This window comes from Rutidosis leptorrhynchoides, chromosome 1 (assembly GCF_046630445.1).
Source record: "Rutidosis leptorrhynchoides isolate AG116_Rl617_1_P2 chromosome 1, CSIRO_AGI_Rlap_v1, whole genome shotgun sequence".
Classification (NCBI taxonomy): Eukaryota; Viridiplantae; Streptophyta; class Magnoliopsida; order Asterales; family Asteraceae; genus Rutidosis; species Rutidosis leptorrhynchoides.
Window position 1 is genome coordinate 512,495,251 of NC_092333.1, and position 129,483 is coordinate 512,624,733.

The 129,483-nt window shown below is 33.2% G+C and overlaps 6 protein-coding genes across 6 annotated transcripts; 1 reads left to right on the forward strand and 5 right to left on the reverse strand.

The window, feature by feature from the left end:
• Positions 1 to 23,391: 23,391 nt before the first annotated feature.
• Positions 23,392 to 26,386, reverse strand: LOC139876384 (protein ALP1-like). The gene is made up of 3 exons (XM_071863698.1): positions 26,180 to 26,386; positions 24,859 to 25,340; positions 23,392 to 24,086 (listed from the first exon to the last, which is right to left on the reverse strand). The coding sequence occupies exons 1-3, from the start codon at positions 26,304 to 26,306 to the stop codon at positions 23,511 to 23,513; spliced, it is 1,185 nt and encodes a 394-aa protein (XP_071719799.1). The 5' UTR covers positions 26,307 to 26,386; the 3' UTR covers positions 23,392 to 23,510.
• A 516-nt stretch (positions 26,387 to 26,902) lies between these two features.
• On the reverse strand, positions 26,903 to 32,606 carry LOC139886639 (ABC transporter B family member 20-like). Its single transcript, XM_071870572.1, has 10 exons — positions 32,459 to 32,606; positions 32,182 to 32,382; positions 31,688 to 31,947; positions 31,291 to 31,604; positions 30,765 to 30,988; positions 30,328 to 30,668; positions 29,844 to 30,244; positions 29,417 to 29,658; positions 27,672 to 28,909; positions 26,903 to 27,423 (listed from the first exon to the last, which is right to left on the reverse strand). The coding sequence occupies exons 1-10, from the start codon at positions 32,549 to 32,551 to the stop codon at positions 27,390 to 27,392; spliced, it is 3,348 nt and encodes a 1,115-aa protein (XP_071726673.1). The 5' UTR covers positions 32,552 to 32,606; the 3' UTR covers positions 26,903 to 27,389.
• Positions 32,586 to 33,675, reverse strand: LOC139841563 (ABC transporter B family member 6-like). The gene is made up of 3 exons (XM_071831780.1): positions 33,186 to 33,675; positions 32,789 to 32,843; positions 32,586 to 32,632 (listed from the first exon to the last, which is right to left on the reverse strand). Exons 1-3 carry the CDS (start codon positions 33,543 to 33,545, stop codon positions 32,586 to 32,588), a joined length of 462 nt encoding a protein of 153 aa, XP_071687881.1. The 5' UTR covers positions 33,546 to 33,675.
• A 7,203-nt stretch (positions 33,676 to 40,878) lies between these two features.
• LOC139841571 (putative respiratory burst oxidase homolog protein H) lies at positions 40,879 to 45,097 on the reverse strand. Its single transcript, XM_071831788.1, is given in 13 exon segments — positions 40,879 to 40,988; positions 41,066 to 41,144; positions 41,252 to 41,380; positions 41,470 to 41,803; positions 42,064 to 42,188; positions 42,285 to 42,387; positions 42,483 to 42,598; positions 42,675 to 42,767; positions 42,937 to 43,767; positions 44,017 to 44,130; positions 44,215 to 44,263; positions 44,369 to 44,531; positions 44,650 to 45,097. Coding segments are annotated over 13 exon segments (2,694 nt in total).
• A 20,693-nt stretch (positions 45,098 to 65,790) lies between these two features.
• LOC139841576 (putative respiratory burst oxidase homolog protein H) lies at positions 65,791 to 70,220 on the forward strand. Its single transcript, XM_071831792.1, has 13 exons — positions 65,791 to 66,100; positions 66,187 to 66,346; positions 66,699 to 66,747; positions 66,838 to 66,951; positions 67,053 to 67,853; positions 67,944 to 68,033; positions 68,481 to 68,596; positions 68,997 to 69,099; positions 69,205 to 69,275; positions 69,368 to 69,623; positions 69,732 to 69,860; positions 69,941 to 70,019; positions 70,111 to 70,220. Exons 1-13 carry the CDS (start codon positions 65,791 to 65,793, stop codon positions 70,218 to 70,220), a joined length of 2,388 nt encoding a protein of 795 aa, XP_071687893.1.
• Positions 70,221 to 72,044: 1,824 nt separating this feature from the next.
• LOC139876394 (uncharacterized) lies at positions 72,045 to 73,405 on the reverse strand. Its single transcript, XM_071863707.1, has 2 exons — positions 73,206 to 73,405; positions 72,045 to 72,775 (listed from the first exon to the last, which is right to left on the reverse strand). Exons 1-2 carry the CDS (start codon positions 73,378 to 73,380, stop codon positions 72,237 to 72,239), a joined length of 714 nt encoding a protein of 237 aa, XP_071719808.1. The 5' UTR covers positions 73,381 to 73,405; the 3' UTR covers positions 72,045 to 72,236.
• Between the last annotated feature and the right edge of the window lie 56,078 nt (positions 73,406 to 129,483).

Here is a 129,483-nt window from a genome sequence, read left to right on the forward strand (position 1 = left end):
AGATTTGATTCTCCGGTATTTACGAAATTTTGAGATTTGTTTGATTAAATGCGGTGATTTGCCTCGATTGATGTGTTTGGAATTTTGCTATAAATTAGCTTCTTTCGTTTCATTATCTTCACCACTTCTATACTTTCTTTCTCAATTCAAACTTTCAAAAGATTAAGAAAATGCTTAATCCAGTTCTGATCCTGGTTATTATATTGACCATCTATGCAGTCATTCTTCTTTTTCTTTTACCGCCAGAGGAATCTGTTTACTTCTACTATGCTCTTGGGGTTATAGTGTTTTTAATTATCCCGTGTCTTTATATTGCTATACGCATTGATATACACGGTTTGTAATTTCGGAGTCGTTATCGGGCTTTATATTTTCCCTTATATGTCGGAGCTTTATGCTTTTGTTTCTTCTTCCCGACTTCAAGTCAAGCGAGTAATGGTCCAGAATTCATAGGTATGAAGTTTCGAATGATCATAATATATAAAGTAGAAAGGAAATGTAATAGCACGATTTGATTTGTCATATTACCAGAATATCCGGAAAAGACCGAATCATCAAGAAAAATATGTTCTTGATATATTTAGAGGTTAAATAGAATGTAAGAGTCGTGTAACATGGAAAATGATGATTATAAAATCTATGAATCATCATCTTCCATTAAAAACTTAGCATAACTTACTGTAATATAATCACGTTGGCCTGACGTCATTATATTATACTAACTCATGCTTCAATTCCCAACACTTCTTCAAAGCATTTATAATTTAAACTCGAATTTTACAGAATATAGAAACTAAAACAGTTTCCTTTATAAAGATATCGCAAAGAGATACTTAATTGCGGACATGAATCGTTATGAAGATATCTTTCGAAATATAGAGGATATTTATGATGATATTTTGGAATTTCTAAGTTCGAAAGTTGATGAAGAAAAATTTTCCGCAAGCTTTTAACATGACTTCGGAGCAAGATATTCTCTAAAGATTTCACCGGATCCAAAATTACCTGGATTCTTTGAATATAGGGTTTGACCCTTGTGTTTGTCCTTGGTCTCCTCCATGGTTAGCTCAATCCGTTTTTCAGTTCCAAATTTTCTTTTGAGCTTTTCCAACGTACCATTCTTTATTATCAAACTGTTGGCCCTTAAGACCATCTACAATTTTTCTGTTTCCTCTGCATTTAATGCAGCCATATTTGAATCATCGGTTATCAATCCGAAATGGTTTCAAGAAATTTCATTTTTAGATGATTAAACGCTGATTGCGATCGTCAAGATTCAAAGGATGTTTTCAAGAATTTTAAATTTGAAGTGTTTAAGCGTAAGATGCATCCATCAATGGATCTAACGGTTGACGAAGAAATGTTGTGATTTTCAAAAGTAAGGAATGGTAAGTTCGGTGGTTTGATTTGATAATTCATCATAGAATACGAATGAATATAATTCATGAATGTAGTGATCTTTAGGAAGATAACACTTGCTAAAACTTTACTTAAGTTTCGATATGTCAAAATCAGAGTATGTAACTGAATTTGTATGAAAATGGTTTTTCTTTGGTGAACATATACATATATCATGTGAATGTAAGTAGTATAGTTAACAACTGCTGAATCAGAATGGAAGAATGTACAATGTAACATATTTATATGAGATATGAATATCTCTCGGGTTTTACCTACCCGTTAAAATATTTTTTACAATTAACAGTTTGTACAAAAGAGAAGATATACGTTCATATATGTATTCTTCAGATGTAATCATGGTTTTAATGAGCTAATATAATATTAAACTCATTTGATTTGCTGTTGAAACGAGAATAAATAATCTCCAAAACCTTAGAGATTTCATAATTGTCGTGAAATATTTCGCTAATGAAGTTATGAATTAATACTTCATCGTTCATTGTTATTGATATACTTCGGTATATGATGTTGGTGCTCTTGGAATTCTTGTGAAATTCATAAGGCACTAATGATATTTTCTAGAAAGTTTCGAGTACATCGAAAATTAAAGTATACAATCAATCATATATTTGAGTAATACACTTGGTTTATTACGAAATGGAGTTTATTGTATTGAAGCAATGATTAACGATTGTTAAGTTATTAACAAAAGATGTACATCATAGCATATTGTGATATGAATTAACCATGTAGTACATACTAGTTAAGATTCACACGTAATAGCTTAGTACGAAAAGATTTATTATTGTTCCAATCCATATATATAAAGTATACATATGTAATTCTTCAGGAAGAATGAGTCAATACATCTTAACTCATTATTAATAATATTCCTTGGTATCTATGGGGCGTATGATGTTGATGTTTGAGGTACTGAGTGCGATGTTGAGGCGTGGAATGCGGATGTTGTCGTTGGTGAAGCTGGTGATGTTGGTGGTGATGTTGGTGGTGATGCTGATGGTACTGGTGGTACTGGTTATGCTGCTGGTGCTGCTGCTGGTGTTCGTAGGTTTCGCACCATATTCTCCAGAGCCACTACTCGAGCGCGAAGCTCGTTGACTTCTTCTATTATTCCGGGATGATTGGCGGTTCGGACAAGTGGATGAATAAGATCTAAAATTTTAGATATTATATATTCGTGACTGGATATCCTGGAAATGAGGGTGAAAATAGTGTTCCGAACGGGTTCGCCAGTAAGTGCTTCAGGTTCTTCACCAAGAGGTGAATTCGGTTGGTGGAAGGGATCACCTTCTTCTTGTCTCCATTGATTAAGTTTACTACGAACCCATCCCCAATTCATCCAAAATAGATGATGGCTGATTGGTTGGTTCATTCCGGTTACGCTGCCATTGGAGCTCGAAGAGTTCGAGGAATCCATATTATGTGTTTGGAATTAGGGTTTTTGATATGAGATTAGTGTTGAATACTGGATGATATATTCGTCTCCTCGAATACGTGTATATAGCAAAAAGATTTCCGTAATTTACGGAGGGAATTTAGGAGAAGTGTTAGACAAAATCTATTGGGATAGATACGATAAGATATAATAAGATATGATGTGTCTATACTTTAATAATGGCAGTATGACGTGTCGAGATCATAAAGTGATAAGTATGTAATCTAATAATCTTTTGATTAAAGACTTTCAATTCGTATACTGTGATAACCCAATGACATTTTTCGATTCATAAACCGATGCATAAAGGCATAAGGCATATAGGTACGTGATATAACAGGGAGTTATATACGTTTGTGTGTGAGTAGTAACAATTATAAGAGTTTCAAAATCATGGATAATATTTCATGTAATACATATGTAATACACATAACCATGATAGATGACTTATGAATGTCAAGAATTTCTGAAATCATTGTGTCGCATTTAGATGCGGTGGTGTAATTGGATAGTACTCAGGAAAGTGAGCAGAGTTCTTAGATTAGCTCGTCATTCTAAGATAAGTAAAGTTTATAAAGTATAGTGTAGCATTTAACAGTTAAAGGCAACAATTAAAGGCACTATGGTCAAGAAAAGTTGTAGTCCTACATTAGGAAAGAGACTTTGATTAGAATCTTTAAGTCAAGTTTGGTAAAGCATGATTGTTAAGATTATAAGACAATCCTAAGTGCTTTAAGTGTAAGGCAGGAAAGGTTATAGTTTCCTAGATTGCTAAGGCACCCTAGCTAGCAAGTAAGGCACACATAAAATTGTAATCCTGGTTCTCTATAACAGCCTGGTTATGCTCTGATACCAATCTGTAACGTCCTCCCAATAGGGTCTGGAAGAAACGTTACTAATATCAAATAAACCAACATATTATAATACGAGAACAATACTAAATGAGAAAATTTAACTTTATTGAGTACGCAGCGGAAAATGAAATGTCGTTACAATAATGGAAATAACGATAAAGTAATTGTTCATATGCAGAAGTAATAAATGCGATATCTCTTGATCCTAAGTCCAAGTAGCATCACATAAGTAGTAGATAAGAAAGCTTGAATCAAACAGCACCTAAGACAAAACATGCTAAAGTGTCAACCAAAAAGGTTGAGTGAAGTTCATAGGTTTAACAAAAGTAGTTATCGTTGTTTTTAGACCACAAGATTTAGTTGTAAAGTTGATCTCCCGCAGGATCAAAAAGTAGATCTCGCAGATCCAAAAGTTATGCCAGTGCGTGATATTTAGACTAAACGTTCAAGTTTGCCCCATGACAAGTTGTGTCTGTCCTTGTCGGTTTAAATTTCATTATCAAGTAATACAAAGACTGAGTCAAATGTATCGGGGATGTTACTCCCGATAGGCCTATCCCCCATAATAAAGAATGCCGCAGCAATTAAAAATATCACTGTAGGGACTTAGTCAGACATAGCCGGGTATAGCATAGTTTTAACAGTTGGTACTGATATTTAGACTAGACTTTCAAGTTTACCCCGTGTCAAGTTAAAGTTTATACTTGTCGGTTGGGGGCTTGCTGGTCATAGCCCAACATATCACAGTTTAATAGTTGATACGTGTAAGTACTGATATTTAGACTAGACTTTCAAGTTTACCCCGTAACAAGTTATCGCTTATACTTATCGGTTAGGGGCTTGCTGGTCGTAGCCCAACATATCACAGTTTAATAGTTAATACGTGTAAAACAGTTATAAAAGTTGTGCATGTATTCTCACCCCAAAAGTTATAAAACAGTTATGAAACAGTAAAAAGTGGGGCTATGAATTCACGTATATAAATATTGTAAAACAGTTATTAAAATATTGCATGTTAAAAATTTAAAAAGCAAGCATGTGTCTCACCCCATAGTTTCAAAACAGTAATGAAATAGTAAAAAGTGGGGCTATGAAATTTACCTTAGTAAGTAGAGAGAGTTATTCCTCGGAATAGAGAGTTGAACGAGTGAGCAGGAAAGTCAACCTATTGACATTTAAGAGTAGTTAAGTGTTTTGCCCATGTTTAAGTTTAAGTATGTGTTTAAGTATAGTTTGTTTTACTAAGTTTCTATTCCTAGTAAGTTACTATTTTTATAAAGTTTCTATTTTTAGAAAGTTTCTTATTTTACTAAGTTTCTATGACTAGAGAGTTTCTACTTTTATGAGTGTTTCCATTTTAGGATACTTGTCGTATTAGATAAGCTTCCAATCACCCCTTTCCCTTCGAATGGCTAATTTAGATCTAGGGGCTTGAGCCATAGGACCCTTTAAATCGGAAATCCAAACCCTCTGCCTAGAATCTCGTAGAAACCATTCGTCAAGAAAGTTCGAAGATCTATACATCTCTAATACATATCCCAAAATGTTTTTGTGCTACAATATAATTAGTAGGTTATAGGTGCTAGTAATAGTAATAGTGTATACATGTTAAGTACTAGTATAAGTAGTATTAGGGTTTCATTAATTAGGGTTAGTTAATTAAAGTAGTAATTAATAACTAGGGTTTAGTAATTAATGTCCTAGAGTTTCATAAATGTTTAGAGTTTAATTAATTAGGGTTTAAGAATTATAGTTTAGGTGTAATTAGGGTTTAAGGTTTTAATATGTATATGTATATATAATTCGTATATATATGTATATATATATATATAAATATTTTTTTTTACATGTATATATGTATATATAAATCTAGGTGTGTTTATGTATATACTTATGAATAACAAGTTTATAATATGAATATGAATTATCAAAGATCAAAGTTTATGTAAATAGTTTAGGGTTTATGTTATACCTTTGAAGATTCAAGATAATTAACAAAGAAAAGATGAACACGATGAAGATGGAAGATCAAAGCCTTGAAAATCTTGAAGAACTCCTTGAAGATTCTTGAAGAACACGAAGAACAAGCTTGAAGATCCGAATACCACAAGAGAGGGAGAGGGAGAGATTGTTTTTGAGAGAGGATTTTGGTGTGATTTGTGAATGAGAAACTAGGTGTTTATATAGTGCAAGTATTAGAGTGTTAGTCAACATAAGGATGTTCTAATTAATGATTTTATTTTGTTTTATAATTTTTAGTCAACAATAGGTGGTACTAGTTTATAATTAGTCAACATAAGGATGTACTAGTTTACACTTTATTTTTTAGTCAACATAAGGATGTAAGATTTTTTTAGTCTCATTATTATTACTATTATTATTATTATTATTTTTACATTTACTACATGATAAGTATTATTTTCTTTTTACTAATTCATGACTTGTATATATTTAGTTCCCAATTGTTTTATTATTTATATAAATGTCACTTTTTATTTATTACTTATAGGTTATTAGTTATAATATTACATAAATGCATAAATTTTAATTAGCAGTGAGTGTCGACTAACAGTTTATTATTTTCATCTTTTATTAACTTGTCAATTTTTGTACAAAGTTAATTAATATGTTTTCTAACTCTTAACACTTAACAATTGTTGATTAAAGTTTAATCATTAAGTTTTAATTATATTGTTTGGGCTTTTAATATTGGAAAAATATAGAATGGAAAAAATGAGGGTCGTTATAACCGTGTTTACTTGAAAAATGATTGCTTAACAAATTTTGTTGGAAACTATATATTTTTAACATGTGAATATTATGTGATATATTAATCTCTTAACGCGTTTGATATTATGTGATAGATGTCTACCTCTAGAACAAGTCCCATTGACTCACCTAATAATAATGAAGAGTCAAATGTAAATTGAAATGATTCGTGGACTGATTCACAAGTTCCCGAAGAGGAACCGGAAGAAGAGTCGGAACCGGAAGAAGAATCGGAACCGGAAGAAGAATCGGAACCAGATGAAGAAATAGAACCGGTGGGGGAAATAATAAAACGGTTAAGTAAAAGAAAATCCTCAACCAACCGACCAAGGTTAATTATGGTCAATGGTGTTTCCGCCAAGGAAGCAAAATATTGGGAGGATTACCAATTCTCCGATGAATCGGATTCCGACGAGAATTCTGATGATGTTATAGAAATTACCCCAACTGAATTTAAAAAGGCAAAAGAAAATAATAAGGGAAAGGGCATAAAAATAGAGAAATCTAATTCCAACCCCGATGAACTTTATATGTATCGTCAACCCCCGAAGTCCTTAAGTTGTAACAATGACCCGGGAACCTCTAAACCACCAGGTTTTTCTAAACCAATGTGGAAAATTACGGCTCGTATTAGGGGAATATCATATATCCCTAGAAACTTGGCAAAACGAACCAAAACCGAAGAAGAAGAAACAAGCGAGTCGGAATAAGATAGTTGTATTCGTGTGGTGTAATATATGTAATATAGTGTGCTTATGCTTTATGATATATGTAAAAATTGCTTGTATTAATAAGTATTTTTTTTTTATGAATCTAACTCTTGTCTATTTTACAGTATAAAAACACAAAATGGATAGACAACCCAATATTTTAAGAGACCTACCCGGAGACATGATTGATGAAATCTTGTCTAGAGTCGGTCAGAATTCTTCGGCACAACTATTTAAGGCGAGATCAGTTTGTAAGACATTCGAAGAACGTTCCAAGAATGCCTTGGTTTATAAAAGGCTTTCGTTCGAAAGATGGGGGATATCACATTGGGAAATCCATAAGTTACGATGTGTTTACTTTGATGCATATATTGCGGGGAACCCAAATGCTATTTTACGCAATGGGTTAAGAAATTATTTTGACTCAATATATCTGAATATTGGACTTCGTGATTTAGAAAAAGCGGCTAACATGCAACATAAAGAAGCATGTTATGCTTACGGATTAGTAATGTTCGCTTCTCACCAAAGTGAGAACAAGAACATCGGGCTACAACTATTAAACAAAACGTTCCCACAAGTGACGGAGTCGGTAATTGGGGTAAGAAATGAGGTTTTTAGATTGTTACGGGATTGTTGGACATTACGTAACCCTCGTCCCTTTTGACGACGTTACAACACGCTGTCTTATCAACAGCCATAACGGTTATGTTCCACAAGACCAAGGATGGGAAGTAATCCTAGTAAAACCAGAATGCATGACTTGTTTCTGGACGTATGAATTACGTGTCTTTATTGCCTTTGCTAAACGACTTGTGTACTAGCTAGAATTATCTTCACAACCATCTTGTATCAGATTTATTGTGTGCTATATTTCATGCTATATGTAAAATAAGCGGTATTGTAAGTTTGTAAAATATTGTGTAAAAGTTTGAACGCGAAATATTATTATAATCAGTTTTTCATATAGAATTGTAGTAGTTGAATTGTATATTAGCTACTAAGTATGAACTTAACGGGTAGGTACTACCCGAATTTAAACTTATAAAACGCTAATATGAAGAAAAAGCTTAGCGTTTTATAAATGAGTTCATATTATGCTACGAAATACTATTAACTACTCTTAATATTCTGTATGATTAACTTGTTCCATTTGACGATTTTGAAGGAAATGGCACCGACTACTCGACACACCGTGAATATGAATGAAGAGGAATTCCGTACTTTTCTAGCTTCAAACATAGCCGCAGTACAGGCTGCGCTACATACCAACAATAACCTTGGATCTAGCAGTACAGGAAATCGTGTAGGATGCACCTACAAAGAATTCACTGCCTGCAAACCTTTGGAATTTGATGGAACCGAAGGACCGATCAGATTGAAATGGTGGACCGAGAAGGTCGAATCGGTGTTTGCCATAAGTAAGTGTACTGAAGAGGACAAAGTGAAGTACGCTACGCATACCTTCACAGGTTCTGCGTTAACATGGTGGAATACCTATCTAGAGCAAGTGGGACAAGACGATGGATACGCACTACCGTGGTCAGCATTCAATCACTTGATGAACGAGAAGTACCGTCCCAGAACCGAGGTCAATAAGCTCAAGACAGAACTTAGAGGGTTACGAACCCAAGGATTTGATATTACCACGTACGAAAGACGATTCACAGAATTGTGTCTATTGTGTCCAGGAGCGTTCGAAGATGAGGAAGAGAAGATCGACGCGTTTGTGAAAGGATTACCGGAAAGAATCCAAGAAGATATAAGTTCACACGAGCCCGCCTCCATACAACAGGCATGTAGAATGGCTCACAAACTAGTGAACCAGATTGAAGAAAGAATTAAAGAACAGACTGCTGAAGAGGCCAATGTGAAGCAAGTCAAAAGAAAGTGGGAGGAAAACGGTGATAAGAATCACCAATACAACAACAACAGCAATTACAACAATAATCGCAACAATTATCCCAACAATCGCAACATCAATCGCAACTATAACAAACGGCCCAACAACAACAACAACAACAACAACAGCAACTACAACAATCATCCCAACAACAATAATAACCGCAACAACAACAACAATCAGAAGCAGCTATGCCAAAGGTGTGAAAAGTATCACTCGGGGTTCTGCACCAAATTTTGCAACAAGTGTAAAAGAAATGGTCATAGCGCGGCGAAGTGTGAGGTTTACGGACCAGGGGTTAACAGAATGAAAGGAACAAATGGTGTCGAAACGAGTAATGGCGGAGCAAGTAGTGTCGGAGCAAGTTATGCCAATGTAGTTTGTTATAAATGTGGAAAACCGGGCCACATTATTAGAAATTGCCCGAACCAGGAGAACACGAATGGACAAGGCCGCGGAAGAGTTTTCAATATTAATGCGGCAGAGGTACAGGAAGACCCGGAGCTTGTTACGGGTACGTTTCTTATTGACAATAAATAAATCTGCTTACGTTTTATTTGATTCGGGTGCGGATAGAAGCTATATGAGTAGAGATTTTTGTGCTAAATTAAGTTGTCCATTGACGCCTTTGGATAGTAAATTTTTACTCGAATTAGCAAATGGTAAATTAATTTCAGCAGATAATATATGTCGGAATCGAGAAATTAAACTGGTTAGCGAAACATTTAAGATTGATTTGATACCAGTAGAGTTAGGGAGTTTTGATGTGATAATCGGTATGGACTGGTTGAAAGAAGTGAAAGCAGAGATCGTTTGTTACAAAAATGCAATTCGCATTATACGAGAAAAAGGAAAACCCTTAATGGTGTACGGAGAAAAGGGCAACACGAAGCTACATCTTATTAGTAATTTGAAGGCACAAAAACTAATAAGAAAAGGTTGCTATGCCGTTCTAGCACACGTCGAGAAAGTACAAACTGAAGAAAAGAGCATAAATGATGTTCCCATTGCAAAAGAATTTCCCGATGTATTTCCGAAAGAATTACCGGGATTACCCCCACATCGATCCGTTGAATTTCAAATAGATCTTGTACCAGGAGCTGCACCAATAGCTCGTGCTCCTTACAGACTCGCACCCAGCGAGATGAAAGAACTGCAAAGCCAATTACAAGAACTTTTAGAGCGTGGTTTCATTCGACCAAGCACATCACCGTGGGGAGCTCCTGTTTTGTTTGTCAAGAAGAAAGATGGTACATTCAGGTTGTGTATCGACTACCGAGAGTTGAACAAACTTACCATCAAGAACCGCTACCCACTACCGAGAATCGACGACTTATTTGATCAACTACAAGGCTCGTCTGTTTATTCAAAGATTGACTTACGTTCCGGGTATCATCAAATGCGGGTGAAAGAAGATGATATTCCAAAGACTGCTTTCAGAACACGTTACGGTCATTACGAGTTTATGGTCATGCCGTTTGGTTTAACTAATGCACCAGCTGTGTTCATGGACCTTATGAACCGAGTGTGTGGACCATACCTTGACAAGTTTGTCATTGTTTTCATTGATGACATACTTATTTACTCAAAGAATGACCAAGAACATGGTGAACATTTGAGAAAGGTGTTAGAAGTATTGAGGAAGGAAGAATTGTACGCTAAGTTTTCAAAGTGTGCATTTTGGTTGGAAGAAGTTCAATTCCTCGGTCACATAGTGAACAAAGAAGGTATTAAGGTGGATCCAGCAAAGATAGAAACTGTTGAAAAGTGGGAAACCCCGAAAACTCCGAAACACATACGCCAGTTTTTGGGACTAGCTGGTTACTACAGAAGGTTCATCCAAGACTTTTCCAGAATAGCAAAACCCTTGACTGTATTAACGCATAAAGGGAAGAAATTTGAATGGAATGATGAACAAGAGAAAGCGTTTCAGTTATTGAAGAAAAAGCTAACTACGGCACCTATATTGTCATTGCCTGAAGGGAATGATGATTTTGTGATTTATTGTGACGCATCAAAGCAAGGTCTCGGTTGTGTATTAATGCAACGAACGAAGGTGATTGCTTATGCGTCTAGACAATTGAAGATTCACGAACAAAATTATACGACGCATGATTTGGAATTAGGCGCGGTTGTTTTTGCATTAAAGACTTGGAGGCACTACTTATATGGGGTCAAAAGTATTATATATACCGACCACAAAAGTCTTCAACACATATTTAATCAGAAACAACTGAATATGAGGCAGCGTAGGTGGATTGAATTATTGAATGATTACGACTTTGAGATTCGTTACCACCCGGGGAAGGCAAATGTGGTAGCCGATGCCTTGAGCAGGAAGGACAGAGAACCCATTCGAGTAAAATCTATGAATATAATGATTCATAATAACCTTACTACTCAAATAAAGGAGGCGCAACAAGGAGTTTTAAAAGAGGGAAATTTAAAGGATGAAATACCCAAAGGATCGGAGAAGCATCTTAATATTCAGGAAGACGGAACCCGGTATAGGGCTGAAAGGATTTGGGTACCAAAATTTGGAGATATGAGAAAAATGGTACTTAGAGAAGCTCATAAAACCAGATACTCAATACATCCTGGAACGGGGAAGATGTACAAGGATCTCAAGAAACATTTTTGGTGGCCGGGTATGAAAGCCGATGTTGCTAAATACGTAGGAGAATATTTGACGTGTTCTAAGGTCAAAGTTGAGCATCAGAAACCATCAGGTCTACTTCAACAACCCGAAATCCCAGAATGGAAATGGGAAAACATTACCATGGATTTCATCACTAAATTGCCAAGGACTGCAAGTGGTTTTGATACTATTTGGGTAATAGTTGATCGTCTCACCAAATCAGCACACTTCCTGCCAATAAGAGAAGATGACAAGATGGAGAAGTTAGCACGACTGTATTTGAAGGAAGTCGTCTCCATACATGGAATACCAATCTCTATTATCTCTGATAGGGATGGCAGATTTATTTCAAGATTCTGGCAGACATTACAGCAAGCATTAGGAACTCGTCTAGACATGAGTACTGCCTATCATCCACAAACTGATGGGCAGAGCGAAAGGACGATACAAACGCTTGAAGACATGCTACGAGCATGTGTTATTGATTTCGGAAACAGTTGGGATCGACATCTACCGTTAGCAGAATTTTCCTACAACAACAGCTACCATTCAAGCATTGAGATGGCGCCATTTGAAGCACTTTATGGTAGAAAGTGCAGGTCTCCGATTTGTTGGAGTGAAGTGGGGGATAGACAGATTACGGGTCCGGAGATTATACAAGAAACTACCGAGAAGATCATCCAAATTCAACAACGGTTGAAAACCGCCCAAAGTCGACAAAAGAGCTACGCTGACATTAAAAGAAAAGATATAGAATTTGAAATTGGAGAGATGGTCATGCTTAAAGTTGCACCTTGGAAAGGCGTTGTTCGATTTGGTAAACGAGGGAAATTAAATCCAAGGTATATTGGACCATTCAAGATTATTGATCGTGTCGGACCAGTAGCTTACCGACTTGAGTTACCTCAACAACTCGCGGCTGTACATAACACTTTCCACGTCTCGAATTTGAAGAAATGTTTTGCTAAAGAAGATCTCACTATTCCGTTAGATGAAATTCAAATCAACGAAAAACTCCAATTCATCGAAGAACCCGTCGAAATAATGGATCGTGAGGTTAAAAGACTTAAGCAAAACAAGATACCAATTGTTAAGGTTCGATGGAATGCTCGTAGAGGACCCGAGTTCACCTGGGAGCGTGAAGATCAGATGAAGAAGAAATACCCGCATCTATTTTCAGAAGATTCGTCAACACCTTCAACAGCTTAAAATTTCGGGACGAAATTTATTTAACGGGTAGGTACTGTAGTGACCCGAACTTTTCCATGTTTATATATATTAATTGAGATTGATATTTACATGATTAAGTGTTTCCAACATGTTAAGCAATCAAACTTGTTAAGACTTGATTAATTGAAATATGTTTCATATAGACAATTGACCACCCAAGTTGACCGGTGATTCACGAACGTTAAAACTTGTAAAAACTATACGATGACATATATATGGTTATATATATAGTTAACATGTTTTTATTATAAGTATGTATCTCATTAGGTATTTTAACAATGAGTTATATACATAAAAATGAGACTATTAATTTAAGAAACTCGAAAACGATATATATATAACGATTATCGTTATAACAACGTCTTACTAGGTACATATGAATCATATTAAGATATTGATACACTTGGTTAATTATGTTAAATGATAAGTAAATATATTATTAAGTGTATTAACAATGAAATACATATGTAAAAATAAGACTACTAACTTAATGATTTCGAAACGAGACATATATGTAACGATTATCGTTGTAACGACATTTTACTGTATATACATCATACTAAGATATATTATATATCATAATACCATGATAATATAATAATTTAACATCTCATTTGTTATAATAAACAATGGTTTAACAACATTCAACAAGATCGTTAACCTAAAGGTTTCAAAACAACATTTACATGTAACGACTAACGATGACTTAACGACTCAGTTAAAATGTATATACATGTAGTGTTTTAATATGTATTCATACACTTTTGAAAGACTTCAAGACACTTATCAAAATACTTCTACTTAACAAAAATTCTTACAATTACATCCTCGTTCAGTTTCATCAACAATTCTACTCGTATGCACCCGTATTCGTACTCGTACAATACACAGCTTTTAGATGTATGTACTATTGGTATATACACTCCAATGATCAGCTCTTAGCAGCCCATGTGAGTCACCTAACACATGTGGGAACCATCATTTGGCAACTAGCATGAAATATCTCATAAAATTACAAAAATATGAGTAATCATTCATGACTTATTTATATGAAAACAAAATTACATATCCTTTATATCTAATCCATACACCAACGACCAAAAACACCTACAAACACTTTCATTCTTCAATTTTCTTCATCTAATTGATCTCTCTCAAGTTCTATCTTCAAGTTCTAAGTGTTCTTCATATTTTTTACAAGTTCTAGTTACATAAAATCAAGAATACTTTCAAGTTTGCTAGCTCACTTCCAATCTTGTAAGGTGATCATCCAACCTCAAGAAATCTTTGTTTCTTACAGTAGGTTATCATTCTAATACAAGGTAATAATCATATTCAAACTTTGGTTCAATTTCTATAACTATAACAATCTTATTTCAAGTGATGATCTTACTTGAACTTGTTTTCGTGTCATGATTCTGCTTCAAGAACTTCGAGCCATCCAAGGATCCATTGAAGCTAGATCCATTTTTCTCTTTTCCAGTAGGTTTATCCAAGGAACTTAAGGTAGTAATGATGTTCATAATATCATTCGATTCATACATATAAAGCTATCTTATTCGAAGGTTTAAACTTGTAATCACTAGAACATAGTTTAGTTAATTCTAAACTTGTTCGCAAACAAAAATTAATCCTTCTAACTTGACTTTTAAAATCAACTAAACACATGTTCTATATCTATATGATATGCTAACTTAATGATTTAAAACCTGGAAACACGAAAAACACCGTAAAACCGGATTTACGCCGTCGTAGTAACACCGCGGGCTGTTTTGGGTTAGTTAATTAAAAACTATGATAAACTTTGATTTAAAAGTTGTTATTCTGAGAAAATGATTTTTATTATGAACATGAAACTATATCCAAAAATTATGGTTAAACTCAAAGTGGAAGTATGTTTTCTAAAATGGTCATCTAGACGTCGTTCTTTCGACTGAAATGACCACCTTTACAAAAACGACTTGTAACTTATTTTTCCGACTATAAACCTATACTTTTCTGTTTAGATTCATAAAATAGAGTTCAATATGAAACCATAGCAATTTGATTCACTCAAAACGGATTTAAAATGAAGAAGTTATGGGTAAAACAAGATTGGATAATTTTTCTCATTTTAGCTACGTGAAAATTGGTAACAAATCTATTCCAACCATAACTTAATCAACTTGTATTGTATATTATGTAATCTTGAGATACCATAGACACGTATACAATGTTTCGACCTATCATGTCGACACATCTATATATATTTCGGAACAACCATAGACACTCTATATGTGAATGTTGGAGTTAGCTATACAGGGTTGAGGTTGATTCCAAAATATATATAGTTTGAGTTGTGATCAATACTGAGATACGTATACACTGGGTCGTGGATTGATTTAAGATAATATTTATCGATTTATTTCTGTACATCTAACTGTGGACAACTAGTTGTAGGTTACTAACGAGGACAGCTGACTTAATAAACTTAAAACATCAAAATATATTAAAAGTGTTGTAAATATATTTTGAACATACTTTGATATATATGTATATATTTTTATAGGTTCGTGAATCAACCAGTGGCCAAGTCTTACTTCCCGACGAAGTAAAAATCTGTGAAAGTGAGTTATAGTCCCACTTTTAAAATCTAATATTTTTGGGATGAGAATACATGCAGGTTTTATAAATGATTTACAAAATAGACACAAGTACGTGAAACTACATTCTATGGTTGAATTATCGAAATCGAATATGCCCTTTTTTATTAAGTCTGGTAATCTAAGAATTAGAGAACAGACACCCTAATTGACGCGAATCCTAAAGATAGATCTATTGGGCCTAACAAACCCCATCCAAAGTACCGGATGCTTTAGTACTTCGAAATTTATATCATATCCGAAGGGTGTCCCGGAATGATGGGGATATTCTTATATATGCATCTTGTCAATGTCGGTTACCAGGTGTTCACCATATGAATGATTTTTATCTCTATGTATGGGATGTGTATTGAAATATGAAATCTTGTGGTCTATTATTATGATTTGATATATATAGGTTAAACCTATAACTCACCAACATTTTTGTTGACGTTTTAAGCATGTTTATTCTCAGGTGATTATTAAGAGCTTCCGCTGTCTCATACTTAAATAAGGACGAGATTTGGAGTCCATGCTTTATGATATTGTGTAAAAACTGCATTCAAGAAACTTATTTTGTTGTAACATATTTGTATTGTAAACCATTATGAAATGGTCGTGTGTAAACAGGATATTTTAGATTATCATTATTTGATAATCTACGTAAAGCTTTTTAAACCTTTATTGATGAAATAAAGGTTATGGTTTGTTTTAAAATGAATGCAGTCTTTGAAAAACGTCTCATATAGAGGTCAAAACCTCGCAACGAAATCAATTAATATGGAACGTTTTTAATCAATAAGAACGGGACATTTCAAAATGGGCGTCTATTCTCGCTCCTCATGATCTTGGCGGGCTTAATGTCGGAAGTCTTAATGCTTTTAATTTGGCTCTTATTCTTAAATGGCGATGGCGGTACTTAAACAACAATGAAGACGTGGGTGAAAGTCATTAAATCTTTACATGGTGACAGTTTTGAAAAGACTTTCGGGGGTATCAGCACTTGGTGTAATATTGTTGGTACGTGTTCTAAAATTTTTTCAGATAACTTACTACCTGCAAACTCTTTTTTCATGGAGGTTCGCAATGGTAATAAGGTTCGATTTTGGCATGATGTTTGGCTTGGTAATTCGAGCTTGGCTTCTAGGTATAATCGTCTCTTTCATCTAGACCTTAACAAAACGGATGTGGTTGCTAGCAAATTTATTGATGGGGATTGGTTGTGGACGTGGAACCGTGAGCGGATTGGTACTAGAAACGAGGAAGCTTTAACCTCTCTTTGCAACGAACTGCAACAAGTTTCTCTTCGGGACCAAGATGATCGATGGGCTTTTTCTTTGAACTCGGATCTTATGTACTCGGTTAAAACAACACGCGATCACATGACCGAGCATCCCTTCCATCGTTAAATGTTAGTACCAAATGGTTTAAGTTTCTTCCGAGGAAAGTAAATATTTTTTGGTGGCGTTTAAAGTTAGATGCTCTTCCTCTTCATTGGAACCTTTCTGCTAGAGGCTTAGAGATTAACTCTATTAATTGCCCAATTTGTATCAACAGTGTTGAATGGCGCACACATTTATTTTTTGAATGTTCAGTGGCTAGACAAATTTGGAGAAAGATTCATTTATGGTCAGATTGTAGTATGCCCGTTTTGACATCGTGGGAAGAATTTGATAGTTGGATCGGGAACGCGACTCTATCTGCGTCTTCTATGATTCGATTGACTGCTGTTGTGGTGACTCTCTTTTGGGTTATTTGGCATCTTCGGAATGGAATCGTATTTAACGAACCTTTTTGTAGTAGATTTAATTTATTTGATGTAATTAGATCATATTCGTTTAGATGGCTTAAACATAGGGGCCATGTAGTTTCCAATTGGAACTCATGACTCCTTTCTCCGCTGTAATTTCTCTTTTAGCGACTTGCTAGAAAGCGTTTTTTATTTATATTTGATTTGTGGCTGTTAAAAAAAAAAAAAAAAAACAGTATGGGCGGGGATTAGACAAAGGCCATGTTTTTCTACAGAATCACAAAGGCTGTATCCAAAGTTAAGTTAGTTGGTAGTACCATTACCATATCATATATGATGATATATGTTTCTAGATGGACTTCATGTCACGCCATTTAAAGTTCTAGACGTGATACAAGTCATGCAATTAATCTAAACCCCACAAACACAATAATACACAAACACAATAATATATATATATATATATATATATATATATATATATATATATATATATATATATATATATATATATATATTATTGTGTTTGTATATATATATATATATACACTAGATTTTTGAGCCCGTACGTTGCACGGGTGTGTAAAAAACAAGTGCAAAAAAATGTAAATTGCAGTTCATATTGGTATGTAAATATCAATACTTAAAAAATATGAAAAGTATAAGAATTATTTAAGAGCCTGTGGTGTTGACAAAATTTAAAATTCGTTTGAGTTTAAGAGCCCGTGGTATAGAAAAATTTTAAAAACTTCTTTTGAGTTTAAGAGCCCGTAGTGTTGACGAAATTTTAAAAGTTCTTTTGAGTTTAAGAGCCTGTGGTGTTGACAAACTTTAAATGTGGTTTTGGGTGGTATTAGTAACTTAATGTATACAATTTTTTCTCACCATTAATATCTTTTTAATATATAAATTATATACTACGTAATATTTAGAGTACATTGAAAATTTATCATGAAACGTAACATTAGTAAAGTATAAGTTATATTATTTTAGAATTATTATATACAGTTATTTTTTGAATAAAAGTTTAACCCGCGAATTTAATTTTAGAAAAGTTGTTACTCATTTCAGCAAAATAATGGTACTCGGAGAGTCGTCATGTATAATTAATATTATAATAGTTATATTTGCGTGTTCATAAATATTTGAAGGACTTAAACTGTAAGTTCAAATCACTTCCATATTTATTGCTATAAAGAAATGCTCTGTTGGTAGTGCATCGAAGCTCCGTTTCGAGTACAATTAATTGCGTTTTGTTCATAAAATTATTTCGAGTTGAACGGTGATGGCGGTGGAGCCCAACTCGTGACTAACAGAAAGATAAATCCGTTAAAAAAATTTGGTGGGTTTAACTTTTATATTTAACTTTCCAAAAGGTTTGTTACGCATAAAAATGTATGTATAATGTATATACGGAGTAATATGTTTGGAAATTACTTGTATGCTATAATTAATAATAAACCAACGCTTACGTAGATTTATGGATTATAAATTATATATATTTACGGATTATAAATTAATAATTATATATATATATATATATATATATATATATATATATATATATATATACAAATATCCTAAAATAACTTTTAACCACAATTCACAAAAAAACTTTTGATTTATATATATATATATATATATATATATATATATATATATATATATATATATATATATATATATATTGGTACATATATATTGGTATGATCAAGGGAAGTAACCAATCAGGGAGAAGCGGGGGGAAGCAAATTTTTATTTTTTCATTTTTTGAAAAAAACTTTGTTCACGAACATTATAGATTAGGTGAAAATATGAATATTTAATAAAGACACTTTGTGATAAATTTTTTTATTTTGACGAGAAAACGCTCGAAGAAATTAATATATAACAATTATCGTGTTATTCGAGCGTATGTTGAAGTTTTAGATATTAGGGTTTAGATATTTGGGTTTAGATATTAGGGTTTATAGGGTTTAGATACTAGAGTTTAGAAATTTAGGGTTCAGGGTTTAGATTTAGGGTTTAAATTTAGAATTTAGATTGAGTTTTTAACACGAACGATTTAGAGTTTAGGGTTTAGGGTTTAGGGACTAAACCCTAAACCCTAAACTATAAATCGGGCTAAATTTTATTTCACAAAACATGAAGGGAAAAAAAAAAAAACGTTAACATTCTTCACGAACAATATTATCTTGAATGTTATTTTTGTCGATCGTTTTCCCGCCTAAATAATACTACCTCCGTCTCATTCCAATAGGGCAGTATTCCATTTTGGGCTGTCTCATTCTGATAGTCCACCTCCATAAATAGAAAGGAAAGAAGATATTTCATTGGTGGATATGGAGAGAGAAGATATTTCATTGGTGGAGAAATGAAGTTAGTGGGATTTCCTAAAACTGCGTATTTTTTGTCTGTGGACTATTGGAATGAGACGGAGGGAGTAACATTCATCACGAAGTGTCTTTTCTAAATGTTCATATTTTCGTGTGATCTTGATATCTGAAAAAAATCCAAAAAAGCGAAAAAAAAAATGTTACTTCTCCCGATTGGTTATTTTCCCATTGATCATGCCCCTATATATATATATATATATATATATATATATATATATATATATATATATATATATATATATATATATATATATATATATATATATATATATATATAATATGGTTAGTTATATATTACTCCGTAATATGTATTAAGCTCAAAAGAATGAATGGGGGCAATGACAGGAGATTTGACAAAAAAAAAAAAAAAAAAAAAAAAAAAAAAGATTGTTCTTGAAGTATAGAATAAAAATGGTAGTTGTAATTTAGATTAAATTTCTTGTGAAAAAAAGTATATATATGAACATTTGAACAGTGGCGAAGTTAGGATTTTTCGTCACTGGTGTCACTAAATTGCAGGCATACGATACCGTATCTAAAACTTGAACTTGCCATAGGAAAAACCTTTGAATTATGAAACAAGTCTACGGTAGATTGTATAATGATATGAAACCGATAGTTTTTTGTTTTTACGCTTTAACTTCTAAAATGGATTGTTTGTAATGTTTTTCACAAAGGTAATAGACTACGATGATACTTGTTTTACAATTTTTTTTTAGTATGCCTTGAGCCGCTATATATCAATAGCATAACAATTAAGTATATTTACTCAAACTCATACTCAAAGTATAATTTACAAGTAAAAAACACATTATAAAGTGTAAAATATTGAATTAATTTAAGCATAAAATTTAAAGAATTAATAAACCATACGTATTAATATACTAGATACTAGGTAGCTCAAAATAATAGAGTAACTAAGAAATTTAAACATTACTACCTTGACGACTTGAATGATTGAAACTAATAAGCACGAGATTTAAAAGGTTGATCGAAATTAATAAGATATTTAAGATTGTTGGTTTGTGGATAACATAATAAAAGATACCTAAAAGTCAAGAGAAAAATGGAAGATCGTTTTGTTACATATTTTCTAGTCAATTGTTGGGCTTCAAGATATATATTCCAATTGGATTTAGTAGATTAGGTTGGGCTTCCGAGTAATAAAAACATATGAGTATTAAAGTGAACTGGGCTTATGGGTAATCAAGTGGAGTTTGACTGGTGTCACCGTAAATATGAATGGTGTCACCTAACTAAAATATGCAATATTTACATGGTTGTTGAGTCAATTTTCTTATAATAATGTTGGGTTGAGTGGGTGCACTTGCCACCACAAGCCAACAAGTGGCTTCGCCTCTGCATTTGAACATGAAGCTTTGAATCTAAATATATGTTTTGACAATTGAATAATGTTCATTGGTATGAGCCTGACTCGGTGACTCGCTTTCGATCCAAGAAACAAAAATTTAAACCAAGACCAATCACCATTTCCATAGTAGGAGCTAGTGATGACAACGGATGTCCGATCTATAGGATATTCATCAAGTCCGGTTCATTTGAATTAATATGGATGATTTAAATAGATGATAAATGAATACAAATATGGATATGGATGATGCGAAAATTTAGTGGATCGAATATGGATGACAATTTAACATTTATGGATATATTCATTTACCACCGGAAGTACATGTATATACATATAAATATATATATAAATATTTACTTACATATATGAAAGAGCTTAGATGGTTTGGGCATGTTAGGAGGCGCCCACTTTTAGCCCCAGTTAGGAGAGTCGAGACCCTCGCCGTTGGCGGCGTAAGGAGAAGGGGTAGACCTAGACGTAGGATGGAGGATAGATTGAAGCTTGACATGAAAGAGCTCCTACTGACGGAGGACATGACTTCTGATAGGAGCCTGTGGAGGAGTAGAATTAGAATTATTGAGTAGGTTTTTTTTTTTTTGTGTTAGTTACTTTTATTATACAACTACATATATAACTATAACCAGATATTCAATAACCACACTATTTATACCCCTCTACATGGTTTATATGCCTTTGTATCTATGTATATGTTTTTAGGCTATATATATGTACCGATGTATATGTTTGTATCTCTATATATATGTATCTATGTATCTAAGTGCATGTATTGGTGTATGTAGGTTTGTCTGTCTTGTATCTGTACCTAGGTATATATATCTACGAATGTATCAATATGTATTTATGTTTAAGCATGAGTTTTTTTTTTTTTTTTTTTTTTTTTTTTTTTTTCATGCTTTCGTGTGGTATATATACATCGATGTGTGTGTCTGTGTGGGTGCGTATATGTATATGTATATGTATATGTATATATCTTGTTTGTCTGTATGTCTACCTGAAATTAAATGGTTATGTGCACTATTTTATTCATGCTCTTTGCCCTACTGTTGTGCATTACTGCTATATGTGTCCCCTTTATGGTTACTGTGTATGGTTGCTTCTTGCTAGGCGCTCATTACTCGTACAGGTACGTATCATTTGCCCTGTCTATTTCGTTCTTATGAGCTCTTCGGGCCGGAGGTCCTTTAGGAAGCAATCTCTTTTGCGCTAGAGTAAAGGGAGGGACGACCTTATCTAGGCGCGGGTTCTATACCCGCGGGTGGAGTAGTGACTTCCTTCTAATCTAGGGTACGAGGAATGATTGTCTACACTCACCTCCCCCATACCCCACTTTCGTTGGATTGGGTAATGTTGTTGTTGTTGTTGTTGTTACTTACATATATGAATATACATTTACATATCCTTATACATGCATACTATAAACTATTAAAATATTACTCCGTATTAAAAATATAGATTGTGAAGAAATATTAAATTCATATATCTTATATATATTATTAAAAATATTTTGATGATTTCATTTCATAATAGGAATATCTTTAGAAAAAACTTAATTCCAATGGATATCCGTTGACCCGTTTAATCCAACGGATATTATTATGAATGGATAATTAAATGGATATGGATTTTAAAAATGAAATGGATTTGATATAGGATCATCCGATCTATACTAGTAGGTAACAATGCAATGCTTGGAACTTGCGGGCATAGCTCAACGGTTCACCCCTGTACTTTGTGTCATGGAATAGGGAGAGATTATGGGTTCGATCCTTAGAGATGACATAATTTTCTTTAAAACAATTGAACATCAATAATTGTGGTATATATTGACTCTACCCAGGAATACTGCCCGGATGGATGTATTCTCGGGTACCATCGATCGGGTTCGAATTTCCGCTCAAAGTTGTGTGATACGTGCAAATAATGAGGGTCATTGAAATAAATGATAAAAAAAAAAAAAAGTGGAATGCTTGTCCATCTCGAGAGCAAACAGATGAGGGAAACTATCCTTCAATCTGATACCGTTGATCCAGTAATCGAACCAGAAGCTTATATAATGATCGTACGATTAATTGAAGGCCAAACCCCTCCTTTGTTACGGGTTATAATAAGATCTAAACCATCAGTTTGGTTTCAATCAACGAGTCGTAAATTTGTTACCCATTAAGGCTCAACACAATGCACGTACCTCGACCCCCATTTGTAGAAAAGTAGTAGATAATAATTCTACTAATTTATATATATTAATTTTAATTATATCTTACAATCTAGTCTTGAACCTGATAGGCTGATAGCATGAAATTTCTACATCAAAGACCCTTAATAGACAACAACATCCGTTTCATGAAATAAAACAAAAACCTAATCTTTGAAGCTTGAAGAAAGCAATGAATCAAGAAAGCAATCTTCCGGACAAGTAAAGAGCCAACTTATCTCTAGCGATGGACGCATTTTTATCCGCCACGTCACAAACTTCATGATGATAACCCAAGTCATGTTGACGACTAGTCAAAGGCAAGTCATCATCAAACACGTCGTCTTCCATGTCAATCACAATATTATGAAGGATACAACACGCGAGAATAACTCTCGGTAACCTATTCTTGTCGGGTCGCCACATCACTCCTTGAATCACCCTCCATACATCTTTCAAGCGGGCCAACGCCATTTGTGCAACTAACCGTGTTGCAAAATGGCGTTTGTTGAATTCGGATTTTGTTTCGGGCAGGTCACGAGTTTGACCTTGGTATGGAGTTATGAGCCATGGTAGAAGAGGAAAACCCGAGTCTCCAACGATGTATTCTTGAACATTGGTTCCTTCTGAAAGCTTCAGTTTTTTCCCGTTTAGTCTCTCGCCTTTTTCTGATAGATGGTAAAAATTCGATTTTTGAAGCACCGATGCATCGTCCATTTTCCCCGGCCATCCTGTTACTACGTCACGGAATCTCATGTCGGGATCCACGATCACCTGCAACCACAATTAACATTGTTAGACTAAATTAACCAAAGTATATATATATATATATATATATATATATATATATATATATATATATATATATATATATATATATATATATATATATATATATATAAGTTAGACTAAATTAACCAAAGTACCTTGTTATTATGTTTATTAAACACTTTGATTTTCCATCAAAGTTATAAAGTTGTTTCGCAAACTTCAGAAGTAAATTTACTTATTTACCCATTCTCAACAATTGGTGTTACTGATTTGGGTCAGCATTACCCATTTTAAGACAGATGATGGTTACTTTGTGACGAAGAGCCAATTACTACATTTTAATGGTCAGAACTCATGTATAGAACAGTTAGCCATAACACACAGAGATGACAAATTGGTGGGTGGGTTGAACTGGATAACGGGTCGATGGGTTTGGGTCAAGCTGGATAATAATTGGCATAAATGGGTTTATCCTGAGATATTTTTTATTCCATTTTAAAAAATTTCATCATTCATGTATTTTAGCATCTTAAATACCATAATAACTGATATTATATTAATTCAATACTAATACTAATATAAGTTTTAGAATTGAATTATATGCTTTCAAAACAAGCTTTTGACCCAATTAGATTGCTTCTTTTTAGGTTATTTTTTTATTTATTTACTCTTTTGGCCTTTTATATACTCCAACCATTAACCATACCCAAATCTGCCCGATTATTGGTAAATGGGTAAAAAATGCCACCTTTACCAAAACATCAATTCTACTTACCTGCAACATCATACTGTGATTGTCCTTACGATCAAGCCAAACATCGCTTGTCCTGTCAGTCGCTGACAACAACATCATAATGTGTGTGGTATCAATTGCGCCACAACAATTTGGAAGGCCTCTGACATTTTCAAATTTGGATTTTATCTGTGAAATCTCGTGTTCTGTTGACGGCCATTGAAGATGGTGGAGCCCACGTTCTTCTATCGCCTCAACAAACCGCCAGGTCACCTGAGAGACAGTTGAGTGGTTTGTACCAAAAAAGTTGGCTACACCATGCAATGAGTCACCAGAGCTCAACCTTCTTAAAGCTAAAGCTACTTGATCATTTAAAGACAAGAATTGACCGTTCAAGAACGAAAAGTTGGTTGCTTTGGTCATCATTGGCTCGTTTACGAGTGAGCATATGTAGTTGAATGTTTTTCTTGAAACCTTAAAAAATGTCTCAAATTGGTCTACACCTTTTGATGGTGATACCAAACCTGCAGAGAGATGCACACAATCCTTTAACAAACTGTATTTATTACAATAAGACGTTATATATACCAAGACGGGTTGATATGAAGTATAATTACTAAAACAGAAGAAAGACGAATATTAAGGTTAGATTAGACATTTTAAACGTTTATACAAAATTTAAAGTATGTATGACTAAAGGAGTACCACCGAAACCATTGTTCTAAGCGCTCAGACCAAATATACAAAGAAATTTACATTATGATATCTCAGCAGTGGTACCTAAATTACCTGTTTCTACTTATAAGATGCTAAGATCAATGATCAATGACTAAATGCTACTCCATTATGAAGAAAGATGCATCGATATAACTAGAGAAGTCGAACAGACTATCAATCAACTTCAATTATAAACTAATTTTGTTCGATGCTGAAGGCAAAACAAATTAGGTGTTGAAAACGTGGAGTATTTCTTTGACTTTCACAAGTCAAATTTCTACCTCTTAACAAACAACTAAGAAGTGTATTTGCAGTTCAGGACCTGCACTTTTACAATCGTCCGGATATATATAGTTATATGCCGGTATCGATAAATTTCTAGTTGATTCCCTCAAATGTTACCACTCAACATAATCAAAAAATTTACAGCACCATCTTTTTAGGTCAAACACAACAAAGGTGAAACACAACTTCAGCTATCAAACATCTATTTAGGTCAGGAATCAAGAACACATAAAATAATAAATAAATAAATAAATATAAACAGAATATAACAAAACCCACATACCAAATGCACCTAAAGAAGAGTTGTAGTACACCAAAAAAATTGAATATTTTTTTTTAAGGTTTGAAGAACATTAATTACCAGAAATCTTCCTTGAAAATTCATGCCACCAATCAATAGAAGGCTCTTCAGAAGACTCAGAAGCCAACCCATTTTCAATCTCTAGTTTTATTTTCCTTTTGTTTCCCCTTATAGGACCCATTTGCATCAAGCAGATGACCAAATTGGAGATGTTAAACCCTTGAAACAACAAATAATAAGTTAAAATAAAATTAGTGAGAAAAGAAAACACACATGGAAACACTTAAAAAGATTGTACATAAGTAATGGCAACAAAAAAGTTAAAGAAGAAATTAAAAATCGTGTGTGTTTAGTGTGGGTTTATATTGGGGGTGATCGTAGCATGCAAAAAAAGGGTTTCTAGTAGAGATATATTACATGGGCAGATGGATTGAAATAAAGACTATTGTTAGAAAAACTTATAAAAAGCAATAAAATACAAAATATATACAATCATATACAGCGCACGAGCGCACGAGGAGAACGAGTGGGTTAGTGTCTAATTCAATGTCTAATGTCTAATATTTATATTTATTTATTATATAATTTATTTTCAATTATTTTAAAAACTAAATATTACTATTTTTGTCATATTTTTTTTTTAGTGTCTTAAATTTATTGTCCACATTCATAAATAGTAAAATTATTTACTCTTATTTTATGCATCCAAAATAAAAATTGTAAGTAAAATCATTTCAATAGAAATAACAACAACAACAATAATAACAAAAAGTTATCGTCCCGATTTTACTATATAATTTCCTATCACAAAACAATATTGCATTTTAACATTTCAAAGGTCATTCTGTCCATTCAACCATTGCAAGTTGTTCATGATTTATCCAATTATAATTCCATAACCTGATCTATTCATATCAGTGTTACTTGGCCTTTCCAGTAATATTTCCATTATTTTCTTACCCTGCAATACTGCAATATATCCTCCATGAACTGCCAAAGTTGACTTTAAAAAGTCAAACTGCATAAATTAGCCATGGCATAATAAGCTCTTTGTGCTATCATTTTTTAAAACCCAATTGCCTTCACCATGAGTTCATTTATCAGTCTTTAAACCAGATTCTTGACCCAACAAAACACCACTAATTCTACTTTGACAGTTTGATATATAAGCGAGTCAAACGGAACCCGCTTTGCAGAATCCAAACTCCACATACAACCCAATTTACCATTCCAAAATCTCGAACAAGCCACTCATACGTTACTAGTTGTTTTAGATGTCAAATGTATTGCTAACATCAAACCATCTTCATTAAGTTATAATAAAGACCCTAAACAAAATGTTAGGCCTTCGTATCAAATTAAATACAGCTTTCAATCAGGATCCAAATGTTGTATTTAGTATACATTATCATCACATGTTAATAACTTTTTTTTTGAGCCTTTGTAAACAAACATTTTTTTGTGCAATTATATATGTGCAGCAAGAATTACTTACAAAATGTACAACCAAATCAATTAATCGATTAACCAAACTTATTTGACATGTAATTACCGTGTAGAACGAAGGAAATGAGGCTTCAGTCCTTTTACAAAATGAGGTTGTGTCAATTTCGCATAAACACCATCTTCCATTGCTACAAGAGAATCATGAGTCCCTTGTTCCACAATTTGACCTCCATTGACTACCAAAATTTTATCAACTCTTCTCATCATCGATGCTTTTCGTGCAACTAAAATCGTTGTTTTACTTCCAATTAAAAGTGTATCAAGAGCTTCTTGTACAACACGTCTGGACTCTGGTTCAATGCTACTCTCTGCTTCATCAAGCAACAAAATTGGCGCGTTTTTAAGCACCACACGAGCAATCGCTATCCTAAGTTTCTGTCCAGGTGTTAGTTCCAATCCACCGGGTCCCACTTGCGTCTCATACCCTTTAGGCAAACTACTAATAAATTGGTGGGCGTTTGCGATTCGTGCTGCTTCTTTAATCTCCGTTTCACTTGCATTATGTCGTGCGTAAACGATGTTTTCTCTAATCGTGGTTGAGAATAGTACAGGTTCTTGTTGGACAAAACCGAGCTGACTTCTTAACCATCTTAGATTAAAATGTTTCAGATCTTTTCCATCTAAAAGTATCTGCCCAGAAACCGGATCATAGAATCGTAATATTAAAGAAAGTATCGTGCTTTTTCCCGATCCCGAAACGCCCACCACCCCAACTGTGTGTCCACCGTCGATTTTAACGCTAAAATCTCGCAACACCATGATTTCTAGATTTCTTTGGTAACAAAAGTTTACATTTTTAAACTCGATAGTTCCATATGCACTAACGGGTTCAAGTGCAGTAGGATCATTAACGTCAATTTCGGGAACATGATCGATAATATTGAAAACCCTCTCGAGGTTTTTCCATCTTTTGTGTATTGCAGGCGTGATCCCAAACGGTTCCACCAGCGCAAAAGTTGCAAAAGTGAAGACAATGTATTCTCTAAGGGCTGTTGGTAGGTTAATATAACCGTTTCTGACTGAAACTGCAGTATACCAAAGTAGAACAGCGTTACACGCAAAAAGGAGAAATCTTGAAAAGCCGAAGACGAATCCAACTGATATCCCATGAAGGAACGTTCGTTTGTAGACTTGTTTTAGGTATAAAGTATAGAGTCTTGAAGCCTCGTTGGCAGCAGAATATGCGATGACTGTAGATATGTTTCGTTCCGCATCTTCCAAAACCATTGACGCTTTCTTATGAAGCTCCTCAATGGACTTTGAGAAACCAGATAGCCAAGTTCTCTTAAAGTTAACATTAGATTTATCAGTCTTCAAACATTATTATTGTGATTGTAATTAACATATGTCATGTTTTAAACGTATATGATTAAGATTCTTTTTTGCGCCGTTGGTCCCTCGTTTATACATCAATTTCCATGCCGCGTCCCTGTCATTTTCTTTTAGCTCTGGTGATCCCTTGATTTTACAAATGTTGCATTGGTGGTCCCTCCATCTATTTTTCGTTAAAAAAAAGTCCGTTAAGTGCCATCACGTGATGTCGTTTAAGATGAATTAAACGTTATTAAACGACATTACGTGTTAATCACGTGATAACACTTGACGGAAATTTTTAACTAAAAAGAGACGGAGGGACCACCAAGGCAACATTTGTAAAATCAAGGGGTCACCGGAGCTAAAAAATGACAGGGATTCAGCATGCAGTTTGATGTATGAACGAGGGACCACCAGCGCATAAATTCCCAGATTAAATTGTCAGAAAGGCTAAATAATTTGTTGATAGCTGATAACCTGTGCAAGTGCAGAGACTGTCAGAAATGGTATGGTAACCAACGCCACCAATGCCAACCTCCATTCAAGAGAGAACCCAATAACTACTGCAACAAAAACAGCACAAAAGTCCTGGACAAGAGTACAGAGAAGGTTGCTGAAAACAGCACGCGCATATGTTGCATCAGTTGCCAAATGCATCAGCAAGTTGTCACTACTATTTTCATCTTTATCAAACCATCCTACTTCACTCTGCACCATGGCTGAAGATATACAATAAGCAAAGGTCAAAAATTACGGTTTGGGATATCTGACTTGTTGCTAAACTTTGGCTATGTTAGTATCTATCTTTTCGTAAATACAGTTCCAAGAAACCAGTTACCTTAGATAATCACCTAGACTTAAGAGCTAATGAAACTAAAAAGTCCCTTAAAAAAAAATATGTTACCTGAAAACATCATTCTTCTGATTCTCTCTGTCATTTTTTCTCCCATGATTCCAAAGTAGAAGTACTGCAACACGGTGGCGACTAAAACAACAATAGCCATACACGCAATTATCAAACACCATTTGTCAACATCAAAATGACTTTCATCAGTTCTATAGTATGCGGTCAGTATCAGCCCAACAACATACGCAAGGATTGGTCTAAATGATCCAAATATTGAGGCCCCGATACTTCCTAAAATAGCATACAACCAATCTGGTAAACTTAGCTTCACTAGTCTCCTTAAAGATATTGACTTCTGATATTTAATGTTGTTTTCCTCTTTTAACTGAGTCACATCACTATTGATTCTTTCCCCTATCGACGAATTATCACCCGATGTTTCATTCCTACTTGGTTGCCTGAAAAAAACTGTAACTTATTTAACCATCACAAACACATTACAACTGGTAAAAGCATATGTAAAATTGCATATTTAACGTACCTTTCGGGAAGTTTCACAACTTCTTCACATCTAAAAAGCTCCGAATAAAGACCACAGGTCTCAATCAGTTCATCATGTGTACCCATTTCGACACATTGACCACCCTCCATCACAGCAATGACATCAGCATCTTTCACAAGGCTTAATTTCCGAGCAATCATTATAGTAGATCTCCCAAGCGTAATCATACGCAGGGTCCCTAAAACAGCAGTTTCTGCTTCTAAATCAAGCCTGTTTGTAACTTCATCAAGCAACAGAATCTTAGGATCCGAAAGAACGGCTCTAGCAATAGAAATTCTTATCTTCTGTTCATCTGTCAATGCAAAACCTCTTCTGCCAACCTGGTACGCAACAAATTCAAATAGTTTTGAATTTGCTAGAATTAAAGGTTTAATTAAAAGGTGGTTTCATGAGAAATCGATATCGGATATGCATACCTGAGTCTGGTATCCCTTTTCAAGGGAGCTTATAAATGAATGTACATGCGCCTTTTTAGCAGCCTCCTCGATCTGATCTAAAGTGATGCCCGAGCGTCCATAAGAAATGTTGTCTGCTATACTTAAACATGCTAGAGCTGGATCCTGTGTTACAAGGCCTATTTGGTGTCTGACCCATTCTAACTTCAGGGTTTTAATGTTCACTCCATCTAAAAGAATTTCTCCTGCTCTCCATTACAAAAAGGTAATAATTACTTAAAAAGACGGCAACATAGTTGATAGCAACTTTGACCACATAACAAAGAATGGTTCAATTTTGGTTATTCATGCTCTCGAAAGGGTTATAAAACTTTAAATATAAAGGAAATGCGCCAAATGTTCCGACCGGTTAAAGTTACCTAAAGTGTATATTTTTATGCATAACCTTATAACTTGATGATATGATAAATTAATTAAAAAAAAAACATCCTTACTAATTAGAGTAACAATTGAATGTAAGATGATAAATGTGAATGATCGATTTTACCCATGTTAGGATCATAATGGCGTTCCATAAGGGGAATTAAGCTACTTTTTCCCGATCCACTTCTTCCCACAAGTGCCACAGTTGTTTTTGCAGGGACAGTAAGGTAAAATCCACTTAAAATAGGAACCACAGGACACGAGGGATAACTAAAATAAACACTGCGAAACTCAATCGTTCCTTTGACAGATAATAAAGTACTCCCATCTGATTTATCATCGGCGGGACCCGTTCGTCTTATAACCCCATAGAGCCTGTACGCAGCTATACGACCTTGTTCAAATGAATTCAGGTTTGTTGACACCTGACTCGACCCACTACAAGATAATAACAATACATCAATAAGTGACAATAACTAGAACCCTTTTTTGTATACAAGTAAACAAGAAAAGATGCTTACACGCCACTTAATACTACAGCGAAAATAGCAGTGATGATGTCAGCACCAGTTGCTTTTCCACTTGTAACTAATAATCTTCCGACCCAAAGTTGCAAAGCACAAGAACACATCCCGAGTCCATACGTGGATCCAACTCCAAGTCCTTGAACAAGACTTACTGTGATACCATATTTTAGTGTATCGTGAAGAGACGATGCGTAACAATGCTTGGCCCATGCTTCGTTTGTAAATGCATATAGGGTCCTAATGTTTGACAGCGCCTGCAACAATTTTGGATATGTATTATCACTAACCAATAATATAAAATGAGAAAAATAACTGACTCGCCACATTCTACCCGCACCAAGTAATCACCCATTTTGACCCATTACCCAACACGTCCCACCTGCCCAATTTCCACCTCTACATTACCCCATATAAAGTCTGCAAAGAATCGCAATTAACTTATAACACCGTTAACTTATAGAGTAGAATTATGAATTATGAGCACACACCTCTTCAGCTATGCTGGCAGTATGAACATAAGCATCTTGAAGGCTAAGTTCAAAGTTATGGAGATATAAATTTGAAACACCACCTGCAGCAACAATTAATGGACCTGTTGCCAATGCTACAAATGCAATCTGCCAGCAACTAAAAAATGCAATAACAAGCCCTCCTAAACATATAGCAATGTTGCGCACACAATATCCAACCTGAAAATTTAAAGTCTCCTGAATAAATAAATTGGGCAACAAGTAGATGAAACATAAACAACAATATAACAAATACCTTTTCGCCAAGGGCACATTGAATAACCTGAACATCGGTCAAGACTTGGTTTACAATACCACCATTGTTTCTATAGGTATCAAAAAAGCTCATATTTTGGCCTAATATTACTTGTACATACTTTCTCCTAATTAAAGCCGTTTGTCTTTCTGCGGCAAGACTCCAACACCAAACCTCTGTATTTATTAAAAAAAAAAAAAAGAAATCATATTCACTAAGAGAAGTTAATGCATATAGCTTCATTTTTGTAGAAGTTTCATCTAGATTTAATACAGAATCAAATTTATAGTTTATGGTAGCTTATTAAATAATATAAAGTTGTTATCTTACCAATCCACCCAGAAGCAAAAACTGCTAAACCTACAATAATAATATACACAGCATACTGCACATATCAAGAACAACAAAATACTGTGTGAGAAATTCAGAAATAAATCAACAAATCCGTCAAAAATGATTCACTAATGATCTCACAAATATTAGAAGACATTAAATCAATATCATCAAATTTTTAGTTCATCACTTTACATTGTGAATGGATTCGAACTCAAATATTTGAGAAAGACAGCCAATTTCTGATTTTAATGCAAAAATTTTATTTAATAAGGTGTATATGAATATGAAAGTATACTGACTAATATAAATATATATTTATAGATTATATATAAATATTCATTTTGAAATTTGAATTTCAAAATTTGGTAAGATAGGGTTCATTGTTACGTACCTGAGAAAAATGATCAAACAGTTGATCTGCATTACTACGGAAATTCAACAAGTGAATAATCTTTCCAAATAAATGTATATATACTGCAACAGAACCACCATGAACAACACCACTCAATGATCCAACCGCCATAAGTATCCAATCAAACACGTCAGCATATTTAAACAACTCCGTAATCGGAACAGCAGATGACGTAATCACTCCCTCCTCATCTTCAATTGATTCATATTCCTCTCTAAAAGTTCGGCGACTGGTGGTTGAGTTAAAGTACGATATCGGCGTCTCCGGAACATCGGAATTCTCGGACACCGGCGTCAGTGGGCCCGCAACTTGCTGCGGTGTCAAACCAAATTCAAACATTGTTCAGATTTGATTAGTTGAAGCTTGATAAGCGTAAACTTGATCAATTTAAGTAAGTGAAAGTGTGAGATTGTTAGTAATACTAGTATTTATAAAAGGCGAACTGAGAATCAAAGAATGTTAGGGGTGTTAATTGATTCCGTTTATTAGTGTGTATATATGTTGTACTGTATATATTATGTCTCTAGGTTCCCGCTACTTTGTTTTGGCGGTTTTGGAGGTCACTTTCCATAAGCGTTAAACTAGAGGATATGAATATTTAGATATTTGTATTAATTTTTTAGAATCAATAATCCTATCCTATCTTATCATATCATATCATATCATATCCTATCCTACTATACATTAAAAGAAGATTTTTATTAGATAATAATTTTTTCCAAAACCCCGTTTAAAACCCTTAGATTAAAAAATGACTTCACCTTACCCCTTAATCTAATGGTCAAAATTGTTCATCTACATCTATTAGCTAATAAATCAAATTAGTTTCACAATTGTCCCTAAATTACCCTTGGAGTAAAATTGCATACACAATGATTATCTGCCGTTAATACCCTTCTAATTAAAATAAACACGGAGCTTCTCGCTACAATACTGAGATCATCTTACTCGATTAAAACCTTCGCTAGATGAAGATTCAGTGCTCCCAGTTTCATCATCATCATCTACAACGAATCGTCTTAAACATTTGATTTTAATCTTTTAAATCGTATTCATCAGTAAATAAGTATGTGGAAATCACGATTAAACCCTTAACGAAATCTAATATTCTTGCTTTTCTAAATCTTCTGATTTCAATGGGAAAATCAAATACCCTAATTTGATTTCTTGCCGTTATTCGGTTAGTCAAATCTTCGATGTATATTACGTTTTCAGAGTTAAGAGCATATGGATGGCGTATTCATAGCTTTTAATTCAAGAAATCAAAGTAAGTATTTAACTGAATTAGGGTTTGTATTGGGTTAATGAAATTGAAATTTCAGTACTTGTATTTTCTTTTACCATGGCATTTCATATGATATAGTAATGTATAATTAAATCGTTGTAGCAAAAAAAAAACGATCCTTAATCAACATCTTCACATAAACCTCCAACAACATATGTGAATATTAATATTATAGTTTCGTTTGATGACTGAAATATTTATTAAGATGTATATCTCATTAATATAGTTTATGCAAACAATTATTGTGTACTTTTCTATGCAGCACGAAGTGAGGTGTATGCTGCTCCATCGAACTACAAATCTCAATTCTTGGCGAGAAAAATCTCGATACGAAAAGGTTGAAAAATGAGGTAATATTATGATTAATTAATGCTTCTTTACATTACGAAGTTGACATGACATTTGTTAAATTAAAAAGGCTATATTTTTTTTTGTATGTTCTGTAGGTGAAACGCTTGGAAACGCAACGAAAAAATTGTTCATTAAAGGTAGAAAAGTTGATGGAAAAACATGGTTGGATTACTTTTGAAAAACAGTTTTTTGGGAGAAGTGGGAGTGATTACGATTTCACATACCGCGACCCACGTAAGGCAAGGGAACAATTTGAAAAGCAAGGCAGAACAAGCAGGGGGTAACGTTCTGCAACATTTTAATAATAGTAATAATGCTTTTTAGACAAATTTCTTTGTTGCAGAAAATAAAAACTGGTTTTATTTATTTGGTTGTTTTTTTTACTTGAGGACTTGAGATAAGGGTGAACAAGGAAGTTATGGCCATGTTTGAGAAAGCAGAAGAGTACAATGATTTGATATCGAAGAAGAACATTATTGAGGTTACTGAACATAGATTATCATTTAAAATTCAACTATGATTGTTTGTCACTCACTGATGATTTTGTATAGAATGATAAGTCGAAGATTGAGTTGGTGATTGAAGAGCTTGACGAGAAGAAAAAGGTGATGCTAAAAGTAACCTGGGTTAAGGTGAATAGGCAAGTTTCTTACCATGTTTTTCTTTGTGTGTGATTTGGTTTATTGATCAAACTATAGAATTCGGCTTGACTTTTTTATTTCCAGTGATTTTGGATCTATATTTTCTACTTTATTACCGGGCACAATGGCAAAGCTAGATCTACCGGAGGGAGGTGTCTTTTTGGACGGGTTAGAAGTCCGTGTGGCATTTGGGGGTGTTTGTGTAACACCCCAGCTTAACATGACCACAATATTGTCCGCTTTGCCCGCAGGCGCACGGCTTTTTCTTGGCGACCACACACGATAAGCACTTTCCCAGGAGGTCACCCATCCTGGTAGTGCTCTCGCCCGAGCACGCTTAACCATAACGTACTCGCACTTTTACTTAGCCCGTGATCCCAAAACGCGTTGAGTCATTTAAGCGTGGGTATTACCTTATAATCCCATGATCACTCATGTATGTGGGCGATGTGGGATTTGCCTAGGGTGTTACATTCACCCCCCTCAGGGACTCATCGTCCTCGATGAGGTTTGCCCCACCACCCCCAACATCACATGAGTGGCTCTGAATATTGTCCGCTTTGCCCGCAGGCGCACGGCTTTTTCTTGGCGACCACACACGAGAAGCACTTTCCCAGGAGGTCACCCATCCTGGTAGTGCTCTCGCCCGAGCACGCTTAACCATAACGTACTCGCACTTTTACTCAGCCTGTGATCCCAAAACGCGTTGTGTCATTTAAGCGTGTGTATTACCTTATAATCCCATGATCACTCATGTATGTGGGCGATGTGGGATTTGCCTAGGGTGTTACATTCACCCCCCATCAGGGACTCATCGTCCTCGATGAGGTTTGCCCCTTCTGTAACACCCCAGCTTAACATGACCACAATATTGTCCGCTTTGCCCGCAGGCGCACGGCTTTTTCTTGGCGACCACACACGATAAGCACTTTCCCAGGAGGTCACCCATCCTGGTAGTGCTCTCGCCCGAGCACGCTTAACCATAACGTACTCGCACTTTTACTCAGCCTGTGATCCCAAAACGCGTTGTGTCATTTAAGCGTGGGTATTACCTTATAATCCCATGATCACTCATGTATGTGGGCGATGTGGGATTTGCCTAGGGTGTTACATTCACCCCCCTCAGGGACTCATCGTCCTCGATGAGGTTTGCCCCACCACCCCCCAACGGCACATGAGTGGCTCTGATACCATTCTGTAACACCCCAGCTTAACATGACCACAATATTGTCCGCTTTGCCCGCAGGCGCACGGCTTTTTCTTGGCGACCACAAACGATAAGCACTTTCCCAGGAGGTCACCCATCCTGGTAGTGCTCTCGCCCGAGCACGCTTAACCATAACGTACTCGCACTTTTACTCAGCCCGTGATCCCAAAACGCGTTGTGTCATTTAAGCGTGGGTATTACCTTATAATCCCATGATCACTCATGTATGTGGACGATGTGGGATTTGCCTAGGGTGTTACAGTTTGCAAACAGTCGTTGTCAGAACTTAGCGGAGGGCAAAGATCATTACTTGCACTGTCATTAATTTTGGCATTGCTCCTCTTCAAACCACCTCCAAGTTATATTCTGGATGAGGTATTTGAAAATTTTGTATATTTATATTTCTTCAGTTTCAACGTACTTGCAAGTAACATTATGCCATTAATGTTTTTTCTTGATAAAATGTCTTTCAACTGTCTTGAGCAGGTTTATGCAGCACTTGATTCAAGTCACAAAGATAATATTGGGAGGATGATCAAAGCTCATTTTACACATTCACGGGTTTATGTGTTGAATTTTTAATTACATGCCCCACTTTTATTTTGCAAGATGGTTAATTCTAAAACCCCTTAAATTTTCTTCTTTAGGACACTACGTAATCTTAAGCTTAGGTAAGTTCATTACTTATAATTTTTGTTGAAAATAAAAGTAACCAACAATTTTGTTTAAAATTTTTATCATACATAAGAAAGTTAAATAAGTTAGTCAAATGGTTAGTCTTTAAGAGGGGTTAAGTAAGGGGTCAAAATGGGTAGTGTTTTAGGTAGGGTTAAATAAGGCGTCAAAATGGGTAGTCTTTTAGTAGGGTTTAATAAAGTGATAAAGTGGGTAGTCTTTTAGTGGGGTTAAATTTCCAAAAAAAAATTGCTAGGGCTTGTAGCCAATTCCACGATCATGATTCTGGATCGGCATATGACAGAAAGATTCTGTACCAGCGGTGTTGGTGGTAAGATTCAACGATCATCGTCGTCTTCATAAAGACACACTTTTGCAATCGTCGTATCATCTTCATCAGGTAGTCTTAAAATCAAGGTTACATATATTTATAATTGTAACTTCCGATATTTATTATGTGTTAATTATGGAAATAAGTGTTTGGTTTTAATTGATTTGTTGTTGTTCTGTTACAAAATGCTGATTCGGTGCGTTACACTTTTGCGATTATAACTTTTTTCTCAGCTAAGATTTCGTTTTTGATTTTGTTTTCGATTGCTTCTGATAATGTATTTTTTCTGCATTTATCGTTCATGTTAGCCGGTATTTGCTTAATTTTTAGGTTTTCGTCGTTATTTTGATTAAAGTTGAAGCCTGCAGTTTGCCTTTAGTCTTTGTTGCGATCGTTAATTTCATATGCTTCCTGTATTGTTATCACTAATTATGCGTTTGAAATTTTTTTTTTGTTGCTTTTACACTTTTAAAATTTTGTTGAGCGTGTTGTTCATGATTTTCCTTGCAGGTGTTATGTAAGGCGTTAAAGTCTACCACCACTCAAGGTATGTCTCAAAATGTTAAAATCTCATTTACACCTCATGGAATATTATATTCTTTAGTATGCAATGGGTAATGATTTAATGATGGTCCTTTCACAATGGTTTGTCTGTACTGAAGGAACACTATTAAATCTTTTTTTGCTAGGTATCTATTCGTAGCTGGAAGAGGTCTTTATATAAGTACTACCATAAAGCGTTGTAGGTTGTAACAACCTACAACGAAAATTTTGGAAGGTTTACTCCTTCTATATGCACTTTTTGATGTAATATGTTAAACTTATATGTGGGAAATGCGGTAACAGATGATTATAGTGATTATATTTGAACCTATAAATTTTCAGGTTTAGAGTTTAGGGGTTTAAGGTTTAGTTTAGGGTTTTAGGGTTAGGGTTTAGAGTTTAGGGTTTTAGGTTCAAGATGATTTGGATCATCTACAAACGACATCAATGAAGAGAATCTCTTGTAGGGAGCCATTTCGAACAATTTACGCTGAATTTCAATAATATTAGTCCAATTTTGGCTAATGGTAAAGAAATTTTCCGGAATCATGTATTTTGAATAAATTACCAACTCATAGTTTCCTTTGTCAATAGCAATCAAGCAAACAATATTAGATTCTCCAATGTTAAGATCATTAATTATCTTTGTCCAACCTACACTAAGAAATAAGGTTTGATCATCTATTCGGAAACCTACTTCAGAATTATATCCTTCTAGGGTGTGGATCCAAACGTTATGTGTAGGCATTGATTCATCATAATACACTTTGAACCATTTAACTGGCAGAGGCTGTAATAAAAAAATTAATAATCTGATAGTTGATTTTTAACAACTATCATAGTACTTCATAATAGTTTTTATTAACTTCAGTTCAATATTTACTTCATATATTGCGCGTGTAACAATTGTTTCCTCAAGTACAGAATTTATTGATCAAACTTCTCAGCCAAACAAATGGGAAACGAGATTGACTTCTCATGGTCCATTGATTTCACACAAGAGACATTTGAAAGACACTGAACTATCTGATGATAGTTCAGATGTTGTAGAAATTAGTAAGACCAAATTCTCAATGCCACCACATATCCCGATGCATCGGATCATACAAGTATGAATATTAAAGAACAACTCGCTGAAGCTGAAAGACTCCACTCCTGGACCAGCGGTCATACTACATACGTTTTCTTCAAGATCCGAAAAGCTAATCTTTGGGTGAGTTAATTTTATTTTCATACAAAATATATTTTACCAAATATGATATAACCATTGATAGGTCACATTCATAAGTACATTTGAGAATCTTTTTTTTTTTTTTAACATGTTATTGACAAATGTTTATGGACTTTTTAACGATTAATATATGAATGTGATTTAGCGACTACCGAAAGAGCTTCAAAAACTACCTGAACTACAAAGTAATTGTCATTATGAGTGTCTCGATCTGAACAACAAAACTCATATATAGGGTTTGAAGCAAGAAAAAAAATCAAAGAAAAAGTATGTTTCTAAAGGGTGGCTAAAGTTCTTAACTGTAAATGGGTGTGTTCCGGACGACAAGTGTTTGATTGCGTTCCTGCATGACGCACGCAAGTTCATCATGGTCCTAGATGGAACTCACCCGGTGTAAGAGTTTGTTTCAGTATCAAAGTCTTTTGATTCTGCAGGTTGTCTGTTAGTTTGTGCATCCGTGTTAATGAATATGGATTTAGTTTCTTTCTTTTTTGATGCTTAGGCATGTAATTATTAAACACTTTAAGATATAACTTATGGTACCTTAGTAACCACTGAACAGTTTGGCATGTAATTAAACTTTATGATATGCCAATCGATGAATTATGGTAATATTGATATGCTACATATATTATCATTAAACACAACTTGGAACTAAACAACTAAAATGTATAATCTTATGTTTGTATAAGATTATTCCTCTATATATTAATAAAAAAATTGCCTATATAAATATATTACAATTCTTATGGAAACATCAACTTCATATTGATCATCTTCTATTGTTATATTGTTTGGATAACCAAATTCAAAGCAAAATAACAAATACAATATAATATGAAATTTATAAATGATTTCACCCTTCAAAAACCCCGCGAAATCGCGGGTCTTTAACTAGTATAAATTAAAATTAATTTTTGACCACCGGAAATGTTTGACCCGTTGACTCAAATTGACTTAACTAATCGTTTGTAAAAAATGAAATGTGTGCAACAATTTGCTGAACTACTTGCAAATTATTAGTGAATTTATGTTCATTCGAAGTTTTGAACTATTGTTATATTAGTGATTAGTTAATTTGTGGTTATTGTCTTACTAAAGTGATCCAAAGTAAAAAGTTAAAGAACAACGTACTGTTAATTATGATACCAACGTACGTATACATACAATTACATTATAGAAATGTGAGTTGATCCAATTCTATGAAGATCCGACTAATTAACCAGATGATCCTATGTTGAACACGCATGCATATATGCGGGATACATATATGAACAACATAAAAACATGACAAATCCGACACCACAAGCATTGGACCTTCGATCAAGATTCACAAACCTAGCGACGGATTTCCATATATACACCATGAATTCCTCGTTATGATCAAAAAACTAACTACATTCGTTTATTAGAAATTCTCCTTGTGGAAATCAAATCGAGTTGAAGTTTCCACTGTAAATTCTTTCGCAAGACCTTCTAGCGATTTTACGAGCGTTTGGCTCCCACAATAGAACACACCTGTAAAATAGCCACCAATTAAAATATGTTGTAATCAATAAAATAAATATTAGATACTAATATTAGCGTTTAATTACCAACTGTAGCTGCTTCATGGTTGGTTGCCAATGTGTTGAATACTCTCTTCCAATTAGGTCTTGAAAAATGTGTTCGTATCTATTATGATATATTCGTTAATTAATATTCGAATTATGAAATGGAAATGAAATAAAGAATTTTAATAACATAGCTTTTCACACAAAAAAAATTAATAACATATATACCCGACTTTGAGAGACTACATCAACTCCATTTTTGGCATGTTGCAACGACTGCACCATGGCAATTAGCGCGGATCGTGCATCACCTTCTTCATGAACACATGTTAAGTAGGTGTGCATTTCAATTATGTTCTGCAATTCACATCCAAAATTCACATTAATACAATTGTTTTGAAATATATTAATATTAAAAGAAACTGATTTTCTTGTTAAGTACTTACATGTTTATCATATTCTGCAATATCATCCATAACTCCTTTGAACCATTCAAACGATCCTTGCTCTCTTGTAACCCAATAGAAGTAGGCTCGATCTGGAACTTTATCATCAAAACCCTAAACAATATATTGTTTAGCGTACGTTACTAATGTTTAAGCTAAACGGTATGTAATTTTAATACTACTTACTGCTTCCCTTTGGTGGTTTAAGAGATCTTTCAAAATGCTAATGAAGGGAGTTGCTCCAATACCCAAACCGATTAGTAAAAGAACGTCATATTTCCTGTAATCTTGTGCAGGTGCTCCGTACGGTCCTTTGATTATAATTTTTGGGTATCTGTAACACAAAAGCAGAACATCATTAAACAATATATTTATGTATAAGGATGTGTTTGTTTACTAATGCTGAACCATTCAACATTCGGTGCATTTAATTTGTTTCTGACATCTGACACATGGTGCTGAATAATTCAGCATTCATTCAGTACTGAACCATTCAGAGCTGGAATTATCTCTTAATTATTCAGTTTTATCAAATACACCCTAAGAGTTTTTTTTTTTTAGAAATGATCGAATCTGACTTGAATTTACGCTTACATTGCTTGTGCTTCTTCAACAGGAACATTAACATTGGCTTTAGTTTCTAATCGAACGAGGTTTCCTCTTACGGCTCTTGAAGCAGAAGAACCAACTTGAGGTTTTTGTGGTGGAGGCTCACAAGCCTGCATTTCTGTGTTTTAGAATTTCGATTAACAGAAAAAAACAACAGGTTGAATCGAAGATGCAACAATTATTAGCGTTAAAGTAGCTCGTTTTACCTTTGCGAATTCGTTTTTAAGTGCTGTTGTCCAGTCACCTAACGTGCGAATATGTACACTTAAGTAATCATCTCCAGGTGCTGAAGTTATCGAAAATGGATGCCTGCAAAGAACATCATGTTTTAGTTAACTTTATATCATTAAATGTTCCAATTCTACATTTTATATAAAATTAGATAAGATCGACAAGAATTTTACCACTCGAAACCTGATATATTTGGACATTTAACGAAAAGGTACATCCCACTCTTATATTTGAATCCATTAGGTTTGCTCATATACAGTGCTAGCACATTTCCAGTGTATATTATCGCCTGCAAATACATATATGTTAGATTTCATCAATTACACGCCATTTAACATAAAAAATCACATCGTTAAATATATCACCTTAACGATGTTAACTCTGTAGTTATGATCATAGGATGTAAGAAGTCTCTCAGTCGAGTAACACAACATTGGAATCACGAGATACATCCATGTCTGCAAGTTGATTAATTAAGTTAAACATAAACAGAATCATTAATCATATATATATATATATATATATATATATATATATATATATATATATATATATATATATATATATATATATATATATATATATATAAATAGGAGGGTATATATGTAATTAACCAGCGAGACTTACTGTTTTCATGTACCAGAAAGTTGCGAAAACTAGAAAGTAACCGTGCAAGATGAGCAAGATGTAAACGATAATCAGAAGATGATGAGCGTACCAAAAAGACGTAAAACCAGCTAAATGATTTAACGGCCATGGTAAATTAATAACGTTCCTCCTAAACGCATGTGTCGCAAGAAGAAAACAAAAAAACATCATTACGTCCATTATTATCCCCGTAAAACCAGGTATTGTGAGTACTAAATCCATATACGACGGTTGCTCAGGTAACAAATTTCCATAAATACGTTGAAAAGTATCGGGTGGGCACGTGCTTATTCTTATAAAATTGCAAGCCAAATGCGCAACAGTATGAATTACAGTTCCGATAACAATGGCAACAGCGATAAGTTTATGAAAGTTGATGTTATCGTCGAAAGGTAATAGTTTTCCTAGCCATGTTTCTCGTAGTCCAGTCAGCGTTTTTCGACATACCGGAAGTAGAATTAACGCCATGTTAAGTTTTAGGGTTTCGCCTGCAGCTTTTGCTAAGCATACGCAATAGCCCATTACTTGAAACGTTGGTAACAAAGAATACTGACGAAATTTCCATGCGAAAAGAAGAACGTTAACTAGGATGAATACGGTTACTACCCATAATCTTTTCCAGTTATCTTGTACGAATTCGAACCCTTCGTTTATGCATCTGCTAACGGGATTACGATACATTTGTGGGATCATCGACATTGCTAGATTTGTTGTATCTTGATTCTTTTTAGTATTTTTTGCTGTTGAGCTTGATTGATCACCATTGTTTTTTAACACCATTCCAGTTAAGAGTGTTTCAAGTTGCCACATCTGTCACAAAACCAACTTTAGAGAACCAATTACAATAAAAAGATGTTAGAATTTTTAATTTAAGGATTTTGCTAACGACATCCCTTAGGCTGTCGTTAATCAGCTTTAAACAGTGTACACTATGGTTAAAGATTATTTTAGTGGTGGCGGTTACATGAATAAACAACTGTATACATGAATGTACAACTGTTTAAAACGTGTTAACGACAGCCCTAAAAATTGAAATCTAATCATATATAAATACATAACCTCTATGTAGCCACGATGGTCGGGGTCTAGTTCGTCCATGATTAGAGCTGCATAAGTCCCGGCTTGATTCTTAAAATTCGAAAGCTTGTTTGCAGAAGCACTTATTATAAGTACCTGTAATAAACGAATGGCACGAGTTTAGCGTCAAGTAAGGATAACTAAAGGAAGCACGAAAATGGATATTTCGAAAATTCTTACCTCTTTTACCTCTTCCTCTGATAATATTCCATCTCCGTTCTTGTCACACCTGATATCAACACGCGCAAAAAACTTAGGGTGTTATATTCGTACTTTAGTTTTAAATCTTACAAAAGCAAATGTAACGTAACAAAGTTTTGATTTTGATATTTACATATCGAAAAAGATCCCTAGTCGAGCATCAAGATCTTTTTTCGTCATCTCTTCCCAAAACTCTCTCACTTGTTCCTTTGTAATGCCACCTTCGGCATCTATATTTCGACGTCTAGCCATTGCATCGTACAATTCGCCTGCAAATTCGATGCTATCTCGCATTCCTACATACATACATAACAAAAACACAAAGTAAAGATTTATTAAAGATGTTATATATGTACATAACTTGCATTCTTAAAGACTTTTTATAATTTGATGTTATTAGGTTATATATCATACCAACACAAATTCCAAATTTATCTCTAGGCAGCTTTCCATCAACGGAAAATTGATTAAAACGTCCCTCAATCGCTCTCCAAGCATCCGTTTCTTTACCAGTTACGGTTCTATCAAGAAACCGCAAGCTATTAAGCCCTTTAGCAGCACTTGATGTTGTCCGGTCTATCTTAGGTGGGCCACCACTAGATGGTGGGACCGCTCTCTTTCGAATAGATGTGGTTTTGCTAGAGGTACGGCTTAACATTGGTAGCAAACCACCAGGTTTATGCCCATCATCTTTCATACCAGGGACACGTTTGGATGCTCGGTTCTTCATATTTGCAATCGATTTTTCATCGTTGTTATCCATTGAATTCTTTTGATGTATAGATGTCGTTCTTGCGTTATTCCTTGCGGAGCTTCCGTCCATTGGGTCGATCTCAACACTCTCAAGATCTGCCCCTTTCATTGTGTTTTTGGCTATTAGTTACTTATTCGACCATAAAATACAAAATATATAAAATATATATAGAATAAAAGTAAAAGAAGAAATGAAAAATGTGTAAACTTTTGTTTTGTTTTCAAGAAATGGGAATTGAAGGAGGTAAGAAACAGGTTGAAATGTTTAAGGGAGAATGAATGGGGGGAATGTAGGGGAGAAAATAAACCATTAAACATGGGGAAAAGCTTAGAGGTTGTTAAGTTACTTGTCCAAAATTAGAAACAAATTAAAACATTGTGTTCATATAGGCGTTGACTTTGACTTAAGGTTGAAACATCATCAAGTTCTGCTCAACCTAGTCCAAGGATATAAAATCACACAAACTTGTTTAATCATAGGATTATGGTAATATATTATACTACCTGAAAATAAAGATAAAGATTGATCGACTTCATGTGATTGCTTAATAATGAAGAAACTATAAAGATTGTTTGAAATATGAATATGAAAAAAATCAAAATATACAATTGAAAATGAGAGAAAGTATAGAAAACGGCACAGCAGCTCTTTTGGCCGATTTCTGCAAAATATGATATCAGGAATATTGGATGGGCTGTGAATATTGGAACTTAGGAATATTTGGCGACAAAATTTCATTCCTCGTCCCTGAACTTTACATCGATTTTGACTCCCTGTCCTTTTTCTTTTTTTTGTGCATCCCTCGTCCCTAAACTATGAAAAGAGTACATCTCTCGTCCCTCCGTCTACTTTCTGTCTATTTTAGCCGTTTGTTCAGTCATGTGCAAAACATGTGAGGGTACTTTAGTCCTTTTATTTTATTTATTTTCTTTATTATTTAACTTGTTTTTATATCCTCATCCTCATCATCACAGTCATTTTCTTCATCTCTCTCATCAAAACCATACTCTCTCACATATATCCATTATATCCATCGATCTATCTATCTTCATCAACATCATCTCACTTCATCTCACTTTGATATACAGATTCATATCTCGATATATCCAAAAACAATTACCGAATCTGAGTTAAGTATCATCATCGTCGTACATCATCTCAGAATCATAACAGTTTTTGTTACGAGTGTTCATCTACTTGAACAACAAATTAGGCGATTTTGATTTAGTGATTCTCATCACAAATTGAGATCAAATTCATGTTTCATATCAACATCCTAATACTCGTGATTCATCAGAATTAAATAGCAACAACAAATTCAAGCATAATCGATTCGAGTTCTTTGCTTCTTCAAAAACTTGTGCGATTTGGTCTCCGGATTATTCTGACACGATTTGGAGAAATCTAAAATTGAAGATGTGTTCTAAATCTACTCGTGATGCTACCTGAAAAATTTCACATCTCAATTCGAAGAACTCAATCCGAATTTCGTGGTCAAACTTTCGTTCAAAAAGTCAACTGTGAATTCTATCGATCAGTTAGCTCGATTATGTGAATTTCAGAAGTTGTAAGGTGTTTTCGAGCATTAAGTGGATGAAATGGAACAACTTTGATGAAGTGATCCAGGTCCGAAAGTGTACGAATATCAGATTTGATTTTCGATGTGATGATGAGGATGATGACGAATATCAAATTTGGAACTCGGGGTAGAACTCAGGGTTCAAGAACTTCATGTGATTATGTCAATTAATTTGTTTTAAAGTTTGAATTTTGTTATGGAGGTTAGTTTTTGTTTGTAATTGTTATATTTATTTGTAGAATTTTACATATCAGATTATTCATCTTTGTATTAGGAATCATGAATCTGAGTTCAATTTGGTGTTAGATTCATCAGTCATGAATTTGAGTTTAGTTAGGGTTTTTAATTTTGGGTCCAGATGAGTTGATGAAATGATGGGTTTCTTGAGCAACAAAAGGAATTGATAAAGAAATAGGTCAACCTGCTTAACTAGAAGAAGGGTGAAGAAATGAAGAATAATACTTGTTGGCTTTTTTTAGAAGAAGGGTGCATGATAGATTTGCAAAAAGAAATGGTGATGTTATTTTTATTGAATTAAGAAATTAGGGTTTATGTTTTGAGTTGAATGGGGGAGAAGTCAAAAAGGAGAAAAAGAAAAGGTAAAAAGAAGAAAATGATACAATGACTAAATTACCCTCACATGCTTAGCACATGACTTCATTTAACGAAAAAAATAGACAGAAAGTAGACGGGAGACGAGGGATGTACTCTTTTCATAGTTTAGGGACGAGGGATGCACAAAAAAAAGAAAAAGGACAGGGAGTCAAAATCGATGTAAAGTTCAGGGACGAGGAATGAAATTTTGTCATATTTGGCCTACCACAAGCTGTAATTGCATGCTGTAAATTAGATGGGCTGTGAATTTTAATTATTTATGGGCCTTGATTTTAGCAATTAAGCTTCCACAATAATAATAGCAAATTTTATTTGAACAATGGGCTCTGAATTGTGTATGCACAACTAGACATATAATTAACCTATTGGACAACTAGACAAATAATTAACCTATTGGGCCTTGCTGCCCCTATACACCTATTGGGCCTTGCTGCCCCTATACACTTAACATAGTCCGGTGGTTGGGACTTTGATTTCCTCAGATGAGGTATCAGATTCAAACCTCTCTAGCCTCGTATTTTGGGATAACCCGGTCTAATCACGTAAATCTAAGCAAAAAAATTCCTTCTCTTCTATAGGTAGTCTAAATAGGAAAAACATTATCCGTTTAAGCGTTCATGTTTATTAACATGAATTTAATTAACATTTTTACCCTTCCAAAAAAAATAATCTCTCTTCTTATTAAAAGAAAAGCTTAATTGTGAAATAATTATTCAAATTAAGCCTTCAAAATGAATCTTATCCATCAGATCTAGATTTTACAAACAAATCTAACCATTCATTTGATTTACAAAAATTAATTACTAATAATTTTTAGAAGTCTTTGTATAAAGACATTTATACCCTTATATATTTGTTTCATACGGAGTATGAGAATCAGATCAGAGGTCATTTACATCTAATAATTCATTAGGGTTTTAAACTTTCACCCGTACTAAAAAAAACCCTACCGAATCATTCTCTAAAAAATTCTATCTCTAATCTGTAATCCGTTTTTCTGAGATTACCAATAAATGGATTGTAACGATTGATATCAATCTAACATGAAGAATCGTCAAAATAAATGCATGTATCAATTTTTTGAATCAGATCTGGCGGATTCATCTTTGCATAATTGATAAAGGTGGGTAAAGTTAGGGTTATGATTTCGGCTTAATCCAAAGTAAAATTGTTATGAATTCGATATGGCTAATCAATTTTGTATATGTTGCTCTTAATTTCGTCTTAATTTTTCGTCTGTATTTTTTCATATTTGAAATATTAGTTTTATTCTTTTTCTCATTTCGTTAACATCCTCGAATACATCAAAGTCTGCACTAATTCGTAAATTTTTTCATTTTTCAGGCTTTAGGTTTTGATAGCATTCCCCATTGGTATAGTTTGTTTTATTGTAAGTTATTCTATGTTCTATACTTGCGAATTATATATCCTTTTTATACATGTTGGATGACTAATAAGAATATTGGTTACTGTTTGTGATTTGTATCTTTTAAAAATCATAAATATATTTTTAGTATTATTTGATAAATATAAATATATTCTTAGTATTATTATTTGATTGTGTTGAGCAATAAAGAAGTCATATGACAGTTTCCGTATCATTGCTATGATGATGAGGATGATGAAGAGGATGGCATACTCACCAAATAGTTTGTCCCTTTCCGGGCCAGGTGAATTTCTTGATGATCTTTTGATCATCCTTAATAAAAAAAGCTTCTTTAGATGAATGTTCCATGATTTCTATGCGGGCTTATCTCATCTTTGTATTAACTATGTAGTGGGCTTGCTTTCTGCCGTAAAAGCCGTGTGTATATGGTTCTGCCATTGCAACAATCACATGACCCTGAAACGATCTCCTTTGTAGACAGCTTTTGGATCATGATGAAGGTAATTATCAGGTATTTGTATTCACAAAAATCAATTCATTTTATTAAATGAAATCTTTTATATCTATTAACCATACTCTTACTCTTTCATGTTTATATATATTTATTTTATCGTGTGCTTACAGTTCTTTTTCTTCTGCCTCGAAAGTGCAATAATTGTATAATCAGCTGCAATACAAAGGTATGGTTGAAGGTATGCAACCATTGTTCAATGGTAACTTATCGCAAGAAGTTGGACATTGGTTGCATACCGTTCTATCACATTTTTCTTGCTGCAAGTAACAAAAATGTTGATTACCACAGATGCATAAGATAGCGGTCTTGATGACATTAAGTGCATATTCTGAATCCATTTGGCATCTACTCAACTTTTACTTATTAGCAATGGTGTCATATTTTTGTACACGACTTATTAATTTATATGAACGTCTACTTTTTGATTCAGTCAAAATGGACTTTTGGATAATAGTATTATTTTGTTTGTTGTTAGAAAGGTTATGGGTTTATCGATCAGTTAATATAACTAAGAGATTAGTTCAAATATATAATTTGATGTTTTTTAATGTCATGATAATTTACTTAAAGTCCGTATAAGTTATTATAACTTACTGTTACTAATAAAGGTGGCAAATTGTCAGATTCAATAATGGGCCATGATGGGTTTGAGTTGAAATGAGTCATTTTTTGTATGAATCGACACTTACACACCATTTTGCTCCACTTAAAAAGATATGGTACACTAAGGTTGATGATATATTTCGTATGAAATAGCATAATACGTGATTACTAAGCTCTTTGGATTAAGTATGAAATTAACTATGTTTGGATCATGACTTAGCTCTCAACCACTAAGAGCTCATGAAAGTATCTGTTATTGGATTTGTATTTATGCAGGTTATAAATAATAAATGAAGTAGAACGGTATAGTGTGAGGTCATTGACTATATAGATGATAACGACACCTATCATCATTTTCACATCACCCTTAAATTGGGGGAAAAAACGCATCTACAACTGCGCATAAACAAAAGTCAAGGTAGGATCTTTATTGTTGATTGCTGTTTTCCTAATCGTTTAAAAATTCCAAAGTTTATATTTTTAAAGTAATTTGACTTTATCATAAAGGGACAACCAACCATATAAACTATAGTTTGTGTTACTTTGGTTTTTCTGTCAAGCGGGTTGGGCTAGAAGGACTGCAATATTTTTTATAAACCGCAAAGACAAAAAATATAAGCTGGTGAAACAACGAATTACATGCACGAATTTTATGAAATTTTATGATATTGTTTAGCATCAGCATGCTTTTGGTGTTTGCGTATAATGTAAATTTGCTAATTCAGTCAGGGTTATGATTGAATTACTTATGAAATGTCCCGTTCTTATTGATTAAAAACGTTCCATATTAATTGATTTCGTTGCGAGGTTTTAACCTCTATATGAGACGTTTTTCAAAGACTGCATTCATTTTAAAACAAACCATAACCTTTATTTCATCAATAAAGGTTTAAAAAGCTTTACGTAGATTATCAAATAATGATAATCTAAAATATCCTGTTTACACACGACCATTACATAATGGTTTACAATACAAATATGTTACAACAAAATAAGTTTCTTGAATGCAGTTTTTACACAATATCATACAAGCATGGACTCCAAATCTCGCCCTTATTTAAGTATGCGACAGCGGAAGCTCTTAATAATCACCTGAGAATAAACATGCTTAAAACGTCAACAAAAATGTTGGTGAGTTATAGGTTTAACCTATATATATCAAATCATAATAGTAGACCACAAGATTTCATATTTCAATACACATCCCATACATAGAGATAAAAATCATTCATATGGTGAACACCTGGTAACCGACATTAACAAGATGCATATATAAGAATATCCCCATCATTCCGGGACACCCTTCGGATATGATATAAATTTCGAAGTACTAAAGCATCCGGTACTTTGGATGGGGTTTGTTAGGCCCAATAGATCTATCTTTAGGATTCGCACCAATTAGGGTGTCTGTTCCCTAATTCTTAGATTACCAGACTTAATAAAAAGGGGCATATTCGATTTCGATAATTCAACCATAGAATGTAGTTTTACGTACTTGTGTCTATTTTGTAAATCATTTATAAAACCTGCATGTATTCTCATCCCAAAAATATTAGATTTTAAAAGTGGGACTATAACTCACTTTCACAGATTTTTACTTCGTCGGGAAGTAAGACTTGGCCACTGGTTGATTCACGAACCTATAACAATATATACATATATATCAAAGTATGTTCAAAATATATTTACAACACTTTTAATATATTTTGATGTTTTAAGTTTATTAAGTCAGCTGTCCTCGTTAGTAACCTACAACTAGTTGTCCACAGTTAGATGTACAGAAATAAATCGATAAATATTATCTTGAATCAATCCACGACCCAGTGTATACGTATCTCAGTATTGATCACAACTCAAACTATATATATTTTGGAATCAACCTCAACCCTGTATAGCTAACTCCAACATTCACATATAGAGTGTCTATGGTTGTTCCGAAATATATATAGATGTGTCGACATGATAGGTCGAAACATTGTATACGTGTCTATGGTATCTCAAGATTACATAATATACAATACAAGTTGATTAAGTTATGGTTGGAATAGATTTGTTACCAATTTTCACGTAGCTAAAATGAGAAAAATTATCCAATCTTGTTTTACCCATAACTTCTTCATTTTAAATCCGTTTTGAGTGAATCAAATTGCTATGGTTTCATATTGAACTCTATTTTATGAATCTAAACAGAAAAAGTATAGGTTTATAGTCGGAAAAATAAGTTACAAGTTGTTTTTGTAAAGGTAGTCATTTCAGTCGAAAGAACGGCGTCTAGATGACCATTTTAGAAAACATACTTCCACTTTGAGTTTAACCATAATTTTTGGATATAGTTTCATGTTCATAATAAAAATCATTTTCTCAGAATAACAACTTTTAAATCAAAGTTTATCATAGTTTTTAATTAACTAACCCAAAACAGCCCGCGGTGTTACTACGACGGCGTAAATCCGGTTTTACGGTGTTTTTCGTGTCTCCAGGTTTTAAATCATTAAGTTAGCATATCATATAGATATAGAACATGTGTTTAGTTGATTTTAAAAGTCAAGTTAGAAGGATTAACTTTTGTTTGCGAACAAGTTTAGAATTAACTAAACTATGTTCTAGTGATTACAAGTTTAAACCTTCGAATAAGATAGCTTTATATGTATGAATCGAATGATGTTATGAACATCATTACTACCTTAAGTTCCTTGGATAAACCTACTGGAAAAGAGAAAAATGGATCTAGCTTCAATGGATCCTTGGATGGCTCGAAGTTCTTGAAGCAGAATCATGACACGAAAACAAGTTCAAGTAAGATCATCACTTGAAATAAGATTGTTATAGTTATAGAAATTGAACTAAAGTTTGAATATGATTATTACCTTGTATTAGAATGATAACATACTGTAAGAAACAAAGATTTCTTGAGGTTGGATGATCACCTTACAAGATTGGAAGTGAGCTAGCAAACTTGAAAGTATTCTTGATTTTATGTAACTAGAACTTGTAGAATATATGAAGAACACTTAGAACTTGAAGATAGAACTTGAGAGAGATTAATTAGATGAAGAAAATTGAAGAATGAAAGTGTTTGTAGGTGTTTTTGGTCGTTGGTGTATGGATTAGATATAAAGGATATGTAATTTTGTTTTCATGTAAATAAGTCATGAATGATTACTCATATTTTTGTAATTTTATGAGATATTTCATGCTAGTTGCCAAATGATGGTTCTCACATGTGTTAGGTGACTCACATGGGCTGCTAAGAGCTGATCATTGGAGTGTATATACCAATAGTACATACATCTAAAAGCTGTGTATTGTACGAGTACGAATACGGGTGCATACGAGTAGAATTGTTGATGAAACTGAACGAGGATGTAATTGTAAGCATTTTTGTTAAGTAGAAGTATTTTGATAAGTGTATTGAAGTCTTTCAAAAGTGTATAAATACATATTAAAACACTACATGTATATACATTTTAACTGAGTCGTTAAGTCATCGTTAGTCGTTACATGTAAGTGTTGTTTTGAAACCTTTAGGTTAACGATCTTGTTAAATGTTGTTAACCCAATGTTTATAATATCAAATAAGATTTTAAATTATTATATTATCATGATATTATCATGTATGAATATCTCTTAATATGATATATATACATTAAATGTCTTTACAACGATAATCGTTACATATATGTCTCGTTTAAAAATCATTAAGTTAGTAGTCTTGTTTTTACATATGTAGTTCATTGTTAATATACTTAATGATATGTTTACTTATCATAGTATCATGTTAACTATATATATATCCATATATATGTCATCATATAGTTTTTACAAGTTTTAACGTTCGTGAATCACCGGTCAACTTGGGTGGTCAATTGTCTATATGAAACATATTTCAATTAATCAAGTCTTAACAAGTTACTTAACATGTTGGAAACATTTAATCATGTAAATATCAATCTCAATTAATATATATAAACATGAAAAAGTTCAGGTCACTACAGTACCTACCCGTTAAATAAATTTCGTCCCGAAATTTTAAGCTGTTGAACGTGTTAACGAATCTTCTGGAAATAGATGCGGGTATTTCTTCTTCATCTGATCTTCACGCTCCCAGGTGAACTCGGGTCCTCTACGAGCATTCCATCAAACCTTAACAATTGGTATCTTGTTTTGCTTAAGTCTTTTAACCTCACGATCCATTATTTCGACGGGTTCTTCGATGAATTGAAGTTTTTTGTTGATTTGGATTTCATCTAATAGAATAGTGAGATCTTCTTTAGCAAAACATTTCTTCAAATTCGAGACGTGGAAAGTGTTATGTACAGCTGCGAGTTGTTGAGGTAAATCAAGTCGGTAAGCTACTGGTCCGACACGATCAATAATCTTGAATGGTCCAATATACCTTGGATTTAATTTCCCTCGTTTACCAAATCGAACAACGCCTTTCCAAGGTGCAACTTTAAGCATGACCATCTCTCCAATTTCAAATTCTATATCTTTTCTTTTAATGTCAGCGTAGCTCTTTTGTCAACTTTGGGCGGTTTTCAACCGTTGTTGAATTTGGATGATCTTCTCGGTAGTTTCTTGTATAATCTCCGGACCCGTAATCTTTCTATCCCCCACTTCACTCCAACAAATCGGAGACCTGCACTTTCTACCATAAAGTGCTTCAAACGGCACCATCTCAATGCTTGAATGGTAGCTGTTGTTGTAGGAAAATTCTGCTAACGGTAGATGTTGATCCCAACTGTTTCTGAAATCAATAACACATGCTCGTAGCATGTCTTCAAGCGTTTGTATCGTCCTTTCACTCTGCCCATCAGTTTGTGGATGATAGGCAGTACTCATGTCTAGACGAGTTCCTAATGCTTGCTGTAATGTCTGCCAGAATCTTGAAATAAATCTGTCATCCCTATCAGAGATAATAGAGATTGGTATTCCATGTCTGGAGACGACTTCCTTCAAATACAGTCGTGCTAACTTCTCCATATTGTCATCTTCTCTTATTGGCAGGAAATGTGCTGATTTGGTGAGACGATCAACTATTACCCAAATAGTATCAAAACCACTTGCATTCCTTGGCAATTTAGTGATGAAATCCATGGTAATGTTTTCCCATTTCCATTCTGGGATTTCGGGTTGTTGAAGTAGACCTGATGGTTTCTGATGCTCAGCTTTGACCTTAGAACACGTCAAACATTCTCCTACGTATTTAGCAACATCGGCTTTCATACCCGGCCACCAAAAATGTTTCTTGAGATCCTTGTACATCTTCCCCGTTCCAGGATGTATTGAGTATCTGGTTTTATGAGCTTCTCTAAGTACCATTTCTCTCATATCTCCAAATTTTGGTACCCAAATCCTTTCAGCCCTATACCGGGTTAAGATGCTTCTCCGATCCTTTGGGTATTTCATCCTTTAAATTTCTCTCTTTTAAAACTCCTTGTTGCGCCTCCTTTATTTGAGTAGTAAGGTTATTATGAATCATTATATTCATAGATTTTACTCGAATGGGTTCTCTGTCCTTCCTGCTCAAGGCATCGGCTACCACATTTGCCTTCCCCGGGTGGTAACGAATCTCAAAGTCGTAATCATTCAATAATTCAATCCACCTACGCTGCCTCATATTCAGTTGTTTCTGATTAAATATGCGTTGAAGACTTTTGTGGTCGGTATATATAATACTTTTGACCCCATATAAGTAGTGCCTCCAAGTCTTTAATGCAAAAAAAAACCGCGCCTAATTCCAAATCATGCGTCGTATAATTTTGTTCGTGAATCTTCAATTGTCTAGACGCATAAGCAATCACCTTCGTTCGTTGCATTAATACACAACCGAGACCTTGCTTTGATGTGTCACAATAAATCACAAAATCATCATTCCCTTCAGGCAATGACAATATAGGTGCCGTAGTTAGCTTTTTCTTCAATAACTGAAACGCTTTCTCTTGTTCATCATTCCATTCAAATTTCTTCCCTTTATGCGTTAATGCAGTCAAGGGTTTTGCTATTCTGTAAAAGTATTGGATGAACCTTCTGTAGTAACCAGCTAATCCTAAAAACTGGCGTATGTGTTTCGGAGTTTTCGGGGTTTCCCACTTTTCAACAGTTTCTATCTTTGCCGGATCCACCTTAATACCTTCTTTGTTCACTATGTGACCGAGGAATTGAACTTCTTCCAACCAAAATGCACACTTTGAAAACTTAGCGTACAATTCTTCCTTCCTCAATACTTCTAACACCTTTCTCAAATGTTCACCGTGTTCTTGGTCATTCTTTGAGTAAATAAGTATGTCATCAATGAAAACAATGACAAACTTGTCAAGGTATGGTCCACACACTCGGTTCATAAGGTCCATGAACACAGCTGGTGCATTAGTTAAACCAAACAGCATGACCATAAACTCGTAATGACCGTAACGTGTTCTGAAAGCAGTCTTTGGAATATCATCTTCATTCACCCGCATTTGATGATACCCGGAACGTAAGTCAATCTTTGAATAAACAGACGAGCCTTGTAGTTAATCAAATAAGTCATCGATTCTCGGTAGTGGGTAGCGGTTCTTGATGGTAAGTTTGTTCAACTCTCGGTAGTCGATACACAACCTGAATGTACCATCTTTCTTCTTGGCAAACAAAACAGGAGCTCCCCACGTTGATGTGCTTGGTCGAATGAAACCACGCTCTAAAAGTTCTTGTAATTGGCTTTGTAGTTCTTTCATCTCGCTGGGTGCGAGTCTGTAAGGAGCACGAGCTATTGGTGCAGCTCCTGGTACAAGATCTATTTGAAATTCAACGGATCGATGTGGGGGTAATCCCGGTAATTCTTTCGGAAATACATCGGGAAATTCTTTTGCAATGGGAACATCATTGATGCTCTTTTCTTCAGTTTGTACTTTCTCGACGTGTGCTAGAACAGCATAGCAACCTTTTCTTATTAGTTTTTGTGCCTTCAAATTACTAATAAGATGTAGCTTCGTGTTGCCCTTTTCTCCGTACACCATTAAGGGTTTTCCTTTTTCTCGTATAATGCGAATTGCATTTTTGTAACAAACGATCTCTGATTTCACTTCTTTCAACCAGTCCATACCGATTATCACATCAAAACTCCCTAACTCTACTGATATCAAATCAATCTTAAATGTTTCGCTAACCAGTTTAATTTCTCGATTCCGACATATATTATCTGCTGAAATTAATTTACCATTTGCTAATTCGAGTAAAAATTTACTATCCAAAGGCGTCAATGGACAACTTAATTTAGCACAAAAATCTCTACTCATATAGCTTCTATCCGCACCCGAATCAAATAAAACGTAAGCAGATTTATTGTCAATAAGAAACGTACCCGTAACAAGCTCCGGATCTTCCTGTGCCTCTGCCGCATTAATATTAAAAACTCTTCCGCGGCCTTGTCCATTCGTGTTCTCCTGGTTCGGGAAATTTCTAATAATGTGGCCCGGTTTTCCACATTTATAACAAACTACATTGGCATAACTTGCTCCGACACTACTTGCTCCGCCATTACTCGTTCCGACACCATTTGTTCCTTTAGTTCTATTAACCCCTGGTCCGTAGACCTCACACTTCGCCGCGCTATGACCATTTCTTTTACACTTGTTGCAAAATTTGGTGCAGAACCCCGAGTGATACTTTTCACACCTTTGGCATCGCTGCTTCTGATTGTTGTTGTTGTTACGGTTATTATTGTTGTTGAGATGATTGTTGTAGTTGCTGTTGTTGTTGTTGTTGTTGTTGGGCAGTTTATTGTAGTTGCGATTGATGTTGCGATTGTTGGGATAATTGTTGCGATTATTGTTGTAATTGCTGTTGTTGTTGTATTGGTGATTCTTATCACCGTTTTCCTCCCACTTTCTTTTAACTTGCTTCACATTGGCCTCTTCAGCAGTATGTTCTTTAATTCTTTCTTCAATCTGGTTCACTAGTTTGTGAGCCATTCTACATGCCTGTTGTATGGAGGCGGGCTCATGTGAACTTATATCTTCTTGGATTCTTTCCGGTAATCCTTTCACAAACGCATCGATCTTCTCTTCCTCATCTTCGAATGCTCCCGGACACAATAGGCACAATTCTGTGAATCGTCTTTCGTACGTGGTAATATCAAATCCTTGGGTTCGTAACCCTCTAAGTTCTGTCTTGAGCTTATTGATCTCGGTTCTGGGACGGTATTTCTCGTTCATCAAGTGCTTGAATGCTGACCACGGTAGTGCGTATGCATCATCTTGTCCCACTTGCTCTAGATAGGTATTCCACCATGTTAACGCAGAACCTGTGAAGGTATGCATAGCGTACTTCACTTTGTCCTCTTCAGTACACTTACTTATGGCAAACACCGATTCGACCTTCTCGGTCCACCGTTTCAATCCGATCGGTCCTTCGGTTCCATCAAATTCCAAAGGTTTGCAGGCAGTGAATTCTTTGTAGGTGCATCCTACACGATTTCCTGTACTGCTAGATCCAAGGTTATTGTTGGTATGTAGCGCAGCCTGTACTGCGGCTATGTTTGAAGCTAGAAAAGTACGGAATTCCTCTTCATTCATATTCACGGTGTGTCGAGTAGTCGGTGCCATTTCCTTCAAAATAGTCAAATGGAACAAGTTAATCATACAGAATATTAAGAGTAGTTAATAGTATTTCGTAGTATAATATGAACTCATTTATAAAAGCTTTTTCTTCATATTTGCGTTTTATAAGTTTAAATTCGGGTAGTACCTACCCGTTAAGTTCATACTTAGTAGCTAATATACAATTCAACTACTACAATTCTATATGAAAAACTGATTATAATAATATTTCGCGTTCAAACTTTTACACAATATTTTACAAACTTACAATACCGCTTATTTTACATATAGCATGAAATATAGCACATAATAAATTTGATACAAGATGGTTGTGAAGATAATTCTAGCTAGTACACAAGTCGTTCCGCAAAGGCAATAAAGACACGTAATTCATACGTCCAGAAACAAGTCATGCATTCTGGTTTTACTAGGATTACTTCCCATCCTTGGTCTTGTGGAACATAACCGTTATGGCCGTTGATAAGACATCGTGTTGTAACGTCGTCAAAGGGACGAGGGTTACGTAATGTCCAACAGTCCCGTAACAATCTAAAAACCTCATTTCTTACCCCAATTACCGACTCCGTCACTTGTGGGAACATTTTGTTTAATAGTTGTAGCCCGATGTTCTTGTTCTCACTTTGGTGAGAAGCGAACATTACTAATCCGTAAGCATAACATGCTTCTTTATGTTGCATGTTAGCCGCTTTTTCTAAATCACGAAGTCCAATATTCGGATATATTGTGTCAAAATAATTTCTTAACCCATTGCGTAAAATAGCATTTGGGTTCCCCGCAATATATGCGTCAAAGTAAACACATCGTAACTTATGGATTTCCCAATGTGATATCCCCCATCTTTCGAACGAAAGCCTTTTATAAACCAAGGCATTCTTGGAACGTTCTTCGAATGTCTTACAAACTGATCTCGCCTTAAATAGTTGTGCCGAAGAATTCTGACCGACTCTAGACAAGATTTCATCAATCATGTCTCCGGGTAGGTCTCTTAAAATATTGGGTTGTCTATCCATTTTGTGTTTTTATACTGTAAAATAGACAAGAGTTAGATTCATAAAAAAAAATACTTATTAATACAAGCAATTTTTACATATATCATAAAGCATAAGCACACTATATTACATATATTACACCACACGAATACAACTATCTTATTCCGACTCGCTTGTTTCTTCTTCTTCGGTTTTGGTTCGTTTTGCCAAGTTTCTAGGGATATATAATGTTCCCCTAATACGAGCCGTCGTTTTCCACATTGGTTTAGAAAAACCTGGTGGTTTAGAGGTTCTCGGGTCATTGTTACAACTTAAGGTCTTCGGGGGTTGACGATACATATAAAGTTCATCGGGGTTGGAATTAGATTTCTTTATTTTTATGCCCTTTCCCTTATTATTTTCTTTTGCCTTTTTAAATTTAGTTGGGGTAATTTCTATAACATCATCGGAATTCTCGTCGGAATCCGATTCATCGGAGAATTGGTAATCCTCCCAATATTTTGCTTCCTTGGCGGAAACACCATTGACCATAATTAACCTTGGTCGGTTGGTTGAGGATTTTCTTTTACTTAACCGTTTTATTATTTCCCCCACCGGTTCTATTTCTTCATCCGGTTCCGATTCTTCTTCCGGTTCTGATTCTTCTTCCGGTTCCGACTCTTCTTCCGGTTCCTCTTCGGGAACTTGTGAATCAGTCCACGAATCATTCCAATTTACATTTGACTCTTCATTATTATTAGGTGAGTCAATGGGACTTGTTCTAGAGGTAGACATCTATCACATAATATCAAACGCGTTAAGAGATTAATATATCACATAATATTCACATGTTAAAAATATATAGTTTCCAACAAAATTTGTTAAACAATCATTTTTCAAGTAAACACGGTCGAAGTCCAGACTCACTAATGCATCCTAACAAACTCGATAAGACACACTAATGCAAAATACTGGTTCTCTAAGACCAACGCTCGGATACCAACTGAAATGTCCCGTTCTTATTGATTAAAAACGTTCCATATTAATTGATTTCGTTGCGAGGTTTTAACCTCTATATGAGACGTTTTTCAAAGACTGCATTCATTTTAAAACAAACCATAACCTTTATTTCATCAATAAAGGTTTAAAAAGCTTTACGTAGATTATCAAATAATGATAATCTAAAATATCCTGTTTACACACGACCATTACATAATGGTTTACAATACAAATATGTTACAACAAAATAAGTTTCTTGAATGCAGTTTTTACACAATATCATACAAGCATGGACTCCAAATCTCGCCCTTATTTAAGTATGCGACAGCGGAAGCTCTTAATAATCACCTGAGAATAAACATGCTTAAAACGTCAACAAAAATGTTGGTGAGTTATAGGTTTAACCTATATATATCAAATCATAATAATAGACCACAAGATTTCATATTTCAATACACATCCCATACATAGAGATAAAAATCATTCATATGGTGAACACCTGGTAACCGACATTAACAAGATGCATATATAAGAATATCCCCATCATTCCGGGACACCCTTCGGATATGATATAAATTTTGAAGTACTAAAGCATCCGGTACTTTGGATGGGGTTTGTTAGGCCCAATAGATCTATCTTTAGGATTCGCGCCAATTAGGGTGTCTGTTCCCTAATTCTTAGATTACCAGACTTAATAAAAAGGGGCATATTTGATTTCGATAATTCAACCATAGAATGTAGTTTCACGTACTTGTGTCTATTTTGTAAATCATTTATAAAACCTGCATGTATTCTCATCCCAAAAATATTAGATTTTAAAAGTGGGACTATAACTCACTTTCACAGATTTTTACTTCGTCGGGAAGTAAGACTTGGCCACTGGTTGATTCACGAACCTATAACAATATATACATATATATCAAAGTATGTTCAAAATATATTTACAACACTTTTAATATATTTTGATGTTTTAAGTTTATTAAGTCAGCTGTCCTCGTTAGTAACCTACAACTAGTTGTCCACAGTTAGATGTACAGAAATAAATCAATAAATATTATCTTGAATCAATCCACGACCCAGTGTATACGTATCTCAGTATTGATCACAACTCAAACTATATATATTTTGGAATCAGCCTCAACCCTGTATAGCTAACTCTAACATTCACATATAGAGTGTCTATGGTTGTTCCGAAATATATATAGATGTGTCGACATGATAGGTCGAAACATTGTATACGTGTCTATGGTATCTCAAGATTACATAATATACAATACAAGTTGATTAAGTTATGGTTGGAATAGATTTGTTACCAATTTTCACGTAGCTAAAATGAGAAAAATTATCCAATCTTGTTTTACCCATAACTTCTTCATTTTAAATCCGTTTTGAGTGAATCAAATTGCTATGGTTTCATATTGAACTCTATTTTATGAATCTAAACAGAAAAAGTATAGGTTTATAGTCGGAAAAATAAGTTACAAGTTGTTTTTGTAAAGGTAGTCATTTCAGTCGAAAGAACGACGTCTAGATGACCATTTTAGAAAACATACTTCCACTTTGAGTTTAACCATAATTTTTGGATATAGTTTCATGTTCAAAATAAAAATCATTTTCTCAGAATAACAACTTTTAAATCAAAGTTTATCATAGTTTTTAATTAACTAACCCAAAACAGCCCGCGGTGTTACTACGACGGCGTAAATCCTGTTTTACGGTGTTTTTCGTGTCTCCAGGTTTTAAATCATTAAGTTAGCATATCATATAGATATAGAACATGTGTTTAGTTGATTTTAAAAGTCAAGTTAGAAGGATTAACTTTTGTTTGCGAACAAGTTTAGAATTAACTAAACTATGTTCTAGTGATTACAAGTTTAAACCTTCGAATAAGATAGCTTTATATGTATGAATCGAATGATGTTATGAACATCATTACTACCTTAAGTTCCTTGGATAAACCTACTGGAAAAGAGAAAAATGGATCTAGCTTCAACGGATCCTTGGATGGCTCGAAGTTCTTGAAGCAGAATCATGACACGAAAACAAGTTCAAGTAAGATCATCACTTGAAATAAGATTGTTATAGTTATAGAAATTGAACCAAAGTTTGAATATGATTATTACCTTGTATTAGAATGATAACCTACTGTAAGAAACAAAGATTTCTTGAGGTTGGATGATCACCTTACAAGATTGGAAGTGAGCTAGCAAACTTGAAAGTATTCTTGATTTTATGTAACTAGAACTTGTAGAATATATGAAGAACACTTAGAACTTGAAGATAGAACTTGAGAGAGATCAATTAGATGAAGAAAATTGAAGAATGAAAGTGTTTGTAGGTGTTTTTGGTCGTTGGTGTATGGATTAGATATAAAGGATATGTAATTTTGTTTTCATGTAAATAAGTCATGAATGATTACTCATATTTTTGTAATTTTATGAGATATTTCATGCTAGTTGCCAAATGATGGTTCTCACATGTGTTAGGTGACTCACATGGGCTGCTAAGAGCTGATCATTGGAGTGTATATACCAATAGTACATACATCTAAAAGCTGTGTATTGTACGAGTACGAATACGGGTGCATACGAGTAGAATTGTTGATGAAACTGAACGAGGATGTAATTGTAAGCATTTTTGTTAAGTAGAAGTATTTTGATAAGTGTATTGAAGTCTTTCAAAAGTGTATAAATACATATTAAAACACTACATGTATATACATTTTAACTGAGTCGTTAAGTCATCGTTAGTCGTTACATGTAAGTGTTGTTTTGAAACCTTTAGGTTAACGATCTTGTTAAATGTTGTTAACCCAATGTTTATAATATCAAATAAGATTTTAAATTATTATATTATCATGATATTATCATGTATGAATATCTCTTAATATGATATATATACATTAAATGTCTTTACAACGATAATCGTTACATATATGTCTCGTTTAAAAATCATTAAGTTAGTAGTCTTGTTTTTACATATGTAGTTCATTGTTAATATACTTAATGATATGTTTACTTATCATAGTATCATGTTAACTATATATATATCCATATATATGTCATCATTTTACAAGTTTTAACGTTCGTGAATCACCGGTCAACTTGGGTGGTCAATTGTCTATATGAAACATATTTCAATTAATCAAGTCTTAACAAGTTTGATTGCTTAACATGTTGGAAACATTTAATCATGTAAATATCAATCTCAATTAATATATATAAACATGGTAAAGTTCGGGTCACTACAACTTATTGGCCTGGATAATATGAACTTATTGAGCACCCCAAGTTTTTAGTTTTTCATAGGGACGTGGTGTTTGGGCTTGGGCTCGATAAGTTGTGTCCTTCAGGAACTGTGATAGGGCTTGAAGATGGTGAGTAGTTATCAAAAGCAGCATGTTATACATCCAAGGTACACATTTGTATCTTTTTTGTGTTCATTAGATGTTTGCAAAATGGACGGGTCAGGTGGGTTGTCTAACGGGTCAACATAGGTAAAGATGTATCCTAGGGTTTCGATTGGTTTATCAACTCTTTTAGTATAATCTTTTCCTTTACTCAATAATTTATCTATCTAATACTTTTCAAAGATAGTATTACTCAAAAGGGTTTAAACATTAAAATATACATTTGCGATGTATTCAACATTTCTTTTAATTAAGCTATTTATTCATTATATAAATATATATATATAGTGTGTTTAGAAATTGGGTTGAAATTTCCACTCTGATGTGCTTTCTATGTCGTTGTTACTTAATGATAACTACTTTGCATTTCTTACAGGCTCCTCAGAATGCATTTTTACTTGTGGATAAATGTGACCTTAATGTTCCCACAATTAATCCAATGCCTGAAAATGTGATCCATATTTAAAAGTAGGGAAGTTACATTTAAAGATTTAAGTACAATGCCTACAAAGCTTCGTCAACTTGCATTTAAAGGTACCGAGTAGTTTATGATCTTGAGAAGTCAATTTGTAAATCCATATATGTTGACTGGGAATGCACCTCATTTGGTTTTTTTTTTTAATTACGAATACTTATTCACTTATTTGGTGATATGTTAATCTTCATTATTTGTTTTCTTCAATTTCTTAATGGGCTCTATAAATGTTGCCCAACTTAACCATGCCTTCAAATTGAGGGTTCAAGTAATATAGCAAGTTATGCTTGGTGACCACCTTAAGTCGTCCATGTGCAATTTTTGTTCGATATTGTATTTCCAACATTCATACATATTTAATATTCTTTTGAGGTTAGATGTGTAGTTACAATTTAGATATATATACCATATACCTTTGGTAAATGACTAAATGATAATCTAATCTTTCATAATATAATATGATGATATGATTTCAAATAAGATCTCCACCAATAAATATGATAATTGAATAGAACGTAATGGTGAAAAACCTCAGAGTTCAAAATGGTTAAATTGGCGTGGTGTTTTGGTGAAACACCCAGAGTTCAAAATTTCGAAACAGTGATCAATTGATATGTATGTGTAGTCATAAGCATTTGTTATTTTAGCAATTTATAAGATGCAATTTGATCTTGATCGTATTTCAGTCCTACATATTATAAGATGAGATTTGATCTTGGTTACCATGTAGTCCTTTTTTTGATTACGTAATACATTTTAATACACTACGATCAATTGTTCAACACTTCTGATTTCTCATTTAATCAATTTTCACCCTTTTTACATGCCGATGATTTACGTATTTCTACTTTGAAAAAAATTCAAGACATACTCACCATAAGACAAGCATCGATGACATTACTCACACTTCACAACTACTTCAATAGATTGAGATTGTTCAATCACCAATGAAAAACTATACCTATATAACGTTTATTTGATTCTATTTAACGGATATTTTATTTTGAAATGCATTTTTGTGTTCCAGCAGTGTTAAAATTTTCATTTGATTAGTATTTCATCTTATTTCAAGTTCAACATATCACTATTCATAAAATGTGTAATAATCAATCCTCATATAAAAACTCCGTATCTATTTTACTATAACAAATTTTTTTTAAAGAACCCCGCGAATTCGTGGGTCTTTAACTAGTAATAAAAGAATCTAGTAGAAATAAGGAATTGAGGGTATTTTTGTCATTTGCAATTAAGAAGAACCATATTTATTATCGTTTGCAATCATGCGTAAAGTCAGGAGCCGTTTGTGCACCAACATTGGTCATATTGTTTCCCTCTATTTCGTACTTGTGTAATGGAAAGGTTTGAATGGATTTATTTTGACATTTTTGTTAAAAGTCTTTTGAAATCCTATAGTTTAGGATTGCATACTTTTCTCTTAAACTAATTATAAACATTTCCCCTCATTAATCGTCTTGTTCATCTCCCATACATTTTCATAAACTTCATCTCGTTCACTTAATTTGGGTCCATAAACATACACATCAATCTCCAAGTACAAGAGAGTATAACTATAGAATGCAACAATCATTTTTCTTCAAATTCTAACCTAATCATTTATATATCAATATTTGATTTGACAAGAATAAATAAAGATGGATCACGGCGGAATAGGTAGGGACAGGTCGACTCAATCGTTTCTTAGAGATGAAGTGAAGTTATCGGAATCGGGTAGACTAAGTAGGAACTCTAGCAAGACAACAGCTAGGATGAGACATTTGCCAAGTGACGGTGCGAGGTTAGAAAGACAGAAATCGGGTGCGGCTAGAGGTCTTAATGGCTTGCGTTTTCTTGATAGAATCATGACTGGGAAAGAAGTCGATGCATGGATGGCTACTGAGAAACGCTTTCAACAATTCTCATCTGATGGAAAACTACCTAGAGAAAAATTCGGGATATGCGTTGGTTAGAATTATTCAATACGTACGCATTTTTGGATCTTGAATGATAAATGTAGTAAAAATTTTAAATTTGGTTATGTTTGTTTGTAGGTATGGGAGAAGGGGAGTTTGCAGGGGAACTGTTTGATGCACTTGCAAGACGAAAAGGGATAGATGGATCTAATGGGATTACATTAGATCAAGTGAAAATATTCTGGGAAGATTTGACGAACGAGGACCTTGATACTCGAATTCATATTTTCTTTGATATGTAAAACTTCGATTCGATTGTGTTTTCTTCTACTAGTTTTTCATGCACAACGTTAAAGTAGAAAGTTACATTTAAATATGGTAAAATGGGCGGGTCGAGTGAGTCCGAGACTTTTTACAGCTGTTTTTTTCTATGAAAATCAATAAAATTACAAACAGAATTCGATTGTATATTCTAAAAACCAAAATCTTTTAGAAGGTTTCATGCTTTAATAGATAGATTTTGGGGATTTCCATCACATAAGCCCAATTTGGTCCGTTTGAGATACAACACAAACCAAATGAGCTCATATACATATAAACGAGTCAAATTTCCACCCATAATCGCGGATTTTAACCAAAGTTGTATTCAGGTGTGACAAAAATGGCGATGGGTTGCTAACGGAGGAGGATGTAAAAGAGGTATATAAAAGTGCCGTATTTTGTTTAAATCGTCTATCTTCATTTTATCAATAATGAATCTATATTCACACTAGCTTTCTGCGTATTAAGGTCTTAATTATGAGTGCATCAGCCAACAAGCTTTCGACTTTCAAGAAACATGCCGGAACATATGCAGCCCTGATCATGGAAAGACTTGACCCTGACCAGTGTGGCTACATAGAGGTAATATATTAGACGAATCAGCATGTTACTTATATTATTATAATGTACGTGCATCTTGAAAAAATATGTGTTTTATGTGATTATCTACTATTATAAAACAGATGTGGCAACTCGAGACGTTGCTGAAAAGCACGACCTCTAAGGAAAAGAAAATGAACCCTGATGACACGACCGATTTAGCAAAAACAATGATCCCAGAAAATTACAGACACCCGATGAGAAAGTTCTTTAGCAAAGTGTTTGAATCAGGGCTCGAGAATTGGAAAGTATTTTGGGTACTATTTCTATTTTGGGAAATGAACGTAGCGCTGTTCCTATGGAAATTTCATCAATATACACTAATGCCATCGTTTCAAGTCCTGGGGTACTGTAGTTGCACGGCCAAAGGCGCAGGAGAGACTCTAAAATTTAACATGGCTATTATTCTCCTACCAGTATGCAGAAGAACACTCACGTCTATTCGAGAAACGTACCTCGGGAAACAATTACCCGTCGACGAAAACATTAACTTCCACAAGATAATAGCGCTTGCGATTGTAATAGGGACTGTAGTTCACACAATAGCCCACCTGGGATGCAATTTTATAAGGCTATCAAGGTGTCCTCCAGACCAGTTTAATCGAGTTTTTGGAGGTTTATTTGCAACGCAACCAAGTTACATGGATCTAGTACTAAGCATACCTGGATATACGGGAATTATCATGATCATTTTGATGTCCGTTTGTTTCCTTTTCGCTACTAGTTCTTTTAGAAGAAATGTTGTTAAGTTGCCTCACCCGTTCAGTAATTTAGCTGGGTTTACTTCGTTTTGGTACACTCATCACCTGCTAATTATCGTTTACTTGCTGTTCATTGCTCATGGATACTTCTTGGTGCTTACTACAGGGTGGTATAGGAAAACGGTATGTAACTTGACATCTTATCTTTGCACTCTTACTAACATGTATATGTGATTTGACCATAGTTTGTAAAAATAATATATATACTTGTAGACATGGATGTATCTATTGCTTCCAATGCTGTGTTATGCAAGTGAGAGAGTCCTTACAACTGATCATATAATGCACGTTGACACCATTAAGGTGAGTCGATGATAATGCTCTTGTCCTCATGGGCGAAACTAGAGTGGGGAAGGGGGGGCACCTGCCCCAGTGGATTTGAAATTTTTAAGGTTTCAATTTTGGATTTTTTAATTTTGCCCCCAACCCAATAGTCCATGACCCAAAAGCCTCCATCTTTTTCATTGTTAGACTATTTACTTTGAAGAAAAAAAGGTTGTGTTTTGGCCAAAAGCCTTCATATTTTGCCCCCAACCCAAAAGCACATGACCCAAAAGTTTGTATTTTCATGGAAGAAAAAAATTTACAGTGAATGTGAACGCTTTTAAAAAAAATTTCGCCCCCGGTGAAAAAAATTCCCGATTCCACCATTGCTCGTCCTTATCTTTGCTAGGGGAAACGGGTCACGCACTCCTAACGATTTTTTTTTTTTTTTTTTTTTTTTTTTTTTTTTATTATGAATGAATGCAGGCCACTATATACACTGGAAATGTGCTAGCACTCTACATGACCAAACCTTCAGGATTCAGATACAAGAGTGGAATGTACCTCTTTGTACAGTGTCCACAGATATCACGTTTCGAATGGTAACCATGCTGCTCTTATGTTAAAAACTAAAGGTGGCAATTTCGACCCATTTACTTATGAATATGTCAACATGAGTAATTATTTTTTCACAGACAGGTATAATCAAAACAAAATCAGCAGCGGGTAGAAAGTAGCCTAAAGTGTACTCTAATGCTTACGACTTCCCAAATCATTTTATTCAAAGAACTTAGATCATTAGAGTACTAATATAGTTTATCTAATGCATTACTTATTTATTGAAGCTTGTAAAAGATGATGAGATAGTATTTGTGGGTTGACCACTTGACTCAGCTGGCACTAAAAAATTACGCGTCTTGACCCAAAATTGAAATGCCCATTTTGCCATCTCCCGAAAAATTAACAAGCAAAGTCGATAAAAATTTTCATTCATCATGACAGGCATCCTTTCACCATCACGTCTGCACCCGGAGATGATTACTTAAGTGTGCATATTCGTACATTGGGAGACTGGACAAAAGCACTTAGAGAAGAATTTGCAAAGGTCAACAACGTTATTTAGTAAACCACTAATCATCTCAACTCACGTACTATTCTATTTCTATCAATAGTTCTCTCTTAATCAGAATTCTAAAACGCAGAAATGCAGGCCTTTGAGCCTCCAGCTGAAGGAAATCTTGTCAAACAGGAAACTAACTCCTTAAAGGAACCACAACCCAAGTGAGTATCTCAAAACCTAGCATCACTCAATCCAATACTTTTAACTTACAATAACATCATGATAGTTAAGTTCTCTCAATCTGTTTTGGTAGGTATCCTAAAATCTACATCAAAGGACCTTATGGTGCACCAGCTCAACATTACAGTCATTACAATGTTTTATTACTGATTGGGTTGGGTATTGGTGCCACTCCATTCATCAGCATATTAAATGACCTCCTACAGCAACTAAAACAATCAGGTGGAACTCTTGATAAAAGAGCTTACTTTTATTGGGTAACAAGGGAGCAGGGTTCATTTGAATGGTTCAAAGGTGTTATGGATGAAATTGCAGAACACGATCACGATGTGAGTCATAAAAATTGACCTGCTTTTTTGTGTTGTTTATTAATGAATATGGAAATATGGATACGGATATGGATGGTAATATTTGTTTTGATTGGATGTGACTTGCAGAACATAATTGAAATGCATAACTACCTAACAAGTGTGTATGAAGAAGGTGATGTGAGATCTGCACTTATTTCTATGGTTCAGTCTCTGCAGCATGCAAAAGATGGAGTTGATGTTGTCTCCCAGAGTCGGGTATAAATCTTCAATAAAAAATATAATTTGTAGTTTTCCTTTAAATTAATTATCTTCTAATAACAAATAAACGAAAACAGATTAAAACACATTTTGCAAGACCTAACTGGAAAAAGGTATTCCAAAGCCTGGCAACTACACACGAGGGTTCTAAAATCGGTAATGCATCACACTCATTACTATTTTCTAATACCATGTATCTGCTTGTGATCACCGTGTAATTAGTCTTTGTTTATAAAAAAAACTTCAGGTGTTTTCTATTGTGGGACCCGAGCACTTACAAGACAGCTAAAAAATCTCTGCAAAGAACATAGCCAACAAAGCACGACTCGGTTTGACTTTCACAAGGAGAATTTCTAAAAAGTCAGGAATGATGTATACTAACCAATCTCATTCTGAAAAATCGAGTTCAAAGGTTTCTATCAAAGTTCTTATGAGGGCTACATTGCTTATTTTGAGAACTAAAGCCTTCATAACAGAGCTTTGTGCATCCACATGTTTTGTAGAATCATCATACATGCCACTTCCATTGATCCAAAAGATAAAATGAATGATGATGACGATTTTAAACCCATTTTCATCAAGAATATTGTTATTTCTTTTATGAATAATAATCATTTGATACAAGAGTATCATACACACTACAGAATCAATCATCATGAATGCATACAAGTCAAGCAACGTACGGTTGATGTATCATGCATACACCAATGGATGATCTACAACGTCTCAAATCATTTGATTTTCTTCCAATAATTAGAGCACATGCATATTCGGTATATGTGTACTTGTGACTCGAAATGTTTTTGGTGAATTAGTTTGATAGGGTATTTGATGCATAAGGGTTCAGTTTTCAGATTTATGCAGGTTAAAAGCTGCCTCTAATATAGTGCTTACCCCTCACTTATGCTTAGCTTTTATTTGTTATATCTAGAGCTTTTATCGTATGTAGCCTTTGCATATATACGTGTATGCAGAGGCGAATTTTGTAAGGGGAAATTTTTTATGATAGTATAAATTTAGTAAAGAGCAGCCTCTATTTTCCTGATACCTTGCTTGTGAACTATGAATGTTTCTTTCCACTTTAGTTTTGGCAAATTAATCTTTCTAAAGAGTCAATAATTTTCTTATTGAAATCTCATAGCGACATGCAGCAAGCAACAAGTTCATTTCTGCTCATTGCATATAAAATTAACACCACGTACTGTTTTACCAGACTCAATCTATGACCACCAACATACATGCTTGTGAAAATGAGATGCTAGTCCCTCTCGCCTAATTATATTCTGCTTGTCACCTTATTTGATCAAAAGAACTACTTCAAGTGAACTGAGTTAGCATCATACTCCATTGCTAAAATGGGAGCTTACAAAGTTTTATTAATAAGTTAATTCTGTTATACCTTAGCATATAATGATGTAGATTAGGTGTATGAACTAGGCCTGTTACAAGAAACCCATGCCAGAAGCCTATTGTGTATTACATGAGTTCAACTAGGTAAGAAAAAACTAGGGGAAAAATCATTAGGATATGTACTCTTCATAGAGAAGGCTACTTTTATTGAAAATGGAAGATGGAATCTCCTAAAACGATTGATACAATTGTGGTCTTAAATACAGAAGACAGTAGTCATTGGACAAAGGTAAATTTACACTATCTATGTATCGATCTCTAAAAACATGTCATCCATGTATTTTATGTTTCTTTCAAACTCATTTACTAGATACAAAGAATACTTAAAGTAATATATGTTTTAACGGGCATATCTTAACAAGGCATATATACCAGTAGAACACAGGAGAGGAGTGGTTTACGTATTGACATTACATTTCACTATTACATACATTTTTTACAGATTCTTTGTTATATTGCAGGCACCTAGGAAAGTTTGTTGCAGGGTCTTGCCTGCAAATAGAAAAGAATATCTTCTCGTGGGTTGGCAATTTCAGAGCAAAAGAAGTTATCAAGTTGTAGACTAATTTTAGGGTGTCCTAGTTTCTCATACATGTATAGCCCCCTCATCACGTATGTGGATGGCATAGGGGAGCCTTGAAAAATGTTTCCCACCTTTCAAACATATTCATCAGCAAGTTTTGAAAAAAGGAAAAAAAGGAAGAAAAAAAAATTGATTAAGCATTGTACTAAATTGATAGCAATTTTCTTGTTTTTTATCTCTTTCCCTCATGTTTTGGTGCACATTCCGTGTGTAAACTAAAGATCAAAGATAACAAAATGAACTTATATACTCTTGTTCTATGTATACTCCTGTTTTAGTCTAACCATACCAGAAAATGAATGAAAGCGGACACACTTAGCAGTTTAACAGTTTCCCATACAGTACCTCTCAGAAGAGATGAAAAAAGATCCTTACCTTGATCAGCCTTCTCCACTTGGTTGCGGTACAGCTTCCTTGCTTATGCCTGGAGATGAACTTCTTGAGTCATGCAAGACCGGGTATAAGAGATCAGCATCTTGGGAAACAGAGAATGCTACATTAGGCTCGTGTGAATCCAAGAGCAACTCATTAGGCTCACGAGAACCAGAGGATGTGACACTTGGCACATGATGAACTAAGAATGAGGTGTTTGACTCGTTTGAAACAGAGGATGGGGTGGTTAGCTCATGAGAAACTAAAATTGATGCATTTGACTCGTGATCATCTGTTGACATCGCATTTTGGCCATTAGAATCTGTTAACGGCGCATTGTGATCTTTAGACTCCAAGAATGACACATTGGATTGATTACCAAGAACTGACGATGCATATGGCCCATCAGCAAGCGACAAGAAATCGTCTGGTGGACTTTCTAACGCCAATACAGTTAGATCAACATCTGTTGCTTCACTCCCTTGCTGCGCCTTCTTGTTCTTTATTGGTACAAAGATAGTTCTTCCATCCTTGGTTTCCAACTCCACTAACAAGACATATATTATCAAATATAAATATCAGATCAGATTTTTTACATCTCTGGTACTTTACAAACTAATGGCAGAAACCTTCAAAAATATATTTAATAGCCCAAAAACATCACCAGATTGATCAAAATTACCACAATCACCCTCCAGTATTCAAATTTCAATATAATGTCAGACAAATAAGACCTGAAAGTTCTATTCACAAACAACTCATCATAAACCCTAGCATTGAAGTAATTTTTACAATATTATGTCGTTTTGCAAGTATAAGCACAATAATACATACAAAACAACAGCTAAGTCACATCAACAATCACACCTAGAAGGATAAAACCTAAGCGAGATCGACTTTAAAATCGATAGTAAGACGACTAATCATGTATCTAAATCAATACATGTTTATATACACGCAATGTAAAACGTAGATACCTGGATAGCTGAAGCACCACAGGATGAAGAAACAGAATATGACAACAAGAGGAATTAGATGAATCAATTTGTAATTCATTGCTGCTTTAGAGATCAAGTTCTGACTCTCTCTCCGGCCGACGGCGGAATCAGGATTGTAAATAGGAAGTTCGCCGGCGATGTCCGTCACAGACATCGACCTCTTCCGCGACGACTGCTTATTCGACTGAGACCGCTGCATCTGATCGGTTGATTAGGGTTTTTTTGATCGGAGGTGTGTGTGTACGTTTCTATGTGCTTTAAAGCTGATTTGATATTATCTGGTACAAACGCAGAACCAGGGTAAGGTTTTGGGGAGTTCCTCTGAACGATTTTAGGCGCGAAATTATAAGCATGTACCATCACGTGACCAGAGCGAACTCGTTGAACCGGGTAAAATCAGTGATTTAAGAAAGTGCAGTAGTTGTAAAAGTCATAAGATTCTATTTTTTATTTTTATTTTTTGTGATTAAATTTTGTAACAAAGTCTAATAAATATGGTGACTCTTAAGCAAGGTTGCAAAAATGGAAAAAATTGTCGAGAATACGGCGATAACTCGGATTCAGAATTTTAGCGAGTTCTCGTTTATGAATCGGAAAAAAAATTGGTCAATGACCGATTTCTCGAACTTCGCGTTCAACTTCTCGACTAATATCCGATTTTATTGAATTTCTCGGTCAAATCATAAATATTGTCTCGAAAGTCTGAAATTTATACATATATATATATATTTTCAAAAATATATAGTTATATTAAAAGTTAACAAAAGTCAACAACCGAGTTCTCCCGAGTTCTCCGAGAACTCCAATTGTCCCGCCGAGAACTCTCCGTGTTCCGAGTTCTTCAACCTTGTTCTTAAGTAACCTTAGAGATGTAGTGACCCGAACTTTTCCATGTTTATATATATTAATTGAGATTGATATTTACATGACTAAATGTTTCCAACTTGTTAAGCAATCAAACTTGTTAAGACTTGATTAAATGAAATAAGTTTCATATAGACAATTGATCACCCAAGTTGACCGGCGATTCACGAACGTTACAAATTTGTAAAAACTACATGTTGTGGTATATATATATGGTTGACATAAGATTATGATGAGTAAGTATCTCACTAAGTATATTAACAATGTGTGATATACATAAGAAATGAGATTACTAAGTTAAGAAACTCGAAATGATATATATAACGATTATCGTTATGATAACGTCTACTAAATACATATGTATCATATTAAGATATTGATACACTATATTTAACATGATAAAATGATATTTAAATATATCATTAAGTGTGTTAACAATGAACTACATATGTAAAAACAAGACTACTAACTCAAGAATTACGAAACGAGACTTATATGTAACGATTATCGTTGTAACGATATTTTAATGTATATATCATATTAAAAGATATTCATACATCATAATATCATGATAATATAATAATTTAACATCTCATTTGATATAATAAACATTGGGTTAACAACATTAATTGAGATCGTTAACTTAAAGGTTTCAAAACAACACTTATATGTAACGACTAACGAAGACTTAACGACTCCATTAGAATGTATATACATGTTGTGTTTTGATATGTATTCTTACACTTTTGAAAGACTTCTAGACACATATCAAAGTACTTCTACTTAACAAAAATGCTTACAATTACATCCTCGTTCAGTTTCATCAACAATTCTACTCGTATGCACCCATATTCGTACTCGTACAATACACAGCTTTTAGATGTATGTACTATTGGTATATACACTCCAATGATCAGCTCTTAGCAGCCTATGTGAGTCACCTAACACATGTGGGAACCATCATTTGGCAACTAGCATGAAATATCTCATAAAATTACAAAAATATTAGTAATCATTCATGACTTATTTACATGAAAACAAAATTACATATCCTTTATATCTAATCCATATACCAACGACCAAAAACACCTACAAACACTTTCATTCTTCAATTTTCTTCATCTAATTGATCTCTCTCAAGTTCCATCTTCAAGTTCTAAGTATTCTTCATAAATTCCATAAGTATAGTTTCATAAAAATCAAGAATACTTCCAAGTTTGCAAGTCTACTTCCAAGCTTTCTAATCCATTCCAAGTAATCATCTAAGATCAAGGAACCTTTATTATTTATAGTAGGTTATCTTTCTAATTCAAGGTAATATTCATATTCAAACTTTGATTCAATTTCTACAACTATAACAATCTTATTTCGAGTGAAAATCTTACTTGAACTGTTTTCGTGTCATGATTCTGCTTCAAGAACTTTCAAGCCATCCAAGGATCCTTTGAAGCTAGATCCATTTTTCTCATTTCCAGTAGTTTTATCCAGAAAACTTGAGGTAGTAATGATGTTCATAACATCATTCGATTCATACATATAAAGCTATCTTATTCGAAGGTTTAAACTTGTAATCACTAGTACATAGTTTAGTTAATTCTAAACTTGTTCGCAAACAAAAGTTAATCCTTCTAACTTGACTTTTAAAATTAACTAAACACATGTTCTATATCTATATGATATGCTAACTTAATGATTTAAAACCTGGAAACACGATGAACACCATAAAATCGGATATAAGCCGTCGTAGTGAAACCGGGGGCTGTTTTGGTTTGGATAATTAAAAACTATGATAAATTTTGATTTAAAAGTTGTTCTTCTGGGAAAATGATTTTTCATATGAACATGAAACTATATCCAAAAATCTTGGTTAAACTCAAAGTGAAAGTATGTTTTTCAAAATGGTCATCAAGATGTCATTCTTTCGACGAAATGACTACCCCTTTAGTAATTGACATGCAACTTAAATTTCCAACTATAAACCTATACTTTTTCTATTCGGATTCTTAAATTATAGTTCAATATGAAACCATAGCAATTTGATTCACTCAAAACGGATTTAAAATGAAGAAGTTATGGGTAAAACAAGATTGGATATTTTTTAATCTTTTTAGCTACGGGAAATGTTTAACAAATCTATACAAATCATATCCTAGCTAACTTATATTGTATTATACATGTATTCTAATATATTATGTAATCTTGGGATACCATAGACACGTATGCAAATGTTTTGACATATCATATCGACCCATGTATATATATTATTTGGAACAACCATAGACACTCTATATGCAGTAATGTTGGAGTTAGCTATACAGGGTTGAGGTTGATTCCAAAAATATATATACTTTGAGTTGTGATCTAGCCTGAGACGTGTATACACTGGGTCGTGGATTGATTCAAGATAATATATATATCGATTTATTTCTGTACATCTAACTATGGACAACTAGTTGTAGGTTACTAACGAGGACAGCTGACTTAATACACTCAAATCTTTAAAACATAATAAAAATGGTTGTAATTATATTTTGATCATACTTTGATATATATGTACATATTTTTATAGGTTCGTGAATCGATCCGTGGTCAATTCTTATTTCCGAGAAAGGAAATATCTGTGAAAGTGAGTTATAGTCCCACTTTTAAAATCTAATATTTTTGGGATGAGAATACATGCAGGTTTTATAAATGATTTACAAAATAGACACAAGTACGTGAAACTACATTCTATGGTTGAATTATCGAAATTGAATATGCCCCTTTTTATTAAGTCTGGTAATCTAATAATTAGGGAACAGACACCCTAATTGACACGAATCCTAAAGATAGATCTATTGGTCCTAACAAACCTCATCCAAAGTACCGGATGCTTTAGTACTTCGAAATTTATATCATATCCGAATGGTGTCCCGGAATGATGGGGATATTCTTATATATGCATCTTGTTAATGTCGGTTACCAGGTGTTCACCATATGAATGATTTTTATCTCTATGTATGGGATGTGTATTGAAATATGAAATCTTGTGGTCTGTTGTTACGATTTGATATATATAGGTTAAACCTATAACTCACCAACATTTTTGTTGACGTTTAAAGCATGTTTATTCTCAGGTGAATACTAAGAGCTTCCGCTGTTGCATACTAAAATAAGGACAAGATTTGGAGTCCATGTTTGTATGATATTGTGTAAAAACTGCATTCAAGAAACATATGTCGATGTAATATATTTCTATTGTAAACCATTATGTAATGGTCGTGTGTAAATAGTATATTTTAGATTATCATTATTTGATAATCTACGTAATGTTTTTAAAACCTTTATTGATAAAATAAAGGTTATGGCTGTTTTAAAAATGAATGCAGTCTTTGAAAAACGTCTCATATAGAGGTCAAAACCTCGCAACGAAATCAATTAATATGGAATGTTTATAATCAATATGAACGGGACATTTCAGTTGGTATCAGAGCGTTGGTCTTAGAGAACCAGAAAATTTGCATTAGTGTATCTTATCGAGTTTGTTAAGATGCATTAGTGAGTCTGGACTTCGACCGTGTTTTCTTTAAAAATGATTGCTTAACATTTTTGTTGGAAACTATATATTATTAACATGTAAATATTATGTGATATATTAATCTCTTAACATGTTTGATATTGTGTGATAGATGTCTACCACTAGCACAAATCCCATTGACTCACCTAATAATAACGAAGAGTCGAATATATATTGGCAAGATTCACAAGTTCCCGAAGAACCGGAAGAAGAGGAAACTGAACCGGAAGAAGAGGAACTGGAAGAAGAGGAACCAGAAGAAGAGAAACCAGAAGAAGAAGAGGTTCCGGAGGGGGGAATAGTAGGAACCACAGAAAACCGGTCAAATAAAAGAAAATCCTCAACCAATGGACCAAAGTTAATAATGATCAATGGTGTTTCCGCTAAGGAAGCAAAATATTGGGAAAATTACCAATTTTCCGATGAATCGGATCCTGATGAGGATTCCGATGACGTTATGGAAATTACCCCGACCCAATTTAATGAGGCAAAAGAAAATAATAAGGGAAAAGGCATCAAAATAGAGAAATCTGATTCCGACCCCGATGAACTTTATATGTACCGTCAACACCCGTATTTTCAATATCGTGACAATAACCCGGGAACCTCTAAACCACCAGGTTTTTCTAAACCAATGTGAAAAACGACGACTCATATTAGAGGAACATCATATATCCCTAGAAGATTAGGAAAAAGAACCAAGTCCGAAGAAGAAGAAACCAGTGATTCAGATTAAAAGGGTGTGAGCATGTTGTGTAATAAATGTATTATAGTGTGCTTGTACTTTTATGTTCTATGTAAAAATTGTTTGTATTGTTTGTTATTACAAATCTAATCCTTGTCTATTTTATAGTATAAAAACAAAATGGACGTTAAGGGTAGACAACCGAATATTTTAGAAGACCTACCAGAGGATAGGATTGAGGAAATCTTGTCTAGAGTCGGTCAGAATTCATCAGCACATTTAGTTATGGCGAAATTAACTTGTCAAACATTTGAAAGACTTTCCAGAAATGCCTTAGTTTATAAAAGGCTTTCCTTTGATAGGTGGGGTATATCACATTGAGGAGACCGTAAGTTACACCGTGTTTTCTTTAAAGCATTAAATGCGGGGAACCCAAATGCAATTTTACGCTACGGGTTAAGAACCTATTTTGACTCAACATATCCCAACATAGAATTTCGTGAATTAGTAAGAGCTTCTAACATGAAACATAAAGAAGCATGTTATGCTTACGGGTTAGTGATATTCACTTCTTACCAAAGTGAGAAAAAGAACATCGGATTGCAGCTTTTAAATAAAACTTTCCCACAAGTGACGGATTCAGTAGTTGGGGTGAGAAATAAGGTTTTTAGATTATTACGGGGCTGTTGGACATTACGAAACCCTTGTCCTTTTGACGACATTACAACATGCTGCCTAGCTAATGGTCATAACGGTTATTTTCCACAAGACTAAGGATGGGAAGTCGTCTTAGTAAAACCAGAATGCATGACTTGTTTCTGGACTTATGAATTACGTGTCTTTATTTCCTTTGCTGAACAACTTTCGTATTAACTAGATTTATCTTCAAAACTGTCATGTATCATAGTGTACTATATTTCATGTTATATGTAATATAGCGAAGTTGTAAGTTTGAAGAATATTTGTATGTGATATATTATTATAATCAGTTTTTCATATAGAATTGTAGTAGTTGAATTGTATATTAGCTACTAAGTATGAACTTAACGGGTAGGTAGTACCCGAATTTAAACTTATAAAACGCTAATATGAAGAAAAAGCTTTTATAAATGAGTTCATATTATGCTACGAGATACTATTGACGACTCTTAATATTCTGTATGATTAACTTGTTTCATTTGACTATTTTGAAGGAAATGGCACCGACTACTCGACACACCTTGAATATGAGCGAAGAGGAATTTCATGCCTTTCTTGCTTCAAACATAGCCACAGTACAGGCCGCGCTACATACCAACAATAACTCTGAATCTAGCAATACAGCTAACGGCGCAAGAAATCGTGTAGGATGCTCCTACAGGGAATTCACTGCCTGCAAACTTTCAGAATTTGATGGGACAGAAGGACCAATCGGATTGAAACGGTGGACTGAGAAAGTTGAATCGGTGTTTGCCATAAGTAAGTGTGCTGAAGGAGATAAAGTGAAGTACGCTACGCATACCTTCACAGGTATTGCATTAACATGGTGGAATACCTATCTAGAGCAAGTGGGACAAGATGCTGCTTACGCGCTACCGTGGTCAGCATTCAAGCACTTGATGAACGAGAAGTACCGTCCCAGAACCGAGGTCAATAAGCTCAAGTCAGAACTTAGAGGGTTACGAACACATGGATTCGATATTACTTCGTACAAAAGACGATTCACAGAATTGTGCCTATTGTGTCCGAGAGCGTTCGAAGATGAGGAAGAGAAGATCGACGCGTTTGTGAAAGGGTTACCGGAGAGAATCCAAGAAGATATAAGTTCACACGAGCCTGCCTCCATACAGAAGGCATGTAGAATGGTTCACAAACTAGTGAACCAGATTGAGGGAAGAATTAAAGAACAGGCGGCCGAAGAGGCCAACGTGAAGTTAGTCAAAAGAAAGTGGGAGGAAAACGGTGATAAGAGTCACCAAAACAACAACAACTATCCCAATAATCGCAACATCAATCGCAACTACAACAAATGGCACCACAACAACAACAACAACAACAACAACTACAACAACAATCATCCCAACAATAATAACAACCGCAACAACAACAACAATCAGAAGCAGCTATGCCAAAGGTGTGAAAAGTATCACTCGGGGTTCTGCACCAAATTTTGCAACAAGTGTAAAAGAAATGGTCATAGCGCGACAAAGTGTGAGGTCTACGGACCAGGGGTTAACAGAACGAAAGGAACAAATGGTGTCGGAACGAGTAATGGCGGAGCAAGTATTGTCGGAGCAAGTTATGCCAATGTAGTTTGTTATAAATGTGGAAAACTGTGCCACATTATTAGAAATTGCCCAAACCAGGAGAACACGAATGGACAAGGCCGTGGAAGAGTTTTCAATATTAATGAGGCAGAGGCACAGGAAGACCCGGAGCTTGTTACGGGTACGTTTCTTATTGACAATAAATCTGCATACGTTTTATTTGATTCGGGTGCGGATAGAAGCTATATGAGTAGAGATTTTTTTGCTAAATTAAGTTGTCCATTGACGCCGTTGGATAGTAAATTTTTACTCGAATTAGCAAACGGTAAATTAATTTCAGCAGATTATATATGCCGTAATCGAGAAATTAAACTGGGTAGCGAAATATTTAAGATTGATTTGATACCAGTAGAGTTAGGGAGTTTTGATGTAATAGTTGACATGGACTAGCTGAAGGAGATGAAAGCAGAGATCGTATGTTACAAAAATGCAATTCGCATTGTACGAGAAGAAGGAGAACCCTTAATGGTGTATGGAGAAAAGGGCAACACGAAGCTACATCTTATTAGTAATTTGAAGGCACAAAAACTAATAAGAAAAGGTTGCTATGCTATTCTAGCACACGTCGAGAAAGTACAAACTGAAGAAAAGAGCATCAATGATGTTCCCGTCGCAAAAGAATTTCCCGATGTATTTTCGAAAGAATTACCGGGACTACCTCCACATCGATCTGTTGAATTTCAAATAGATCTTTACCAGGAGCTGCACCAATAGCTCGTGCTCCTTACAGACTCGAACCCAGCGAGATGAAAGAACTGCAAAGCCAACTGCAAGAACTATTAGAACGTAGTTTCATTCGACCAAGCACATCACCATGGGGAGCTCCTGTTTTGTTTGTCAAGAAGAAGGATGGTACATTTAGGTTGTGTATTGACTACAGAGAGTTGAATAAACTTACCATCAAAAACCGTTATCCACTGCCGAGAATTGACAACTTATTTGATCAACTACAAGGCTCGTCGGTTTATTCGAAAATCGATTTACGTTCTGGATATCATCAAATGCGAGTAAAGGAGGAAGATATTCCAAAAACTGCTTTTAGGACGCGTTATGGTCATTACGAGTTTATGGTTATGCCGTTTGGATTGACTAATGCACTAGCTGTGTTCATGGACCTTATGAACCGAGTGTGTGGGCCATATATTGACAAGTTTGTCATTGTTTTCATCGATGACTTACTTATTTACTCAAAGAATGATCAAGAGCACGAAGAACATTTGAGAAAAGTGCTAGAAGTATTGAGGAAAGAAAAACTGTACGCTAAGTTTTCAAAGTGTGCATTTTGGTTGGAAGAAGTTCAATTCCTCGGTCACATAGTGAACAAAGAAGGTATCCAGGTGGACCCAGCAAAGATCGAAACCGTTGAAAAGTGGGAAACCCCAAAAACTCCGAAGCATATACGTCAATTTTTAGGATTGGCTGGTTACTACAGAAGATTCATCCAAGATTTCTCCAAAATAGCAAAACCCTTGACTGCATTAACGCATATAGGGAAGAAATTTGAATGGAAGGATAAACAAGAGAAGGCGTTTCAGTTATTGAAGAAAAAGCTAACTACGGCACCTATATTGTCATTTCCTGAAGGGAATGATGATTTTGTGATTTATTGTGACGCATCAAAGCAAGGTCTCGGTTGTGTATTAATGCAACGAACGAAGGTGATTGCTTATGCGTCTAGACAATTGAAGATTCACGAACAAAATTATACAACTCACGATTTGGAATTGGGTGCTGTTATTTTTGCATTAAATACTTAGAGGCATTATTTATATGGGGTCAAAAGTATTATATATACCGACCACAAAAGTCTCCAACATATATTTAATCAGAAGCAACTGAATATGAGACAACGCAGGTGGATTGAACTGTTGAATGATTATGATTTTGAGATTCGATACCACCCGGGGAAGGCGAATGTGGTAGCCGACGCTTTGAGTAGAAAGGACAGAGAACCTATACGGGTAAAAGCTATGAATATAATTATTCGTGCTAACCTTACTACTCAAATAAAGGAGGCGCAACATGGGGTTGTAAAAGAAGGAAAGTTGAAGACTGAGATACCCAAAGGATCAGAGAAACATCTTAATATTCGGGAAGATGGAACCCGATATAGGGCTGATAGAATTTGGGTACCAAGGTTTGGAGATGTGAGAGAAATGGTACTTAAGGAAGCACATAAAACCAGATATTCAATACATCATAGAGCGGGGAAGATGTATAAAGATCTCAAGAAACACTTTTGGTGGCCGGGTATGAAAGCCGATATTGCTAAATATGTAGGAGAATGTTTGACATGTTCTAAGGTCAAAGCTGAACATCAGAAACCATCAGGTCTACTACAACAACCTGAAATCCCGGAATGGAAATGGAAAAACATTACCATGGATTTCATTACTAAATTGCCAAGGACTCCAAGTGGTTATGATACTATTTGGGTAATAGTTGATCGTCTCACCAAGTCAGCACACTTCCTGCCAATGAGGGAAGATGACAAAATGGAGAAGTTGGCACAATTGTATTTGAAGGAGGTTGTCTCCAGACATGGAATACCCGTCTCTATTATCTCTGATAGGGATGGTAGATTTGTTTCAAGGTTCTGGCAGACGTTGCAACAAGCATTGGGGACTCGTCTAGACATGAGTACTGCCTATCATCCACAAACTGATGGACAGAGCGAAAGGACGATACAAACGCTTGAAGACATGCTACGAGCATGTGTTATTGATTTTGGAAATAGTTGGGATCGACACCTACCGTTAGCAGAATTTTCCTACAACAACAGTTATCATTCTAGTATTGAGATGACGCCGTTTGAGGCACTTTATGATAGAAAGTGCAGGTCTCCAATTTATTGGAATGAAGTGGGGGATAGACAGATTATGGGTCCGGAGATAATACAAGAAACTACCAAGAAAATCATCCAAATTCAACAACGATTGAAAACCGCCCAGAGTCGATAAAAGAGCTACGCGGACAGTAAAAGAAAAGATATAGAGTTTGAAATTGGAGAAATGGTCATGCTTAAGGTTTCACCTTGGAAAGGCGTTGTTCGATTTGGTAAACGGGGGAAACTAAATCCAAGGTACATTTGACCATTCAAGATTATAGATCGTGTCGGACCAGTAGCTTACCAACTGGAGGTACCTCAACAACTCGCGGCTGTACATAACACTTTTCACGTCTCGAATTTGAAGAAATGTTTTGCTAAAGAAGATCTCACTATTCAGTTGGACGAAATCCAAATCAATGAAAAACTTCAATTCATTGAAGAACCCGTCAAAATAATGGATCGTGAGGTTAAGAGACTTAAGCAATACAAGATACCGATTGTTAAGATTTGATGGAATGCTCGTAGAGGACCCGAGTTTACCTGGGAGTGTGAAGATCAGATGAAGAAGAAATACCCGCATCTATTTCCAGAAGATTCGTCAACACCTTCAACAGCTTAAAATTTCGGGACAAAATTTATTTAACGGGTAGGTACTGTAGTGACCCGAACTTTTCCATGTTTATATATATTAATTGAGATTGATATTTACATGACTAAATGTTTCCAACGTGTTAAGCAATCAAACTTGTTAAGACTTGATTAAATGAAATAAGTTTCATATAGACAATTGAAATCCCAAGTTGACCGGCGATTCACGAACGTTACAAATTTGTAAAAACTACATGTTGTGGTATATATAGACATATATATATGGTTGACATAAGATTATGATGAGTAAGTATCTCACTAAGTATATTAACAATGTGTGATATACATAAGAAATGAGATTACTAAGTTAAGAAACTCGAAATGATATATATAACGATTATCGTTATGTTAACGTCTACTAAATACATATGTATCATATTAAGATATTGATACACTATATTTAACATGATAAAATGATATTTAAATATATCATTAAGTGTGTTAACAATGAACTACATATGTAAAAACAAGACTACTAACTCAAGAATTACGAAACGAGACTTATATGTAACGATTATCGTTGTAACGATTATCGTTGTAACGATATTTTAATGTATATATCATATTAAAAGATATTCATACATCATAATATCATGATAATATAATAATTTAACATCTCATTTGATATAATAAACATTGGGTTAACAACATTAATTAAGATCGTTAACTTAAAGGTTTCAAAACAACACTTACATGTAACGACTAACTAAGACTTAACGACTCCATTAGAATGTATATACATGTTGTGTTTTGATATGTATTCTTACACTTTTGAAAGACTTTAAGACACATATCAAAGTACTTATACTTAACAAAAATGCTTACAATTACATCCTCATTCAGTTTCATCAACAATTCTACTCGTATGCACCCGTATTCGTACTCGTACAATACACAGCTTTTAGATGTATGTACTATTGGTGTATACACTCCAATGATCAGCTCTTAGCATCCCATGTGAGTTACCTAACACATATGGGAACCATCATTTGGCAACTAGCATGAAATATCTCATAAAATTACAAAAATATTAGTAATCATTCATGACTTATTTACATGAAAACAAAATTACATATCCTTTATATCTAATCCATATACCAATGACCAAAAACACCTACAAACACTTTAATTCTTCAATTTTTTTCATCTAATTGATCTCTCTCAAGTTCCATCTTCAAGTTCTAAGTGTTCTTCATAAATTCCATAAGTATAGTTTCATAAAAATCAAGAATACTTCCAAGTTTGCAAGTCTACTTCCAAGCTTTCTAATCCATTCCAAGTAATCATCTAAGATCAAGGAACCTTTGTTATTTACAGTAGGTTATCTTTCTAATTCAAGGTAATATTCATATTCAAACTTTGATTCAATTTCTACAACTATAACAATCTTATTTCGAGTGAAAATCTTACTTGAACAGTTTTCGTGTCATGATTCTGCTTCAAGAACTTTCAAGCCATCCAAGGATCCTTTGAAGCTAGATCCATTTTTCTCATTTCTAGTAGTTTTATCCATAAAACTTGAGGTAGTAATGATGTTCATAACATCATTCGATTCATACATATAAAGCTATCTTATTCGAAGGTTTAAACTTGTAATCACTAGAACATAGTTTAGTTAATTCTAAACTTGTTCGCAAACAAAAGTTAATCCTTCTAACTTGACTTTTAAAATCAACTAAACACATGTTCTATATCTATATGATATGCTAACTTAATGATTTAAAACCTGGAAACACGATGAACACCATAAAATCGGATATACGCCGTCGTAGTGAAACCGGGGGCTGTTTTGGTTTGGATAATTAAAAACTATGATAAACTTTGATTTAAAAGTTGTTCTTCTGGGAAAATGATTTTTCATATGAACATGAAACTATATCCAAAAATCTTGGTTAAACTCAAAGTGAAAGTATGTTTTTCAAAATGGTCATCAAGATGTCGTTCTTTCGACGGAAATGACTACCTCTTTAGTAATTAACATGTAACTTAAATTTACGACTATAAACCTATACTTTTTCTATTTGGATTCTTAAATTAGAGTTCAATATGAAACCATAGCAATTTGATTCACTCAAAACGGATTTAAAATGAAGAAGTTATGGGTAAAACAAGATTGGATATTTTTTGATCTTTTTAGCTACGGAAAATGTTTAACAAATCTATACAAATCATATCCTAGCTAACTTATATTGTATTATACATGTATTCTAATATATTATGTAATCTTGGAATACCATAGACATGTATGCAAATGTTTTGACATATCATATCGACCCATGTATATATATTATTTGGAACAACCATAGACACTCTATATGCAGTAATGTTGGAGTTAGCTATACAGGGTTGAGGTTGATTCCAAAAATATATATACTTTGAGTTGTGATCTAGCCTGAGACGTGTATACACTGGGTCGTAGATTGATTCAAGATAATATATATCGATTTATTTCTGTACATCTAACTGTGGACAACTAGTTGTAGGTTACTAACGAGGACAGCTGACTTAATACACTCAAATCTTTAAAACATAATAAAAATGGTTGTAATTATATTTTGATCATACTTTGATATATATGTACATATTTGTATAGGTTCATGAATCGATCCGTGGCCAAGTCTTATTTCCGAGGAAGGAAATATCTGTGAAAGTGAGTTATAGTCCCACTTTTAAAATCTAATATTTTTGGGATGAGAATACATGCAGGTTTTATAAATGATTTACAAAATAGACACAAGTACGTGAAACTACATTCTATGGTTGAATTATCGAAATCGAATATGCCGCTTTTTATTAAGTCTGGTAATCCAAGAATTAGGGAACATACACCCTAATTGACGCGAATCCTAAAGATAGATCTATTGGGCCTAACAAACCTCATCCAAAGTACCGGATGCTTTAGTACTTCGAAATTTATATTATATCCGAAGGGTGCCCCGGAATGATGGGGATATTCTTATATATGCATCTTGTTAATGTTGGTTACCAGGTGTTCACCATATGAATGATTTTTATCTCTATGTATGGGATGTGTATTGAAATATGAAATCTTGTGGTCTATTGTTACGATTTGATATATATTGGTTAAACCTATAACTCACTAACATTTTTGTTGACGTTTAAAGCATGTTTATTCTCAGGTGAATACTAAGAGCTTCCGCTGTTGCATACTAAAATAAGGACAAGATTTGGAGTCCATGTTTGTATGATATTGTGTAAAAACTGCATTCAAGAAACATATGTCGATGTAATATATTTCTATTGTAAACCATTGTGTAATGGTCGTGTGTAAACAGTATATTTTAGATTATCATTATTTGATAATCTACGTAATGTTTTTAAAACCTTTATTGATAAAATAAAGGTTATGGTTGTTTTAAAAATGAATGCAGTCTTTGAAAAACGTCTCATATAGAGGTCAAAACCTCGCAACGAAATCAATTAATATGGAACGTTTATAATCAATATGAACGGGACATTTCAAGAGAAGTCTTAATGGTGATACCTTAGTTCTCCAGGACTATGTGCCACATCAGCGCCACATCATCACTTTCTTCCTATGATTAAACACTCCCAACAGTGACACTTCTTCCTTAAATAATTTAGAACCCGCTATATTAATTAATTATTGTGTGTACAAATTTTGAAACACCATGTACAAGTCAAGAATACCTCTCTCTTCTGTCTATAAATCTTACCAGAAAGCACGATGAGAGTAACGATGAGGAGGGCGGCTAGCTGGGTGACTCGCTGCCAATGGCGCCTTCATGGGCTGGTGGTTTGACGAGATGCAAGATACAACTGTTAGGACCGCCCTTACAATGTCACAACAATCTTATTCAACTACTTTCCTTATCACCACTTAACACCATTGTTATGGACTCTCGTCATTGTCACTATCGTGGACTCGAGTTATTTTTCACCTTCGTAGCTGTGAAAAACTCCTTTAAGGACAAACTATCCGAAAGAATAAATTATGAAGTGGTCAAAACATGTTAGATGTCTTAGAATTTTCGTGCAAGGTAATTTTCGTATTGTTTCTATAATTGTTAAAGATAAGTCTCGGTATGTTTGTTCTTGCTTTCTTTTTATTTGAATATAGGATTACTTGAGGACAAACAAGGTTCAAGTATCGGGGAATTTGATATCGCCCCATATATATATATATATATATATATATATATATATATATATATATATATATATATATATATATATATATATATATATATATATATATATATATATTATTCGCTATATTAGACTATTTCGGTTATTATTTTAAGAAGATTGAGGACTTTGGTTCATGATTATTAACAAAATGATGATTTAGTTTGAGTAGTCTTCGTATTGGTATTCTGGATGTTTTAGTGAAGTTTCAGCATTTAAAGGTCAAATCAAAGCTATAAGAAGAAAACTGATCCGAGTGTTGATTCTGATGCATCTCGCGGTAGCGAGTTCCTTAGTTTTGGGCGCGAGCTCTCATATTACGGGCGCGAGTTTTGAACAGATGTTGAGATAATAATAATAATAATGCATTTTCACGGGCACCACATGGTATTTTGTGGTCACGATTTTGAGTTTTGAAGACCTCGCGGTCGCAAGTTTGGTGTCGGTCAGCAGCCGAAAATTTCCCGGTAATAAATAGATTTTAAACCCCAAACTTTTTAGGCAGTTTTTCTTTTACAAATTTTGGAGTTATGGTTACGAATTTTCTAGCTTTTTATGGTGGTTTGGAGCATCAAAACACTAGAATTCCAATTGTTAATCATTGGTACATCTTTATTCTTTATTATAATCTTTACAATGGTTGATTATTATTTATCTTTATGTTTGTTTGCTTTTGTTATTACTATGTCTACCTAACTTCTTAGTATTCACTTAGATGATTGAACATGGATAATGGATTGCTAATATTTATGTTTATTTAAATTGTTCTAGACCCATGATTTTTATTACTCCCATTAATTAATCCCCTTAATTGCATGTTTGTTGGTTAACTAACGACAGTTTTGTTGATTAATAACTATTGTAGATTATTGATAAATGATTTAGGATTCGTTGAATTGTAAAATGGACACCAAACTACAAGTAGACAATGGCAATTGAACCAGTAATTGAGTAGGTAATTGTGCTAAAAAGGGACACCAATTTATCTTTCAATTGAATCACCATCTTGAGTAATTAGATTAATTGATAGTGTTCTTAAGAAGCGTGAGAAAAACCATCGTTATTAACTTAAACTTTTATGATAATTATTATCTAAGTAAGAGAAACCAGCTTATCTTGCTAATTAGTAATTGATTAATGAACTAGGTTAACGACATGTATACTTAGGGTATTGATTAAAACGGTCTTAATAAAAAGCAATCCTGGTCATAGAGAATTGAATACAAGTGAATGTTTTTTCTCATTTGAATTCCTATTTGTTTATTTGCATTTATTGTTTTAATTAGGTTTAAAATCAAAACTCCCCAATTTATTTAGAATAATTATAATTATTAATTACTCCTCGTGAAACGAACCTTGTGCTTACTATTTCTTTACTGCATTGATCATGAATAGTTTCCTGATTTGTGTGTTTGTTTGATTAGTTTAGTTCAAGATATTTGGGGTTGCATTTTACGGAGTAGCACATATCTGCTTTATTCATTTCAATGTTTTCAGTCAATCAAAACGCAATTAATTGATTTTTGCTTTTTCTTTGCCATACACAAAAATATTTTTGAAGTTATTATAACTTTTTAGCCTTTGTTTTCGAATTTTGTTTTGGATAAAGTAAAGAAAGTGTAAGAAAATTAAAAAATAATTCGTGTTATGACTTTTGAAAAGTCAAAGAGAGAAAAAGGAAAGAAGCTAATGAATTATTATGGTGTATTTTTTTTAGGAGTTGATCCTCACACACTATTATTTGATGGGATCTCGGGAGTTGATCATCACACATAACTTTTGATTCATGTACATTTTTGTTTCATAATTTTACAATTATGTCCTCTGAAATTACTAGAGAGTTGAACATATATTATTCTTTTTACTATAATTAAGGTTATAATAGGTAATTAAGTTTATATAGATCAAGTATCACCTCCCTTATTTGATCTATGTGTTATAATTCAGTAGGCTTATAACTACCTTTAGTGGCCTGGTGACTAATAAGTATATAGAGGGAATATGAGAGAAGTATGTGTTTTATATATTTTTGAAGTGAGTACATTATGAACTCATAACACATATATATATATACTTAAAAAAATCTACTATACAATATCTATAATAATAATAATAAAATTAGCATCCAATATTGACTTTTATAACACTCCCCATTGGATGACAATTTTATTATAGAATAACTAGTACTGCCTCGTTAAAAACCTTGCTAAAGAAAACTCATTGGGATAAAACTTTAGCTAAGGGAAAAAGAGTGAAGCATAGAGTTGACTCCCCCTCAAGTAGGTAACACCTGAATTGTTACATCTTCTGAACATGCCTCATGCCAATATTATGAACGTGTGTTCTGAAAATAGCAGTTGGAAGTGCTTTGGTGAAAAGGTCAACAGAGTTTTTACTGGACTGAACATATCTCATTTCAATCTAGTTGTCCTTAATGAGATTTTGAGTGTATGAGAAAAATCTAGGAGATATGTGTTTTGTTCGGTTACTTTTGATATACCCTTCTTTCATCTGTGCTATGCAAGCTACATTATCTTCATAGATAGTTGTTGGACTTTTATAGCATTCTAATCCACAAGAATCAGTAATGAGTTGTGTCATTGATCTCAACCAAAAACATTCCCGAGTAGCTTCATGTAATGCAATCACTTCGGCATGATTTGATGATGTTGCAATAAGTGTTTGTTTTTTAGAACGCCATGATATTGCGGTACCTCCATTTAGGAATACATATCCATTTTGAGATTTAGCTTTATGTGGATCGGATAAATAACCTGCATCTGCATAACCAACCAAATCTTGTTTCGATTTATTAGAATAAAATAATCCTAAATCAGTAGTTCCTCGAAGGTATCGAAATATGTGTTTGATCCCATTCCAGTGTCTTTTGGTAGGAGCTGAGCTGAACCTTGCCAACAATTTAACTGCAAAAGAAATGTCAGGTCTTGTACAATTTATAAGATACATAAGAGCTCCAATTGCACTAAGATATGGTACTTCTGGTCCCAGGATATCTTCATGATCTTCACAAGGACGAAATGGATCAGTGTCAACATTAAGTGATCTAACAACCATAGGAGTACTTAATGGTTTTGCCTTGTCCATATTGAAATGTTTTAAAATCTTTTCAGTATATGTTGTTTGATGTACAAGTAAACCATTAGGCATATGCTCAATTTGTAAACCAAGGCAATACTTGGTTTTTCTGAGATATTTCATTTCAAATTCTTTCTTTAGAAGTTGAATGGCTTCATGGATCTCTTTATTTGTACCTATGATGTTAAGATCATCAACATAAACAGCTATGATCACATATCCGGATATTGTTTTCTTAATGAAAACACATGGGCAAATAAGATTATTGGTATACCCTTTGCTTATCAAGTAATCACTTAATCGTTTATACCACATGCGACCCGATTGTTTCAACCCATATAAAGACCTTTGTAACTTGATTGAGTACATTTCTTTGGGTTTTGCATTGGTTGCTTCTGATACCTTAAATCCTTCAGGTATCTTCATATATATATATATATATCACTATCAAGTGATCCATATAGATAAGCAGTCACAACATCCATGAGATGCATTTCTAAATTTTTAGAAACTGCCAGACTAATTAAGTATCTAAAAGTAATTGCATCCATAACAGGAGAATAAGTTTCCTCATAATCAACTCCTAGTCTTTGAGAAAAACCTTGAGCTACAAGTCTAGCTTTATACCTTGTAACTTCATTTTTCTCATTTCTTTTTCGTATAAAAACTCATCTATATCCCACAGGTTTCACATCTTTAGATGTGAAAATGATAGATCCGAAAACTTTTCTTTTATTGAGCGATTCAAATTCAGCTCGTATTGCTCCTTTCCAATAATCTCAATCATGTCTATTTTGACATTCCATGACAGATTTTGGTTCTGGATCATCATCATCATTCATGATGTCATATGCAATATTATATGAAAATATCTCATCAATATTTTTCATTTCATTTCGATTCCATAATATTTTTGAATGTGCATAATTGATTGAAAATTCCGTATTGACATCATCAATCTCCTCTGCAGAAGGAGTATTGATTTGTGGTTCTTCTTGAACACTTTCTTTTACCTCATTATCAGCTGATTTTCTTTTTCGAGGATTTTTATCTTTGGAACCAATTGGTCTCCCACGTTTCTGGTGTGGCAAAGACTCAAGAGTGACATTATTGCCAGCTTTTGGAATTTCAATTCGAGCTGGAGCATTTACTACTGGTATATATGATTTAGTCACTCTTTTTGTATCTGTAAATGCATCATGCAATTTATTCGCAAGTTCTTGCATAAGCATTATTTTTAGAACTTCGGTCTCGCATTCTTTTGTTCGAGGATCAAGATACATTAATTGAGGTTCACACCAAGAAACATCATTTTCTTTATTTTTTATTTCTCCCCCTAATCTAGGGAACAATGTTTCATTAAAGTGACAATCAGCAAAACGTGCTGTAAAAACATCACCCGTCATGGGTTCAATATATCTTATGATTGAAGATGTTTCAGATCCAACATATATTCCCATCCTTCTTTGAGGACCCATTTTAGTGCGCTGTGGTGGTGCGATAGGAACATAAACCGTACAACCAAATGTTATAAGGTGGGAAATATTTGGCTGATGGCCAAAAGCAAGTTGCAAGGGAGAATATGTATGACTTGCACTTGGTCTAATGTGAATTAATGATGCAACATGTAAAATTGGATGACCCCATACAGATACTGGGAGTTTTGGTCTCATTATCAATGGTCTAGCTATTAACTGCAATCGTTTAATTAGTGATTCGACTAAACCATTTTGTGTATGTACATGAGCAACATGATGTTTGTGACGATCGCTCCAAATCCATATGGACGAACACGTCATTCATCGATTTCATTGCTAGGTATTTGACCTCTATATGATACGTTTTGTAAACATTGCATTCTTTTGAAAAGGCACACCATAAATGAATATTTAAATCAAAGGTTTTGGACATCTGATGATTTCTACATATAGATAATCACACTAAATAATAGTTTACAATAGTAATTTCGTTGACAATGCAGTCAAAATAAGATACATGGTGATGATTTGGTGAATGCAATGTTTCCTTGATAAATATGCCATGTAAGACTCCATTCACATAGCTTGTCTAACATGTAAGCAAACAGCGGAAGACTTCTAGGGAACCTGAGAATAAACTTGCTAACAAGTGTCAACACAAAGGTTGGTGAGTTCATAGTTTTAGTGTTTCGCATAATCTGTATATAAAGGTGGATCACAAGTTTTCAGTTGTTTCATCCAGAAACGTTTATCAAAATATTCTACGAAATTGAGCACCCTGGTACCTAAACTTAACGTATATATATTTTATACCCTTTGTATAATCATCTTAATAAGACACGCAAACCAACGTGTACGCTTCTCAAATAGCATATGTCCGTTAAAAGGCTAGCGCTCTAGCTCGGATGGGGATATCAAGCCCTATGGATCCATATACTACTACTCATACCCACCAGTTCTTATAACTGGCAGTTACTAGTTACCAAAGCTAAGGGATTTTCAGTTTAAACTCAGTGTAGAATTTAGTATGTACTTGTATCTATTGTGTTTAAAATAAAGTGCATGTATTCTCAGCCCAAAAATATATATTGCAAAAGCAATTAAAAATGGAGCAAATGAAACTCACCTTAGCAGCATATAAAGTCGTTCACCAAAATGTGACTGAAACTCGGATTACCAAATAACCGTAGATCTCAACCTAGAGAACATATGTTGGTCAATAAATGTTTATCAAGCTAGGTTAGGTCATAGTGTATCACAATCCTAATGCTCGAGATCGACATACAAAAGTTATCCAAAGTCATTTCAAAAAGTCAATTTTGACAATAGTTCAACAAAACGAGACGTACCTTATATAAGGATTCATTTACTCGGTTGGTAATATTCAAAAATCCAATTTAACAATCTTACAAATAAGTTGTTTAAATATTAATTGCGTATTCAAAAGCAATTCCAATTAACGTCAATTATAATTCAGTTGATCATATCTGTTAATCCGTTCATCGAAACTATTCGATATCTAAATGAAAAGTTATTGATTTTTCGCCAGATTTCCAAAAATATGTATATCATATACCTTTTTACCAGTAATATATGTATTTAATTCGTGATCTATTATAAACTGTTTAACGACGAAATTTAGCATACAAACATGTATAAATATATATACTCGAGCACTAGACATGTATACACTATTAATTTATAAAAGATAAACTATAAATGCTTACGTATCAATATTGTGATTCAATATTTCAGAAAAGTACGTAGACGCAACAGAGATGATAAACACTAGGTTTAACTTGCGAACAATACCCATGAATATTTCCCATAACCTCCATAGCTATAACTCATAACTTCCTTAGCTCTATCCCGTTTGAAAACTCATTTTGAAATTGTTTGGCCTTAACCTCATCGTAATATTTTATGTAAAATACTAATAATAAGGGTAATGATATCTGATAATACTAATATTAATAATAATAAGATTAATATTAATATTATTAATCTTAATAATAATAATAATAATAATATAAATAATAATAATTATACGGAGTAATATTGGTAAATATGTGTGTGTGAGAATTAAGCCAGAACTCGATCAATTTATAGAACCTTTTCTGAAAAAGCACCCCATGCGATCGCATGGGATTTGTGCTTCAGGGCCATGCGATCGCATGGCACCCTGGGACAGCTCACAAATTTTTAACTTCTTGTTTGTCGACATAATTTTATATTATATATATATAATATATTTAATTTATATAATTAATTATATATTATATTAAATTCACATGCATAGTTTGAAATGTCCCGTTCTTATTGATTAAAAACGTTCCATATTAATTGATTTCGTTGCGAGGTTTTGACCTCTATATGAGACATTTTTCAAAGACTGCATTCATTTTTAAAACAAACCATACCCTTTATTTCATGGATAAAGGTTTTAAAAAACTTTACGTAGATTATCAAATAATGATAATCTAAAATATCCTGTTTACACGCGACCATTACATAATGGTTTACAATACAAATATGTTACAACAAAATAAGTTTCTTGAATGCAGTTTTTACACAATATCATACAAGCATGGACTCCAAATCTCGTCCTTATTTAAGTATGCGACAGCGGAGGCTCTTAATAATCACCTGAGAATAAACATGCTTAAAACGTCAACAAAAATGTTGGTGAGTTATAGGTTTAACCTATATATATATCAAATCATAATAATAGACCACAAGATTTCATATTTCAATACACATCCCATACATAGAGATAAAAATCATTCATATGGTGAACACCTGGTAACCGACATTAACAAGATGCATATATAAGAATATCCCCATCATTCCGGGACACCCTTCGGATATGATATAAATTTCGAAGTACTAAAACATCCGGTACTTTGGATGGGGCTTGTTGGACCCGATAGATCTATCTTTAGGATTCGCGTCAATTAGGGTGTCTGTTCCCTAATTCTTAGATTACCAGACTTAATAAAAAGGGGCATATTCGATTTCGATAATTCAACCATAGAATGTAGTTTCACGTACTTGTGTCTATTTTGTAAATCATTTATAAAACCTGCATGTATTCTCATCCCAAAAATATTAGATTTTAAAAGTGGGACTATAACTCACTTTCACAGATTTTTACTTCGTCGGGAAGTAAGACTTGGCCACTGGTTGATTCACGAACCTATAACAATATATACATATATATCAAAGTATGTTCAAAATATATTTACAACACTTTTAATACATTTTGATGTTTTAAGTTTATTAAGTCAGCTGTCCTCGTTAGTAACCTACAACTAGTTGTCCACAGTTAGATGTACAGAAATAAATCGATAAATATTATCTTGAATCAATCCACGACCCAGTGTATACGTATCTCAGTATTGATCACAACTCAAACTATATATATTTTGGAATCAACCTCAACCCTGTATAGCTAACTCCAACATTCACATATAGAGTGTCTATGGTTGTTCCGAAATATATATAGATGTGTCGACATGATAGGTCGAAACATTGTATACGTGTCTATGGTATCTCAAGATTACATAATATACAATACAAGTTGATTAAGTTATGGTTGGAATAGATTTGTTACCAATTTTCACGTAGCTAAAATGAGAAAAATTATCCAATCTTGTTTTACCCATAACTTCTTCATTTTAAATCCGTTTTGAGTGAATCAAATTGCTATGGTTTCATATTGAACTCTATTTTATGAATCTAAACAGAAAAAGTATAGGTTTATAGTCAGAAAATAAGTTACAAGTCGTTTTTGTAAAGGTAGTCATTTCAGTCGAAAGAACGACGTCTAGATGACCATTTTAGAAAACATACTTCCACTTTGAGTTTAACCATAATTTTAGGATATAGTTTCATGTTCATAATAAAAATCATTTTCTCAGAATAACAACTTTTAAATCAAAGTTTATCATAGTTTTTAATTAACTAACCCAAAACAGCCCGCGGTGTTACTACGACGGCGTAAATCCGGTTTTACGGTGTTTTTTGTGTTTCCAGGTTTTAAATCATTAAGTTAGCATATCATATAGATATAGAACATATGTTTAGTTGATTTTAAAAGTCAAGTTAGAAGGATTAACTTTTGTTTGCGAACAAGTTTAGAATTAACTAAACTATGTTCTAGTGATTACAAGTTTAAACCTTCGAATAAGATAGCTTTATATGTATGAATCGAATGATGTTATGAACATCATTACTACCTTAAGTTCCTTGGATAAACCTAATGGAAAAGAGAAAAATGGATCTAGCTTCAACGGATCCTTGAATGGCTCGAAGTTCTTGAAGCAGAATCATGACACGAAAACAAGTTCAAGTAAGATCATCACTTGAAATAAGATTGTTATAGTTATAGAAATGGAACCAAAGTTTAAATATGATTATTACCTTGTATTAGAATGATAACCTACTGTAAGAAACAAAAATTTCTTGAGGTTGGATGATCACCTTACAAGATTGGAAGTGAGCTAGCAAACTTGAAAGTATTCTTGATTTTATGAAACTAGAACTTTTGGAATTTATGAAGAACACTTAGAACTTGAAGATAGAACTTGAGAGAGATCAATTAGATGAAGAAAATTGAAGAATGAAAGTTTTTGTAGGTGTTTTTGGTCGTTGGTGTATGGATTAGATATAAAGGATATGTAATTTTGTTTTCATGTAAATAAGTCATGAATGATTACTCATATTTTTGTAATTTTATGAGATATTTCATGCTAGTTGCCAAATGATGGTTCCCACATGTGTTAGGTGACTCACATGGGCTGCTAAGAGCTGATCATTGGAGTGTATATACCAATAGTACATACATCTAAAAGCTGTGTATTGTACGAGTACGAATACGGGTGCATACGAGTAGAATTGTTGATGAAACTGAACGAGGATGTAATTGTAAGCATTTTTGTTAAGTAGAAGTATTTTGATAAGTGTATTGAAGTCTTTCAAAAGTGTATAAATACATATTAAAACACTACATGTATATACATTTTAACTGAGTCGTTAAGTCATCGTTAGTCGTTACATGTAAGTGTTGTTTTGAAACCTTTAGGTTAACGATCTTGTTAAATGTTGTTAACCCAATGTTTATAATATCAAATGAGATTTTAAATTATTATATTATCATGATATTATCATGTATGAATATCTCTTAATATGATATATATATACATTAAATGTCTTTACAACGATAATCGTTACATATATGTCTCGTTTAAAAATCATTAAGTTAGTAGTCTTGTTTTTACATATGTAGTTCATTGTTAATATACTTTATGATATGTTTTCTTATCATAGTATCATGTTAACTATATATATATATCCATATATATGTCATCATATAGTTTTTACAAGTTTTAACGTTCGTGAATCACCGATCAACTTGGGTGGTCAATTGTCTATATGAAACATATTTCAATTAATCAAGTCTTAACAAGTTTGATTGCTTATCATGTTGGAAACATTTAATCATGTAAATATCAATCTCAATTAATATATATAAACATGGAAAAGTTCGGGTCACTACAGTACCTACCCGTTAAATAAATTTCGTCCCGAAATTTTAAGCTGTTGAAGGTGTTGACGAATCTTCTGGAAATAGATGCGGGTATTTCTTCTTCATCTGATCTTCACGCTCCCAGGTGAACTCGGGTCCTCTACGAGCATTCCATCGAACCTTAACAATTGGTATCTTGTTTTGCTTAAGTCTTTTAACCTCACGATCCATTATTTCGACGGGTTCTTCGATGAATTGAAGTTTTTCGTTGATTTGGATTTCATCTAACGGAATAGTGAGATCTTCTTTAGCAAAACATTTCTTTAAATTCGAGACGTGGAAAGTGTTATGTACAGCCGCGAGTTGTTGAGGTAACTCTAGTCGGTAAGCTACTGGTCCGACACGATCAATAATCTTGAATGGTCCAATATACCTTGGATTTAATTTCCCTCGTTTACCAAATCGAACAACGCCTTTCCAAGGTGCAACTTTAAGCATGACCATCTCTCCAATTTCAAATTCTATATCTTTTCTTTTAATGTCAGCGTAGCTCTTTTGTCGACTTTGGGCGGTTTTCAACCGTTGTTGAATTTGGATGATCTTCTCGGTAGTTTCTTGTATAATCTCCGGACCCGTAATCTGTCTATCCCCCACTTCACTCCAACAAATCGGAGACCTGCACTTTCTACCATAAAGTGCTTCAAACGGCGCCATCTCAATGCTTGAATGGTAGCTGTTGTTGTAGGAAAATTCTGCTAACGGTAGATGTCGATCCCAACTGTTTCCGAAATCAATAACACATGCTCGTAGCATGTCTTCAAGCGTTTGTATCGTCCTTTCGCTCTGCCCATCAGTTTGTGGATGATAGGCAGTACTCATGTCTAGACGAGTTCCTAATGCTTGCTGTAATGTCTGCCAGAATCTTGAAATAAATCTGCCATCCCTATCAGAGATAATAGAGATTGGTATTCCATGTCTGGAGATGACTTCCTTCAAATACAGTCGTGCTAACTTCTCCATCTTGTCATCTTCTCTTATTGGTAGGAAGTGTGCTGATTTGGTGAGACGATCAACTATTACCCAAATAGTATCAAAACCACTTGCAGTCCTTGGCAATTTAGTGATGAAATCCATGGTAATGTTTTCCCATTTCCATTCCGGGATTTCGGGTTGTTGAAGTAGACCTGATGGTTTCTGATGCTCAGCTTTGACCTTAGAACACGTCAAACATTCTCCTACGTATTTAGCAACATCGGCTTTCATACCCGGCCACCAAAAATGTTTCTTGAGATCCTTGTACATCTTCCCCGTTCCAGGATGTATTGAGTATCTGGTTTTATGAGCTTCTCTAAGTACCATTTCTGTCATATCTCCAAATTTTGGTACCCAAATCCTTTCAGCCCTATACCGGGTTCCGTCTTCCCGAATATTAAGATGCTTCTCCGATCCTTTGGGTATTTCATCTTTTAAATTTCCCTCTTTTAAAACTCCTTGTTGCGCCTCCTTTATTTGAGTAGTAATGTTATTATGAATCATTATATTCATAGATTTTACTCGAATGGGTTCTCTGTCCTTCCTGCTCAAGGCATCGGCTACCACATTTGCCTTCCCCGGGTGGTAACGAATCTCAAAGTCGTAATCATTCAATAATTCAATCCACCTACGCTGCCTCATATTCAGTTGTTTCTGATTAAATATGTGTTGAAGACTTTTGTGGTCGGTATATATAATACTTTTGACCCCATATAAGTAGTGCCTCCAAGTCTTTAATGCAAAAACAACCGCGCCTAATTCCAAATCATGCGTCGTATAATTTTGTTCGTGAATCTTCAATTGTCTAGACGCATAAGCAATCACCTTCGTTCGTTGCATTAATACACAACCGAGACCTTGCTTTGATGCATCACAATAAATCACAAAATCATCATTCCCTTCAGGCAATGACAATATAGGTGCCGTAGTTAGCTTTTTCTTCAATAACTGAAACGCTTTTTCTTGTTCATCATTCCATTCAAATTTCTTCCCTTTATGCGTTAATGCAGTCAAGGGTTTTGCTATTCTGGAAAAGTCTTGGATGAACCTTCTGTAGTAACCAGCTAGTCCTAAAAACTGGCGTATGTGTTTCGGAGTTTTCGGGGTTTCCCACTTTTCAACAGTTTCTATCTTTGCCGGATCCACCTTAATACCTTCTTTGTTCACTATGTGACCGAGGAATTGAACTTCTTCCAACCAAAATGCACACTTTGAAAACTTAGCGTACAATTCTTCCTTCCTCAATACTTCTAACACCTTTCTCAAATGTTCACCGTGTTCTTGGTCATTCTTTGAGTAAATAAGTATGTCATCAATGAAAACAATGACAAACTTGTCAAGGTATGGTCCACACACTCGGTTCATAAGGTCCATGAACACAGCTGGTGCATTAGTTAAACCAAACGGCATGACCATAAACTCGTAATGACCGTAACGTGTTCTGAAAGCAGTCTTTGGGATATCATCTTCTTTCACCCGCATTTGATGATACCCGGAACGTAAGTCAATCTTTGAATAAACAGACGAGCCTTGTAGTTGATCAAATAAGTCGTCGATTCTCGGTAGTGGGTAGCGGTTCTTGATGGTAAGTTTGTTCAACTCTCGGTAGTCGATACACAACCTGAATGTACCATCTTTCTTCTTGACAAACAAAACAGGAGCTCCCCACGGTGATGTGCTTGGTCGAATGTAACCACACTCTAAAAGTTCTTGTAATTGGCTTTGCAGTTCTTTCATCTCGCTGGGTGCGAGTCTGTAAGGAGCACGAGCTATTGGTGCAGCTCCTGGTACAAGATCTATTTGAAATTCAACGGATCGATGTGGGGGTAATCCCGGTAATTCTTTCGGAAATACATCGGGAAATTCTTTTGCAATGGGAACATCATTGATGCTCTTTTCTTCAGTTTGTACTTTCTCGACGTGTGCTAGAACAGCATAGCAACCTTTTCTTATTAGTTTTTGTGCCTTCAAATTACTAATAAGATGTAGCTTCGTGTTGCCCTTTTCTCCGTACACCATTAAGGGTTTTCCTTTTTCTCGTATAATGCGAATTGCATTTTTGTAACAAACGATCTCCGCTTTCACTTCTTTCAACCAGTCCATACCGATTATCACATCAAAACTCCCTAACTCTACTGGTATCAAATCAATCTTAAATGTTTCGCTAACCAGTTTAATTTCTCGATTCCGACATATATTATCTGCTGAAATTAATTTACCATTTGCTAATTCGAGTAAAAATTTACTATCCAAAGGCGTCAATGGACAACTTAATTTAGCACAAAAATCTCTACTCATATAGCTTCTATCCGCACCCGAATCAAATAAAACGTAAGCAGATTTATTGTCAATAAGAAACGTACCCGTAACAAGCTCCGGGTCTTCCTGTGCCTCTACCGCATTAATATTGAAAACTCTTCCACGGCCTTGTCCATTCGTGTTCTCCTGGTTCGGGCAATTTCTAATAATGTGGCCTGGTTTTCCACATTTATAACAAACTACATTGGCATAACTTGCTCCGACACTACTTGCTCCGCCATTACTCGTTCCGACACCATTTTTTCCTTTCGTTCTATTAACCCCTGGTCCGTAGACCTCACACTTCGCCGCGCTATGACCATTTCTTTTACATTTGTTGCAAAATTTGGTGCAGAACCCTGAGTGATTCTTTTCACAGCTTTGGCATAGCTGCTTCTGATTGTTGTTGTTGTTGCGGTTATTATTGTTGTTGGGATGATTGTTGTAGTTGCTGTTGTTGTTGTTGTTGTTGTTGTTGTTGTTGTTGGGCCGTTTGTTGTAGTTGCGATTGATGTTGCGATTGTTGGGATAATTGTTGCGATTATTGTTGTAATTGCTGTTGTTGTTGTATTGGTGATTCTTATCACCGTTTTCCTCCCACTTTCTTTTGACTTGCTTCACATTGGCCTCTTCAGCAGTCTGTTCTTTAATTCTTTCTTCAATCTGGTTCACTAGTTTGTGAGCCATTCTACATGCCTGTTGTATGGAGGCGGGCTCGTGTGAACTTATATCTTCTTGGATTCTTTCCGGTAATCCTTTCACAAACGCGTCGATCTTCTCTTCCTCATCTTCGAATGCTCCCGGACACAATAGGCACAATTCTGTGAATCGTCTTTCGTACGTGGTAATATCAAATCCTTGGGTTCGTAACCATCTAAGTTCTGTCTTGAGCTTATTGACCTCGGTTCTGGGACGGTACTTCTCGTTCATCAAGTGCTTGAATGCTGACCACGGTAGTGCGTACGCATCATCTTGTCCCACTTGCTCTAGATAGGTATTCCACCATGTTAACGCAGAACCTGTGAAGGTATGCGTAGCGTACTTCACTTTGTCCTCTTCAGTACACTTACTTATGGCAAACACCGATTCAACCTTCTCGGTCCACCGTTTCAATCCGATTGGTCCTTCGGTTCCATCAAATTCCAAAGGTTTGCAGGCAGTGAATTCTTTGTAGGTGCATCCTACACGATTTCCTGTACTGCTAGATCCAAGGTTATTGTTGGTATGTAGCGCAGCCTGTACTGCGGCTATGTTTGAAGCTAGAAAAGTACGGAATTCCTCTTCATTCATATTCACGGTGTGTCGAGTAGTCGGTGCCATTTCCTTCAAAATAGTTAAATGGAACAAGTTAATCATACAGAATATTAAGAGTAGTTAATAGTATTTCGTAGCATAATATGAACTCATTTATAAAAGCTTTTTCTTCATATTAGCGTTTTATAAGTTTAAATTCGGGTAGTACCTACCCGTAAAGTTCATACTTAGTAGCTAATATACAATTCAACTACTACAATTCTATATGAAAAACCTGATTGTAATAATATTTCGCGTTCAAACTTTTATACAATATTTTACAAACTTACAATACCGCTTATTTTACATAAAGCATGAAATATAGCACACAATAACTTTGATACAAGATAGTTGTGAAGACAATTCTAGCTAGTACACAAGTCGTTCGGCAAAGGCAATAAAGACACGTAATTCATACGTCCAGAAACAAGTCATGCATTCTGGTTTTACTAGGACTACTTCCCATCCTTGGTCTTGTGCAACATAACCGTTATGGCCGTTGATAAGACAGCGTGTTGTAACGTCATCAAAGGGACGAGGGTTACGTAATGTCCAACAGTCCCGTAATAATCTAAAAACCTCATTTCTTACCCCAATTACCGACTCCGTCACTTGTGGAAATGTTTTGTTTAATAGTTGTAGCCCGATGTTCTTGTTCTCACTTTGGTGAGAAGCGAACATTACTAATCCGTAAGCATAACATGCTTCTTTATGTTGCATGTTAGCCGCTTTTTCTAAATCACGAAGTCCAATATTCGGATATATTGAGTCAAAATAATTTCTTAACCCGTTGCGTAAAATAGCATTTGGGTTCCCCGCAATATATGCGTCAAAGTAAACACATCGTAACTTATGGGTTTCCCAATGTGATATCCCCCATCTTTCAAACGAAAGTCTCTTATAAACCAAGACATTCTTGGAACGTTCTTCGAATATCTTACAAACTGATCTCGCCTTAAATAGTTGTGCCGAGGAATTCTGACCGACTCTAGACAAGATTTCATCAATCATGTCTCCGGGTAGGTCTCTTAAAATATTGGGTTGTCTATCCATTTTGTGTTTTTAAACTGTAAAATAGACAAGAGTTAGATTCATAAAAAAATACTTATTAATACAAGCAATTTTTACATATATCATAAAGCATAAGCACACTATATTACATATATTACACCACACGAATACAACTATCTTATTCCGACTCGCTCGTTTCTTCTTCTTCGGTTTTGGTTCGTTTTTCCAAGTTTCTAGGGATATATGATGTTCCCCTAATACGAGCCGTCGTGATCCACATTGGTTTAGAAAAACCTGGTGGTTTAGAGGTTCCCGGGTCATTGTTACAACTTAAGGACTTCGGGGGTTGACGATACATATAAAGTTCATCGGGGTTGGAATTAGATTTCTCTATTTTTATGCCCTTTCCCTTATTATTTTCTTTTGCCTTTTTAAATTCAGTTGGGGTAATTTCTATAACATCATCGGAATTCTCGTCGGAATCCGATTCATCGGAGAATTGGTAATCCTCCCAATATTTTGCTTCCTTGGCGGAAACACCATTGACCATAATTAACTTTGGTCGGTTGGTTGAGGATTTTCTTTTACTTAACCGTTTTATTATTTCCCCCACCGGTTCTATTTCTTCATCCGGTTCCGATTCTTCTTCCGGTTCCGACTCTTCTTCCGGTTCCTCTTCGGGAACTTGTGAATCAGTCCACAAATTATTCCAATTTACATTTGACTCTTCATTATTATTAGGTGAGTCAATGGGACTTGTTCTAGAGGTAGACATCTATCACATAATATCAAACACGTTAAGAGATTAATATATCACATAATATTCATATGTTAAAAATATATAGTTTCCAACAAAATTTGTTAAGCAATCATTTTTCAAGTAAACACGGTCGAAGTCCAGACTCACTAATGCATCCTAACAAACTCGATAAGACACACTAATGCAAAATTCTGGTTCTCTAAGACCAACGCTCGGATACCAACTGAAATGTCCCGTTCTTATTGATTAAAAACGTTCCATATTAATTGATTTCGTTGCGAGGTTTTGACCTCTATATGAGACATTTTTCAAAGACTGCATTCATTTTTAAAACAAACCATACCCTTTATTTCATGGATAAAGGTTTTAAAAAACTTTACGTAGATTATCAAATAATGATAATCTAAAATATCCTGTTTACACGCGACCATTACATAATGGTTTACAATACAAATATGTTACAACAAAATAAGTTTCTTGAATGCAGTTTTTACACAATATCATACAAGCATGGACTCCAAATCTCGTCCTTATTTAAGTATGCGACAGCGGAGGCTCTTAATAATCACCTGAGAATAAACATGCTTAAAACGTCAACAAAAATGTTGGTGAGTTATAGGTTTAACCTATATATATATCAAATCATAATAATAGACCACAAGATTTCATATTTCAATACACATCCCATACATAGAGATAAAAATCATTCATATGGTGAACACCTGGTAACCGACATTAACAAGATGCATATATAAGAATATCCCCATCATTCCGGGACACCCTTCGGATATGATATAAATTTCGAAGTACTAAAACATCCGGTACTTTGGATGGGGCTTGTTGGACCCGATAGATCTATCTTTAGGATTCGCGTCAATTAGGGTGTCTGTTCCCTAATTCTTAGATTACCAGACTTAATAAAAAGGGGCATATTCGATTTCGATAATTCAACCATAGAATGTAGTTTCACGTACTTGTGTCTATTTTGTAAATCATTTATAAAACCTGCATGTATTCTCATCCCAAAAATATTAGATTTTAAAAGTGGGACTATAACTCACTTTCACAGATTTTTACTTCGTCGGGAAGTAAGACTTGGCCACTGGTTGATTCACGAACCTATAACAATATATACATATATATCAAAGTATGTTCAAAATATATTTACAACACTTTTAATACATTTTGATGTTTTAAGTTTATTAAGTCAGCTGTCCTCGTTAGTAACCTACAACTAGTTGTCCACAGTTAGATGTACAGAAATAAATCGATAAATATTATCTTGAATCAATCCACGACCCAGTGTATACGTATCTCAGTATTGATCACAACTCAAACTATATATATTTTGGAATCAACCTCAACCCTGTATAGCTAACTCCAACATTCACATATAGAGTGTCTATGGTTGTTCCGAAATATATATAGATGTGTCGACATGATAGGTCGAAACATTGTATACGTGTCTATGGTATCTCAAGATTACATAATATACAATACAAGTTGATTAAGTTATGGTTGGAATAGATTTGTTACCAATTTTCACGTAGCTAAAATGAGAAAAATTATCCAATCTTGTTTTACCCATAACTTCTTCATTTTAAATCCGTTTTGAGTGAATCAAATTGCTATGGTTTCATATTGAACTCTATTTTATGAATCTAAACAGAAAAAGTATAGGTTTATAGTCGGAAAATAAGTTACAAGTCGTTTTTGTAAAGGTAGTCATTTCAGTCGAAAGAACGACGTCTAGATGACCATTTTAGAAAACATACTTCCACTTTGAGTTTAACCATAATTTTAGGATATAGTTTCATGTTCATAATAAAAATCATTTTCTCAGAATAACAACTTTTAAATCAAAGTTTATCATAGTTTTTAATTAACTAACCCAAAACAGCCCGCGGTGTTACTACGACGGCGTAAATCCGGTTTTACGGTGTTTTTTGTGTTTCCAGGTTTTAAATCATTAAGTTAGCATATCATATAGATATAGAACATATGTTTAGTTGATTTTAAAAGTCAAGTTAGAAGGATTAACTTTTGTTTGCGAACAAGTTTAGAATTAACTAAACTATGTTCTAGTGATTACAAGTTTAAACCTTCGAATAAGATAGCTTTATATGTATGAATCGAATGATGTTATGAACATCATTACTACCTTAAGTTCCTTGGATAAACCTAATGGAAAAGAGAAAAATGGATCTAGCTTCAACGGATCCTTGAATGGCTCGAAGTTCTTGAAGCAGAATCATGACACGAAAACAAGTTCAAGTAAGATCATCACTTGAAATAAGATTGTTATAGTTATAGAAATGGAACCAAAGTTTAAATATGATTATTACCTTGTATTAGAATGATAACCTACTGTAAGAAACAAAAATTTCTTGAGGTTGGATGATCACCTTACAAGATTGGAAGTGAGCTAGCAAACTTGAAAGTATTCTTGATTTTATGAAACTAGAACTTTTGGAATTTATGAAGAACACTTAGAACTTGAAGATAGAACTTGAGAGAGATCAATTAGATGAAGAAAATTGAAGAATGAAAGTTTTTGTAGGTGTTTTTGGTCGTTGGTGTATGGATTAGATATAAAGGATATGTAATTTTGTTTTCATGTAAATAAGTCATGAATGATTACTCATATTTTTGTAATTTTATGAGATATTTCATGCTAGTTGCCAAATGATGGTTCCCACATGTGTTAGGTGACTCACATGGGCTGCTAAGAGCTGATCATTGGAGTGTATATACCAATAGTACATACATCTAAAAGCTGTGTATTGTACGAGTACGAATACGGGTGCATACGAGTAGAATTGTTGATGAAACTGAACGAGGATGTAATTGTAAGCATTTTTGTTAAGTAGAAGTATTTTGATAAGTGTATTGAAGTCTTTCAAAAGTGTATAAATACATATTAAAACACTACATGTATATACATTTTAACTGAGTCGTTAAGTCATCGTTAGTCGTTACATGTAAGTGTTGTTTTGAAACCTTTAGGTTAACGATCTTGTTAAATGTTGTTAACCCAATGTTTATAATATCAAATGAGATTTTAAATTATTATATTATCATGATATTATCATGTATGAATATCTCTTAATATGATATATATACATTAAATGTCTTTACAACGATAATCATTACATATATGTCTCGTTTAAAAATCATTAAGTTAGTAGTCTTGTTTTTACATATGTAGTTCATTGTTAATATACTTTATGATATGTTTTCTTATCATAGTATCATGTTAACTATATATATATATCCATATATATGTCATCATATAGTTTTTACAAGTTTTAACGTTCGTGAATCACCGATCAACTTGGGTGGTCAATTGTCTATATGAAACATATTTCAATTAATCAAGTCTTAACAAGTTTGATTGCTTATCATGTTGGAAACATTTAATCATGTAAATATCAATCTCAATTAATATATATAAACATGGAAAAGTTCGGGTCACTACATAGTTGACTTGTAATTTTTGTTCCGATAAGTCGTACGTCATCACTCGACTTATGTCCCGGTTCCGGTTTTTCAAATGTCCTTTCGTACGCTGAGAAAACTTGCATTTTACATTTCGTGTCACGTACCTTTGTCAAAATATAGCCTTGAATTATTCCTAAACTATAACACTCAAAGTATATCTTAAACTTTCGAGTATTTTGGTCATTTACTTCTATAAATCATCGTCTCGCTATTTGTTAATATATATATATATATAATAACAATTCGTTTTTATGACCAAGTTAATATTATATTTTTTTTGTATTGTTAAATATATATTTTTAATATTAATAAACACGTTTTAAAATACATATCGCAAGTTATTCATATATCTAATTCCAACAGTTAATATTCCTTATTTATTATATGTGTCCAATTTACGTTATTTAAACAAACACTTTAACATTTATTTCGAATATCGTTAAAAATGAACGATTTCCCAAATCAGCGTGGGCCTCTCAACAGAGACCCGTAATAATATCATAATTCTTAAGAGACTCAGTAAATATCTTTTACTTGAATCGTTTGGCATAATCTTTTAACTCCGTAGTTAAACATATCAATCAGGTAATCAAACCAATAATTTTAATGCACAGTATCATATACTCAACAATTAGTTATGTTTTCAAGTTATAGTATATGTATCTATTTACATATAATTGTTCGCGAATCGTTGATAACAATCGAAGGGTAATTGAATAGTTCAAAATTTTGAAATTCAACTTCATAGACTTTGCTTATCGTGTTGGAAACGTTAAAGATTAAGTTTAAATTTGGTCAGAAATTTTCGGGTCATCACAGTACCTCCCCGTTAAAGAAATTTCGTCCCGAAATTTGAGTGAGGTCGTCATGGCTAATAATAAAAATGTTTTCATGACGAATATGTGTTGATAAATAGAATTTTTATCACCATTGAATAATATGGATAAAACAATCCAATTACTCGAAGCGTATGAGGGAAGTTATTGTAATATAGTGAAATGGAGAATAGAGATGCGTCTTATCTCTTGACTTAGTAACGATTGATTTCCGGAATTTAAGGAATAGAAAATCTTCATAATCTAAATAAGATTTGATTCTTCGGAATTTGCGGAAATTAGGATTTTCTTTGATTAAATGCGTAATCTGCCTCGATTGCTATGTCTGATATTTCGCTATAAATTGACCTCTTCCGTTTCATTTATTTTCACCACTCCTATTATCTTTTCCCTTATTTTATACTTCCAAAAGATTGTGAAATGCTTCATCCAGTTCTGATTCTTGATATACTCCTAACTTTCATATCTGTCATTCTTCTTTTTCATCTACCACCAGAGGAAGCTATTTTCTTCTATCACTACCTTGGGGTTATAGTGTTTTTCATTCTCCTGTGTTTTTATATTACTATACGCATTGATATACACGGTTTGTAAATTTATGTGTTTTTATCGGGCTTTTTATTCTCCGTTATATTTCGAAGCTTCATGCTTTCGTTCTCTCTTCCCGCCTTCAAGTCAAGCAAATAATGGTCCAGAATTCGTAGGTATGGATTTTGAAATGAACATAGTTAATGTTCTAAGAAGGGAATTGTAATGGCATGATCTTGATTTGTCAAATTACTAGAATATCCGGAAAAGACCGAATCATCAAGAAATATATTTTCTTGATATATTTAGAGATTATATAGAATGAAAGAGCTATGTAACATGGTTCATGATGAGGGTGGGATCTGTGAACCTTTATCACGTTCCATTAGAAACTCAGCATGACTTACTGTAATTTAATCACGTTGATCAAGTGTCATTATATTATACTAACTCATGCTTCAATTCCCAACATTACTTCAAAACATCTATTTTTCGAATTTTGCAGATTTTAGAAACTAAAATAGTTTCTTTTATGATGTAACACAGATAGCGCGAAGAGATGAATGATTTCAGATAAGAATGGTTATAAAAAAATATCTTCAGAAATATGGAGGATATTTATAATGGAAGATACGATGATATCATAGAATATTCAAGATAAGATGATGATGAAGAATATTGTCCGCAAAGGTTTTAGAGTAAGGAGCAAGGTATTTGCTAAGGATTTCAGCAGACACTGAATCATTTGTATTCTTTGAAGGTAGATTTTGTTTTTGTGATTTGTCCACAGCCTCCTTCATGGTCTGCTCAATCCATTTTCCAGTTCCAAACCTTCTTTTTTTCTCAGCTTTACCACCGTACTATTCTTTATCATCAAACTTTTGACTGTTAAGGTCGTTTATAGTTTTTGCTGCTTCATCAGAATTTTTCCAAAATTCAGAGAACTAGTTTTGTAGTTTGGGGTGTTTTTCAGAAACTTCACATTCGAAGTATGTAAGTCTAGAAGATAGATGTTATCTACATATAACTGTTGTCGTAGAAAATGCTGCGAGATTCAAAATACTGATTGCTAATTCCTGGTGGTTGGTATGACAATTATTGTTACAAGATGTGGATGAGTACATGATAGGGTTTCAATGAGTATAAGGATTTTTCAAAAGGTCAAGGATTAATAAAGTTGTTAGTAAATTTACTGCTAATGTGGTGGAACATGAAAGGTTCCCCAGTAACAAGAACGTATATGTCAAGGTTATAATAAGGCTAAACTGAAAAGTCAAAGTTGACTATTTGGAAGTGTGATAAAACTGGATACTTTGAAAAGGAATTGCAAGATTATTTTCGGTAATAACAATGCTAAAGGATCTTTCACAGTTTTGAAGTCAAAGTATAGCTTTGAAAGATGTAGAGATCTAAGAATGATATCACTTGTTAAATCTTGACTTGGATTCTGATCCATCAACATCAGAATATGTAATTGAATTTGTATGGAAACGATTGTATATCGCTGTGAGCTTAGTTAATAATTTTTCAATCAAAGTTGAAGAATGTACAGTATAACATATTAATTGTGAACATATATATTTCCCGAGAATTACCTACCCGTTAAAGATTTCACAAGTAATATTTTGTACAAAAGAATTTTTATTACAGTCTTTATGAAAATATATGTATGTATATTTCTTCAGGTGTAATACGGATTTAATGAGTTAATATCATATTAAGCTCATTTGATTTTCGGCTTGACTTAGAAATGATTAATCTCTAAAACATTAAAGATTACATAATCTTCGTGGAGTATTTCACTAATGAAATCAATACTTCATTAATTATTCTTATTGATATTCCTCGGTGAAGGATGTTGGTGTTCGTGGAATTTTTGTGAACCTTACAAGGCACATATGATGTTTTCTGGAAAGTTTCGAGTACATCGAAAATGTAAATGTAAAATCAATTATGTAATTGAATAATACACTTGGTTTATTATGAAATGGAATTCATTAAGTTGAAACAGAGATTGTAGTTAACAATGGTTAAGTTGTTAAAGAAGGATGTACATCATTGCATATTAGTAATATGAACTAACCGAGTAGTACCTACCAGTTAAGATTCACCCGTAATATTTTAGTACGAAAAGATTTATTTTGATTTCAAAATTCATATATATTAAATATACATAAAATTTCTTCAGGGAAAATGAGTTAATACTTCATCGGTTATTGTTGCTGGTATTTCTTGGTAACTACGGTGCGTATGACGTTGATGCTCGTGAGACAGATTGTAAAGTTGAGGTTTGCAATGCGGATGTTGTTGGTGGTGGTAATGGTACTGTTGGTGTTGTTGGTGGTGGTACTGTTGATGCCGGTGTTGCTGCTGGTGCTTGTAACCTTTGCACCATATTCTCCAAAGCCACTACCCGAGCGCGAAGCTCGTTGACTTCTTCTACTACACTGGGATGATTGGCAGTTTGGACGAGCGGATGAATAAGATCCAGAATTTGAGATAGTATATTATCGTGACGGGATACTCTAGAAATGAGAGAGAAAATGGTGTCTCGAACAGGTTCGCCGGTAAGTGCTTCAGTTTCTTCTCCAAGAGGGCAATGTGGTAGATGGAAGGGATCGCTTTCTTCTTGTCTCCAATAATTAAGTAAGCTAAGAACCCATCCCCAATTCATCTAGAATAGATGATGGCTAATTGGTTGATCCATTCCGGTTACACTGTCTTCGGAATTCAGGTGAATATCCATATCGAAATAGCTGTCAGAGTTTAAGGAATTTGAACTAGATACGGGATCCATCTTGTATAATTAGGGAGATGATTTTTTTTATATGAATTAGATTATAGAATTTAGTATGGTATTCTTCAATACATAATTTACATATGTATATATAATACCAAATTCCATAAATCACGGAGAAATTTTCGGAAGATGTCAGGAAAAGTTTACAGTAACAGATACGCTAAGATATGAATTTTTGTCTATACACTATTTATACAATAAATGCAGAAAAATGTGTCTAGACTTAAGAATGATAAGCATGTAATTTTCTTAGCTTTATCCCGTTTGAAAACTCATTTTGAAATTGTTTGGCCTTAACCTCGTCGTAATATTTTATGTAAAATACTAATAATAAGGGTAACGATATCTGATAATACTAATATTAATAATAATAAGATTAATATTATTAATCTTAATAATAATAATAATAATAATAATAATAATAATAATAATAATAATAATAATAATAATAATAATAATAATAATAATAATAATAATAATAATATAAATAATAATAATTATACGGAGTAATATTGGTAAATATGTGTGTGTGAGAATTAAGCCAGAACTCGATCAATTTATAGAACCTTTTCTGAAAAAGCACCACATGCGATCGCATGAGATTTATGCTTCAGGGCCATGTGATCGCATGGCACCCTGGGACAGCTCACAAATTTTTAACTTCTTGTTTGTCGACATAATTTTATATTATATATATAATATATTTAATTTATATAATTAATTATATATTATATTAAATTCACATGCATAGTTGACTTGTAATTTTTGTTCTGATAAGTCGTACGTCATCACTCGACTTATGTCCCGGTTTTGGTTTTTCAAATGTCCTTTCGTACGCTGAGAAAACTTGCATTTTACGTTTCGTGCCACGTACCTTTGTCAAAATATAGCCTTGAATTATCCCTAAACTATAACACTCAAAGTATATCTTAAACTTTCAAGTATTTTGGTCATTTACTTCTATAAATCATCGTCTAGCTATTTGTTAATATATATATAATAACAATTCGTTTTTATGACCAAGTTAATATTATATTTTTTTTCGTATTGTTAAATATATATTTTCAATATTAATAAACACGTTTTAAAATACATATCGCAAGTTATTCATATATCTAATTCCAACAATTAATATTCCTTATTTATTGTATGTGTCCAATTTACGTTATTTAAACAAACACTTTAACATTTATTTCGAATATCGTTAAAAATGAACGATTTCCCAAGTCAGCGTGGGCCTCTCAACAGAGACCCGTAATAATATCATAATTCTTAAGAGACTCAGTAAATATATTTTACTTGAATCGTTTTGCATAATCTTTTAACTCTGTAGTTAAATATATCAATCAGGTAATCAAACCAATAAGTTTAATGCACAGTATCATATACTCAACAATTAGTTATGTTTTCAAGTTATAGTATATGTATCTATTTACATATAATTGTTCGCGAATCATTGATAACAATCGAAGGGTAATTGAATAGTTCAAAATTTTGAGATTCAACTTCATAGACTTTGCTTATCGTGTCGGAAACGTTAAAGATTAAGTTTAAATTTGGTCAGAAATTTCCGGGTCATCACAATGTTCAACAACAATCCCAATAGACATGCAAAAATCATTAAATGCTTGAGATGTAAACTCACCAGCATTATCCAATCTCACCTTTTTAATAGTATAATCAGGGAAATGTGCTCTCAATTTAATAATTTAAGCATGAAATTTTGCAAATGCCATGTTTCGACTTGATAATAGACAAACATGAGACCATCTACTAGATGCGTCTATTAGGACCATGAAATATCTAAATGGTCCACATGGTGAATGAATTGGTCCACATATACCACCTTGAATTCTTTCAAGAAACATTGGTGATTCTTTTTCAACCTTAAGAGGTGATGGTCTTATTATCAATTTTCCAAGTGAGCATGATGTACATGGGATAATTGCATCATGAGGGATCTTTTGATCCGTCAATGGATGTCCATGTGTATTTTGAATTATTCTTTTCATCGTTGTTGATCCCGGGTGGCCTAATCTTTCATGCCACAGATTTATCATTACAGGATCACATGCCTTTTCATTAACTACCATGTGTGTTTCTGGTACATTTATATATGTATAATGTAAACCAGAACTAAGTCTTGGTAGTTTTTCAATCACATGCTTCTTGTCAGTGATACTTAAATATTTATCATTTTATGTAGTCACCGACTGATAATCATATCCATTTTGGTATATGTCAGAGAAGCTTAACAAATTTCTCTTTGACATGGGAGAAAATAATGCATTTTTTATCAGAAAATTTGTACCATTTGTGTGATGACCCGGGAATTTCCGACCAAATTTAAACATAATCTTATATGATTCGACTCGATAAGCAAAGTCTATTAAACCGAGTCTCATTATGTTTGAACTATTTCATGATAACATTTGACCTTTAACTATTTCCGACGATTCACGAACCTTTAATTGTAACTAAGAATGTAAATATAAATAATTATATATAAAACTAATTATATTAGTATTAATGAACTATTAAGTAATTTTGTTATTATAAAAGATAACCTTTAATAACTAAAGATTTTCATTTTGAATATATATAGTATATTGTATATAAATGATTCAAACATATTTTACCAACGTTATCAAAATATTAAATGTACAATGTTATACTTTGTAGTTAATTGTTTAATATACATAATTAATCATCTACTCAACATTTAAAACATGATTTTATATATATGGTAGTATACATATATACATAAATATAACTATATATATATGATTTTATACATAATTATTATATTATGTATATGTAGAAATTTATAATATATCTATGATGAAATAATGTACTATTTTAATAAATATATATAATACTTACATATATAAAAAATTTATATTTTTCATAATTACATACATAAGTATAATATAATTAGTATGTAAATAAATATTATAATATATTTATATTAAAATGCATAAATATATAATATTCAGTATATGTTACAATACATATTACATAATTATTAAATATTACATAATAATAGATGATATTAATAAATTAAATTTAAATACAAATATAGTTGTTGTAGTAATGTTATTTGTATCGTCAAATATCAATATTTGTATTCATAATATCACTTTATATCATATAAAGATGAAATTGGATGTATAAATTAGATTATTATTACTAATATTATTATTATCGATAAAATATTAATATTATCATAATTAGTATGGTATTATTATTATTATTATTATTATTATTATTATTATTATCATTTTTACAATTATTATTATCATTAATATTATATTTATCATTATTATTAATTTTATTAATATTATTAGATATTAATAGTATTGTTATTATATATTATTATTATTAATTAAAAAAAACAGTAGGGATCTATATTATACGCTTGACCTCTGTATCCTTTATCTCTATTATTATTATTTTTTTTGTTTCTTTCCTGCTCCAAACTCGTGAACCTGTGTTGACATTTTCTCCATTTTTTATCAACCGATCTCTATTATTACAAAATGATTATGTATAATTGCAAATCAAATAAAAAGGAAATCCAATGGGATTAAAGAGCACAGCGATATTTTTTTTTCTTCTTCTCTGCACGCTCCAATTTTTTTTTCTCTTAATTCAATTTCGAATAAAGTTTCAAAATCTAAAAATGCAGAAAGGTTAGAAATCTTTCTTTGAATCTATCTGCAAAATCTCAACTCTCAAATCTTTATATCGATCTTGAATTTTGAAGTCAAAGTTTAATTTAAAAAAAGTCAACAATTGTTCTTGAGACAAATTCGCGTTCGTGTATATGTTTCTGATCAAATTGACGATTCCAGTAGTTTTTATACATGTTTAGAAAACTATTTCGTGTTATAAACATTATCTATAATGTTATCTATTACGAAATCAATTTTTTTTTTGTTCCAAGAACCGACGCTGCAGTAGGCCTTTAGTATTTTTTTTTTTATTTTAGAACCCAAATTATTTTTTTTTCTGTAATGTTTTGAAGCTTTAAAGGGAACCCCGATTTTGTTTTTTGGTTATTGATGTTTTGTTGAATCCATGAGACTTGTGGAGAAGAAGAGGAATAGAAGAAAAACAGTTTATATATAAAATTTAAATTCGATATTAGTACAGAGAATCAGAATTGGTGGGATGGTCGAGAGTGTTTGCGTGTGAGCATGTGGTCACGAGATCGAGTCCAGAGGACGGTAGTTTCTTTTTTTTTTTTTGAAACTCTTTTCATGTGAGGTAGTTTTCTTTTCTAATTTTATTATTGTTATTATATATTAATTATTATTAGTATTATTATTATTATTGTGATTGTTTTGATTGTTATTGTTATTGTTATTATTAGTATCATACTTGTTATCATATTTGAAAGTATTATAGACATTACTATTATTATTATGATAGGTATTAATAATATTATTATTAGCAATAAACTTATCATTTTAGTATTTTATCATCATTAGGATTATGATTATGATTATCATTATTATTATTATGAAGGAAATAAAAATATATTATTATCATCAATATTAGAATTTGTACCGGTTTATAAATAATAGTATCATCAGTACATTTACAATTAATAATATCATATTTATCAGTATCATCATTAATATTTACTAGTATTATTATGATTATCATTTATCATTTTATAAATATTAGAACCCTTATTATTAACATAAGTATGGTATTAGTATTAATATTATTTTAGAGTTATTATTATTAGTATCATTAACAGTTATCATTTTCATTTTTTTTACTATTAGTATTATCATTATTAATAAAATTATTATTATTATTAGTAAATCATTATTATCTAAATTATTATTTTAACAAATAAATCTTTTGTACACTATATATATACTTATGGTATATACTAGGATTGTATTAATAATTCACATAACAAACTAATAAAATTTCATAAATACAATACTAACCACAAATATATGTATATAAATATATTAATGTCACTATTTATATAAACGTAAATCATTATAGATATATATACATAAAATAGATATATATATATATATATATATATATATATATATATATATATATATATATATATATATATATATATATATAAAATATAACTTAAAATATAATATAAGTATACGTTTTAAAATAAAGGTTAGAATAAATTCTACAAAACTATAATATATAAATAATACATATTAATAAATGAAATTTTGTAACTTACATTATACGTATTAATATATACACAATTGATATAGGTTCGTGAATCCGAGGCCAACCCTGCATTGTTCAATGACGTCATATGTATTTTTACTACAAAATACAGTATCGTGAGTTTCATTTGCCTTTTTACCCTTTATATTTTTGGGCTGAGAATACATGCGCAACTTTTATAACTGTTTTACGAAATTGACACAAGTACGTGAAACTACATTTTATGGTTGGATTATCGAAGTCGAATATGCCCCTTTTTATTAAGTCTGGTAATCTAAGAATTAGGGAACAGACACCCTAATTGACGCGAATCCTAAAGATAGATCTATCGGGCCCAACAAGCCCCATCCAAAGTACCGGATGTTTTAGTACTTCGAAATTTATATCATGTCCGAAGGAGGATCCCGGAATGATGGGGATATTCTTATATATGCATATTGTTAATGTCGGTTACCAGGTGTTCAATCCATATGAATGATATTTTTGTCTCTATGCATGGGACGTATGTTTATGAGAAATGGAAATCTGAAATCTTGTGGTCTATTAAAATGATGGAAACGATTGTTTAAGTTAAACTAATGAACTCACCAACCTTTTGGTTGACACTTTAAAGCATGTTTATTCTCAGGTACGAAAGAAATCTTCCGCTGTGTATTTGCTCATTTTATAGATATTACTTGGAGTCATTCATGGCATATTTCAAAAGACGTTGCATTCGAGTCGTCGAGTTCATCAAGATTATTATCAAGTCAATTATAGTTGGATATATTATGAAATGGTATGCATGCCTGTCAACTTTCGATGTAATGAAAGTTTGTCTTTTCAAAAACGAATGCAATGTTTGTAAAATGTATCATATAGAGGTCAAGTATCTCGCGATATAATCAACTGTTGTGAATCGTTTATAATCGATATGGACTTCGTCCGGATGGATTAGGACGGGTCTTCACAGTTGGTATCAGAGCGGTGGTCTTAGCGAACCAGGTTTTGCATTAGTGAGTCTAACTGATAGTCGTTAGAATGCATTAATGAGTCTGGACTTCGACCGTGTTTGCATGTCAAAAGTTTTGCTTATCATTTAGTATCGAAAAATTATTTGCTTATCATCCTTAAAGTCTAAGACACGTCTTACTGCCTTTATTGCATAGACAGTGTATAGTTAAATTCATATCTTAGCGTATCTTTTATTGTTACCTTTGCCTGACAGCTTCCATAGATTCCTCCGTAGCTTATGGGATTTTAGTATTATATATGCATATGTAAATTATGTATTGCAGGGTACTAATCTACATCCTATAATCTATTTCTTATCGAAAATCCTTCATCTGATCGTACGAGATGAATCCCTCAACCAGTTCGAGTCCATCAGATTTCGATAGCTATTTCGATAGTTATTCCGACAGCTATTTCGATATGGATTTCAACTCGAGCTCCGAAAGCAGAGTAACCGGAATGAATCGATCAATTAGCCATCATCTATTCTGAATGAATTGGAGATGGGTTCGTAGTCGACTTAATCAATGGAAACGCGAAGAAGGCGATCATTTCCACTAACCAAATTCACCTCTTGACAATGAACCTAAAACGTTTACCGGCGAACCTGTTCGAGACACCATTTTCTCTCTCATTTCCAAAGTATCTCATCACGATCATATACTATCTCAGATTCTAAACCTCATTCATCCGCTCGTCCGAACCGACAATCATCCCGGTGTAATAGAAGAAGTTAACGAACTTCGCGCATAAGTTGTAGTCTTGGAAAATATGGTGCAAAACGTACCAGCTTCATCCAAATCACCGGCACCAACAGTACCACCAACAACCCAAATTTCAATATCACATGCCTCAACATCTCAATCTATACCTCGAGTATAATCATCATTCTACATGACATTCTACATCAGTTATCTTCGTTCGACATGGTGATTATGTAATCTCTAATGTTTTAGAGATTATTTATTCTAGTTCCAACTGAAAACTAAATGAGTTTAATATCATGTTAACTCATTAAATTCATGATTACATTTGAAGAAAATATATATGTATATATGTTTTCATAAAGATTGTAATTAAAAATTCTTTTGTACAAACTGTTTTAACGGGTAGGTAATACCCGAGGAATATTTAAATTTCACATTAATAAGTTACACTGTATATTCTTCGAATCTGATTCAACAGTTATTCACTATCCTATTTACAACCACCGGGATACTTATCCATTCACCAAAGAATAACTATTTTCATTCAAATTCAATTTCATATTTGAATTTTGACATATCAGAATCCAACAAGTGGCATAATGAAGAAATAATGGACACAATAAAAATTGATTAGAAACAGACTAAATAACAATATTAAATTTTATTAAGAAACCACGCTAACAAAATCCTAGCTAACTGTTTCTAGCTAACTGTTAATTCCGTATTACATTTTATTTATCGCAATTTATTTATCGCAATTTATATTCTCGCAATTTTATTTATTGTCATTTAATTTCTGTTATTTACTTTACGCACTTTATTTATCGTCATTTAATTTCTGTTATTTATTTTACGCACTTTAAATATCGGGACACGTATACAAGGTTTTGACATATCATATCGACACATCTATATATATTATTTGGAATCACCATAGACACTCTATATGCAGTAATGATCGAGTTCTCTATACAGGGTTGAGGTTGATTCTATAATAATATATATACTTTGAGTTGTGATCGAGTCTGAGACATGTACACGGGTCACGATACGTATTAATTAATTCAAATATTATATATTAAACTATATATGAATGATTGCACTGTCAACTGTGGACTATCGACTGTGGACTAATAACATTGGACAATTAAAATGAATTAAAATATTGAATATAACATATGAAACTAAACAATTCTTCAAGTTTGCCACTTGATTTCGTCTTAAACCTCATTTGTATCTTCACGATTACATTCTGCGTTCAAACCTTTCATGATTCTTGAAAACACCTCAATCGATAGGATGAATCAACCGCACTTCATCTACGGAAGGAAAGATTTATGCATATAGTTATGCACCTGAGAAACTCTCGGCAATTGAGTAAAAGTTCAACACATAGCCGCGTCAGATCCTTTGGCATTTATTAACAAAAACAACTTTGCGATCCCTTTTCAAAATTAGCCAATTTTGTCACAGCTCCAACAAGTCAACTTCGACTTTTCGTACGAAACAACCTTATTATAACGTTTATATATACGCGTGCTCTTTTATTGTTACCAGGTAACCTTTCATATTCCATCATATTACCATCAGCGTTTAATCATCTAAAAACACAATTCTCCTGAAACCACCTCGGATTAATAACCGATGATTCAGATATCATAGCATTAAATGCAGAGGAAACGGAAAAATGGTAGATGGTCTAAACGGACAAAAGTTTGATGATAAAGAAAGGAGTGTTAGGAACGCTCGATAGAAAATTGGGTATTGAAAAACATATTGAGTTACCCATGAAGGAGACCAAGGACAAATACAAGGACCAAATCCTATATTCAAAGGATTCAGGTAATTCTGGATCCGTTGAAATCTTTAGAGAATATCTTGCTCCGAAGTCATGTTAAAATCTTGCGGAAAATCTTTCTCCATCAACCGTCGAACTTAGAAATTCCAAAATATCATCATCAATATCTTTGATATTTCTGAGGATATTTTCATAAATATTCTCGTCCGAAATTATATACCTCTTCGTGCTTCCTGTGTATCAATATATTGGAAACATTCAATAGAAAATATAGTACCGAAAAGCAGATTATGCGAAACTATGAAGAAAGCCGTGGATAAATCACAAAGAATAAGTTTGACTTCAAAGAATCCAAATAATTCAATGTCTGCTAAAGTCTATAGTGAATAACTTGCTCCTTACTCTAAACCCTTGCAGACAATAGTTTCTATCATCCTCTGATCTTTAGATATTCTGAGATATTATCGTACCTTTCATTATAAATATCCTCCATATTTCTGGAGATATTTTTATAACTATTCTTATCTGAAATCATTAATCTTTTCGTGCTATCAGTATTACATCATATAGAAACTGTTAGTTTCTATATTCTGTAAATTTTCAAGCTTAAAATATGAATGTTATTGTAGTAATGATGGGAACTGATGCATGAGTTAGTATAATATAATGACACTTGATCAACATGATTATATTACAGTAAGTCATGCTGAGTTTCTAAATGAAACGTGATGATTCACAGATCATAACGTCATCATGTGCCATGTTACATAACTCTTTCATCCTACTTAACTCCGTAACAAATCAAGAAAATGTATTCTTGATGGTTCTATCTTCCGTGATGTTGATAAATTTGAAAATCAAATCGTGCTATCACGTTCCTTCATGCTTAGAACATTATAATCATTCGAAACTCTATATCTATAAATTCTGGACCATTATTCGCTTGACTTGAAGTCGGGAAGAGAAAACAAAAGCATAGAGCTTTGAAATATAAGGGAGAATATAAAGTCCGATAACAACACATAAATTACAAACCGTGTATATCAATGTTTATCGCAACATAAAGACACGGGAGAATTAAAAACATTATAATCCCGAGGGCGAAGTAGAAGAAAGCAGATTCCTCTGGTGGAAGTTGGAAAAGGAGAATGATTGTTGCGATAGTAAGGATGAGGACAAGGATCAGAACTGGATTAATCATTTTCAGAATCTTTTGGATGTATGAACTAAGAAAGAAAGTATAAGAATGGTGAGAATAATGGAAATGAAGAGCTTAATTTATACTGGAAATATCAGACGTAGTAATCGGGGCAGATCACCGTATTTAATTAAAGAGATCTTAATTTCCATAAATCCCGAAGAATCAGATTTTATAGATCTTCAAGATTTTCTTTAAATCCCTTAAATTCCGGAATTCAACCAAGGCAATGTCAAAAGTTAAGACGCGCCTTATTTTCTAAATTCAAACCTGACTACGTCAAAAGTTAAAAACAAATCTTTGTTTCTCATTTCATCCTTTTGTGAATAGCTTCATTCGCACTCTTCGAATAATTGAATTATTTTTATCCATATTACTCAATGATGATAAAACTCAAGTTATCAACTCATATTCGTCAGGAAAACATATTTATTGTTAGCTATGACGACCTCACTCAAATTTCGGGACGAAATTTCTTTAACGGGTAGGTACTGTGATGACCCGGGAATTTCCGACCAAATTTAAACATAATCTTATATGATTCGACTCGATAAGCAAAGTCTATTAAACCGAGTCTCATTATGTTTGAACTATTTCATGATAACATTTGACCTTTAACTATTTCCGACGATTCACGAACCTTTAATTGTAACTAAGAATGTAAATATAAATAATTATATATAAAACTAATTATATTAGTATTAATGAACTATTAAGTAATTTTGTTATTATAAAAGATAACCTTTAATAACTAAAGATTTTCATTTTGAATATATATAGTATATTGTATATAAATGATTCAAACATATTTTACCAACGTTATCAAAATATTAAATGTACAATGTTATACTTTGTAGTTAATTGTTTAATATACATAATTAATCATCTACTCAACATTTAAAACATGATTTTATATATATGGTAGTATACATATATACATAAATATAACTATATATATATGATTTTATACATAATTATTATATTATGTATATGTAGAAATTTATAATATATCTATGATGAAATAATGTACTATTTTAATAAATATATATAATACTTACATATATAAAAAATTTATATTTTTCATAATTACATACATAAGTATAATATAATTAGTATGTAAATAAATATTATAATATATTTATATTAAAATGCATAAATATATAATATTCAGTATATGTTACAATACATATTACATAATTATTAAATATTACATAATAATAGATGATATTAATAAATTAAATTTAAATACAAATATAGTTGTTGTAGTAATGTTATTTGTATCGTCAAATATCAATATTTGTATTCATAATATCACTTTATATCATATAAAGATGAAATTGGATGTATAAATTAGATTATTATTACTAATATTATTATTATCGATAAAATATTAATATTATCATAATTAGTATGGTATTATTATTATTATTATTATTATTATTATTATTATTATTATCATTTTTACAATTATTATTATCATTAATATTATATTTATCATTATTATTAATTTTATTAATATTATTAGATATTAATAGTATTGTTATTATATATTATTATTATTAATTAAAAAAAACAGTAGGGATCTATATTATACGCTTGACCTCTGTATCCTTTATCTCTATTATTATTATTTTTTTTGTTTCTTTCCTGCTCCAAACTCGTGAACCTGTGTTGACATTTTCTCCATTTTTTATCAACCGATCTCTATTATTACAAAATGATTATGTATAATTGCAAATCAAATAAAAAGGAAATCCAATGGGATTAAAGAGCACAGCGATATTTTTTTTTCTTCTTCTCTGCACGCTCCAATTTTTTTTTCTCTTAATTCAATTTCGAATAAAGTTTCAAAATCTAAAAATGCAGAAAGGTTAGAAATCTTTCTTTGAATCTATCTGCAAAATCTCAACTCTCAAATCTTTATATCGATCTTGAATTTTGAAGTCAAAGTTTAATTTAAAAAAAGTCAACAATTGTTCTTGAGACAAATTCGCGTTCGTGTATATGTTTCTGATCAAATTGACGATTCCAGTAGTTTTTATACATGTTTAGAAAACTATTTCGTGTTATAAACATTATCTATAATGTTATCTATTACGAAATCAATTTTTTTTTTGTTCCAAGAACCGACGCTGCAGTAGGCCTTTAGTATTTTTTTTTTTATTTTAGAACCCAAATTATTTTTTTTTCTGTAATGTTTTGAAGCTTTAAAGGGAACCCCGATTTTGTTTTTTGGTTATTGATGTTTTGTTGAATCCATGAGACTTGTGGAGAAGAAGAGGAATAGAAGAAAAACAGTTTATATATAAAATTTAAATTCGATATTAGTACAGAGAATCAGAATTGGTGGGATGGTCGAGAGTGTTTGCGTGTGAGCATGTGGTCACGAGATCGAGTCCAGAGGACGGTAGTTTCTTTTTTTTTTTTTGAAACTCTTTTCATGTGAGGTAGTTTTCTTTTCTAATTTTATTATTGTTATTATATATTAATTATTATTAGTATTATTATTATTATTGTGATTGTTTTGATTGTTATTGTTATTGTTATTATTAGTATCATACTTGTTATCATATTTGAAAGTATTATAGACATTACTATTATTATTATGATAGGTATTAATAATATTATTATTAGCAATAAACTTATCATTTTAGTATTTTATCATCATTAGGATTATGATTATGATTATCATTATTATTATTATGAAGGAAATAAAAATATATTATTATCATCAATATTAGAATTTGTACCGGTTTATAAATAATAGTATCATCAGTACATTTACAATTAATAATATCATATTTATCAGTATCATCATTAATATTTACTAGTATTATTATGATTATCATTTATCATTTTATAAATATTAGAACCCTTATTATTAACATAAGTATGGTATTAGTATTAATATTATTTTAGAGTTATTATTATTAGTATCATTAACAGTTATCATTTTCATTTTTTTTACTATTAGTATTATCATTATTAATAAAATTATTATTATTATTAGTAAATCATTATTATCTAAATTATTATTTTAACAAATAAATCTTTTGTACACTATATATATACTTATGGTATATACTAGGATTGTATTAATAATTCACATAACAAACTAATAAAATTTCATAAATACAATACTAACCACAAATATATGTATATAAATATATTAATGTCACTATTTATATAAACGTAAATCATTATAGATATATATACATAAAATAGATATATATATATATATATATATATATATATATATATATATATATATATATATATATATATATATATATATATATATATATATATATATATATATATATATATATATATAAATATAACTTAAAATATAATATAAGTATACGTTTTAAAATAAAGGTTAGAATAAATTCTACAAAACTATAATATATAAATAATACATATTAATAAATGAAATTTTGTAACTTACATTATACGTATTAATATATACACAATTGATATAGGTTCGTGAATCCGAGGCCAACCCTGCATTGTTCAATGACGTCATATGTATTTTTACTACAAAATACAGTATCGTGAGTTTCATTTGCCTTTTTACCCTTTATATTTTTGGGCTGAGAATACATGCGCAACTTTTATAACTGTTTTACGAAATTGACACAAGTACGTGAAACTACATTTTATGGTTGGATTATCGAAGTCGAATATGCCCCTTTTTATTAAGTCTGGTAATCTAAGAATTAGGGAACAGACACCCTAATTGACGCGAATCCTAAAGATAGATCTATCGGGCCCAACAAGCCCCATCCAAAGTACCGGATGTTTTAGTACTTCGAAATTTATATCATGTCCGAAGGAGGATCCCGGAATGATGGGGATATTCTTATATATGCATATTGTTAATGTCGGTTACCAGGTGTTCAATCCATATGAATGATATTTTTGTCTCTATGCATGGGACGTATGTTTATGAGAAATGGAAATCTGAAATCTTGTGGTCTATTAAAATGATGGAAACGATTGTTTAAGTTAAACTAATGAACTCACCAACCTTTTGGTTGACACTTTAAAGCATGTTTATTCTCAGGTACGAAAGAAATCTTCCGCTGTGTATTTGCTCATTTTATAGATATTACTTGGAGTCATTCATGGCATATTTCAAAAGACGTTGCATTCGAGTCGTCGAGTTCATCAAGATTATTATCAAGTCAATTATAGTTGGATATATTATGAAATGGTATGCATGCCTGTCAACTTTCGATGTAATGAAAGTTTGTCTTTTCAAAAACGAATGCAATGTTTGTAAAATGTATCATATAGAGGTCAAGTATCTCGCGATATAATCAACTGTTGTGAATCGTTTATAATCGATATGGACTTCGTCCGGATGGATTAGGACGGGTCTTCACAATTTGGTAACATGAATTTTGTTTTTCCCATTCCTTTTATTAAATCCGCAGGACCTGATATAGTATGTACCATTCCTTCTGTTGCTTTAAAATCAGTGAAATATTAATTAGATTTGAGTATAGTGTGTGTGGTACCACTGTCTGCAATACAAAGATCCCCACCATTTGACTGATTTTGCACTCCAGTAGTGTGCATCATGAACTTCAAAATATGAGAAACAAATAATGAGTACATAATTCATCAATATATTACATTCAAAAATATGTTACAAACGAAAATACATAATAAGAAAACATATAGTAAAGTAGATATGATATAGATCGTAAATCTACATCCATTTATTTGATATGGACATATAATAGGAAATTTATTCATTAAAATAGTCACTTGTTGGCTCAGTGATTTTTGTATCAAGGTCATCCACAAGGTTTGCCTCTTTTCCTTTTCCTTTTATATTGATTAATAGAATATTGATTAATAGAATATTGATTTGTTCAACAGTTTTTTGACCAATGTCCAATTTTACCACATCGATAACAAGAATCTTCAATATTCTTTGAAGAGCTTCCTTCAACATTATGATTTGTGGGATTGTATGGTGGTTGAAATTTATAATTTTGTGAATTATTATTTCTTTGTCCACGACCACGATCACCGTAACCATTACGACCACGACCACCACCACGACCATTACCATAAGGGTGATTTCGAACATAGTTATGATTTTTATTATTGTTATGGTAATTTCCATGATGATGGTTCTGGCCAATATGACCACGACCTCGCCCACGTCCTCATCTAGGTGCATTTCTTTTTTTATTATTATTGTTAATAGCATTAACTTCAGGGAATGCTAGCACACCCGTAGGACGAGATTCTTGATTATTCATCAGTAATTCTTTATTCACTTCTGCAACTAAGAGATAAGTTTGAAGTTTGGAAAAAGTTTTGTAATTCTGCAATCTTAAATTTTCTTGTATAGTAATGTTTGCAGAATGCATTGTAGAGAAAGTTTTTTCCATCATATCAACATCACTTATTTCTTGACCACAGAACTGAAGCTTTGAACGGATCTTGAACATGGCCGAGCTGTATTCACTTACCTTTTTAAAGTCTTGGAACCTTAGATTTCTCCATTCTTCCCTCGCAGCTGGGAGTAATATTTCCTTTTGATTATCAAATCTACTCTTGATACTTTCTCATAAAACATGTGGATCTTTGATAGTGAGATACATATGTTTTAAGGTGATATCAATATGTTTGCGAATAAAAGCAATTGATTTTAATTTATCTTGATCAGAACAAATATTGTTTTCTTTTAAAGTTTCTAGAATACCCAATGATCCAAGATTTATTTCTACATCCATGACCCATGATGTGTAGTTTGTTTCCGATACGTCTAGGGCATCAAACTCAAGCTTTGATAAGTTTGACATTTTCTATTTTCAGAAAGATGAACAACATAAATTATAATCATAATCAATTTCTAATCATAGACAAATAATAAAATGAAATTAGAATCATTTTAAATTCATAAGTAGCAAACAACAGAATAATGGCATGATTACAAATGATAAAACCACAAGAGCAGGATATAATATAGGTTCACCCGGTGGTATATTAGTAACAATGATGATAGTTAGTATGACCAATACAATAGGAAAAATCATCCTTGTGTGAATCATCTTTACAAAAAAAAAAAAAAAATTGATGGTGGTAATCTGAGAAAATGAAGATTGATTTGTAAAAATGTGAAAACGGAGATGTTTATTTTATATTTGAAAAATATAGTCGTTGTAACGTCGTCAGTTGACGTTAACAACCGTTATGTATATATGACCGTTGTAACGTCGTTAGTTGACGTTAACGACTGTTATGTACTCGTTGTATTAATAATAATTTTTAATAAAAGAATTTTATTAGTACAAATACAATTACAATAAATATATTTAGTATAAATACATTTAGTATAAATATGAAAATTAAGAGAATAAACATATTATGCATAAATAATAAATTTTAAGAATAAACATTAGTATGTATGAAATAAATAATGATTAATTGCATAAGTAATCATAAATGTTAGATAACATAAATATAAATGTTAGTGAAGTTAATAAGTTAGATTACAGAAAATATAATTCAGGCGGTATAACCGACCGTATATAACTTAAATAACATAAATATAAATGTTAGTGAAGTTAATAAAAGTTATATTACAGAAATATAATTCAGGTGGTATAACCGACCATATATAACTTAAATAACATAAATATAAATGTTAGTGAAGTTAATAAAAGTTAGATTACATAAATATAATTCAGGCGGTATAACCGACCATATATAACTTAAATAACATAAATATAAATGTTAGTGAAGTAAATAAAAATTAGATTACAGAAATATAATTCAGGCGGTATAAAAGACTGATGTTATGCGAGGCGTATATAAAATAGTGTATATTTTACTAGGAAAAACTATTAAATATGATACAATTTTGCACAAGTTATTTATTTATTTATTGAATGGGATATACCTAAACCTTGCTACAACACTATAGGCAGTGTACCTAATCGTAGAGTAGTGTAGTTTTTAGTAAGTCCGGTTCGTTCCACAGAGAATCTTTTAAATAAGCTTAACGCTATATTTGTTTTAATTTATAAAAATACAAATATATATATAAGTAATATTATTATTATAAAAGGGGGTTTTTACCGTTTAATGACCGGT

Bases quoted from the DNA above. Each gene is read 5' to 3' on its own strand.
- LOC139876384 (XM_071863698.1), bottom strand. From the start codon at position 26,306: ATGCAAATGGGTCCTATAAGGGGAAACAAAAGGAAAATAAAACTAGAG. The intron at 25,341-26,179 runs GTAATTAATGTT...ATCTCTCTGCAG, and splicing joins ATTTTCAAGGAAGATTTCTG to GTTTGGTATCACCATCAAAA. The intron at 24,087-24,858 runs GTAAGTAGAATT...TTGTGGTTGCAG, and splicing joins ATCACAGTATGATGTTGCAG to GTGATCGTGGATCCCGACAT.
- LOC139886639 (XM_071870572.1), bottom strand. From the start codon at position 32,551: ATGAGCTTTTTTGATACCTATAGAAACAATGGTGGTATTGTAAACCAA. The intron at 31,605-31,687 runs GTAAGCATCTTT...ATTATCTTGTAG, and splicing joins GCTGTAGTATTAAGTGGCGT to TGGGTCGAGTCAGGTGTCAA. The intron at 29,659-29,843 runs GTAACATATTTT...GTATATCTTCAG, and splicing joins CAGAAGAATGATGTTTTCAG to CCATGGTGCAGAGTGAAGTA.
- LOC139841563 (XM_071831780.1), bottom strand. From the start codon at position 33,545: ATGTTTGAATTTGGTTTGACACCGCAGCAAGTTGCGGGCCCACTGACG. The intron at 32,844-33,185 runs GTACGTAACAAT...TGATATGTGCAG, and splicing joins TGTTTGATCATTTTTCTCAG to TATGCTGTGTATATTATTAT. The intron at 32,633-32,788 runs GTAAGATAACAA...ATAAATACAGAG, and splicing joins TTTTGCTTCTGGGTGGATTG to GTTTGGTGTTGGAGTCTTGC.
- LOC139841576 (XM_071831792.1), top strand. From the start codon at position 65,791: ATGGATCACGGCGGAATAGGTAGGGACAGGTCGACTCAATCGTTTCTT. The intron at 67,854-67,943 runs GTATGTAACTTG...ATATACTTGTAG, and splicing joins CAGGGTGGTATAGGAAAACG to ACATGGATGTATCTATTGCT. The intron at 70,020-70,110 runs GTAATGCATCAC...AAAAAACTTCAG, and splicing joins ACACGAGGGTTCTAAAATCG to GTGTTTTCTATTGTGGGACC.
- LOC139876394 (XM_071863707.1), bottom strand. From the start codon at position 73,380: ATGTCTGTGACGGACATCGCCGGCGAACTTCCTATTTACAATCCTGAT. The intron at 72,776-73,205 runs GTATCTACGTTT...ATGTCTTGTTAG, and splicing joins GTGGTGCTTCAGCTATCCAG to TGGAGTTGGAAACCAAGGAT.